The following is a 123,762-nucleotide window of genomic DNA, read 5'->3' on the forward strand; positions in this document are numbered from 1 at the left end:
TTACGAATGTATTTAAATCTGAGTGAAGAAATAAGTGAAAGGAATAAAAAAATGTTTAAATGCAGCGATCTCATAGTTCTTATGTGAATTCATACGTTGAATTCACACTGACTGAACCCACATCTCGAAAACTTAGATTCATGCTTAACATCTATCTTATAACTGTAATACACTAGTGCAAAATTGATGATTTTCAAATCTGCATCAAATTTTTTAATCCGCATTAGCACAAAAACACGTTATGCTGGAACGAAATTTGATGAGCAGAAAACCAACAAAGACATTTAAAATGGGGGAGTTATTTTGAAAAGTCCGACTAAAATAACAAATAAATTTGATGAAAAAAAATTGAACTTTAATAGACTTAAAAAGGTACGAATTCAGTAATTCATTCATAAAGTCCTCACTCATCTGTAGGTCAACTAATTTTCCGAGAAGCTAATTTTTACAAAGATCTTATGATCAAAGGTTGTTTTTTTATAATTCTTACAATGAAAATTTATGACGTGACTTTAATTATTTTTATTTCTTTCATCTTTACTGTTGTCAATTGAGTGTACGATAGTCTTATCAAAAATCAAAAATAATCATGTCATCATTTTATTGCATTAATTGATAAACGCAGTGAAACTGTAACAAGATTGTAAGTTTTTTTTGTTTACATTATTCGCTTGAACCGTATTCCTTATTAAATAAAAAATGTCAATTTTTAATGAAAATTTCAAATTTTGGATAGAACTTCCAATTGAAGAATCCGGCATCTCGAAGTTAGGCTTTAAAAGCGCATTCCAAAAATAAAATAAGCGTCAGGAAGTACAATTAAAATTTGAATTATGAATCTAAACTTGAAGTTTAATTACTTAATGCATCGATTATCCAGGGGTGAGCAACCTTTTAAAGCAACGGGCCACATTTAATTTGAAATTCATTCGGCGGGCTGCATTTAAAACAACGTTTCGGTAAGAATAGTTAATTTTTTGGAATATGAGGTGATTGAACCAGATGAAATTTAATAATCACTAAATCTTGATAAGATATCTATAATGTTTAAATAGATTTGAAATGTTATGTGAATATACTTTTTGACAAAAAGAATAATACCTTTGCTTCCGTTTTATTTATTTAATACGAAAATTTTTGTAAATCATTCTATGGTTCGTAAAAAGATTTGAATCGTTATCTCTGAATTTCCTGTTTTTGTTCGAACAGATGCGATGGCATTTTTCGTCATCACTTCTATTTAAAAGTTTCATGAAGCTTAACCAAAGCATTTTTTTTTTCTGTGCCCATTTTCGATAATTTTTTTTACAATTTATTCAAATTTTGTCGTGAAATCTCAATTTTTTTCTAGCAACGGTGATTTTTTTTTATTTGAAGCTCCGTATGAAATCATTAAGCAAGGTTTAAAAATCATTAAAAATTATAATTTCTCATTCTTTTTATCCAGCATTGTCAATTTTACAGTATGAATTTTTGATTCCAGAATTTTTTTTTCAGATTTCATAAATTTTCTTGATTTAATTTAGATACCTCTGAGATAGGCATTCTAATTCCGAATCATGAAAATCTTTTGACTTTGGTAATTCCAATTTTATCGTTGTCTGACATGATTTGACAATGTAATTTCTGAAAATAGCAACAAATAACACCATAACAACAAAATTCACATTTTTCACATTTTTTCGTATTTTTTATTAATTTTGACTTATTTGGGGGCGCTAAATCTAAAAAATATTCAATCAGTTTTTTGTCAGCTCTAGTTTTCGAGATAACTTTTAAAAAAAAAGGTAGAAAATTAGTGACTTAATTTGACAAAACTGTAAAATACAAATACTGACTCAATGATAACCTTTTCCAAAGTCCGCGAGTAATTTTGAATTCTAAGAAAAAAGTTATGGAAGTTTTTTTTTTGTTTTTTTTCCAAACCTGCAAACAACGGAAAATTCGACGAAATTTCTAAGAAAAAATAACCTAAATTGAATCATTGATATTTCAAGAATCGAAATTCAAATCGTTTCAACAAAGTTGAATAAGGTAAATTCATTAATATCCAACATTGAATGACTTTCTGTAAAGGTGTCAGGAAGTTGTAATCTTATTTTTTAGAATTTCTAGAAATGGTAGAATTCAATATATTGAAAGCGTTGTATCTCTTATACAAAAATACCTTGGCAATATCTGAGTCCTTGATTAAATGAAGGATAGTAAATTGATTCAAAATCAGCTTTTGGTTTTTATGAAGGTTTATTAGTTTATCAGTTATAAAAGATCGATTTTACCCAAAACTGATCAATTTTAAAAATTCCACACGCTATATCACTGAAACTAGAAATGATAGACAAAATCTGTGAAATATTCTGAATTCAGGGCACCAAAATTTAACAAAATCACTTATTGAAACATATGCAAAAAATGCTGTTTTCCAGAGTAATCGTTACAAACTTTTTGGGTTAAATTACAGAATTACAAAAATATTTCACTCCATCATACAATTTAATCTTTGCTTGAAACGAAAAATAATGACTTAACTTACTCCTTTATAACGATTTTTCAAATAAAATTGCATCTATGACATTGAAGGAATTCAATAAAAAACTTAAAGTCAATAATCTGGATGATAATGGATCAAATGCAACTGCAAACAAGCGACGTGCTTATTTGTTTAAGTTATTGAAATATTATTTTTTGGTTCAGTAGGGACTGCTTTTTATGATAATTAGCAATCTTTCGTAGAAAAAGTTGTAATATAAATTTAATTTGAGATAAGCTTCGCGAGCCGTCTTGAGGGCCAAATGCGGCACGCGGGCCGCGTTTTGCTCATCCCTGGATTATTCAATACGAAACTCACCGCTCTTAAATATGTTTCAAATTTCAGGAACCAGAAGTGATGTCAATTGAATTTATTGTTTAGCAATTCCGAAAGACATACCCCTGTTAACCCCGCTAATAACTTTTTTGTCAAAAAAAAATACAAAGTTGAGGTCTTCGACAAAGTTGTTCAACGGAAAATGTCCTTTGGACATTTTATAAATTGGCACAAAAATCATCAAATCAGACTCGCCTTCACAGAAGAACCAAAAAGGTTGTTGAATTTTCAGTACAAAATATTCTATTTTCCCACACAAACCTAAAAGTTCAAATTTACTCATGTAAACGATACTACTTTTAGATCCCAAGGTTTAAGAAAATCAAAAATGACCCCAAATCGACTCAGTCTTCTGTACATATATTGTTTGTACCATCATGTGATTTGCAATTTTCTTCAATTTTAATTTTTTTTTTTACTTTTTTAATGGATCAATATATCTTGGTCCTTCTACGAAGGCCTTTAAGGGTTGAACTTCCGTTAATAGTAAGAAACTTAAATTGCAGTTAAATCTTCCATTGGAGAGATCAGTCCAACTTTATTTTCTTTCTTTTCAATATTGTAACTATTATTTAATGTTGATGCAATTCGACTTCTGATCATCATTCATTAAGTTACAATTTCATATCAGATAGATATATATAAAGACAAAGCGACAAAATTTTGTCACAATTTAGGTTTATGTTTTCGACCGGAATATGATTATTTTATTTTGGCTTTTTCGGTCTTGAATGTAGATCAAACAACGGTGGTTTTTGAAATACCCGACGTTTCGACCAGTTTTGTTGGTCTTTTTCAAAGGAATTTGCTGTCTGTTATTTTTGTCGATTTCTTTTTAGTCCAACGGCTAGGAGTCCATTGATTGCTGCTCGTATATTTCAACGGATGGAACGAAAAAGTTTTTATCCGTATCACTGTTAACATTCGGTTTGAATTAAGATTACCGAGATATTAGACACAAAATTTGGAAAAAGTTCGGTCCGGCCCGGTTGCCAGGATTTCGTTTAAAAAATCCCGTATTTTTCTCAAATTTATCCTTTTTATTTACGAAATAAGACGAAAAACTCTAATTGAGTTCTTAAATTTTCTAGGCAAGTTTTATCAAAATAATCACAAAAGATTTTCTGCCGATTTCTTCCAGATTCCGCAACAATAAATCAAGAAAGGGGATTGTGTGTTAAGAATTTTCAGATTAAAATATGTTTTTATGTTTAAATTTTTCCATGCACAATAATTATTAAAATTTTAAGCAGAAATCTTTCATCAGATTTAAGAAGAAAGTCCACTCTGACTCGGATTTTTTATTTAACTGCACTTGATTCAGACTCTTCAGAAGAATAATATTCTCGATCAAAAATGAACTTTTTACTCCATTTTTTTTTATTTTAAAATTCTTCAAAATTAGAAAAAAACATGTTTATAATAATAAAATAGTTTTTACTTTTTTTCATAGTTCATTCGTTGCAAATTTGTTCGTATTTCATTCGTTTCAGTTCAAAAAAAAATTTTAATCTAGTACCAGCGCTTGAAATTCAAGCAAAAAACAATAAAAAAAGTTCCAATAGCTTCATACTTTAGAATCTGAATTGGATAATCTTTTTTTAGAATGAAACTTATATTTATAAATAAAAGAAGCGATAAAAGAGTTCATAATAATGGTACGATATTTTCTAATCACAATACACATACTTTAGAAAATATTTTATTATCAGAGTCTTACAATCAGTTTTGAGTTCATAACATTTATTTACAAACAATTTTCTCAAATGTTTGATTTTTCTAACGTATAATTTCAAAACGAGAATCAATATTATTTTGTTGTGAGCCTAGTGCTGATATGAAGAAGCCGTTAGAGATAACGTGAAATTGAAGATTTATTTTTACATTTCTGCTTAAAACATGAGTGTATTATTTATGGTTGTAAAATAAGATTCTTCAAGGATTTCATAAAGTGGTAATTTTTTAACTACTAGTTATCTGTAGAAAAATTACAAAAATCACACAAGTCATAAAAATCCACATTCCGACTTATTTGGAGGCGCTGAGTCCAAATATGCAATTTGATTTTTTTCAATCAGCTTTTGGTTTCGAGATATCTTTTGAATAAAAGTGAAAATCCATTAAATGAATTTGTGCGCTTTGCGGGCAATACTTTTAAACATTTAAACATATTTTATTTTCTAAATCATTGTTTCTTTGAAACTAGAATATCTAAGCAACATCTGAATCCTTGATTGAATGCAGAATAATATAAAGATTTAAAATTAGTTTTTGTTTTTTATGTTGGTTTATTTGTTTATCATTTATCAGTGATTGATTTCACTCCTAATTGACTTTTTTCAAAACTTTCAACGTCATTTAACCAAAACTAGAAATAATAGGCAGAATCTGACAAATGATTCGAATTCAGAACGAATTCAGCAGTACACTCATTTTCTACCCCTCTAAACTTCTTCTAAACGTTTTTTATAACCAAATATTCACGTTCTTTTTTATTGACTGACTTTGAAAAATTGGAAAGTATAAGTACCTACCTCTGTTATTTAATTTTTTTTTTTCAATTTAAAATCATAATTTTTGGAAAAAAAATGAAAATTTAAATTTAAATATCAAGTTTTGAATGTTGGATTAAGGATTGCATTTCTGAATTGAGAATTTAGAATCCAAATTTCGATTCAGCGCATTCCAAAATCAGCAAAAATTCACAAAAAAAATTAAAAGTACAGCTTCGATTGTTTATCCATCAAAATATTTTATGAAATTTGCTTAATCAAGTATGATGGCTTTTCTTCCCACCTGTAGTGTTATTTTCTTGAAACGAAATTTACTTTATCTTGAATTTTTTTTCACAATTCTGTAGAAAATGATTACTGTTCAGTTTTTCACGGTTGCCATATACAAGTAATTTTTTTTCGCCAACGACTACTTTTTCACCTCTTCATAGGAAATTGTGCTATTATTTATTATAAATTTCTGGGGTTATAGTTTTTTGTAATTTTTGTAATTTCTGTAACCTTTTTCAATTAAAGTAATGACACATCTTCAATCGAACTGCATCAATGTCGCTTTATGCCGACGGCGGCGGAGCTCGTTCGACTCGACCCGGCCCCAAGGTTTTCAGGTCCATTTTCCACGATCATTGGGGTAGAGCAAGCGGAAATCGCTTACAGCAGCAGCAAAAACGTTGCCATCGATGGTCACTCGGTTATTAATTGAGTTTCAGCTCTCTATTATTCAATTTATTGGACCATTAAAGAGTTTGCGCCACCCGCAGCGCTTTCCGATATGTTGAGACTAATTGTGAGCTGGCTGGCTAGCTGCCTGTGGAGGCTTGATTCCCGATCCGCTGAAAACTAAATGTGTCACTTATCAAGGTTTGATGAGCTTGCCTCTCGATGGTGATGCTCACGATATTCAATTTGTGATTTCGACTTGAGGGAGGAAATTGAACCACCCTACTGAGCTTAACGTCGCTCAAACGAGTAAAAGGTCAATGAAAATGACCAAACAAAAAAATCTCATTCAAGTCACACATTTGTCCGTTGCCTTATTGGGGCGATATCGGTGTCCGGAGTCATTATTGTCTATCATTTATCACTTGTCTTGTTGAGACCGATTATTGAAGACAAGAGGGGATTTATCTGTCGTTTAATGTACATCGAACATTAATGAACTTTTATTTCGGGAATGTTTTTTGTTATAATTCGCTGGCAAAACAATTTTGTAATTTCTGAGAAAGCAGTTTGAATATTTTTTATTTCAATTAAAAAAAGGGTGACATCGAAGTTAATTTTATTGTCAACCATTTTACTTCAACCGGAATGAGTCCATAATTGGAAAAGTTTTCCCTCTAGCGACTATTGAGTGCTATGCAAATATGGTGGCGCTCGGCAAACAAAGCTCATTCATTTGTGTCGGTGTCGGAGCCATTTGTCATTAAGGTAAATTCCTACCACTCCCTCCCTCATCTCCCTCACAATATCCCCATTCCTTCCTTTGGAGACACTTCCTGACGCCCGGTGATGCTCGGTTTGTCACGTCAAACAATCAGAGTAATGCGATACAACAAATTGGCCCGATTGAGGGGGATAGATATGAGACGGGAACGTTTCGTGTGGTGCAAAAATGAAAACGTGAACGTGAATAGATAATTTAACAAAGTGCTTTGGCAACACATGAAAAAAATAACATTCAGTGATCATCTATTTTTTAATATGTGTTTGTGTTTCTCAAACTAGTTGGACTTGGACATCGACAACTTCCGGCCCTCTCGATCAATTAGAAATCACACAAACGTTGTGACATTTGCTCCCAAATACCGCGCTTGTATGGTTTCCAATCGGTTCGGGAGCTTAGGTCTCAATCACCATCATCAACTCTCAACGAATCTGCGAAAGTTTCTCAAAACGACTGACTGCGCTTAAAGACATCCGTCTTCATTAGCTTCCGGGCTACAGCGTCGCCAATTTCTGCACCTCTGTCTTTCCCTTCTAAACATTCCACTAGACAAATGGATTGATCCGGCACTGATAGCACGGTTGCCCTTGTTGACTTGGGAAAAACTTTGACAGTTATGGATCGGTTTCGATAAGTCCAGGTTGACAAATACTGTTAAAGTCTGGTGTGTTAAATGTTTGCAACACATTTTTTGTAGGGACTAGGTTGTAGGGAAAAATAAACAAAAAGGAAAAGGCTCCAAATGGTGCCAAAAAGTCCTAAAAAAGACACCAAATGGACACAAAAATGACATAAAAATAACACAAAAATGACACAAATCTTGAATAAAAATGACACAAAAAAGACAAAAAAAATTACTCCAAAATGACAAAAAAGAAGCAAAAATAACACAAAAATGACACAAACATGCCACGGAAAAGACAGAAAAATTAAACAAAGATAACTAAAACCTATCACAGCAAAAGAAGAAATACATAACACCAAAAAGACACCGAAACGACACAAAAATGACAAAAAGTGAACCAAAATTGACAAATGACACGAAAACTACACAGTTATAACACCAAAATTTCACAAACATGACACCAAAATGACACAAAAAGGCACAAAAAAGAAACAAAAAAGACACCAAAACGACACAAAAATGCCATAGGAATGACACCAAAATGACAAAAACAACCAAAAAAACCCCAGAATGACACAAAAATGAACAAATGTCAAACATGGTTAAAAAATTACACCAAAAATTTACCCAAAAAATTACACTAAAATGACCCCAAAGTTAAAAAAAAATTACACGAAAAAGACAAAAAAAAAATAAACAAAAATGACTCAAAAATGACATTAAAATGACACAACAAAAGGGAAAAAAATAGTAACAAAAAAGACAAGAAAGAAGTACAAAAATACACCAAAAAACACAAAAATGACACAAAGTGAATAAAAAATGACACAATGACACGAAAAAGACAGAAATATAAACAAAAATGACTCCAAAATGACACGAAAATGATACAATAGTGAAACAAAAATGACACAGAAATAACAGCGAAATTTCACAAAAATTACAAAAAAAGTCGAAAAAACTACCAAAAAGACACCAAAACACAATAAAATAGCATAAAACCAAAATCATACAAAAAAGTCACAAAAAAGACATCAAAATGACACCGAAATTACACAAATTTAAACAAAAATTACTCAAAAATGACACCAAAATGACACAACAAAAAGAAAAAAAAATTGACACTAAAAATCACAAAAAACACAGAAAAGACATCAGAATTACACAAAAATGAAACAAAGTGAATCAAAAATGACAAAAAAAGACAAAAAAAAATTTAACAAAAATGATAAGAAAATTAAAGTGGTTTCACTTGACATAGAAATTACACCAAAATTTCACAAAAATAACACAAAGATGGCACAAAAATGACACAAATATGAACGAAAAAGACAGAAAAACTAAACAAAAATGACTCAAAAATGGCACAAAGTGGAACAAAAATGTTACAAAATGACACGAAAAATGAAACAAAATTGACTCAAAAATGGCACAAATATGCAACAAAAGTGAAACAAAAGTGACACAAAAATTATATCACAAACAAACATAAGACAGACACCAAAGCCACACAAAAATGACATAAAAATGACACCGAAATGATACAAAACTAACATCAAAATGATATAAATGTCAAACAAAAATGACACAAAAATTACACCGAAACTACAACGAATTTTCCCAAACATTACTCAAAAATGACGCAAAATTCAAACAAATATGTCACAAAAATGACACAAAATTACTTCAAAATTTCACCAAAATGACACAAATAAGGCATAAAAATGACACCAAAGTGTCACAAAAAAGACACAAAAATGACACCAAAGTGAAATAAACATGACACAGAAATGACACCAACATTGACACTAAAATGACACAAAAATGACACTAAAAAGTCACAAAAATAACTCCCAAAAAGACACAAATATAAAACCCAAAAAGACAGAAAACGAGCACGAAATTGACATAAAAATGACAACAATATGACACAATAATGACAAAAAAAGGAAAAAATAACACCAAAAAGTCTCAAATAAAAAACCCAAAAAGACAAAAAAACGGCACAAAATTGACCCAAAAATAAAAACAAAATAAAACAAATGTAAAAAAAAAATTATACCAAAATTACACAAAATTGACCCAAAAGTCAAACAAAAATGTCACAAAGACAAAAAAAAATGACATTAGAACTACACCAAAAGGACAAGATAATAAAAAAAAATGACACAGAAATGACATAAAAAATTCACAATAATGTTTCTAAAAGAGACACCAAAACGTCACAAAAAAGAAGCCAAAACGACGAAAATATGACATAAAAATAACACCAAAATGACATCACAATAATAACACCAAAATGACACAAATGTCAAACAAAAGTCACCAAAACTACACGAAAATGACCCAAAAATGAGACGCAATAGACAGAAAAAGTTACAAAAAAAAGAAACCAAAATGACACGAAAATTTTAAAAAATACACAGAAATAACACCAAAATTTCAGAAAAAATTTCCAAAAAAGACAACAAAAACGTCAAAAAAGACACCAAAACGTCGAAAAAATTACATAAAAATATCACCCAAAAGACACAAAATCGTCACAAAAAGACACCACAATGACACCGAAATGCCACCGGAATGACACAAATTAAAAAAAAAATACACCAAAATTACACAAAAATGGCCTAAAAGTCAAACAAAAATTACACGACAAAGACAGAAAAATTAAATAAAAATGACACCAAAATAAAAAAAATGACACAGAAATAACACAAAAATTTCACAAAAATGTTTCCAAAAAATACATCAAAAAGCCACAAAAAAGTCACCAAAACGATGAAAAAATGACATAAAAATGACACCAAAATGGCTTAAAATATCACAAAACACACTAAAATGACACAGAAAAAACACCAAATTGACACAAATGTCAAAAAAAAATTCACAGAAATTACACAAAAATGACCCTGACTTTTGGGTCAATAACACAACAATAACACGAAAAAGACAGGAAAATTAAACTAAAATGACTCCAAAATTACACCAAAATGACACGAAAACTAAAAAAAATGACACAGAAATTACTCCGAATTTCACAAAAATGTTTCCAAAAAAGACACCAAAACGACGAACAAATTATGATATTTGTTCGTCGACACCAAAGTGAAACAAAAAAGTCATAAAAAAGGACTTTTTTTTTCCTTTTTTCTCAGGGATAAATAAAAAAGGAAACCCTAATGACACCAATATGAAATAAAATGACAGAAAAATGAAACCAAAATGACAAAAACTTCACAAAAATGGCACCGAAAGTACACAAAAATAACAAAAATTGCACCAAAATGAAAAAAACATTTCTCAAAATTCACCAAAAAGTCACAAAAGACACCAAAACGACATAAAAATGTAACTTAAATGACTCAAAAATGGCACAAAAGTTTAACCAAAAAACACGGAAATTACACCAAAATTTACAAAAATTACACTGAAAAAACATCAAACAGTCACAAAAATACACCAAAACGACACAAGAATGACATAAAAATGACACCAAAATGACACAAAAATACACCAAAATGATACAAATGTAAAAAAATATCATAAAAAATTCACAAAAATGACCCAAAACTCAATATGAAACAAAAAAGACAGAAAAACGACGCCAAATGACAAACAATTCACAAAAAAGACACCGAAATGACACAAAAATATCATCAAATTGACACAAATGACAAAACAAAAATGATACAAAAATTACACCAAAATTACCCAAAAATTACACTAAAATGACAAAAAAAAATTACTTAAAATTCACCAAAAAGTCGCAAAAAAGTCACAAAAGACATAAAAATGAAAAATAATTAACTCAGAAATGGCACAAAATTTAAACAGAAAAGACACAGAAGTTACACCAAAATTTCACAAAAATTACACCAAAATGACACCAAAAAGTCACCAAAAAGTATCAAAAAAAGCACAAAAATATCCAAAGTGAAACAAACGTGAGACAGAAATTGCACCAAAATTTAACAAAACTGACACTAAAATGACATCAAACATTCACAATAAAAACAAAAAGACACAAGAATGACATAAAAATGACATAAAAAAGACACACCAAAATGACACAAAAATATCACCAAAATGACATAAATGTCAAATAAAAATGACACAAAAATTACACCAAAATTACAAAGAATTACCTAAACATTACACCAAAATAATCGAAAAATGACACAACATCGAACTAACACAGAAATATCTCCAAAATTTCACAAAAAATACACCAAAAAGACACAAATAAGGCACAAAAATTGAACCTAAGAGTCACAAAAAACACACGAAAATGATAACAAAGTGAAACAAAAATGACACAGAAATTACACCAAAATTGAATTTAAAATTACACAAAAACGACACAATGGCACCAAAATAACACAAAAAAGGAACTAATAAAAAACCCAAAAAGACAGAAAATGGCACGAAAATGACATATTAATGACACCAAACTGACAAAAAAGTCAGAAAAAGACACCAAAAGTAAAAACAAATTACACCAAAATTACAAAAAAGTTACCCAAAAGTCAAACAAATATGGCACGGAAAAGACAAAAAAAAATAAATTAAAATTACACCAAAATTTCACGAAAATTTAAAAAAATACCCAGAAATTACACCAAAATTTCACAAAAACGTTTCCAAAAAAGACACTAAAACGTCACAAAAAAGACACCAAAACAACACCGAAATGACACCAATATAAAAGACAGAAAAATGACACCAAAATGACAAAAAATTCACAAAAAGACACCGAAATGACACAAAAATAGCACTAAAATGACATAAAAATAAAACTTGAATGATACAAATAACAAACAAAAATGACACGAAAAAGACAGAAAAAATAAACAAAAATAACACAAAAAATGGGGGAAAATGACCCAAAAAAGTATCAAAATAGTCAAGTGAACAAAAAATGACACAAAAATGACACGAAAAAATCATAAAGATGAAACAAAAATTAAAAATTTCACAAAAATAACTCCAAAATGACACAAAATAGCACTAAAATGACACCAAAAAGTCACAAAAATGACACCAAACGACACAAAAATAACACCAAAATGACACCAAATAATCACCAAAATGACACAAATATGGAACAAAAATAACAGTAAAATGAAATAAAAATAATTCAAAATATTACACCGGAATGACACAAACGTCAAAAAAAAATGACACCAAAATTACACCAAAATGACACAAAAGTGAAACAAAAATGGCAACCTTAAAAAAAAATTAGAAAAAAAATTTGTTCAATAATTTTTGTTACATGCCGACCGTGATAGAGTATCTGAGAGAAAAAAAAATTGCTTTTAACCATTAAATCGAACCAGTCATCAATTCCGATTCAGCCAAAACGTTTTGCAAATCCCATTACACGCTATGATGGCGTCACGGAAAATCACAACTTACTGCTGGCCCGATCCTCCGGTTGAAGAAAATCCTAACAAGAGATAATGGCCTGGAGTCTGGGCCAGGTGCTTTTACTTCCATTTTTTCCCTAAAAAAAATAAAAAGGTCTCAGAAATAAAAAACCGAAAACAAATCATCATAAACGACTCCACTAAAAACAAACGGCTCGAAACTTTTCGGCAGCTTGCAAATGTGGTGTTTGCAATGTTGGATTGGGTGTGACAAAACTTGTAGAAAAAAAGAACCTTAAAACGGTGGGAGGGAAGTAAAACTGGGAGCAGCTATTTCGATGCGGTGCGAGAATGTGCATAACATGGCGATCGTTTTTCTTTTTCGGTAAGCAATCTTACACATAGATAATTTTTTTTCTTGAACCTCTAAAAACTAAGATCTGAATCTAACATCTGAAATCTGGAATCTTAATTTGAAATCTGAATCTGAAATTTGAAATCTGAAATCTGAATTTGAAATCGGAATCTGAAATCTGGAATCTGAAATTTGAAATCTGAAATATGGAATCTTAATCTGAAATCTGAATTTCAAATCGGAATCTTAAACCTGAAATCTGAAATCTGAATCTGAAATCTGAATCTGAAATCTGAATCTGAAATCTGAATCTGAAATCTGAATCTAAAATCTGAATCTGAAATCTGAATCTGAAATCTGAATCTGAAATCTGAATCTGAAATCTGAATCTGAAATCTGAATCTGAAATCTGAATCTGAAATCTGAATCTTAAATCTGAATCTGAAATCTGAATCCGAAATCTGAATCTGAAATCTGAATCTGAAATCTGAATCTGACATCTGAATCTGAAATCTGGAATCTGAATCCGTAATTTGGATTAGAAATCTGAAATCTGAATCTTTTGACTTTTTTTGTTAAATAGATGTATGTTGTCTAATTTTTGTTCAGATGCTTTCCTCATCTTAGACTCAATACTTAATTTTTTTCTTTTGAAAAATTTTCTATTTCGTTATTAACATTTTAAAGTTTAAACTTTTTTAATAGAGATCTTTATTTGATACATTTAATTTAGGTTTCAGTATTTTATTTTTAACAAAATTTTAGTTTCTTTAATTAATTTTTGGTTTTTCTTCTTTACAGGTATGTACAAAATTTGCACCCACTGTATGAGTTCAGGTAAAGTAATATCGCCGAAGTTGAACTGATAAATATCATTAATCAATTTGTCTGTCTGCTGATTACTTTATTTTGTCACGACGAGTCAATGACCAACTTTCATCGAGTTGGACTGCTCTATATTCAAGAAACAATTCTTATAGGATTCTTCTATCAAAAGAAATCGAAGCAGCTGTTGCATGTAACAAATAATCAAATTCCAAGTAGATTCGGGGGCTTCACCCCCTTTGAGAACGTTTGCTTTTTGCTCGTTTCTCGTCCTCGCTTCCCTACTCTGTTTGAGCTTCAATGCAGCTGTACCAAGGATATATCGCCATATTTATTAGCAGGTATTGTTTTGCGGGGTAACTCACCTTAACTCTCACACAAACGAAGATTGGAAGAACTCACAAATTTCGTCCTTTCCATTTTTTTATTCTCAAAAATCCTTGTCGATGCTTGCTTCCTATTTTCTTTATTTTGACAAAAAAAAGTAAGAATATCGTTTCGTTTGCCATCCAAACACATCCATACATTTTTTTGATAACTCGAGTGCCGGTCCTCAAAGCAATAACGATTATAAAATGTAGTGCTATGTAGATAAAATTCTATCCAGCTGTCGCGCCTGTTTTGTTTATATTATTATGCGCCCCTTCTCTTTCGGTTTTCACATTTCTCAACACTCAGAGTCCGGGAACCTCTGTCTAATGTGCACTTCGGCACAGAGAAGAGCCTTTAGTATGGTTCACACTTAACGCGCGTTTATTGCATCCAGGCTTGTAGAATGCATCATTATTGTTCGTTGTGTCGGATCCGGTTCGAAGGACCAAATGTAGGACAAGTCTTTGATCATTAATCTTTAGGGAAAAAAAACTTTTCGGAAAACTAGATAAGACGATTTCAGAATTCTATAATGCTCTTTTCTCAATCATCATTTTTTTCATATCTCTTTCCTAAACTTAAGAAATGTTTGAGGAAGTGAACAACGAGATATCGGTAACGGTAACAGTATATACCTTACACCAACAACAGACCAAAAAGTTATCGTCAAAACAAACAAGCTAGATGCTTCAAAAAGTCCGGGCCAGATGGGATTCCAGTTCCTTTGTAAAAAGATATTTTCGACGACTGCATGCAGAATGGTGAATTTCCCGCTTTTATCGAAATTGCACGAGTTCTACTCATCTATAAAGCGGGAAAAAGACAGATTGCTGAAATTTGCGCCCCATCTCCATACTATCGGTGTTAACTAAGATCCTGGAGCGGTGAAAAGCAGATCGGGTCTCTCAATTCCTGAACCACCATAGTCTAGTATACAGCTGTCAATAGGGTATTCGCGAAGGATCAAGTGTTCAAACGGCAGTTACTGATCGATGCTTTTGATAAACGAAAGTTTGTGGGAGTGTTATTCTTAAACCTAAAGAAAGCTTTAGACACGAGTGACATCGTGATTCCGCTTCAAAAATTGGATGCCCATGAAATTAGGGGTAATGCAAACTCTCTTCTTGCCAGTTACCTAGCCAACAGGATGCAGTACGTAAGGTTTCTAGTGACCTGGGATACCTGCCTGTTGGAGTCCCTCATGGTAACAACCTTTGGCCTCTCCTCTTCATTTTATAAATATGTGAATGCTGTGCACAAACTAAGAATAATGGTAAACCTATGATATTTGCAGATTATACACCTTTGGTTGACGGGGAAGTTATTTCCCAGATGTCAAATGATTTGGAAGTTCTGAAAGCGTATTTTGACAAAAAATCTTCGTTCACTGAACCTTGATAAGACCAAGTATGTGATCTTTAGTTCAACTCATCGGCTCCCTCAAAACTTTGGTTTGGAGCTAGCTGATTCGACTATCATAGAGCATGTCAAAACTTTTAGATACCAGGGTCTGATTTGCGATGACCGTCTAAGACGGGACGCGCACATTGACTGTTTTATTGTCGCTGAATCCCCAAACCGGAGTTTTCGTCAAACTCAGCGACGGCGACATCACTGGCGACATCACTGACGACATTCCATGTTGACCAGACATCTGTCGAACATCTTCCGAGTGTCGGAACCAAACAAAAGAACGGGTTGCCAATCGCCGAGATGTTTGAAGAATTGTTCATCGTCGCTATTTGGCAAGGTTGTCAATCACCAGCGCCTTCATTGACAATAGAACAGATCCAAGTGCTATTCACAGTATTTTGTGGAAGCTTTAGGGGTTGGGAGTCACCAAACAACTAGCGTGCCTGTATCATGCATTTGTGCAGTCCAAGTTGCGGTACATGGTCTCTAGCTGGGGCACAGATAGAAAGAAGACTATCAAACCAATCCTAACAATGCAGAATCGATACCTGAAAGCTGTTTATTAACTTTTCTTCACCTACAATCTCCAATACTCCAAAGCGTTAGTCAAGTACATCACAAGCTACTCGACCCAGTTTTCCATCACAATCAATCAAATTCAGCTGCAGAATCACAGATTTTCTACGAGGTCGAGAGGAAACCTGACACTCATAATAGTAAATAGTAAATACAGAGAAAATGAAGAAGTCTCCTGAGTACTTCAGCAAGATGAAGTGTGGTGTACCAAATAAAAACACGAGCGTTGTTTACTACAACTAGTGACTGCTTTATTGAACGGTGAGAATTAAACTGAGCTAATTGGGAAACGGGATGCTTTATTTATACTCTCTTATACTGGTGCCGCTCTCTCTCGATTATGCCATTTTACTCTTCGTCGCCTCGGTCGGTCTCGCGGGTTGCTATGTTATAAGACAATACACTGCAACTACTCCCTCTCCTAGTTCCGAGGCGGTTTCACCACTCGATTGTATCTCGTAACATAGGTTCCATCCGGTTGATGACGACCAACGCTTGACGGAACCGGAAGGGCTTCAGATGATGGTTCTTCTCCCGGTAGGCTCTCCATTGGATCTTCGTAGATTGAGTCATCATTCGGCTCAGGACCAGGGGTGGCTCCGTCAGCTTCGTTTCCATCAAAATCGTCGTAGGGGTACTTCATTATTTGGTGGCTGCGACGTTTGACAGTTCCCATCTCTTGAGTGTGGCATTCGTAGAGCACAGAGCCTAGCCTAGCCACGATGCGACCACGAATCCAGGACTTCTTGTTGGGTTGGCGGTAGTCCCGGACGTAGACCGTTTCATTGATGTTGAAGCTGACATCCTTTTTGGTTCGGTTTTGGTATTCGACAGTTTCTTTCTGCCGGATTGTAGACCTGGACTTCAAGTTGTCGAATCTGATGCGCATTTCCCTTCCAAACATTCGCTTGAAAGGACTTTCCCCAGTCGACGTGTGTGTTGTGGCTCGGTACATCTCCAGGAATGAATGTAGTTGGACACTTATCGGCTTCTTTGCAAACGAGGGGTCACTCGCCAGCTTCTTCAGTGCCGCCTTGACCGTCTTGACCGCGTTCTCGGCTGCTCCATTTGAACACGGGCTATACGGTGCTGTCGTCAGGTGCTTGATGCCACGGGAAGAACAGAATGCCTGGAATTCTTCCGATGTAAAGGCAGTGCCGTTATCCGACACCAGAGTGCTGATCAGACCGAATCGGGAAATATATTCGGCCAACTTTTCCGACGTCTCCTTGGAAGTTAATGTTCGAACGGGGTAAACTTCCAACCACTTGCTGTAGCTATCCACCAGGACTAGAAAATCGGCACCTTGGAACGAAAAGTGATCGACATGAACTCGATCACCCGGGGCAGATGTCAACCGCCACGGTGAAATTGGATCACTCCTCTCCGGCTGCAGTTGGAGACAAAATTCGCATTTCTTCCCGATGTCCTCGATTTCCTTGTCTAATGATGGCCACCAGAAATATGACCGTGCTAGGGACTTCATCTTGACGATCCCCATGTGTACGACATGGAGTTCACTCAGCAACGGTTTCCGAAGCTTCGCCGGGATGACGATGCGGAAACCCCAGAGAAGGACGCCTTCCTCCACGCTTAGTTCGTCTCGTCGCTGGAACAGCTTCTTGATTTCGCCGTCCTCAAGGTTTTGAGGCCAGCCCGATTTCAGATACTCCACGACTCGACTAATGACCTTGTCCCTTCGGCTTTCGATTATGATCTGCTTCCGCTCCACCAATGAGCGGGTTTCGACTTCGATGAAGTTGAGAAAACTGATGGCTTCTTCCTCGTCGACCTTCTCGTCTTGGTTACCTGTGCATGGAAATCGAGAAAGAAAATCTGCTACGACGTTGGATGTACCTTTGATGTGTTGGATCTCGAAATCGAAGTTGGACAGATAGACTGCCCATCTCTGCAAACGCCCTGCTGCGGTTTCCGGTATGCCTTTTTCCGAAAACAGACCGGTCAGTGGTTTGTGATCTGTCATCAGGATGAAACGACGCCCAGAGAGATAGCTGCTGAATCTCTGGACACCGTAGTAAATCGCCAGCGCCTCCCGATCGATGACCGAATAGTTGGACTCGTGCTTCTTAAAAACTCGGGAAGCAAAAGAAACTGGTCGCTCCTTGCCGTCTGGGAAGACGTGTACGATCACTGCTCCAATGCCTTCCTTCGACGCATCACTGTAGAGTTTAATCGGCAGATTACGGTCATAATGGGCCAGGACCGTGTCATCCGCCAAAAGCTGCTTCGCCGCTTTGAATGCCTCCTGGCACTCCTTGGACCAACGGAACTTCACCTCTTCTTGCAGCAACCGGTACAAAGGCTTCAGATGTTGTGCCAAACTGGGACAAAACTTGGCATAATAGTTGACCAGTCCCACAAAGGCACGAACCTCCTTGACGTCTTTTGGAACTCCCAACTGGATTATTGATTCCACTTTTTCAGGATCTTTATGTAGACCATCACTGTCGATGTAATGTCCAAGATAACTCACACCACTCTTGAAAAACTCGCACTTGGTCTTATTAAGCACAAAACCTGTTTCTTTCAACTTACTAAGCACTTGTTCCAGGTTCTCTAAATGTTCTTTCACTGTTCGTCCAGTTACCAGCACGTCATCCAGGTAAATTATCGTTCCTCGACAACCTTGCAGGACTCGTTCTAGGGTTGCTTGAAACACTGCACACGCCGTTTTGGTCCCAAACGGCAATCGATTCACGTAGTACACACCACGGTGAGTACTCCACGCCAACAGATGCCTTGCTTCTTCATCCACTTCCAGTTGGTTGTAGGCATTCTTCAGGTCCAGCTTGGAAAAATGCTTACCACCTTGTAGCGCTGCGAAAATGTCGTCAATTATCGGGAAAGGGTGGTGGTCGTCCTTCAACCACGGGTTAACGGTCAGCCGATAATCTGCACACAAACGTATCGATGAATCCTTCTTCAAAACTGGGACGAGGGGGGTGCCCCATTCTGCTTCGGTTGATGGCACCTTGGAGATAATGCCGATGTTCTCCAATCGATCCAGTTCGTCTTCGACCTTCTCCTTGAAAGCCAACGGTACCCTGCGCGGCTTGAAAAACTTGGGGACAGCTCCATCCTTCAATGGTAGGTGAACTTTGCCGTATCGATAACAGCCTAATTCACCCTCGAAAACTTCTTGGTACTTGGTCAGCAGCACGTTCAACGGAGCTTTAAACTCTTTCATGCTCTCCGTCAAATGGCAAAAGTTGATCCTCAGTCCCCAACGCTGCATCGTCTGACGCCCTAGCAGTGGTTGCCGGTCACCCTCGAAGACGAAAATTTCCTCCCTGGACTTGTGGCCTTCGAATTTCATCTCCACCTCGAACTTTCCTGTTGCTTGGAAACAGGACCCATTGTAACAGACGAACTGCTCCTTTCCGCCAGTCTCAAGATGCACTGATTTGAAATATTGACTGTACAGCGCATTTGAGATGGCATTAACCGGACTCCCAGTGTCCAGTTCGAACTCGACCAAATGTCCGCCCACACGGACAGGAATAACCACGGGAGGGGGCGCATCCAACTTGTTCAGCGCCAAATGGTGAACTTTCGGTTTCCGGTCCTCTTTCGTTGCATCTTTCCTATTCGGGCAAACTTTGGCTAGATGCCCCTTCTTGTCGCACACCTTATACACATAGGACTTGTACTGGCACTTTCGGAAATTATGATCCCCCTTTCCGCACGCATAACAACGGAAATTTGGGCTCGCCGGTTTCTTCAGCTTGTTTCCTTGGTCTGATTGGAACTTGTTAACCTCCAAGGACTCCCGCTGGCGCAACGTTGACTCCTTTTTCATCGCCACCTTAACCAGGGCTTCCAAATTTGAGTCAGGATCCTCCTCGCACACTCGTTCATATACTGGGCCACGTTTCAGACCCACCACAAAAATGTTTTTGAGAAAAACCGGAAGGTCGTTCCCAAATTCGCAGTCAGCGGCCAACTTCTTGAGACGCGTCGACCACTCTATCACCGTTTCGCCGTCGCCTTGACGCGCTTCGATGAATCTCGTCCGCTCGTGGAAAGTCACCAACGTTGGGGTAAATCGTTGGCGCATCAACGAACAAAGTTCGTCGAACTGCTTTGTTTCCGGCTTGTCCGGAAAACACAGGTTCCGAATCGTCTGGTAAACCTCCATCGACACCGCTGTGAGCAAAAATGCCGAGCGGCGCTCGTCTGCTTCCTCCTCGACTCCATAGGCTACGAAGAATCTCCTTAGCCGTTCCTCGTATAGGGACCATGAATCGCCAATATTAAACTCTGGAGGCTTGACGTTCATTTCGAAATCCCTTTCGTCGCCAATTTGTGGTGTACCAAATAAAAACACGAGCGTTGTTTACTACAACTAGTGACTGCTTTATTGAACGGTGAGAATTAAACTGAGCTAATTGGGAAACGGGATGCTTTATTTATACTCTCTTATACTGGTGCCGCTCTCTCTCGATTATGCCATTTTACTCTTCGTCGCCTCGGTCGGTCTCGCGGGTTGCTATGTTATAAGACAATACACTGCATGAAGTATAACGCTCTTCCTGGATACTGAAAACCCCAACTAACAAACGTTCAGTTACCTCAAAACCAATCTAGCAAACTACCTCCCTTAACAGAGAGCAATATTGAGGACCTTGGAAAAATCGAATTCCTCACCCGAAAGGATCTCCTTTCTCGTATCCCAATTTCGGGAGCCACACCCACAAAAGAGGTTGCAAAGTTTTTATGCCGCTCGGCACTAACTGTATGCCAAAAATGCACACATGCATTGTACTAAAGATGATATGATTGGAAAAGCACTACTGCAGACTCCAACTCCCGTACAAAATTATGCATGTTTGTTCACCCGGCACTACGTCTTCACTTGAAATTTCTGAACTTGTGACTCCTATCAAGAAGCCGGCATCCTTTTTTCTCGATTTGATGAACGCCGATTTTGTCGCTATTTCCCAAACGCTTGACGCCATCGACTGGGATTCTGAACTCGAATCTTCCGATCCAAACGCCGCTGCTTTTAAGTTCTCCCATATCATCAACTACATCATCGATTGTCACGTACCAAAACGCTCAGCTGCCACTGACCTACGTGCTCCCTGGGTCACGAAAAAGTTGCGACGAATGAAAACATTCAAGAACAAAACCATATCGCTCACTTAACTCAGCTTATAGAAAAGTATGTACGCGTTGTTAATAGGACGACCTTATCCGGATACAGCCTGGTTTTAAAACTAGACCCAAATATGTAGTTTTGGAAGACAAGTCGGCTACTTCGGACCGTGATATTTGTAACCTTTTCGCTGAAAACTTTTGATTCTGGTTCAATATCCACGGACTGGTCCGTGACTAACGGGTGTTGAATAAAAAATGAGAATTTTTTCAATCACATATAAAAAAATGTTTTTTTTCATCGATTTCAATATTTTTTATTAATAACATAATGTATTTTCTTCAAAAAAAAATGTCAGTGAATGTTTGAGTAAGGACCGTGGTCTGATCGACGCAACTTTGTAGCGATGATCTCACAAGAACGTTGTACGGCACTTACGTCCATTTTCCGGATACAATTCCGGATTCTTGTAGTCAGTTGCTTCGAGTCCTTGGCCCTCCAATTGTTTTATACACTAGAGCACTCAGTGAGCCAAAGAAATCCTCTATTGGGCGGCATTGGGGCAAGTTTGTTGGGTTACGATCTTCCTTACGATTTCCTGGAATATGCGTTTTGGACAGCGGAAAATAGCTTTCGTCATCCAGAACGAATGACGTCCCGCGGTATTTTTTGGTCATCCACCGACACTGAGATTTAACCATCTCAATCTGCTCCTCCGTGTACTCCGGCGACCTCGTCTTCTTCCTGCAGACGATTCCTTCCATCTTGAGGGTACGATGGATCAATACGTGGGAGCAGCCATATTTCCGACCGGCGTCACGCAGGCTGGTTGCGTCCTTGTTTCCAAACAGCTTCTTTAACGATGTCTTCCTCTGCTTCGTCATTATCGTCACCGGACGACCACTTCCGACCTTCCGCTCTACGTTCAGGGAACCCAGAATACGATATACCGTGCTGACAGGTACATTTTCTTCCTTAAAATGTGCCACCGTGACCTTTTTTCCTTGCTGGAAATGCGTTTCGTAGAACCGTACAATGCGTTCGCGGAGCACGTGCTGTTTCGACGCCATCTTTGCTTTGACTAAATTCAAACTAGCAAAACCAAACACGCCTACTGTTTCTAGAGAGCCCAAAGAGCAATTTTCTTGGAGAAGGAAAATTATACGCTCTTTATTTGAGTTACTGAAAGGTATTGAAAACGTTCTCATTTTCTATTTAACACCCGTTTGCGACTAGTAACGTCCCAGGTCAGAGTACTTTCTTTCATCACATCGTAATCGTTGACGATACCATCTTGAAAGCGACTTCTAAGCTGAAACCCAGTCTTTCTGCCGGTCCGGATGGAAATCCAGCGACTTTCCTAAAACGATATATATCACATATGCTGACTCCTATAAAACGAATCTTCCAAGCATCGTTCACGGAATGCACGTTCCCTTCCATTTGGAAAGAGGCTTATATGTTTCCGATCTACAGAAAAGGTGACATAAAGAATGTGGTGGTACTAGATCTATTTTTCTCGTATTGCAAATTTTATTTCTCTAACGAACGACATGGATTCATGCCTAAGCGCTCTACGACAACAAACCTCTTGACGTTCAAGACAGCTTTGCCAGAGCATCTCAAAATGACGTAATCTACACCGACCTGTCCGCGGCTTTTGACAATGTAAACCACAAATAGGACGGAAACTTATTTTCAAACAGGTGTATGATTTTCTAATCATTCCCCTGCCTCTTCTGGAGTGCCCCAAGGAAGTCACCTAGGACCCATAGTATTCCTGATCTACTTCAACGACGTGCTGCTGCTTCTCGATGGACCAAAAACTGGCGTATGCCAACGACTTGAAATTCTTTCAACCCATCAACAGCCCCGAAGATGTCAACGTCTTGAAGAGCCAGTTTAACACCTTCGCCGCCTGGTGTGATGTCAATTGCCTTCACTTGAATCGCAAAAAATGCACGGTTATTTTGTTTCACGCAAGCGGCTGCCGCTATCGGCTGATTATTTTATTGGACATGAGTCAGTTGCACGAGTTGAGCATGTGAGAGACCTTTGTTTGATCCTGGACAAACGGTTGTATTTCAAGATCTACACAGACTAGATCGTCGATAAAGCCTCCAGATGCCTGGGAATTTATTCCGCATGACAAAAGACTTTAAGGATATTTATTGTTCCAAGAGTCTTTGCTGCAGCTTGGTTCGATCGTCCCTCGAATATGCCTGTATGGTGCACGTACTACCAAAGTGGCTCGGAGCGTATCGAGGCCTTCCAGAGGCGTGTTTGCGTTTCGCTCTCCGGAACCTGAACTGGCAAGACCCGTTCCGACTTTCTAGCTACGAAAACCGCAACCGGACCGCAACACGGGCCTGTATTGACGCCAATCTGTTTTCTACGAGAACCGACTGCCCCGCACTGTTAGAAGCACTCCACCTCAGCGTACGATCTCGAGGCTTGAGGAATCGTGATCTTCAGCTCTTTGCTCCTCTCCGTCAGAATAACTACGGAGCTAATTCCGCGCTAATTGGTGCAATAAGGACGTGTAACCACTTCTCCGATCATTTTGATTTTGACGTTTCGAGGGAATTATTCCGAAGAAGAATTCTTAGTGCTTTAAGTATAGTTTAGGGCATGGGTGGCCAACATTTTCAACAGGCGGGCCAAATTTCTGAAATTAGATGGGCTGGCGGGCCAAAAAATAAACATATTGTTCGGGAGTATTAAAAAAAAATTAACAGACTTTTGAAAACACTATAAAATTTCCCGGTATTATCCGGATTGCCCGTTACCTTAGTATAGATTAATCTTAATAAGTCGTTTTAGTTACTTGTATATTTTCACAAATTTTGCTCCATGTGAAAAATAGTATAAATATTACGCAATACGAAATGAATTATCTCTTCCAACTTATGTATGTACGCCAATCATTCAATGCACACAATGAACATAAAGTCAATTTTATGGTCTCCAAATATAATGAACATGATTGCCTATTTTCCAAAGTTTCCAAGTTCACCGTTTTCCTTAGAAAAATTTGATACGAAAATTAAAAAAAAAACAGAACAGTATTGATGAAAGAAGTAGCGTTATACCATAAATAATATTGATTTTTCAAAGTACGGATCTCAACCTCAATTCAATCCAACTCTTTCTAAATTTTTCAATATCTCGACTTGACAAGTGAATTTTGAACAGTTGAACAGGATGAATACGAATTTGAGTCTTTTTTTTAATCATTGTACCTTTTTCAAGTCAAAATTTTGCTTAAAAAACTCGTTCTTTCAAAAGATTTGTCATTACCAAACCGGTTCCAGTTAAATTTACTACCCAACTGTAAATCCTGTCTGGTTTTTCATTATTGATGTTCATAAATACAGAGCAAGATGCAAATGAAAATATATTTGGATTTGGTTTAATTTTCATAAATATACCCTTTTCTGTTAAAGCTCAGCAAACAATAACGAATTGGAAGAATTTCGATATTTTACAATTATATGAGGCCCTCAGAGCCAAATAGGTATAAGTGCAAAAATTATCGTTTTGAGTGAATAATGCCAAACGATTCACAATGTTGAATTTTTTAAGATTTTTAAAATTACATTCGCATACTTTTACGTTCTAATGAAAATTACAAATGTTCGAAAGATGTATGGAAAATGGCCAAACACAACAATTTAAAAGCCCGATTGTGTATTCACAGTACACAATCCAACTGGCCTGCTGTGTTTAGGAATGTGTTGATCAAAAGTCGATCACGCTTCTTATACAGAGTAGTCTGTTGTACGGCAAAGGCATATCACCACACTTTCATGCTTTCCAATAAAAAAATGCCCTAGACTTACAGTTTCAACACCTATCCAAACTTTATCCTACGAAGCTCATCTGATGCTTGCCTATCCGCCTATTGTTCATGCCTTTACAAATTCTTCTTCCTAAATAGCATTTCATCTCACCGCACGTGTCAATAAACATACTCAAATTAACAATTTTAAAGCGTATTTTCTTGAAATTATTTTTAATACACTTTTACCCCTTTGACTTATATCACTTATTCACTTAAAAGAGATTTTCAGATCTTTGTTTTTGAATTAAGTTAGAGTAGATTGAGACATGGCTTTTCCAAAAAGAGCTTCGCGGGCCAGAAAAATAGATCGCGGGCCACATGTGGCCCGCGGGCCTTGATTTGGCCACCCATGGTTTAGGGTAAATTCCGTGTAATTGTAGTTTGTCTTCAATTTTTTAACCTATCATTTGGATCAATATGTGTCCGGCATTCTTGCAACATGTCCTGCCCAGCGTATCCGTCCAGCCTTAACCACCTTCTGGATACTGGGTTCGTTGTAGAGTCGCGTGAGCTCGTGGTTCATCCACCGCCTCTACACTCCGTTTTCCTGCACGTCCTCAATTGATGGTTTTTGACACTCGTCCCTCAAATACTCTCGAGTGTGCGCAGGTCTTCCTCGAGCAATATCCACGTCTCGTGCCCGTAGAGGAAAACCGGTCAAATGAGCGTTGTCTTCAAGTTTCACCTTGTGCGAGGGCTAAGTCTTTTCGACCGCAGTTGCTTGTGAAGTCTATAGTAAGCACGACTTCCGCTGATCATTCTCCTCCGGATCTCACGGCTGGTGTCATTGTCGGCGATCACCAGTGAGCCGAAACAGACCAAGTCTTCGACTATCTCCAGCTTGTCGCCGCCGATCGTGACCTTGTCGGTCTCGGATCCGCAGACCAGCATATGCTTCGTCTTGGACGTATTAATCATCAACCCAATCCTTCCTGCTTCGCGTTTTAGTTTGCGATAGATCTCCTCCACCGCCGCAGATGATCTTCCGACTATATCAATGTCATCGGCAAAGCAGTTAAGTTGACGGGATCTGTTAAAAATCGTGCCCCACATTTCGCCCACCGCTTGTCGAATAACACCTTCTAGCGCCACGTTGAACATCATGCAGGATAAACCATCGCCTCGTCGAAGCCCCCTGCACAATTCCACTCAGATAGCGCCGGGAAAATAGTTCTGTGAGAATTTGCAACCCTGACATCAGAACTCCCCCTGCTTGCTCTCATGTCGTTTGGCACTTCGATTTGTCACAAGCAATCGGTTTGCGCAGCCCTCATCGTGCCTTGGTCGGCCCTTGCGACTTGCTTCGGTTTTCGGTATGTTCTAGTTCGGAGTTCGGGTTCGATTTGTTGTTTTCTGTTTTGTTCCACCATCCCTTTCCGTAGTTCGGTTTCCTTTTCTCTCTTTTCTTCCCTTGCTTCTCGCCAGGCAACGATACAGAGAGGGTAAACGTGAAAAACACGGAGGGATTACCACCACCAACAACTGCACATCTGCCACCGACTGACTGACTGAGTTGAGTTTCTTCTCACCCGGTCTCATTCATAGTTGTTGTTGATCCTTCTGCTCTGCCTCCTATCCTATCAGTTAGGCAGGCCCGCATTTGAAGGCCGGAATCGGAACTAACAACTCAGTTGAAGATTTGCTTGCAAAGCAACGAACGCGCGCGCAATTGTTTCCATCGAGAATCATTAAAAAAATTGAAAGTGGTACCCGAAAATTGGTTTTATAACGGTTTTATCGCGGGCGGAGGTTTTCAGTGCTTAATTTTTGTTTCGATTTAGTGCCCACGGTAGTTGGCGTTTTTTTTTTTCTAAATTGTTGAAGGGAGCACCTACAATTCGCGATCCGAATTGGCTTGGAAACAAAGAAAGCGATTGTTGATCATCGGGCTCCGAGTAAAACCCGAAACTTGTCGGTCCGACGAACGAATGAAAACAAAAGTGTATTGTGGTGTGGTATGCTGTGGACTTGGCCCGGGCAATGCTGGTCGATCGAGTTGTTGATGAATGTTTAATGGAAGAAAAGCATCGGTTTTCTGAGTTGTTTTACATTGGGGCGAATCACTTTTTTTGTTGTGTAGTATGCCTGTCTGTCTGTTTTTCATTACTGTTGTGATGCCGATATTACGTCGGTTTTAACCACCTTATTAATCGACCCAAAATCCGCCAACACACCACACAAGCAATGATGATTGAAGAAGCCGCATCACCGTGATTTGGCTGTCCATGGGAATGTTTACGACGCGGTTTTTTATGAAATTTTTACATGTGTGCTGCCGGTCGTTTTTTTTCTGTTAATCACAAAGTGTTAATTTGAGTGTGTTTCGGCTTTTTAATTATCCTCGATAGGAATGAAACATCAAACAGTGGGGTAACGAAAACACATCAGTATTATTCCAACTAATTGAGCTGGGTAGAAAAAAAACCACATCAATTCTTAATTCGAAAAAAATCCAATAAGATTCATGTTTATGATGTTACTGGATGTATTCAAACATCCAGATTCAAATCGAAAAAAGGCTGAAAACTACATACAAGAAATTAACCCAGCTGTGAATGAATCAGTTTTTCTCCCCTTTTCATGAATGAAGTAAAGCCGCATTCGTATGTTAGTGATTGTGCAAGAAGAAAAGTGTATCGACAACAAAACCTTTAGTCTGCCAGTACGATTGGTGTTTGAAATGGGCATATGTTCTTCCAGCTCCATATAAAGTTCAGATAAGAAATGGAGGAAAATTCAGCCGTGTGTTAGTCAAAGTGTTTTGATCCAAACTTATGAACAACAAAAGAAGAAACTGAACGAGAATGAAGTGAAGGGAAATTACAAACTCCAAACCAAACACAACCTGAATGAAGAGAAATGATTAGTTCTTATCATAAAAGATCATCGGCAGTTCGATAAGAGAGTTGAACCAAATTCTAACGGAAATAATATGGAAACCAATCAAAGGTAATTTTTTTAAATATTTTTTTCAATAGTTTTCTTTAGAGCTTGGTTAAATTTGCTACCATTTCTGGCTGAGCCACTGAATCAAACTTGATATCTACACATGTATTGTGTGTAACAACACGATTTCCCTCAAAAATCAAACGCAAACCTGAAAATCATTTTTGACAATAATTTAGAAATCGAATTCAAAATGAAGAATAAAAATAAAAAATTGGAAAAAATATAATAAAACAATGAAAATTTAAACAGGATGGCAATAAAGTTCCCGTACTTAAAAAAAAGCTTCAAAATCGCAACCCTGTTTAATAATTCATAATGATATAGCTAGAACGATTGACAAAAAAGTATTGCTGTTCTAGTTCTTATTGACTTTTCGAAAGCAATTTTTTAAATTAAGTGAGAAATTCGGATTCTCGAAACCTGCCGTTGATTTAATAAATTCCTATTTAACGGGTAGAAGTCAATGCATACGGTGATACTTTTTCTAATTTTAACCGATAGCCTCAGGAGTGCCCCGGGGATAAGTTTTGGGTCCAATAATATTCTCCTTGTTAATCTACGATCCAACGACAATATTTGAAAACTGTTCGATTCATATTTTTGCTGATGATGTTCAGTTATATCTATGTGTTGACGAGACCCTCTGTCTGTTTCCTATAGACACGAAAACTACTGAACCGATCAATTTGAAATTTTGTACATATGTAAGAGTTTTTGGGGTCGGAGATGGTTTCTAAAAACTTTCAAATCGCTCCGACTTAAAGGAGGAGAGGCTCTCATACAAAATCAATAAAAATATGACACAATTCGAACAATTTCCGGAAACTACTAGAACGATCAACGTCAAATTTGATGTGTAGCCGTTTTGAAGACCGGGAATGGTTTCTGTTATACTTTCAAACCCTTCCAAATTGAAGAGGAGAAGGCTCCCATACAAGATTAATAAAAAGTTGAAGAGGTAGTAATTTAGCTACGATCATTAAACTTATAATTACGCAATTTTTTTCTTGTCAATGTATAGAATAATTGAACCTATGGTGTATTTACATGGTGATCAACATATGACAGTGTCAAAATGGCAATATCAGACTCTGACAAATTTCAACCATATATTAGAATTTAACCATGTGACATAATCATATTACGAGACAAAATCTGAGCAAGCATTATGATCACTCCATGTGACATAATCGGACCATGTAACATAATCCGACCATGTGACATAATCCGACCATGTGACATAATTCAACCATGTGACATAATCCAACAATGCAACATAATCGATCTTGTGACATAATCTGACCATGCAACATAATCGACCATGTGTCATTATCCGATCATCCAATATAATCGATGATGTGACATAATCCGCCTATGCAACATAATCGGATCATGTAACATTATCCAATCATGCAACATAATCGACCAGTGACATAATCTGACTATGCAACGTAATCTGAGCATGTAAAATAATCGACCATGTGACATAATCCGATCATGCAACATATTCGACAATGTTACATAATCCGATCATGCAACATAATCGGATGATACAATGTAATCGACCATGTGATATTTAACCATGCAACATCTGACAATGCGACATGCGATGACATGTAGGATCCCTGCCACTGGGGCGTAATTCTATGTAAAAATATGACACAATTCGAACAATTTTCGGAAACTTCTAGACCGATCAACGTCAAATTTGTTGTGTAGCCGTTCTGAAGACCGGTAATAGTTTTTATAATACTTTCAAAACTCTCCAAATTATGGGAGGGAGGGCTCCTATAAAAATTAATAAAAAATGACCCAATTCGAACAGTTTTCAGAAAATTACTGAACCGATCAACGTGAAAGTTGATGTGGAAACCGTTTTCAAGATCAAAAATGATTTCTATAATACTTTCAAACCCTTCTAAATTAAGGAGGGAAAGGCTCCCATACAAAATATATAAATATAAGACACACTTAGAACAACTTTCGGAAACTAATGAACCGATCAACGTGAAATTTGATGTGTAGCCGTTTTCAAGGCCGAAAATAATTCCTATGATACTTTAAAACCCCTCCAAATTAAGTGGGGGGGGGGGGGGGTTCTCAGTTTCCCATACAAATTTTACAAAAATATGCGATTCGAACAATTTCTGGAAACTACTGAACCGATCAACGTGAAATTCGGTGTGTAACCGTTTTCAATACCGGAATGGTTTCTATAAAACTTTCAAATCTCTCCAAATCCAAAAATGGAGGGCTCCCATTCAAAATTAACAAAAAAAATGACAAAATTCGGGCAATTTTTGAAAACTACCGGACCAATCAACGTGAAATTTGGAGTATAGCCGTTTTCAAGACCGTGAATGGTTTCTTAAATACTTTGAAACCCCTTCAAATCCAAAAAGGGGAGGGGAGGCTCCGATCCAAAATAAATAAAAAAAAATTGTCGAAATTTTAACAATCCTTGAAGGATAAAGCGTTTTAACTTAATGAGAATATTTATTGAGTTAACAAATAAGTTATAAGGAAATTAGATGATATATTGTATTGATAGACGCTTCCCTTTTTTATCTTCCTGGACGGTAAAAAACGGTCAATTAGCCATCTAGGGTAAGGTTGCCAGATTGCCCGGTATTATCCGTGTTTGTCAGGATATTTAACACAAAATTTGACAAAAGTCCGGCCCGGCCCAGTTGCCCGGATTTCAGTTAACCCTCCAAAGCTGGTCGGGTCAATACGACCCGAAGCGCATATTTCAAACATTTTTATCATCATTCCAATATACTAAAGAACTGGGAATTTTGGCAGACCAAGTTTGTTCTACGAAAATGATGATAAATTTTGAGTTTTGAAAATGAAATACAGCTAAGCAAAGCCAAAATTGGATGTCGTTTTTTAAAAGTGAGATTTTTTTCTACCGGAAGATCAGAGATAGTGGTCAAAACTTTCATTGGACCCCCACATATCTATATATTGTCGGATAGATGGATTCTTGACGATTTCAAACATCAATGAAACACTTAAACGCAGAAAAGCTGTCAGAAGCTATGAGAATTTTAAAAATAAAATTGATTAGTTGGACTTTTTACTTTCTGAACCAGTTTCTGATAACCTAGTTATACATATCAACTTTATTTTGAAATGATGAAAAATAAAAATTGCCGCCATCAAACTACAACTCAAATTTCCCCGAAACGGAAATTTTGCGAACGGCTTTGGAAGGTTAAAAATGCCGGATTTTTCCCGGATTTATTCATTTTATTTGCCAAAACAAACAAAAAAAAAAAAAAAAACAAATTGTGTTGTAAATTTTTTTATTTATGTATCGCAAAGAAAATTTTTTGAACAGATTTCCATGAGAATTTTTTTGAAAGCGTAAAATACGATTTAAAAACTGCTGATGAATTAAAAATATTTTTCATGCTTTTTTCCTTGATTTGTGTTGAGTAGTTCTTAGATTTTGACCGAATTTGCCCGGATATTGTCCGGATTTGCCGGCCCGGGTACATGCTGATTAAATTCTGGCAATCTCCAAGGGTCATAAAGACCCGGATTACTGTTTTGGCTGTATCTTAAAAACTACTGAATCGATTTTCAGAAATTATTCCATTTTGGAATCATCTGTATGTTCATTACCGTAAAACGGGGTAACATTGATCACCGGGGTAGCTTTGATCAACATGAAATTGTGCCATATAATCATCAATAACTAAGTCTATAGTTTGAATTTTTGAAAACTGTTTTCTACGTTTGAAAGCTTATTAATTGAGTATCAAATAGGCAAAATTTGGTTTATATTTAAAATTTGTTTTCTGCTAGTAAAAATGTTATTTCAAAATCTTAAAATATCTATCTTTTCCAAGGCTCGCAAACAAACAGCTCTCCTGATGATACCAAAAAGCATTTAGAAGCAAACGAGTTGTTGAATGTGAAAGAACAACTTTTTTCCTTTGTATTTGTGTAGTTGTAGTGCTATTTTTATAGGCATTTAGTGATAAACTTTTTATATTTAAAAATAAAGGACGTTTTCCAAGAGTAAGCCCGTATTGAAAAAAATGGCTATGAACCTTGTCAAATGGTGAACTTTGAAGAAAAAATGAAAATGGTATTAGTGGGTGAGCCTAGAAGAACGTGTGAAGGTGAAATTTCATTTGTATTTTGAAGCTAAAACTATTAAGCAATTGCTATAACTTTTGCCTCTAAATGTATGCAGCATTAGTGTTCTTTTTTCGAATATAAATGTTTTTGAAAGAAAACGTTAAAAACTAGGTCAAATTGATGAACAAGCATTTAAAATTTTATTATTATGGTTTTTGTATTCTTTATGATCAAGAAAACTCGATAAAACCGTCAAAATAGAGACTGATCAATGTCACCCCAAAGCATCAAATTCTGAACAGATACTAAATCGATTTTTAAATCAAATTTAAAGAAGTCTAATAAATTTCTGCAACCATGTTTTACGATCATAGGAGCCCAGTACTGGTTTTAAAAATATTAAACATTCCACATTCCCCTTAACAGAAAAAATAATCGAAAAATATTGAAAAAAGTGATCAATCTTACCCCGGATTACGGTATCTATTTTTGAAGTCAAACAATTAATATCGTTGGTGTCTGAAACTTGAGCCGGAAGACAAAAAAATGTAGAAAATCTTTCCTTTTTTATCTTTTATAATAAAGAAGTTATGAAGCAAAAAAAAAAGCTGGCCCAAGATACCCCACTCTCTCCTATGCTTATTAGACAGCTGCCAAAAATGACTATTTGCTCCCATATATTTTCGATGCCTTTTGGGTCGCCAAGCATCAGTGTAAAATTCGAGATGATTTGGGTGATGCCTGAGTAAGCGCAACGCGTTGCAATTTTGTATGAAAATGTGTATGGAAGGAGAAATTTTTGCGCTTTAAATCATTCAGAAAATTCAAATAAGCTTGAAATAAAGTTGGTCTTTGATTTTTGGTTTTGATTATTCTACACCTTCATTTTTTGCTAACATGACGAGAAGCTTAGCATTTTATAAAAATAGTTATCACCATTTCAAAATAAAAATCTGAACCATTTAAAAGTATTCAAAAATTGCATACTTTGCTTTCTAGAGCTTTCAATAATTTCATGAAAAGTTTTTGCAAAGGTCATATAAATAAATAAATTCTCTGGCTTTGCAAAGCAGTTTTTTGAGATTTTTTATTTATTCTCATCCTACGGGTACACAGCTTTAGAATAGGCAGTCAAAAACGCTAAAAATAAAAAATAAAATTGTTTTGAAAACCAAATTTGTATAACATTGAATATCTTTTCTGGGGTACAAGTTAGGTTTGTGCTTTTTTGACATGAGTTGTACTGCAAGAATCAAGAAAAAATTTCTTTCAAAGTCATAATTTTTTGAACTTTCAGTACAACTCTGGCGTTTTTTTAATGAAAAATTTTGTCTTCCCATATTAATTTCCAGCGGTCAAATGCTTATGTTTATAAAACTGGGTTGATACATTACTTAATCTATGAAATACATGAACCCCAGTGGAAACTGAATTAATTTGAATTTTTTTTTGTGATATTTTGATCATATGAAGAACCGCTTAAAACATACAACGAGAGATTTCAGAAATCCGCTAAGCCGTATCTCAACTGGAAATGGATTAAATGTGCAGATATCAAATTCTTGAGTTTACCAAGTTGTCGTATTTGATTTCTTATAATATTATTTAAAAATAAATTTCATATTTCATAGTATTTATGCTCAGGGTAACAAAAAGCGTGAAGTGAAAGTCGATATACCTCAGATTTGCTCCTCCATATTAGGGTGTCCCAAAATTGCATAATGTACGGGAATCTGGGGGCTCATCCTCCAAATAGTAGATTAGGATGTGGAGAACAAACTTTTGTATTAGGCCAACTAAAAAAAATCATGTTTAGAGGTTCCGCCAACGCGATCTTTGAAAAAGACCACTTTCAAACTATTTGATTTTTAATAAATTCTGGGTTCAACATTTTCACAAAGTTTATAAGTTAGTAGTTTTTTAATTTTGTTTGGGTTAAATAATACACGTTAAAAATGAAAAATGAACCAAATTTGTATCGCTTCTCGGCTCAAAGGCTCAGATCAAAAAGTAGTGTGAACCAAATTTGTATCAAAATGAAAAATAAGCAAGCTGTTTTCATGAAAAAATATTTTTAAAGTCCAAACATTTTGTATTCAACTGACCAAAATGTATAGCGTGATATATTTTTGATACCAGTGCCATCAAAAGATGCGGATTTTTGTGCACTTAAACTTTGCTGAACAAAGCATGTTGTTTGTATCATCATGTGAAGAGCTGTTCACGGTTGAATCCTTATTAAAAATCACAACTTAGGATATTTTTTATTAAATTTATCAAATCTGTCTTAATAAATACCTACTTTAAAATTAAAAATACTTGCAAAAAAAGACTTGGATGGTTAAGGGGATCATCAGAAGACCATATGCAAAATTTTAGAGGAATCGGACAACAGGAAGGGGTTGCATTGAATCTCAAGTGTGAAAGGGATTCTGAGACATTGTTTTCTGAAGAAGCATAAAAAACGGGTTTTTCATCAACCATTTTTTTCTCTACCGAATGCTTGATTATGTTGATTTTATTAAAATTTCAATTAAGACTAACATTTCACCTGAAGACTGCAACTCGATTGGACTCAAAACAAAAAAGTTATGGCCAGAAAACATCATAGTAACTTGAACATCAAAATCGTAAAAATTCTAATGTTGACAAGGTTAAATACAGAAATATTGGAAAAAAGGAATGAATTGGATGGAAATCATAATTGGAATTTTGAAACGTTTTTTTTTTAATTTTTCAGGACTGAAATATCGTAAAGTTTGATTTCGATTCGAACCAGATTCGGGTAGCAAATTTAACCATTCTAGAGTCGAGAGTGAAAGGACCAAATCTTAAATAATTTTCCATCCGATGTGTGTGGTGGGGGCTCGTGGATTGTTAATCAAATATGCAAATTTTGACCTTTTCGAACAAAACAAATACATACTCACACACATCAACAGATGAGGAACAATTGTTTAATAGCCGGCTCCTTCCTCGGAAGCGGAAGGCTCAGCAATCTTTAGCAAACAAAAATTCGGAAAAAGCCGTTTTCCGCTCCCATAAATCTTCAATGGGTCGAAGGTGGTCGGAAAACGGTGCAAATTCATTTTAACGTTTATTTCATTTTCTCAGCGAGGATTGTTTTCGGGCTTCGAAACGTTTGTAAAATGTTTTCTTCTCCCCTGTGAAAGGCTCCCATATCTTGATTGGCTGATGTGGGAGGCAAAAAAAACCAAAACGAAAAAGAACAATCATAATGGGAAAAACAGCTGCCAGTTTTTCCGTTGTTTTTGGCGGCGCCGTTGCCTTCAGTTTTTTCGCATCTAATATCTTCATGTGGCTTCCCCGGGAGGCGAAAGAGCTGCAAAAAAAATCCAATCAAACCGAAAAACGTGTGGTGAGTGCACTCTGAATTGTTTTTGTTCGCGGTTCTTTGATTTCTGTTTTTATTTAGCCTCCCACCCGGCACTCGAGACTCACCTCATTGATTGTTTTGCTCCATTTTGTTTTCGCCCTGCTGATAAAATATGCAAATGATTCCCCCCGCGAAACAGACTCCGAGGTAGTAAGAAATGGTAAAGCTACCTCACGTTTTGTTTATCATTATGTTGCTGTTGGTGTGGATGAGCGGAAAAGCTAATGGGGCTTGATTTATTGGCCGTTTGGAGCAGGATTTTCCGAATGGGAAGGTAATTCAGAGTACTTTGGCGTTGGCGTTTTATGATCATACTTTGAAAACATTTACAACTCAGCAAAAAAGAAATGAAAAATGCTTGAGAGTGTTGATAAAAATGAAAAAAAAAACTCGTTATTGAGAAACAGCACATCTAAGTTTTGGGAATTCGATAACTACGAAAAAAATATTAAAACGATGACATAAAAAAGCAAATATTGTATAAAATTTAAAAAATGCTCATATTAAAAGTCAAACCTCAAGAGGCTTTAAAGTTGTAAAAAAAATTTTTAATCTACATATTTAATGGAAAAGGTGTGTAAAAAATTCTTAAAATCTGAATTTTGCACTAGATATAGATTGAGATAGGAAGAATCGATTGGTTTCCTTAACCTGAAATAGATGATTTCCGCACTCACATCCCTTTGATTCAGAAAGCTTATATTGTCAATATTTGCTAAATAATCTGAGCCAACTGAATAAATTTTTGAAATAAGATTGCAGAAATTATCATGAGTGCCAGAATGATTAAGTTGTCAAAAATGTCACAATTATGGAAGTTGCCATGATTGTCAGAAATAGGAAAATCTTTAGGAATTGCAAAATTTTCACAACTGTCAGAATTAAAATTAATATTGTCACAAATGCCGAGAAATAAATATTGCCAAAACTGACAAAATTTTCAAAATGATCAAAATTGTCAAAATTCTGGAAATTGTCAAATTTTATGAAATTGTCAAAATTTTCATGTTTGTCAAAATTGTAATACTGTCAAAATAGACAGAATTGTTAAAATTGTTAAATTTGTCAAAATTAACAAGTATTATAAAAAAAATCAAAATTTACAAAGTTGTGAAAACAATTCACTGTAAAATTGATTTTGGTTCAGCACGGGCCATACCATTTCATAATAGTTGCGGAACAAAAATATGGTGTGAGATGAAAACCCTTTTAAATGAAATTGTACACAATCATTTTCCACGTCTTTCATTTCTTCTAACCTTCTTTTTTTTAAATCAAAATTTTACCGATTTTTTTTTTCTATGGCGTTGACTTCTAACTGTCTCCAGTCATGCGGTACAATGTTCGTATCTAAACACTTTTTGAATAAATCAAACAAGCGTTTCTGGCAGATTCTTCAAAGAGTTTAATTTGATTCTGTCCAGTCCGGAAGCTGAATTGTGGCAAGACCAGAGCGCAAGTGAAAACTCGACCATCGAGAATTTATCTTCCGTTTCGGAACTATTCTCTATAAATAAACCACAAATAAAACTTACGGAAAAAAACTAAAAGAAAATATTTTTTGAACCACCCTAGTTGGTCGAACCACTCTATGACAAATTGATGTCGAACGAGCAGCCAGGGATGCTAGGTGATTTGTCATAAATCAGGAAAATCAGGACAATCCAGAACATTTAAAGACCATTTTTCAAAAATCAGGATCAATCAGGACTGTTTCACACATCAGGACGGTCTTTCGAAAATCAGGATAATTCCTGATTTATCAGAACACCTGGCATCTCTGCGAGCAACGTGGTTCCTGAACAGGGGTGTCAGGTGTCCTGATTTTTCAGGGTTTGTCCTGATTTTCGAGAGGCCGTCCTGATTTTTCAATATCGCTTGAATTGTCCTGATTTTTTTAGAATGACCTTAAAATATCCTGATTTGTCCTGATTTAAAAAAAATATCTAAATTATTACTTAACTTATTGTTAAATTATGAAAAAATCAAACAAATCATTAATTAAATAGTTTAACCAGTTTATCCGATGATGATCTTTGGTTCAAATGATATTCGTGTTTTTCGATATTAACTGAAGGCCAGCCAAGATTCTTCTAGCATCAGTTGCATAATATGAGGCGTCTTCAGCAATCCAAGCAGAGCTGCGTGTTGTTTTCATCAATTTAGTGGTGTCCTGAAAAATCCTGATGTTTTTCATCGCGGTGTCCTGATTTTTGACAAAACCACCTGGCACCTCTGTTCCTGAATTTCGTTTTTTTTCTCTTTTTCGCAGCTCAGAGGTGCCAAGTGGTTTTGTCAAAAAAATCAGGATTTTTCAAAACACCAATAAATTGATAGAAATAATATGCAGCTTTTCTTTGATTGCAAAAATAAAGGCATAAACCCTGTTTGGTAAACGCCTTAATTTATGCAACGTAACACCGTTTTCATACCATCTGAACCGGAGATTATCATCGACCAAACAAGTTTAAACTGTTTTGTAACACATTTGTTTGATGCTCACATCATTTACCTACAAATTCAATTAAGAATTAGTTTTTTTTTATTTTCAGGACAGGGTAGGACATTTTAAAGACCATTTTCCATAAATCAGGACAATTCAAGAGTTTTTGAAAAATCTCTCATTCATAGAATTTTTCTCTTCACGCTATCCGTAAACGGTAGGTACATAAAACCGGATTCAACGAATAGCTGAGTCCTGAGAAAATAATATACGACTGTTTATGGCACAAAATTTAACGTTGCAGACACAATTACATTGTAAAAAAAACTCTTAGAATTGTCAAACATGTCCAAATTGAGGAAATTGTCAATATATTCTTAGTAGTGGAAATTGTCATCAGTTTCAGAAAATCGTTATCAAAATTGTCGAAATTTTATAAAATTGACAAATTTGGTCTTAATCAATTGTCCAATTTTGTCCAATTGATCAAGAATGTCAAAATTTTCATAGCTGCCAATTTTTTTTTCAATTGTCAAAACTGTCGAAGTGGCAAAATCTTTATAATTTATAGTATCTATAACATTTTTTTTTTGTATTTTAAGGATTGTAAATTGAAAAATGGTAAATATTTTGAAAACTGTTAAAGCTGGCAAAATTATTATAATTGTACAATAGTGGATACTATCAATTATAAAATTTGTATGGAAAAAATTGTCAATTTCTTTTTTTGTTGGAAAATGAGCAAACATTATCAAAATGATCAAACTTTTTAAAATTGTCAATATCGTTCAAAATGTTGTCTCATTATTGTTGAAATTATCAAAATTGTATAAAATTTCCGACTTACCCAAAAAGAAAATTTCCAAAAATTTTACATACAACTGTCAAGATATTAAAAATTATTTTAATTGCCAATGATAATAATCATCAACATTTTCAAAATAGTCAATTGTCAAAAATGTCAAATTTGTACGAAATTATCGAAAACTATCAAAATGGTCTACATTTTCGAACTGCAAAAACGCGAAAATTTTCAAAGGTGTTTATTTTAAGTTATCAAAATTGTAAAAAAAAAAACTTCAAATATTTGTCGAATATTGTCAAGTTTGACAATGTGAAAACGCTGGAAATGTGGTGATTTTAGTGCTTTATTAGCCAGCAAGTCTCAGCGTAGTCGAAAGCATCTTTGTCTTCTATAACAACTGCTTTAAGATCGAATCTTGATCATCGAATAACATGGTAGATTAGAGATTGAAGTAGTTTAAGAGGTTCATAGATAATATCTTGAAGTTGTATGTATAAAACTTAGGAATCAAGATAAGTGCAAAATATAAAAAAATCCGAAGTGCAAAGAATATATTTGAAAGCTAATTTTGATTAATTTTAGGGGCGCTGATTCCAAATACTCATTTTTTTTTGTCTGCTCTTTTTCCGAGATAACTTTTGAAACTAGGTATTAATTTAATAAATAAATTTGACACTTTTTTGGCATAGCTAAAAAACATTACAAATATTTCGAAAATAAAGGTTCTCACTCAATAATCGACATTTTCGAAGACCCCGAGCCATTTTGATTCCTGACAAAAAATAGTTAATAAAGGTTTATTTTTGTCATTTTTTTTCTAGATCTTGGAAAAAACGGGAATTTTGACGAGATTTTAGAGAAATTTTAAACTAAATTGAATGTTTCATATTTTCAAGGTCCTTGGTGAATGTTCCATATTTTGAAAACAAAGTCAAATCGTTTAGCAGTTCTCATCTGGCAAATGTTTTGCATTTAGGACGCCAAACATTTGGCAACAGAAATGCTGTTCCCCTGTGTAGTATTCAGTACAAAGAATTAGGTAAGAAATAAGAAATAAGTAACAAAATAAAGCCGCAGTAGACTGTCTCTTTAACAGAAAATATGATGCTTTAAAATCGAGATACTAGGAATATAGCTTTTCTTTTCAATATTCGTTCAATCACTTGGTTTTTGCTGTATTGCTGTATTTATTCAGATTTTCATACTGAATACCGATATTTTCGGGCTTGAAAATACCGATTTTATTGTGGCATCACTGGCTGTAAGCGACTCGGGCAGCTAGTGTGAGAGCTCTCAGATCTCGGCGAGAGAAAGAGAATTTTAACTAAGAGCGCCCTCCTGTTTGAATCGTACACTTCAGTGTAGGAAATGGAGAAAAATATTATTTTGACTCCTACCACACAACCAGAGGTGACAGATGTCTTGATTTTTCAGGATTTGTCCTGTTTTTAGGGTGTGGCGTTCTGTTTTTTTTTTAATTGTTAAAATGTATTGCTTTTAAGAAAATATACTGATTTGTCTAGACGTTAAAAAAATCTAAATTCTACTCGAATTTGTGTTTAAATGATGAAAACATCAAACAGAACTGAAATAAAATGGTTTCACCCATTGTACCGATAATAATCTTCTGTTTAGATGATATTGGAGAGGTGTTTTTCGATAAAAACTGCAGGCCAGGCTTTTAGATTCAGTTGCATATGTTAAGACGTTTACAGATCCTGTATTTCGCCTTTATTTATGCTATCTTAACATATTTCTTCCATCAACCCCGTGGTGTCCTAAAAAATCATGATTTCGCCTGTGTCCTGATTTTAAAAAAAATCCACCTCGCATCTTTTTACACAACGAACAAAAATTGAAAACCATATCTTCTCCACTGGCAGTGCTGCCACATTGAAATCTGTACTTTTCTTTGGTTTTTTTTAATCTCTACCTTTTAGTAAAAAATCTGCATAGCGCTCTCAGAATTTTCCGGAGAGAGAATTTCTCTCCATCCGCCAGGGTTGCCAAATTTTTTTTTCAAAATTCATGAATCTGAGAAATAAAAAACAAGGTATATGGTTTAACGGAAATTTCGGTCGAAGTGAGGACCTTTTTTTGTCATTAATCCACATTTTTACCTCCACCAAGTTCCGTACTACCCATTTTCCATCATATTCTCAAAAATCAAAAAAAATCAGACTTATTTCCGAAAATCAGGGAAAAAACGAAGGATTATCAGGTTATCAGGTTAGGCCTCCTAAAATCAGGCAAATCTTAAAAAATTATGCCCATTGGCACCTCTGTCATCAGCAGATGTGGATGTTCTCGCACACTCTTGTGTGTAGAGAACCTCACTCTTTTCAACAGTGCAATTTATATCTCTCCGCACAGATTTGGAAATTGGGAGTAGGAACAAAATTGTTCTCTCTTTCACTGGACAAGACGAACTGAAGAGAAATGCCAACCATAGGCACAAGTGTCAAAAGTCCGAAACTATTAAAAATTTCAGAATATTCAAATTGCCAAAAATTTCTAATTGACTTAAAAGTCAAGCTTAAGCAGATGGTAAATGAAGCGAAACATCCGAAACGTCATGCGTCCAGAAATTTGTGCCAAAGCTCCTACAAACGACTGATGGACCGCCAAATATTGAAAAATTTAAACTGCCCTGCAATTTCCAATTCGTGCTCAATTGCGTTGTTAATAATTTCAATTGAGTTTCATCGCCGTCGCTTTCCACATCAACTGAGAAGAACGCAACTTAATTCGGGCCAAAAAAGTTGGCAAACCAAAGGGTCAAATCACCCGAGGATCTCAGATTTAAAAAAAAATCTTCAAGGTGTTATCATTGTTAAATAACTCAACTGTAACTCACTAGATACTTTTTTGGGTTGATACTTTCGATTTTTTTTGTTTCAAATGTTATTTTCTATTGTAGGTAAAGTTACCCTATTTCCTTGCAATGGACGGAAAACAAACAACAGAACGATTTTCCCAAATGATGCCAATTTAGGCTGGTGGCTCCCCACCAATTGCGATGGATCGGGTCCAGACCGATTTTCCCCATTAGGTTGTCTCTATCTCTATCTAAATTTTTGGTCCATGAATGAATCAATGAAAGGGCGAATATTTTAGTTTACGCTGTTCTTTTTTTTGTATTGCTTCATTTGATTCCTTTCGAGGATGGTTCCCCGTCAATCAAACAAGTTTCGAGAGAAATGGAGAGGAACATGTTGGCGGTACCATCAATGGTGGTTATTTTTGGGCTCCCAATGGGACGAGGAATGAAAAAAGGCGGGTGATTGTGCGTTGGCGAAATAATGGCAGATTGGTGTTGCCGGAATGCAAATAACTGTACCATTGATGACGGTGATGGTAATTTGTTTACTTCGCAGCGTTCGAAAAGTGAGCCATTCAGAAGCGTTTCAGAAGTATCAATTTGTGAAATGAAATTGATCAATCAGTTCTGGCTTTTTATTCTGAAAAATATGAATTTGAATTTAAGACCCTTATGGTTTTATATCTTAAGCATATAAGCCTTCGATTCCATTCATCGGAAACAGTTTGTCATTTTGTTTCAATTGTATCGATTGTAATTTCAAATTCATAAATCCAGCCTTTGAATATTTGATTGCCATTTGTTAATGACGATTCAAAGCATAATCTCCTGAATCACAAACTGTTGGTTTCCTTTTTTACACTGGAGATTTGTTCATTGTAGAGAAATTACAATGTAACCAAAATAATTGCCAATAGCTTAGTATGTTTACGGCTTTGTTAAGCTCTACGACTCTTTCTGCCCAATGACTTCAATTTTGTTTGGTATTTAAAGATTTCTTTTCCATATCGAGTCTGGCTCGTGGCTTTTATTTATGACAGAAAGGTTTTACCACGAGTCTGACTCGTGGCTGTTTGTCTGTTTGTCTTTCCAAGAACTTCTCTGCCACTAATCAGAGTTGTGTGTCTTTCCGATGGCTAAAAATATCTATAACGAGTCTGACTCGTGGTTAAAGGATTTGTTTTAACCGTCCTTTGCGGCTAAGTTCTATATGACCTGAACTGTACCTTCTCGAAGCGATATCTCAAGAACGGTTAAAGCTACACGCATAGAACCGGTTATGAATATGAAAATCTTGGTATTAAATTTCAAAATTTTCAACCCAAAATCTGGATATAAATCATGTAAACCGGATTTGAAAAAAATAAAGAAAAATATGCGAAAAAACATCTCAAATTTTCATTTTTTTTTATCGAAACATGTCAGTTAGGATATTCTGTACAGAACAAATAAAATAAAGAAAAACATTTCCTCATTTTCATCACATACAAACGCCTTGCACAATAATAATGTTTATTATTACGTTAACTTTCCAAGTAGTAGTTACTGCACTAAAAAAGCAGCTAATTTCGCCAAAACTGACTCGCAGTGCTAAGAGAGAACAGAGAAGCTTTATGATGAACATTTCAGAATTTCACCCGGGCAGTATCCGGGTAATACCGGGTATTATTGTAACTTTTCAATCATTATTGAAATATGCGTTGGTTTATAAATTCTAAACCTTTTTTTTTATCTCTATTTTTGAAAATAATATCTATAAAAAAAACTGTAGTTACTTAAATTGGACCAATCGACAGTTCGGAGTTTCTTTATTAAATTTCCATACCAATTTTTGTCTTAGACTTGAAATTCGTATTGAAACATTTTCACCTGATTAACCAAAATTTTATCACTGTAGTAAATATCCTGAATTCAGTATTAAATTTTCCAAATGATCATTCTAAAATTATCATAAACCTATCTCATAGTTGAGTTGCTAATATCATTGAGTGATTCTCTTAACATGAGTATTTCTATGTTGTTATTCTTATCTTTTTCCAGATTTAATTCATTGAGATTTTTAAGTCTTGTGTTCAGTTTCATGGCTTTTTCTAAATTTTGAGAACGCAAGATCTTTATTTCAAGTAATAAACTCATTTGGATTTCTTATTTGATTTATTTCTATAATAACTGATTCTATGTTTTAAACATTTAATCTCTATTCTGATTTTTTTCAATCGGTAATTTTTCACTTATACCCCTTTGGCTTTGAGGACATCGAATGAAACTTTTATCATATTTAGAGTTATAACTTTATAACAATTTTTTTCATCTGATGAGAATCATATTCATAAACATCTCAAGAAAAGGTTTTTTTTGTATTTCAAAAATATAAAATTGAAATACACATTTGGTGCAATTTCTGCTTTGGCTGTGATTGTAAAATTTGAATCTCTCTTTTTTCATTCAATTCATATTTTGTTTCTCAAAACTTGATTTGAAATTATGATTTAGATTTGAGACACTGACACTGAGTTGTGATTCTGAATATAACCTGATTTTAAGTTTTGAATTCTTGAATTCTTATATTTGTATCTCTGTGGAATTTTAATTTAATTATTAGGTTTATTTTTTTCAATTTTTTATTCTTTGTTCTAAATCTGCATGATATTTCCCAATCGTCGTTAGGTACATATTTCTCGATGGAGCACAAATGAGATGATCAATGATTAAATGAAAAACATTTAAAATTTCTATCCGGTCATTATTCTTAATCAGAGAATTTTAGTTAATGAAACTCTTCAGCAATGTTTGCACGCGATTAATTAAAATATTTTGTTTAAAGATGCCATAAACCATCTTCTACGGAGACAACATGGCTATTTCAAGGTGACCAGCTAACCGGGAAAACCGGGAAAAACCTGAAATTTCGAATCGAAACCGGGAAAAAAATGTGGATCGTTTTTTACAAAAATAAACTTATTGAATTTCATTTTTTTTGTAAATTCTTTATTTGAATCGGCTAATGTTTCATTCCTTTCACTAGAATTATTTATTACTCAGAAGCGGATTCAAATTTAATGGGAGAAATGCTTAAAAACTCGGAATTTTTCTCAAAAATCGGAATTTTAGTGCTTAGCGCATAAATACATTTCAGTGCTCTGAAGTGTTCTATATTTTAGTGTATATTTTAAGTTTATTATGTATGTAGTAATTAAACGTTGTGTAAAAATTTCTCGACAATAACCTAATTCTTAGTTCATGGTTATTGTGCAGTGAATTTGGAATGTAATGTATAAATATTCTACACCTTACAAAACTTTGTTTAAGAATCTCAAGTAAAAGTAGACCTACATATCCGGATGAAGAAATAAGTGAAAAGAATTAATTTTTTAATAATATTGCGACATCGAAAATGTGATGTGAATTTCTAGTTAACTTCATATTATTAACATCCATCTAATAACTGTAGATATTCTACATTGTCCAGAATGAATGATTTTCAAAACTCCATCAGGTGCTCTATTTCAAAAAATCATGTTATGTTGAATAGAAACTTGAAAAGGAGAAAAATTGAATAGATTATTGCAAAATATTTTTTCACGTAAATTAACTAATTTTCGGTGGTATTGAGTAGAGTTTGCGAAAGGCATCATTACATCTTTAAAAATTTAAAATTATAATGAAATCACAACTTTTTGGTTTGTATTACATTTTTGTACTAAATATACACACTGAAATTTATCGAAAAAATTAGTTAAAAAATCGCTACTGACAAGTACCAAAACTTCGCGGGACGGAACTTATATGGTTTCGGAAAAATAGTTTTACTCAATAATTTACTCTTGAGAATCTTGAATTCATAAGGCCAAGCAGGTAAAAATGCTAGAAACATAAATTTAAACTGGGTGGCTGCTGTGTTATTTCGTACATTATTGAATGTACAAAAGGTGGAACAAGATACCAAGTCAGAATTTGGAAAAAAAATTCTTTTGAGAAAAGCTTTTAAAATTTCGATCAAGATTTCAAGTTTAATGTTCGGATAATGATAAACATATCTACATTTTCGAGCTCGGATTGAAAATTCAGAGTCAGAATTCATCCAGAATATATGCCAAATCTAGCACCCAGAACATATATAGGCTCTAAACTAAGGTTGCCAAATTGCCCGGTTTAATCCGGGTTTGCTCGGATATTGAACACAAAATTTGACAAAAGTCACGGATTTTGCCCGAATTTATTCACTTTATTTGTCAAAACAAACAAAAAAAAAAACCAGTTTTGTTGTAATTTTTTTTATTTATGCGTCTAAAACGAAATTTTTTGAACAAGTATAATACAAATAACCGTGAGAAGTTTATTTGAAAGCGTAAAATACGCTTTAAGAACTGCTGATGAAAAAAAAATTTTTTTTCCATTTTTGTTTCCTTGATTTGTGTTGAGTAATTCCTGAATTTGGACCAAATTTGCCCGGGTATTGCCCGGATTCTTGGTCAACATTTTGGAATCAAATGCCCGGATTTTGCCAAGTTTTTAGATGAAAATTGACGGATTGTCCGGCCCGGGTACGTGCTGAAAAAATTCTGGCAACCTTACTCTAAACACACATCTATATTATAGACGAGAATCTAAATAAAATTTCAGAATGCTTAGTAAGTATAAGATTCAACACAATCAGTAGTTTGAGGTAAACTACTGATTGTGTTGAACATAAACCAAAATTAAAATTCGAATCCTGAAACCAAATTCATTTTTTGCTTTGTGAAATGTGTACTTTGCTTTTCAATCTATTACTTTAATTTCTTTTTTTTTTTTTATAAAGACATACACCGTCTTAGCCGATTTAGGCTTTACAGACTGAATAAATGACGTGGACAACTTAAGATTAACATTTAACACCCAGTACCGAGATGGGAATCGAACCCATGCCATCAGCGGACCAGCGATTACCGTCTTACCACGCTAACCACTCGACCACCGAGACGTACTTTAAAAATATCATCAAATATCACCGTAATCTGAATAAATTTAAAGTCTTCTCTCACGTTTACGTTCAATTTCTAAAAAAAAACCTTTGTGGTAAAAAAGCCCGATAAAAATTATTATTTTTGTATTTTCAAACCGGAAGAAATATAAAATCTCAATCGAGAAAGCCGGGATAAAAACCGAAAATTTGAAAATTAAATTTTGCTGGCCATCCTGCTTTTAGAGGACAGTATACTGAACTCATCTCCATTTCTTTTACACGTTTAAAATTTTATGTATTCTTCGGGTTAGCATTTAAAAAAAAAAAGTTGAATCATTGGGGCCCCCCGAGGGCTCATCTGGCCCTGCTAATTAAAGTCTGGCCCAAACAGAAAACTCTAATTGGGCTCAACTATTCAAAACTAGCTTTATCTTAAATATTTTTCAGGAGTTTGAAATCAATTAGCATGCTGCTGACGTGTTTTGACCATTTTCTAACATTTTCAAGTCTGCATTTTACCTTTTATTTTACTTTTAATTTGCTTCTTTATATGTTTGATTTTTTTATTGAATGTCATGACATGCGGTACTTGAAAAACTAACAAGTGACTTTCAAATTTCTTATCTCATTTTTTCAGGATAGTTTCAAACTAGGGGTTCCGGAATAATTTTTTTTTTAAATTTCAGAACTTTCCCGATTTTTTTTTAAGTTCAAATAGGCTGGAACAATTTTATTTAAACAGTTTATTTAAAAAATCAAATTAAATTTCTTTTTCAAGTTTAATTTGTATAAAATTCAGGCAAAATATTCAGTTAGGCTTTCGCTTTTCCAAATCCGAATTGCCGGGCCTTACGCTTAACCCCTGCCATCAAATTTTGTACAGCCACCTTGTCCACCTTCTTCGCCGCAGAAAGCCAGTTTGCCTTGAACTGCTGCTAGTCCTTAGCAGTTTTTATGGTCTTCTTTAGGTTCCGCTTGACAATAGCCCAGTATTTCTCAATTGGGCGGAGCTCTGGCCTGTTGGGAGGGTTCTTGTCCTTGGGAACCACCTGCACGTTGTTGGCGGCGTACCACTTCATGGCCTTTTTACCGTAATGGAAAGATGCCAAATACGGTCAAAACAGTACGGAACAACCGTGTTTCTTCAGGAGAGGCAGCAGACGTTTATTCAAACACTCTTTCTCATAAATTTCTTGGTTGACAGTCCCGGAAGCTATGAAAATGCTGCTTTTCAAGCCACAGGTACAGTTGACTTGCCAAACCAGATATTTCTTCGCGAACTTTGACAGTTTCATGTGCTTGAAAATATCTGCTACCTTTCCCCTTCCTTTTGCCGTATAAAACTCCTGTCCCGGAAGCTGCTTGTAGTCGGCTTTGACGTAGGTTTCGTCGTCCATTACCGCGCAGTCAAACTTCGTCAGCATCGTCGTGTACAGCTTCCGGGATCGCGCTTTGGCCCTCGTATTTTGTTCATGATCGCGATTTGGAGTCACTACCTTCGTGTTAGTCGATAGACCGGCTCGTTTTTTGGCTCGATGCACGGTTGTAGACGATACACCCAGCTTATTTGCGGCATCTCGGAGGGAGAGGTTAGGGTTTCGCTTGAAACTACCGGCAACTCTCTTTGTCGTCTCAGCGGCTTCCGGTTTTTGATTTCCCCCCAATCCAGACTTTCTGGCTGTCGACAAACGTTCCCCAAACACTTTAATTACATTTATAACGGTTGATATGGCAACTTTTAGCGATTTTGCAGCTTTGCGTGCGAGTAGCTCGGATTTTCGCGATGCGCGAGCAAAATTTTGATACGCTGCTCTTCTTCCTTGGACGGCATTTTGACAACTGAAGAGTGAATTCCAAAATCAAAATAGGAGCAACATTCTACACACACACACCTTCAAAATGAGGGGTGTTCAGGTTTTTTAAATGCAAAATTGAATGAAATACGTCAAGTTGTTATTGACCCAATTTTGACCGTATCACCCTTTAAAACCTTCAGAGAATTTTTGGGTTATAAACACAGAAAGTCAGATTTTTTTTTCTCAAAAACACAGATGTTTTTTCGGCAATCTCAGACTCGTTGATGTAGAAGTTTAGATAGTTCAAATATCACGGGTAGCTAACACAAAAATAAACACAATATAGTTAGTCGTTTAGTTCACAAAACAATGATAAACCCATAAACCCTTAACAGGAAAATTCCACCGCGGTCTAATAATTACTTTTGCGAGCACACCCATACATTGTACCATAACAGTTAATTTCACTGTTGATTGCTTTCACAATTTATTGATTATTCATTTCAAATTTAGATAAGCCGTCCCGCTTCGTGCCATTTTTCATTTATCTCACCCGTACAATTCCGATAGCTGCTGAACTTCCGATTTTCCCACTTTTTTCGCTACCCTTGCAGATAAAAGCGTTACCCTTTCGTTATTCATAATTTCCGTCGATGTCGATAGAATGGTCGTATTTTGTTTCGATTGATACAGCCAGCCAGCAGGCAAACAAACGAACAAACACAAACCGCAACTGACAGCTGTCATCGATCATTAACCATAGCGCGCGGCCACTTCCGGTGGACCGGAGAGAAGTGGGCTGTTTGAACTGAAATTGTTTTTTGAACAAAATTTGCAAATTAAACGAACCAGTCAGCTGTCTCTCTTATCACGTTTCCAGTTGTTTGGTAAAAACATTAAAGTTGATAAAAGTAAAATATCAATCGAAATATTAATTTCAGCAAGATTTGATTTTGCATTCTGTAATAAGCTTGAGTTCACTATAGTCAGAAACAGAAGCTAGGAGGGTCTTAGCCTCCGGGAAGTAAAAATTCTGAGGTCACCAACCGGAAACCAAATCGTGTCGCGACCAAGGTGACCTTTTCCCCCCCTCAGGATGGACAACGCGGGTGTAAACTGGCCACACCGGTTTACACAAAAAAAGGAAGTCAGTGCTGCCCTCAATTTGAATCAAATAGGTGAGGTCCCCCTGAGGGGGAGGTAATGCAAAGCACATAATCATTTTCCTTTGCTTTGGTCACCTTCATTTTATTTTCAACGCGAAAGGTTCCCGTGTTTGCATTTTGGTTGGAAAAATTTCGAGTGGCTGTGTCTTGATTTGGGGTTAGTATTACGGTAGACATTCTCTTTTTTTGTTGTTTTCTTTTTCTCTTCTACTCGTTAAATAATGATACTTGATAAGAGGTGTGGGACAGGTCCAGTATTTTGGGATCATCGGAAGGTCTGACCTTCTTGGAAGAAAATTAAGCCTTCAGTTATGAAACGATACCCCTTGATTCGGTACTTTTTAAATGGAGACATGAATGTTTAAAGCTTTTTGGTAGAAAATTTTCCCTAGACCACTTGGAGGCGGTAGAGAGAATTAATGAGTTTTAAATTGTTCCTTTTAGACGTAATCAGTTTAATTTCGAGCACCCAATTTAGAGCAATTCACAGCACTGCTCTTTCTTACTTTAATTTCGTTTTAGCCTCGAGGTTAGCTTTAAGTTAGCTTTAGCTTAGCTTTAGCTTAGCTTTAGCTTAGCTTTAGCTTAGCTTTAGCTTAGCTTTAGCTTAGCTTTAGCTTAGCTTTAGCTTAGCTTTAGCTTAGCTTTAGCTTAGCTTTAGCTTAGCTTTAGCTTAGCTTTAGCTTAGCTTTAGCTTAGCTTTAGCTTAGCTTTAGCTTAGCTTTAGCTTAGCTTTAGCTTAGCTTTAGCTTAGCTTTAGCTTAGCTTTAGCTTAGCTTTAGCTTAGCTTTAGCTTAGCTTTAGCTTAGCTTTAGCTTAGCTTTAGCTTTAGCTTAGCTTTAGCTTAGCTTAAGCTTTAGCTTAGCTTTAGCTTAGCTTTAGCTTAGCTTTAGCTTAGCTTTAGCTTAGCTTTAGCTTAGCTTTAGCTTAGCTTTAGCTTAGCTTTAGCTTAGCTTTAGCTTAGCTTTAGCTTAGCTTTAGCTTAGCTTTAGCTTAGCTTTAGCTTAGCTTTAGCTTAGCTTTAGCTTAGCTTTAGCTTAGCTTTAGCTTAGCTTTAGCTTAGCTTTAGCTTAGCTTTAGCTTAGCTTTAGCTTAGCTTTAGCTTAGCTTTAGCTTAGCTTTAGCTTAGCTTTAGCTTAGCTTTAGCTTAGCTTTAGCTTAGCTTTAGCTTAGCTTTAGCTTAGCTTTAGCTTAGCTTTAGCTTAGCTTTAGCTTAGCTTTAGCTTAGCTTTAGCTTAGCTTTAGCTTAGCTTTAGCTTAGCTTTAGCTTAGCTTTAGCTTAGCTTTAGCTTAGCTTTAGCTTAGCTTTAGCTTAGCTTTAGCTTAGCTTTAGCTTAGCTTTAGCTTAGCTTTAGCTTAGCTTTAGCTTAGCTTTAGCTTAGCTTTAGCTTAGCTTTAGCTTAGCTTTAGCTTAGCTTTAGCTTAGCTTTAGCTTAGCTTTAGCTTAGCTTTAGCTTAGCTTTAGCTTAGCTTTAGCTTAGCTTTAGCTTAGCTTTAGCTTAGCTTTAGCTTAGCTTTAGCTTAGCTTTAGCTTAGCTTTAGCTTATCTTTAGCTTAGCTTTAGCTTAGCTTTAGCTTAGCTTTAGCTTAGCTTTAGCTTAGCTTTAGCTTAGCTTTAGCTTAGCTTTAGCTTAGCTTTAGCTTAGCTTTAGCTTAGCTTTAGCTTAGCTTTAGCTTAGCTTTAGCTTAGCTTTAGCTTAGCTTTAGCTTAGCTTTAGCTTAGCTTTAGCTTAGCTTTAGCTTAGCTTTAGCTTAGCTTTAGCTTAGCTTTAGCTTAGCTTTAGCTTAGCTTTAGCTTAGCTTTAGCTTAGCTTTAGCTTAGCTTTAGCTTAGCTTTAGCTTAGCTTTAGCTTAGCTTTAGCTTAGCTTTAGCTTAGCTTTAGCTTAGCTTTAGCTTAGCTTTAGCTTAGCTTTAGCTTAGCTTTAGCTTAGCTTTAGCTTAGCTTTAGCTTAGCTTTAGCTTAGCTTTAGCTTAGCTTTAGCTTAGCTTTAGCTTAGCTTTAGCTTAGCTTTAGCTTAGCTTTAGCTTAGCTTTAGCTTAGCTTTAGCTTAGCTTTAGCCTAGCTTTAGCTTAGCTTTAGCTTAGCTTTAGCTTAGCTTTAGCTTAGCTTTAGCTTAGCTTTAGCTTAGCTTTAGCTTAGCTTTAGCTTAGCTTTAGCTTAGCTTTAGCTTAGCTTTAGCTTAGCTTTAGCTTAGCTTTAGCTTAGCTTTAGCTTAGCTTTAGCTTAGCTTTAGCTTAGCTTTAGCTTAGCTTTAGCTTAGCTTTAGCTTAGCTTTAGCTTAGCTTTAGCTTAGCTTTAGCTTAGCTTTAGCTTAGCTTTAGCTTAGCTTTAGCTTAGCTTTAGCTTAGCTTTAGCTTAGCTTTAGCTTAGCTTTAGCTTAGCTTTAGCTTAGCTTTAGCTTAGCTTTAGCTTAGCTTTAGCTTAGCTTTAGCTTAGCTTTAGCTTAGCTTTAGCTTAGCTTTAGCTTAGCTTTAGCTTAGCTTTAGCTTAGCTTTAGCTTAGCTTTAGCTTAGCTTTAGCTTAGCTTTAGCTTAGCTTTAGCTTAGCTTTAGCTTAGCTTTAGCTTAGCTTTAGCTTAGCTTTAGCTTAGCTTTAGCTTAGCTTTAGCTTAGCTTTAGCTTAGCTTTAGCTTAGCTTTAGCTTAGCTTTAGCTTAGCTTTAGCTTAGCTTTAGCTTAGCTTTAGCTTAGCTTTAGCTTAGCTTTAGCTTAGCTTTAGCTTAGCTTTAGCTTAGCTTTAGCTTAGCTTTAGCTTAGCTTTAGCTTAGCTTTAGCTTAGCTTTAGCTTAGCTTTAGCTTAGCTTTAGCTTAGCTTTAGCTTAGCTTTAGCTTAGCTTTAGCTTAGCTTTAGCTTAGCTTTAGCTTAGCTTTAGCTTAGCTTTAGCTTAGCTTTAGCTTAGCTTTAGCTTAGCTTTAGCTTAGCTTTAGCTTAGCTTTAGCTTAGCTTTAGCTTAGCTTTAGCTTAGCTTTAGCTTAGCTTTAGCTTAGCTTTAGCTTAGCTTTAGCTTAGCTTTAGCTTAGCTTTAGCTTAGCTTTAGCTTAGCTTTAGCTTAGCTTTAGCTTAGCTTTAGCTTAGCTTTAGCTTAGCTTTAGCTTAGCTTTAGCTTAGCTTTAGCTTAGCTTTAGCTTAGCTTTAGCTTAGCTTTAGCTTAGCTTTAGCTTAGCTTTAGCTTAGCTTTAGCTTAGCTTTAGCTTAGCTTTAGCTTAGCTTTAGCTTAGCTTTAGCTTAGCTTTAGCTTAGCTTTAGCTTAGCTTTAGCTTAGCTTTAGCTTAGCTTTAGCTTAGCTTTAGCTTAGCTTTAGCTTAGCTTTGGCTTAGCTTTAGCTTAGCTTTACCTGCGCCTTCAGTCAGTATTCCACTTAACTTATGTGAAAATCTTTCAGCAAATATCAGCAAATGATCAAGCCGTGAATGAAAGACTTTACAACACTTTCAAGCATTCTTTCAGCCAGCACAAAATAAGGTGCTTACTTTTCCTTCATTAAATAGTTTTCCGATTTTATTTTCAACAATGTTGCTTCTTCCAGAAAATCCTGCTGCCTTCAGATCGTTGTTCCTTGTTCGGTCAGCGAAATGGGCAAAATGCACAGGAAGTTTGTTCCGTTGGTTTTTTTTTTGCATTCCTTTTGCTCCTCGCGATGTTTCGTTATAGTTAAACGAAACATGCTTGACTACAGTTTCAAACTTTTGTAACTTGTACATCGTTCCGCTGAAGCCTGTGGAAACAGTAACAAGCGCTGTTTGTGCTGTGTTCTTTGGGAAGGCAAAAAAGGAAGCGGCCACGGGTTCGCGGACGAGATAAGAAAGAAAAACATTCCATTTGGATGGCCTCCGGCCTTTCGATTGGATGGAAAGTTAAATAACTGACTTGATTGGAGTTGAATTTGTACCTGCAGCAGCTTCTTTCAGAATCTTTAACTTTTTCTTTCATGAAAGTTCCATAAAGCTTGTAAAAAAGTAAAAAGGGAAAAATGAAAAAATGGAAAAATGAAAAAACGGAAAAATGTAAAAATGTAAAAATGTAAAAATGTAAAAATGTAAAAATGTAAAAATGTAAAAATGTAAAAATGTAAAAATGTAAAAATGTAAAAATGTAAAAATGTAAAAATGTAAAAATGTAAAAATGTAAAAATGTAAAAATGTAAAAATGTAAAAATGTAAAAATGTAAAAATGTAAAAATGTAAAAATGTAAAAATGTAAAAATGTAAAAATGTAAAAATGTAAAAATGTAAAAATGTAAAAATGTAAAAATGTAAAAATGTAAAAATGTAAAAATGTAAAAATGTAAAAATGTAAAAATGTAAAAATGTAAAAATGTAAAAATGTAAAAATGTAAAAATGTAAAAATGTAAAAATGTAAAAATGTAAAAATGTAAAAATGTAAAAATGTAAAAATGTAAAAATGTAAAAATGTAAAAATGTAAAAATGTAAAAATGTAAAAATGTAAAAATGTAAAAATGTAAAAATGTAAAAATGTAAAAATGTAAAAATGTAAAAATGTAAAAATGTAAAAATGTAAAAATGTAAAAATGTAAAAATGTAAAAATGTAAAAATGTAAAAATGTAAAAATGTAAAAATGTAAAAATGTAAAAATGTAAAAATGTAAAAATGTAAAAATGTAAAAATGTAAAAATGTAAAAATGTAAAAATGTAAAAATGTAAAAATGTAAAAATGTAAAAATGTAAAAATGTAAAAATGTAAAAATGTAAAAATGTAAAAATGTAAAAATGTAAAAATGTAAAAATGTAAAAATGTAAAAATGTAAAAATGTAAAAATGTAAAAATGTAAAAATGTAAAAATGTAAAAATGTAAAAATGTAAAAATGTAAAAATGTAAAAATGTAAAAATGTAAAAATGTAAAAATGTAAAAATGTAAAAATGTAAAAATGTAAAAATGTAAAAATGTAAAAATGTAAAAATGTAAAAATGTAAAAATGTAAAAATGTAAAAATGTAAAACTGTAAAACTGTAAAACTGTAAAACTGTAAAAATGTAAAAATGTAAAAATGTAAAAATGTAAAAATGTAAAAATGTAAAAATGTAAAAATGTAAAAATGTAAAAATGTAAAAATGTAAAAATGTAAAAATGTAAAAATGTAAAAATGTAAAAATGTAAAAATGTAAAAATGTAAAAATGTAAAAATGTAAAAATGTAAAAATGTAAAAATGTAAAAATGTAAAAATGTAAAAATGTAAAAATGTAAAAATGTAAAAATGTAAAAATGTAAAAATGTAAAAATGTAAAAATGTAAAAATGTAAAAATGTAAAAATGTAAAAATGTAAAAATGTAAAAATGTAAAAATGTAAAAATGTAAAAATGTAAAAATGTAAAAATGTAAAAATGTAAAAATGTAAAAATGTAAAAATGTAAAAATGTAAAAATGTAAAAATGTAAAAATGTAAAAATGTAAAAATGTAAAAATGTAAAAATGTAAAAATGTAAAAATGTAAAAATGTAAAAATGTAAAAATGTAAAAATGTAAAAATGTAAAAATGTAAAAATGTAAAAATGTAAAAATGTAAAAATGTAAAAATGTAAAAATGTAAAAATGTAAAAATGTAAAAATGTAAAAATGTAAAAATGTAAAAATGTAAAAATGTAAAAATGTAAAAATGTAAAAATGTAAAAATGTAAAAATGTAAAAATGTAAAAATGTAAAAATGTAAAAATGTAAAAATGTAAAAATGTAAAAATGTAAAAATGAAAAAATGTAAAAATGTAAAAATGTAAAAATGTAAAAATGTAAAAATGTAAAAATGTAAAAATGCAAAAATGTAAAAATGTAAAAATGTAAAAATGTAAAAATGTAAAAATGTAAAAATGTAAAAATGTAAAAATGTAAAAATGTAAAAATGTAAAAATGTAAAAATGTAAAAATGTAAAAATGTAAAAATGTAAAAATGTAAAAATGTAAAAATGTAAAAATGTAAAAATGTAAAAATGTAAAAATGTAAAAATGTAAAATGTAAAAATGTAAAAATGTAAAAATGTAAAAATGTAAAAATTTAAAAATGTAAAAATGTAAAAATGTAAAAATGTAAAAATGTAAAAATGTAAAAATGTAAAAATGTAAAAATGTAAAAATGTAAAAATGTAAAAATGTAAAAATGAAAAAATGTAAAAATGTAGAAATATGGAAATATGAAAATTTTATAATTTCAAAAATGTTAAAATTTCAAAAAAAATATAACTTAGAGTATAAAAGAAAACTGGAAATTAAAATTGCATTGTTAGTTTGAAAACAACACTGTTGAACTTTAAACAATTTGAATCAAAACAAACCCGCACTAAACTTGAAACCGAAAGTGAATCGCGTTCCGCTTGGATTCTTTTCGTTTGAATTCTTTTTTCCATCCCCGGATAACACAATAGCTCAGCAATGAAAGGGAAAATGGCTCAGGTGTGAGAAGTCAAAGGTTTTTCCGTGCATTAACTCTTCGTTTTTTTTCGTTCAACCGTAGATACAGCTTGTTGTTTTCTTTCTTATCTTACACCATTTCAAGGCGGAAGCGCGGAAAGTAGTAAGTTTTATTATGCTTTTTTTTTATTGTTTCTGTTTTGCTGCCTCGGTACGTGACCTCTCGTGTTGAAGCTTTTCTTTCGTTGTTTGGCTGCGCCGCTAGGCTTGAAAAAATCGCCGAGGGAGTTGCATGATTTGTTAAACGTGGGGAAAATTAAAAATTCATAAAACCATGTTATGTTACCGGCAGGTGATTTAATCCCTTGGGTGGTAAAACGCTGAAAGGTTGGTGACATCATTGATGTTATGTAATCATCGATAAAATCTTGGATTCATAAAAATAATTCAGGCCAGCGGAAATGAGGAAATTTGTTTTATCAAATCGTTCAAATTTTAGGGAAACCATAATTTCAATTTTGGAAATTCTTTTAAAAATTTTAAAAATTCAAAAAGAAAAATGGAACATTAAAACCCGCTCAAAGAACCCTTCAATTATTGATTCAAAATCATAAACTTTTGTGAAGCGAGTTCAATTCAAGGCCTAAAACCTTGCCTCATCGTTTCAGCTCCTTCGAGAGACAAAACTTTTAAGCCAAACATGAAAATCATTTTCCCGGAAGCTCTGAACATTTCTCTTTCCGAACTGTTCAAATGAACTGATAATGATTCCTGGAAAATGAACCCTCTCTCGGAAGATCCTACGATTGTCTTCGAATAAGACAATAAAAAATTAAAAAGGAAAAATAAATCCTTTCAAAATTATTCGACCTTTTCTGACGGTCGCCATGTTCTTTTATTAGCCAAGGGTTTCGAAGAAAACCCACAAATCAACCTAATCAAACAGCAAGCTAGCAAGCAACTTATGGGGGTTTTATTGAAATAGATTTCCTGTCCGAGCACTTTTCTTCCGGTTTTTTTTTCTGCTACGAGAGTGTAGGTGTGCGATGTATTTTCAAACAGCTGACCTTTTCCGGTCTTTGTTTCCACGTTTTTCTGGTCCAACTTTAGATTACTCCGGAAAAAGTGAATCGAAACGTTTCGTGACAGACTGCCAAGCATAGCAAAAAAGGAATCACATGACGCGATTCGTTTTCTAGATGATGTTTTATTTTTAAACTCATGCAAACGTCATGCCAATCATGCTGAGATTACTTAAATTGCTAAATCGTGACTCAAAGTTTTTTTTCTTCTTTTGAAATTCAACTTGTCAAGTTATTTGATTAGATTACTCGGTAAATAAATTATTGTTATAAATTTAAGTAATCGACTTTGATTCATTCGCATTTTAATTCGCCCGAATAACCCCTCGATTTTCAAATTAATTTTCTAATTGCTTCATGTGGAAGAAAAAATCCGCTTAAAACCATAACCGTGTACACATACATTGTATCAAAAGAGCAAACAGATTCCCAGAAAAAAAAATTGTTTTCACTTGGTGTAGCAAAAATAAATTGCTAGAACCGAAGTCGGAAGAGAAAATGAGAATGCCGGAGGAAATAAAACATTGTAATGCTCCCGTAAATTGGCAAAATGGGCTTTCAGCTGCATCCTATTCCGAGTGTGTATGTGAATATCATACTTTCCGGAGGTTTGAATTGACGTTGATTGGTTTAAACTGATGTAAGTTTTGAACATATTTGAAAAAGATAACGACAATAATAAAAACGACAATAAAAACAGAAATGATAAAATGACAAACACGATAAGAATGACAAAAACGAAAAAAAGAAAAAAATGACAAAACTAACAAAAATTACCCAAATGATAAAAACTACAAAAACTACCAAAGAAACTAAAATAACAAAAGAGACGAAAATGACAAAAATAACAAAAATAACACAAATGACAAAAAATGACAAAAATGACAAAAATGACAAAAATGACAAAAATGACAAAAATAACAAAAATGACAAAAAATGACAAAAATGACAAAAATGACAAAAATGACAAAAATGACAAAAATGACAAAAATGACAAAAATGACAAAAATGACAAAAATGACAAAAATGACAAAAATGACAAAAATGACAAAAATGACAAAAATGACAAAAATGACAAAAATGACAAAAATGACAAAAATGACAAAAATGACAAAAATTACAAAAATTATAAAAATTACAAAAATTACAAAAATTACAATAATGACAAAAATGACAAAATTGACAAAAATGACAGAAATGACAGAAATGACAAAAATGACAAAAATGACAAAAATAACAAAAATGACAGAAATGACAAAATGACACAAATGACAAAAATTACAAAAATTGACTAAAATTTACAAATATTGAAAAAAATGACAAAAATTGACAAAAATTGGCAAAAATGAACAATTGACAACAATTTACAAAAATGGACAAAACATTGCAAAAATTGACAAAAAAAAGACAAAAATTGAAAAATTTTTCAAAATAATTACAAAAATTGACAAAAATTGAAAAAATTGATGAAAATTGACAGAAGTTGATGAAAAAAAATTTAAAAAATTGATAATGTTTGATGAAAAATGACAAAAATTTATAAAAATTGAAAAAAAAATGCCAAAAAATAGACAAAAATTGACAAAAATAACAAAAACCGCAAAAATTGCCAAAAAATGACAAAATATTAACAAAATTTACAAAATTAACAAAATCTACAAAAATAAAAGAAATTGCAGAAATGGCATCTAAGTTTCGATCACGAGAATAATTACACCTTAGGTGACGACAGCAATTTTCAGTCAGAATCCCACTCGTCCACCGAGATTTATTTAATTATCCGGTATTTACACCTTAGTTTGACAACACACCTTAGGTGTTCCCACAATCTTTACTGCATCGGCCAGCCCTAAGAAAGGTGGGTTGTTGATTGTTTTTTCCTTGTTCCGAAAAGTCACGTTCCTTCACAGTTGTCATGCAACAACGAAATCGGTTTTTCGCGTCCGGCAGGATTGCGATTAGAGTTTTACCTTCCTTTGTAAGAGAAAGGTATTTACTTTTGTTGGAAATTAATAAAAAATTAAAATCCTACTCGGAGTTACAGAGGGGAATAGTGAAAAATACAATCGAAATAATAATAAATTAGAACAGATTCGACAAAAGATTGCATGCAAAAATCATTGCATAGTATCCACATTGCATAAAATTGAAACATCGAGTGGTTTTGAAAAATCTTGAATTTCGTCGATTTTGACAGGAAAGTTCCTAATCTTCGGAGAAGAACAGCGAAAATTCCAACAAACAAAAAAGGATTGAATTGGGGATGCCCCAGCAGATGTTTTGGGGAGGGGAAGGTTGTTTTGATTGGCTGTCGAAGACTGGAGATTCGTGTAATGGAAGAGAATTGTTTCGATTGCTTTGGGGCATTTTTGTTTGGTTGGGGGTGGAAATACCTATCAGACGACAACGACGACGTCGACGACGATGTGTTGTCTTCCTCGAGGAGGATGATGCTGATGATGACGACAATGATGGTATGAAATTAGACGCACCTGACTGGTGTGCGAAATGACTTTTTGCGTACCTTACATGATGTCTTCTCTTCTACTTTCTCGGCATCTTTCTGCTGTATCTTCGAAAGAACAAGGACGAATGTGTGGAATTTTGTCGTCAGGATCCATCCACTGGCACTCTGGAACTGGAAGAAAAGCTCCGGAGGGCACATTGAAGTGTCTGTGCACGTTCCACCTCGAAAGTCCCACACTGATTGGTGCCATATCTGTTGGCGGAAGAATTGATGAATTGATTTATATTCATGATCGTTGTTGAATTATCGAGTGCTCATTACTGCGACGTTTTACGAATCAAGAGTGAGGGTGTTTGAATTTCGCGAAGCAAAAATCAATAACAACACATGGAATTCTGCAGCTCTGCTTTGAAATTTTCAAATCAAAGCTTTGAAACTTTGAACAAAGAATTGGTTGTCTCAAAACATGAAGAACGTAAGTCATTTCCCACCAACTAATTATGAAAATCAAATTAAATTATAAAAAAAAACAACTATCACACAAAGTTTATCAAATTGTTAAAATAGCCAGTATTGATCAAATTGATACAATTTGCAAAGTTGATAGCAAATATGTCAAAAGTTGTCCAAAAAAACCAATTGTTTAAACTATAAAAAGTGACAAGAAACACTTTTTGACCATTTTTGCAATTTTGACAATTCCGACAATTTTGACCATTTTGACAATTTTGGCAACTTTGACAAAGGTGAAAATTTTGACAGTTTTGACAATTTTGACAATATTGAAAATTAGACAATTTTGACAATTTTTACAATTTTTACAATTTTTACATTTTGACAGTTTTGATAATTCCGACAATTTTGCGAATTTTGACAAATTTGCCAATTTTTAACAATTTTGACAGTTTTGACAATTTTGACAATTTTGACAATTTTGACAATTTTGACAATTTTGACAATTTTGACAATTTTGACAATTTTGACAATTTTGACAATTTTGACAATTTTGACAATTTTGACAATTTTGACAATTTTGTTGTTTTGACAATTTTGTTGTTTTGTTGTTTTGACAATTTTGACAATTTTGACAATTTTGACAATTTTGACAATTTTGACAATTTTGACAATTTTGACAATTTTGACAATTTTGACAATTTTGACAATTTTGACAATTTTGACAATTTGACAATTTTGACAATTTTGACAATTTTGATAATTCTGATAATTTTGACAATTTTGACAATTTTGACAATTTTGACAATTTTGACAATTTTGACAATTTTGACAATTTTGACAATTTTGACAATTTTGACAATTTTGACAAGTTTGACAATTTTGACAATTTTGACAATTTTGACAATAGTGACAATTTAGACAGTTTTGATAATTTTGATAATTTTAACAATCTCGACAACTTTAACAAATTTGGTATTTTTTGACAATTTTGATAATTTTGGAAATTTTGACAATTTTGATAATGTTTTCAATTTCTATAAATTTGACAGTTTTGACAATTTAAACAATTTTGAAAATTTTTACAATTTTGACAAATTTGACTTTTTCGACAGTTTTTGGCATTTTTGACATTTTTTTATATTTTTGTCATTTTTGACAGTTTTGACAATTTTGACAATTTAATCAATTTTGACAGTTTTGACAATTTTGACAATTTTGATAATTTTTACAATTTTGACAAATTTGACTTTTTCGACAATTTTGGCATTTTCGACACTTTTTATATTTTTGTCATTTTTGACAGTGTTGACAATCTTGACAATTTAAACAATTTTGACAGTTTTGACAATTTTTACAATTTTGAAAATTTTGAAAATTTTTGACAATTTTGACAATTTTGACAAGTTTGACAATTTTGGCAATTTTGACTCTTCTGGCAATTTTGATAGTCTTGACTTTTTTTTGACTTTTTTGACAATTTGACTATTTTGACGATAATGACATTTTTGACTATTTTAACGTTTTTCAAGACTCTGACAATTTTAACAATATTGACAACTTTGACAATTTTGTCAATTTGGCATTTTTTACAATTTTGATAAATTTTAAAATTTTGACAGTTTTGATAATTTTGACAATTTTGACAAATTTGACAACTTTGACAAAATTGACAATTGTGATAATTTTGACAATTTTGACAATTTTGACAATTTTGACAATTTTGACAATTTTGACAATTTTGACAATTTTGACAATTTTGACAATTTTGACAATTTTGACAATTTTGACAATTTTGACAATTTTGACAATTTTGACAATTTTGACAATTTTGACTATTTTGACAATTTTGACAATTTTGAGAATTTAAACAATTTTGACATTTAGACAATTTTGACAATTTTGACAGTTTTGACAATTCGGATCCACCCAAGTTGAGGCGCCTTCTCGTGACGTCCACTCATCACCATAATCTTTCCGCGCCAAACGCACCGCTAGTTGGCGATGATGTGATGACGCGCAAAACCACCTCATTCTTAAGCTAAGCTCACGAATTGCAGAACGAAAGTGAAATTTTTCATCACCCGCGGTAAGACAACAGACAAACTTCCCACCCCGTTTTGCTTCCCCCGGGCGCCTCGAGCACTTGTACTAAGTTTTCATAATCTTGAAGCTGTTTTTTTGTTTTTCTTGCTTCCTTTGCTGCAAGCTCCGAGAAACTTTTCATTCACCGACAAAGTCAAGCCGTCGTCCGCCGGTATTATGTTAACATCTTTGTAACTGGCAGCGAAATTAGGGCAGTTTTTATGAAGGTAGTTGGGGAGTTTGGGGTGGATACTTTACACTTTTCTACAAACGGATGAGATAACTAGTTGGTCAGGGTACAGCTATGAGAAAGTATACTAGAATGACCGCGCCTAGTCCAAAATCCAAACTTGGTTCAGTGTTTCGCTTTGAGACAACAATAAATGGATGAATGAACTTCTGAATCATTATTTTTAGCGCAACAACGGCCCCTGTTCATTAGGAACTTTGGCGCGCAATTTGTCATCGTTGCCTCTGTTCGGTCTAGGTCTTGTGCTGAATGTGACAAAACGCTCTCCAGGCACAAATATCTCCGGAGATTTTTCTGCTGTGGTCTGTCGGAGCTAGAAAGAAATGTTCTTACGTTGATAAATTAATTTTAAGTTTTCCGAGCTCCCCATATGGGAAATCTGGAGCGGTAAACAAACAATTTGTCATTGTTAAGTTATCGCGAGAAAAGTTGTAATGCTCCAGACAAATCAAAACTACCCATACTAACTTTCAGACCTTTTGACCTTTAACGTTAGGGTGCTCCAAAATAAAAGTTTCATCTTTCAAACCAATGAACCAATTCACTTGATTTGATCCTCAATATCTTTTTATCTCTAAAAATACAGGTAGGCAGCCCATAGGGTCCACGATTGGGGACTCTGAACTTCTCCACTTACGTTTTATATCCAAATGATCTCAAAATGTAATTCTCCTACCACAACAACCAAAATCCTCAAATCCTCAAAGACAGCAATTACTTCACATGATTTATTTACACATCAAGTCGAGTCTCTATCCATTTATGATCATTGGCACCGGAGAGACCGCAACAACTTCCGGTTTCAACAAACATCCATTTTTATCACATTAATCTGAACGAACGACCAAGTGATACAGCCAATCACGGTTTTTTTCCATCCCTTCGCACGATTTTAACGACACATTTTCCGCCTTCAGCCGCCTTCAAAGAACGGACGGACAGCTTTTCGTAGTCACGACCGATTTGGGAGATGGATGGCCATTAAATTATCACAACAGCGTTTCAGCACGATTCTTGGGTGGCGATTTTATGCCTTCCCGGGTTCAAATCCTCAAGTCGATGATGATAAATGGTTGTTGAGATTTGTTTCCGAAGAGCTTTGGCTGTTGCGCCCTAATCTGTTGAGTGTATTCTTCACTTTAGAGCTAAATCGGCTCGGGAAATCAGAAAAAAATACCTACAGTTTCAGACCGTTTGGCGTTATTTTCAACAGTGTCAAAATTGTCTAAATTGTTGAGGTTATCGAAATTGACAAAAACAAATCACATTACACATTAAAATGCGAAAGTTGACAGTTATTATGCATTTTTTTCATCTGTCAAAATTGAAAAATTAAACTCTATTCAATAAGTGTTAAAGTTGGTTGAAAACTCACAAAACAGTTTTGCAAATTTTCAAAAATGTCAAACTTATCGAAATGCTGAATATTTATTAAAATTTCCTGAGCAAATTTTAATGGCAAAATTATACTTAATTTAGCTACTATCATGTCATGAAAGTAAAATTTGGTATCTTTAGCCCGAATAATGGTGGTACAATTTGGATCTCATATTCCATATATGGATGTCATAATCATGCTAAGTGTAGGTTTCACTGAAATCTTAATGATGCTTCGTTTTACCACCATTTTAAAATGGGGTTTGAGAGCACAGCGACGCCATTTTTTAGTGTCGAAGGAGATCAATATATGGCCTCGTTGTGCTTTTAATGTTTAATGGAAAAAAAAGTTAGCTAAACGAGATAAATATCAAAATACTTTCAGTTAAACAAAAATCAGTTAAATTGCAATGCCTTTTCTATGAAAGTTAAAACTGGATTGATGGTGTCTAGTTTAGCTATCGATGTTATTCGCCAAAATCCTTTTTCAAACAGACATTATCAAATGTTGTTCCCTGCGCAATTATACCTTAACTATACCTAATTTTCCCATGTCTGAGAAACCAACACTAGAAAATGCGCGCACTATACTGGAAATGTCTGAATTCATTTTTGTGTTTTCAGTTCAATTTATATGCGGATTTTTATGCAGGATTCTCATCAAAAAAAAATTGAATGCCAAATCATGCCATCATTAGGATCTCGCTTTTCTGCTCTATGAATATAAATGAACTCTTTCGGTATTGATAGCTCATTTTAGTTATAGTTTGTTATAGAATTAGACATCAAAGTCTGCTTGTCAAACTTGCCCAGTTTAAAAACTTTAATAATTTGCAAAAAAATTAAATTTCCAATTTGTTAAATTTGACAATATTAACGAAATTACAAAACTGACAAAACTGTTAAATTAATCGCATGAAATCGATGAAGGAGATTTTTAAAACTCTGAAAATTATCCCAATTGTCAAGATTTTCAAAACAGCTTAAAAGGTCAAAATTGTTAAAATTGCCATGATAACGCTCCATATTTTCACAACCCACTAGTTATTGAACAGGTACCAGATATTGAACACTACACAGCAAAAATTGAATCAGAGAATTTTACATTGAAAACGATGCAAATTATTGGACCATCGCTTAAGACACAATTTTATGTTGCGTTTCAAAATTACATTATGGCTAGTAAAATTACATTCGACGATTGAGATCACTAAATATAAATTCATGTCGGTCAATGTAATATGCCAAGGCTGATTTACATCGTATTCGATTTAAATTTAACCTTGTACCTGGCCTTGAATGTGTATATTAAAATAGAAATTGAATTCGAAAATAAAGTCATAGAGAACTATTCAGTTTTGATAATGACAGAGCATTTGACGGTAGGATTCACCACAGTGATACACGTTATTTTTGATGACTGCGTCTCCGACCCTACGAAAATGTGAAAATCTTAAAAATTATAAATGAAAAGTTCTCAGTACCATAAATTTCTAATGACTATGATTTATTTTTGAATTTCACAATCGTCATGCAATTAATCAAACAACATAAGCATTTACAAAATACGGTGAATGTAAGAAAATGGTTAATATCTTCGGTCGGTCAGTTAAAAAAAATATGATTTTTGACGAAGTTAATATTCTGATAACCGCAATCGCATTCAAAAAATTCAATAATATTATTAGCCCAATTTAAAACTGCCAATTATTAAGCTATCCCTGCCAACTCAAAATATAAGTTGTGTATTGTAACTGAACAGAAAACAAGATTTATTAGAAGATTGTATTTTTTGTAAATTCGAACTTTTTTAATGTTTATTGAAAAATGTTTAAGAATATCTTTGTGAAGTTCAATCTAGCGATCCATAACTGCATATAAATCTGTAAAGACATGTTCAGTTTCCATTTATCTGCTGATTCCCCTGAATCGAAGATTTGTTCACGGTAAAGCAGGATTCCAGTTTTCACAACTTTCACAAAAACTGCAGTTGCAACTGCTTTCACAAAAAATGACATCTGTTAGAATTCTTATCGAAGCGGTACTATTCTCAAAAAACTGTTTTTGAACAAGACACATATTTGCAAATCCAAATACTTGGCACCACTGAGCGTAGTAGAGAAACAGCAGAAACAGAGAAACGAACAAAACGTCACATATGGGAAACGAAAAAAAAACACGGATAACGTATCAAAACAAAAACAGTTAAAAATCCAAACGGTTCTGGCAGTCTCCGTTTTTGGGATTGGCCACAACATATCTGGTAGTTCTAGTCAGACATCAGTTTTTTCCCGGTATATACCATCCGCGGTTTTAAAACTCCAGATTCCGTTGTTATTAGTGTTTTTTTCTCATTTTCTTCGAGAATCCGAAAGATTTGAGCACGAAATTGAAGCTCCTGGAGCATTGATTAGCAGCTGGATAAAATAAATCCCCGCATGTTCATCGGATGCAGGTAGCCCATACTCGGACATTCCTGGTTCCTGGTTCTTGGTCTTTTGGTGGTGATTGTTCATGAGGAGGGCCTGCTGCTGTTGCTGGGGAATGCTCTGCTGCAGATGGAGTGGCACATTTTGAGGTAATGCGGGCCTGGAGTTGATTTCAGACCTTGTGGAACCAGCGGAATTTTGCCGGACCTAGGACTAGAATTGAGTGTGGAGCTAGGGTTTAAGTTTGGTGATTTTTTAGCATCCGCATCAGACATTCGAGTTGGCCCATGAGCTGCCGCCGAGAGTCCTGAAGAGCCACTAGATAACCTTCCAGTTCGTCCTTCCGTTGCCTTAGGGCTCGCAGTTCACTCATGAGGGCCGGACATTCGGAGGCAACCTGTTCTGACTCCTGCTGCCGGCGGAGATTTTGGATTTCACGCATGATTTCTTTGTGTTTGGATTTGAGCTGCATTTCGTCGTTTATGCAACCTGTTTTGAAGAGAAAAAAGAAGAAATGTGTGCAAATAATCGGTTTTGGCTGCATTAACTCCATCCACATATGTGTTACTGGTTCTTAATATGCGACAGTGTGTTGTGCCGGCAAGTCACGGCGGCCAGCGTATGTTAAGGTGAAGTGCGCAGATCTTCTTTCCCAGACATGCCTGTTACCCCAAGGACATTGGACAGACCTTCACAACATCCAACTACCACTTATCTACTGATTTTTCATTCAGGTATGTCCTCAAGTCTTTTCAAATCGAAATAAACTCGGAAAAAGGAAATTGTTTTTTTTCATCATTTGCTCCCGGACTGTTTTTTTTTCTGAATAAGCTTTTTGTCAATTATTTAATCTGTATACAAGCTATGTAACCCGAACTTACCGTAGTTGATGCTGATATTTTCGATAAAACCAGTTTCTGTTTAAATTGCATTCCACAATCTTAATTTTTAATCACGGAAAGTATTCTATTGATGTCAATGCTATAAAAAGAGATGAAATAATTATCTAATTGACGAAAAAGGGATTCATTAGAACACTTACCATGTTGAAGGTGGCTGGAACAAGCTTTTTATTTCTGGTAACGCTGTCACTATTCTAGTTCCAAAACTGCTTTTTTCACTAATTTTGAGCTCGAGCAAGTTATCCATTCTTATTATGTTCCATTTTTGAAAATTTGAATTGAGAACTCGAAAAACAGCTCTGCAAGTGATCGTTCAATTTGATTGGTTTCGTTGAGTCATGATCTTCAAATTTTTATCTCTGATTCCCTGACTAAAGATTTCATCAGCTAATACTTACGTCCATTTAGATTGTGGTGATTACTAAACAGTGAATCTCGGAATTTCGACGCCATTTTGGTTTTTTTTAGGATGTTGCTTTAAATTTGGGCTTAAAACCGTAGAATAGGAAAAAACACTCGAAAGTTTTTTAAATTTAGGCAAGCTCAGGTGCTAAGCGTGTGTCTCCACGTTTTTCACTAGTATTGAACTCAAATTATCTGTCGATTTAACGAGAATAAAGAAAAACTACTATGTTTACGGTTGTTTGTTCAACACTGTGTGGACGCGCGAAGAGTTAGGTTACATCGCCACGATGTGAATTTTTTGTTACGAACTAATAATTTTACATCGCGAGTCATGAAACTCAGTTCTACAACACTCAAATATAAATCCATCGCAATGTCTTTGAATTTGTATGTTTTTGCATGTGAATTTAGGATTAATTTGAACTTCTGTTTCCGAATTTTGCATCGTATTGGGAATTAGGTTTCATGTAAATTTAATATTTTTTTGCTGTGTAGCAGGGTGAACAGGAAACCGAAAAATTTGGGAAGACTGAACAAACGGGAATTAAAAATAGCACTGGGAAAACCGGGAAAAAACTCAAGCAGTGCAAATAACTTTTTCTGTGTTAATCCTACGTTTAGAAAAAGTTAAAGTTGATCAAGAATAAACTTTCATGAAACATTTGACATAGATGTTAATTGTATTTCTTTGATGAAAAAACGAAATGTGGAAAGTTTATCCCTGTTTCTTCATTGTTCGCTTTTCCACCGAATGTAAGAAATAAAAGCCAAAATTGTTCGAAATCCAAATTTTGGATTCAGAATTGATATAGAAAAATTTGATAAAAAATTCAGTATGATATTTGAAACTTAGATTCCGAATACAGGTTTGAATCAGAACTCAGAAATAAAAATGTCGAAAACTAGAAAGTTCTCTGTGTTAAGATTTTAATCATGCATTCAGAAGTTGGACTGCAAATTCAAATGAATTTTTAAAAAAAAATCTGGAATAAGTTCGATATATCAAATTTTGAAATTGGACTCCAAATTAAATTTCAAATTGAAAAAAAATATGACTGAGCTTGAGATCCTAAGTTCAGACTTATTATCTGGATTTGACATTAATTTTAGAACAGAAATAAAACCAAAACTAAGAAACTAGTAATCTAAACCCATAATTCATCAACCAGTTCATAGCAAGATTACCGAATTCACAGAAAAAAATGTAATTTCACAAAATTTTGAGCAAATTTTCATCGCAGAATCTGTGTCACAGAACACAGAATTTTGGAAATATTCACAGATTTCACTTTTTTTTTTACGTATTTCCAAAATTATAAACTTTATGTCAACATAAATTTTGGGTTTCTAACTTTTGAAAAATCATGCTGAGAATGGCAATGTTAGTTAGTTTTTCTTAAGCGATATGTGAAAATGACTCCTTTCTTCATGGTTTTTCTTTACAAAATTTCTGGGTAAAATAACAGAAAGTCAGAATTTTATTTCGCAAAAACACAGAATTTTTATTTCGACAACCTTAGTTAGTACACAGTACTATGATTTCAGAAGTAGTTATTCAAATAACATTCAAAAATCATATATCCATATCCAGAATGAAAAAAAAAAACAAAACATGTTGATTTTGATGTTGCAGCTTTCATTTTCAGTCATCATAATCGGCTTTTCGTTCTATTCTGTGTTATGGAGGAAATATTGACAATAAATCTTTGTTTTTGCGTCCAATCCTAACAAATCTAACATGATTTTTCGAAGAATTCATAAAAGCCATGTGACAGGCTTTTACTGCTCACGATAGTCATCAGAATGAGCAAAACAAAATCTGAAACTTAATGTCCTTTACTTTATAGCTTACCACTTTGTTTTTTTATAAATCATTCATATTTAAATTTTATGCTGAATGAAATATTTTTCAGAAAACAAATATTGGCCCCAATTTTATTTTGTGATTCTTGTTCTTCTAAATGCTCAACTTAACATTCAAAAGAGGGTTGAAATTATACAAGGCAACCAAAATCACATTTTTTCAAGGTGCGATGAATTTTTGAGCATTTTTGATTAACTTGGTTGTCCTGAATCAGAATATTTAAAAAGTTTTTTTTTCTATCAGGTTTCGTTTTTTGAAGTTACTTTTGAAAATAGGAAATAATAATTTAATAAATTTAAGCATTTTTTGAAAAACTGTAAAACATTACAAAAGTCGATAAAAAAAGGTTTATTTAAAAGTGATCAAATTTCCCGAAGACCGCGAGTAATTTCGACATCAGCAAAAAAAGTTATAAACTTTTTCTTCTTGTTTACTTCTCCTCATTCTGTAAAATACAAATTTTGACAAATTTTTAAAACAAAATTTGAACCGAATTGAATTTTAGAATTTTTTTATAGTAAAAGACAACGACGTTTTGCCAAAGACGTTTTGCCTCTTCAACGAATTGGTCAAATGACCTTTTTTAATCTTTTTGGGTAATTTCAGAAAAATTTGTAATGACAAAATGTAGAGTTTTACTTTTAAGATCCCTGTATTTCTGTTATTATAATATGTAAGCTAAACATTATTTTTCAATTAAAAGGATCATAAAAAAATCAGTAATGTAAGTTTTTTTTTCGTCAGTTTTCGATAATTGATTTCATCGAAAGCTAATTAATTTTTAAAATTATAAATTCTATATCAACAAAAATAGAGGTGATAGACAAAATATCGACAAAAGATTCGAGATTAAGACTCAAAATTCATTTACATCATTCATTAAAAAATAGACACCAAAAATTCTGTTCTCTGGAATTATCAATTGAATTTTATAATTAAGTTTTAAACAATAATTTTGATTTCTTTAATCTCAAACGTTTGAAAACTTATATTTTTCGTCTACATATTTGGTATTAATGTTTCAATAAATTCACGAAATTTTATGGTCCTATTATTTGGATTTTTGCATTTTTTTTTTAAATAAGCATGTTTTAGTAATTTAAATTATGTGTTTTCATAATGTTCTTGAAATCCTATAAATCTTAATTTTTAGTAAGAAATACATGGTACGTTTTACTCATTTTTTTATTATTTTAATTCTTCTTCTTCTAAATCGATCATTGTATAAGCTGCGATAGACATTGATTACACGTTCGAAAAATACCTTTTCCTAAAATAAGGTTGCCAGATTGCCCAGTTTTATCCGGGTTCTACCGGATATTTAATAAAATTTAAAAAGTCTGGTCTGGCCCGGTTGCCCGAATATTATTGTAAAAGCCTGGATTTATTCGATTTGCCTGATTATCGCCCGGATTTTTGGTCGACAATTTTGAAAACATATAAGCCGTTTCAAATAAAAAAATTACAAAAAAAATCATGATTTTTAAATTAATTTTTGTAAAGTTTCATTGATATCCAATATGTGTATGTGTTCGTTAAAAAAGTCGATTTGAATTAGCCACTTAAAAAAATTAATTTTATTGGGCTAAGTTAACTAAATGCCAACGCCAAAATGTCAGTGGCTTTGGCGTAGTGGTTAGAGTTCAAATCATCCACGCCAAGGTTCATGAGATTGAATCCCGGTCATGACATACATAGTACACTTTCTGTGGTCTGGTGGTTTCAAAATTTGTCAGATTCTAGCCATCATAACTTCGAAAGGTGTACGCTTGAGGTTAAGGATAGAAGATCTCTATAAAGAAACATGATTTTTTTACTAAGATCCATCCTATGTATTTGTGTTCGTTTAAAAAAATAGCACTTCTTTGTGCTTTCAATATTTACAAGGAAACTTGGAATTCCTTATTTTAATTTTTATTAATTTTTTATTGATCAATCAATATAATCTTTTAATGATAAATTAAACACACAAATATTAAAAGTTATTATTGTGAACTTCAAACTGTGCACTGTGCACTGATTCTTATGTCCGAAACTTTAAATTCTGGTTTCATAAGACATTTTAATTCGTATTCTTTTTCTGATGCTCCGGAAATATTGATTTTGAAATCAAGAATGCTTTAAATTTATTTTTCAGCTAATTTTCAGTTCAGAATAAGAAACATCATTTAGAATAGTTATTTAATGACTTATGGAAAAAGCATCGATTTTAAAATTTGATTCAGATTTATTTTAAATCGTATCAGTAAAATTTATTATTACTTCGAGTTCATGTGATAATCTTTAGTTGGAAAATAGTAGAAATCAATTTTCTTATTTCATTGTATTTTTGGTGTTGTTATTATTTCTAGCTGAATTTAATATTTGATCAAATTTTGAAGTTCGAGCTAAGTATAAGCTATCTGAGCAATTGCTATTTTCTTATTCATACCACTTATTGACACAAAATGTCTGAATGCGATTTTTAGCTGTAAGTCCATTCCTTGAGTGTTGCTTAGGCATTGACCGAATCAAACCGGTTCAGATTATCAGCGCCCGGGAAAAAAAAAAATATTTTTTTCTTTCCTTTTCTGAAATAGGGAGAAAACACACAATTATTGGTAGACAACCATAACAGAAACACCCACACGATCACAAACACCCCCCGGTTTCTGTCAGCAGGAATTTTCCGGAACAAAAACAACCATAGACCTCCGGAACAAAAATGGTTCCTGAAGCGTCGAGTCCTCATCCAGCAGACTTCGAAAGCTGGCAATACTTTGCATTCCCAATAATCTGAGACTTTCTTGCACATTCTCTGCATCCCCGGTGTTGTTACAAATTGCTTCATCCACTTCGATGAGTGGCTTACAAACGAGTGCATTGTTGTCTGCCTCTTTCACGTTCCACAACCTCCCCGTGAAGTAGGTTCAAGCCAATTGGCCCATTTGGGAGGAGCAAAGAGCAAAAGAAAACAACCATATTGACTAACGAACTGGTACCGGTGAATGCAGATTGATTTTTCCTCCGGCTTTTCTTCAGCACGAACCAACGCCATTCTTTGTTGTTCTGGTGACGAAGACGAGCATCAGCATCCATCCCTGGGAGTTATATTCACTACCTTAGTTTATTGGGTCAATTGAGGATTGATCTTGTTCCTGCAGCACTTGCAGTGCTTCTCGTACTCGACCTTTTTATGAAGGTTTTTTTGTTATTTTTTTTCCAACATAAAAGAAGACTAAACATACATCAAAGATTCACGGGAAAAGACTGTTTTGTCTACTGTAAGAAAGAGCACTGGTTTTTAAAGCGGTGTTCAAACTTTCGGCGAAATGAAAAAAAAACATTAATGCCCGAACGCTGATTTGATCCGGTGACCATTGGCTTATGAAAGTGCACTGTGCTGGCAGCTCCAACCTAGTGTCGTAAATGTTGCCATCTATGCTGCCCACCGAACGAATATTATCGTGTCTTAAAAGGATTTTAATGTGGTTTTTTGTTTGAGAAAAATCGATGTTGGGGGTGTATTACTTAGCAATTCTACTACAAGTTACATGCACTGGTACAAGTGGAAAACAGTTCACTTTGAATCCCATCTTGCGTCCAATTGGGTGAAAGAATCAGCATGAGGATAAAGAAAATCGATGTTGAGGGTGTATTTATTAAAACAGAAAGGATATCCTGTTTACCGATTAACAGTTTTTATTGTCATTGACGCCTTTTACATTTTTTTTATTTTGACATTTTCTATTTTTTTCAATTTTTTTTTCATTTTTAAAACATATTTCGCTCTTTTTCTTTTTCTTTCGTTTATTACGTTTTTTGTCATTTTTCGGCGATAGTTTGAATTTGATTTTGAATTTCATGATTTTTTTATAATTTTTGTCATTGTTGAGTACTTAATGCCAATTTTGTTACTTTCAATGGTGTTTGTCTAAAATATATCGACCCTGTAAACTCAGAATAATTAAGGTTATGTTGCTTCAAAATTTCGGCTCTATATTGAAAGTAAATTTGAACTTTCCTTCAATTTAAAAAAGGACTTAATTCCAGAAGACAGAAGACAAGAGTCAGACGACGGGTGTAAAACAGAGAACAGAAATAATACAGAAGATAGAAGACATGAAAGAAGACAGGAGAAAAGGCAAGACAAAGGCTTCTCCTAATCTAATCCCAGCTTCAGTTTTTCAACATTTTCTCACATTTAAATAAAATTTTCTTTCCAAATAGCAAATATTTAATGAGATTTAACACATTTCGGATTTAGCACTTTATGTGTCCAGAATTTGAATTCTGTATCCAGTTTAGAATTCTTGATTTTCAATTTGGTTCATTATTGAAACAAGGTTTAATATTAATAGCCGTTTTATTATCCTGGTTCAAATTGATTCTGCTTCTCATACTGAAATTAGCTCATGTCATGACCCACATTCAAAATTCACCTAAAAATTTTAGGAAAAATTTAAAACATATAATGATGATTTTTATATGCAAACTCAGATTCGATATTCTTTTTTTTTTGACCCAAAAGCCGAAATGATAATGAAAATGATAAAAAAAAATTAAGAGTTACATTAATGATATTTGATAGAGGATTAGTATACAGATTGCGATTTAAAGCTAAAAATTTAGGATTAAGATTCAGAAATCGTATTCAAATAGGAAGCTCAGGTTCAGAATCAGAAATAAGCTAAGATTTTGGCATTTTGAGTGATATAAATACTTAGTAAAATTTCTCGCTTCTGCAATAAAAAAAATGTTTAGATACACAAATTTGATGAAATATTTCAGTTCAGTTCATCTTCAAGATTTTGTTTTATAATAAACTTTGTTTTTTTGGATAAAAACATTCCCTTCGAATACTTATTTTAAAATTTATTTTAAATGAAAATCCTTTACTGGTAAAACATGCAATCTTCAGATAAAAAATGTGGTCGAAATTTCATATTTCTATCGTTTTTTTTTCTAAACCTTTTTGTTCAGTCATCGGTGAGATCAATTGAGAAAATTGATTTAAAAAAAACAGAATTAAAATAAAATTCAAGCAGGTATGATCAACCAAAATGAATTTTTAGATTATAAACTATACACCTGGTTCAAACAGCGTAGATTTCGACTTTGCATTTTTTTGCCTGAAGTTTCAGGGGCTCTTAAAGGGCTAAGGCGTTCGGTTCGGTTTGGCCAGACCGTGATCATTTTCAATTTTTCAAATTGAAATGTAAAGTTTTAACCGAGCATTCAAGAACATCAAAAAATTAAATCATATTTGGATCTCAAAATTTTAATCTCTGTCTTTCATTTTTTGCAACTTTATACTTTCACTGATGGTAAAATCTATGAAAATACACAAAAGTTAGAATGATTTTTAAATTAATTGTTGATTTCCGTTTATTATTAGACTGTATAATATAGATTAAGACAACAATATCTAAAGGTTTTGGACTTATTTTTGTAAAATTTCTATTTCAAGCACATAACTATGAATGTAAAGAAACAATAAAGTACAAAAAATCGAAATCTTCACCGTTTTTCATACATGCATTGGTCAAGCAAAAATATAATAGCAAAAATTCTGTCACCAAACCAAGAATATTATTCGTAAAACTTTCAACTTACGCCGGACTTGGCTGTATTTGATTTCTAATACTTGAATTATTTTAGGAGAAGGTAAAATTTGAAAACTGAAATTTTTTAATTCGAATATTTTAAAATTGATTTTTATCGTTAAATTTGATCTTAAGATTAGTTTCGATTGATGTTGACTCTGATCGAATAAAAGATTCTTTTTGAAACTTCAAAAGTACAGGTTCATTGGGGTGATATGTGAACTATTTCATCATCGAATTTCGATATCTCGCTTTGTCTAAACCTACTTTTGCTTATTTGTACAAGGGTGGCAGCGAAAAGAGTTATTTCGATTTTCGAAAGCCCAGCAAATAAATTTTTAGTTCGGCCCAAAAAACAGACCTGTGAAAAATTACAGTGTATTCGGATTTGTCTCTCAAAGCACCTAAACTCACAATTTTTTGGCTTTCACAAATCAAAAATGAAATTTTTTTTACACTCAAAAATCACTTTAGCAAATTCGATTTTGGCAGTTTTTTTTCTCCGGGAAAATTTTGTTAAAACCCAGAAATTACTCAACAAAAATTAAGAAAAAATATTTTTTCCATCATCGAAACTCATCGATAGATTTCAAATTGTATTTTAGGCTTCCAAAAAATCTTTTTTATTTTTTATTTTTATAAAACTGGCTCAAAAAATCGTTTTGGAGGCAAAGGTAAATAGAAATTTTTTACAACAGAATCGCCTTCGACTATTTTTTGATAAATTTTAAAGATTTGCAAAGTTTGTCAACAATGACAACAAAGACAAAAATTACAAAAATGACAAAATGACAAAAATTACAAAAATTACAAAAAATACAAAAATTACAAAAAAAAAACAAAAATGACAAAAATTACAAAAATTACAAAAAATACAAAAACTACAAAAATGTCAAAAATGAATGACATAAATGATACAAATGACAAAATGATCAAAATAACAAAAATAACAAAAATGACAATAATAATACGAATGACAAAAATGACAAAAACGACAAAAATGACAAAAATGATAAAAAAAAACAAAAATTACAAAAATGACAAAAATGACAAAAATGACAAAAATGACAAAAATGACAAAAATAACAAAAATGACAAAAATGACAAAAATGACAAAAATGACAAAAATGACAAAAATGACAAAAATGACAGAAATGACAGAATTGACAGAAATGACAAAAATGACAGGAATGACAAAAATGACAAAAATGACAAAAATTACAAAAATTACAAAAATGACAATAATAACAATAATTACAAAAATGAAATTCTCCTTACACAAATGTGTTCTTAAAATCAGTACCTTATAATTTTAATAAAAATGATTATCAGATATTTAAGAAAACACGGTCAATTAAATTTTGTGGTGACTATCCATCACTTAGTTTGTAGAAAGTGATCAAATAAACTAGGCTTTTATGCCAAGATGATTGCATAAAACATCCTCAATATTGATTTTATTGGTTGTTCAAAGTATATTTTGGAATTATCAATTGATGGAAAACTACAGTAAATTTTTGCCTTATGTTAAACTGAAGATTTATTAAATTTTAAATATCCGATGTTTTATTCCCAATTTTGAAGTGCATTTTTCCATGAATACAAACCGATTATCGAAATGGTATATCGATCTTCTTCTTTGCTTAGCCCTAAAGTATCATAGAATGCATAAAAATTACAACTTTCAATCGGGTTTGAGTAAAAAACGTGCACTGAAAACCGAATCGGTTCACTAAATGTGTCCCAAAAAGCAGCATAAAAATTTGGTTGAAACCGACACAGTTCAAAATAAAGTTAAAAATTTCGTAAAAAAATATCTTCTTATTGAGAAATGCACGCTCTGAACATTGTGTTGGTTTTGAGTCGTTTTGATCCAATTTTTTGGAGCATCATTTGCCTACACTGGGGCGTTTAACATCTAATGATTTCGAAGGTTACTGTGAAAAGCGTTTGTAAAAAATCGAATATGTTAATATTTTTACAATAAAAAGTAATTTTAGTGACAGAATATTAGTAGAAGATAGCAATATGAAGCACATGTCGCAATGTATTCGGGTGTTCCGCTTATGCATTCCGCATACTTGGTCATTTTCCTTAGCAGGTGCATATTCCCCCGAAATATCCTATCCGATTTCCATTGGTGAGGTGATTTCGTATGAGCAATCTGCGGCCCGCGAACTGCATCCAATTTTCAAAACTGGCTCTGCCTTTTTGTGACACGCTCCAAATTTTGCTTAAGTTGTTGCTCATTGAAAATAAGTAAATTATTTATTGTTTTTACTCCAGGAGCGGTCCGCAAAAAAGTATTTAAAAAAAAGTTGAGTCTTTGATTTAAAAGGTTGCTTGAAAAAATTTAAGTCGTATCCATATATCAAGTAAGAACAATCAATTTTCTTGATGAATTTGACCCATTTTCTCAATTTAAATCGCTCGGGGAAATCAATCGTTTTATGTAGGAATTTCCGAAATATGTTGAATTCCAAGAACTTACGAGATGAACACTCTACTTTCAATCAGTTCTAGCATCTGAACTTAGAAGTCCTGTGGTTATATTTACAGCTTCGATATTTATACATTTATACAACGTATTGTATACATATTTGTTTGTATTTTATGGAAGTGACACAAAATTGAAAATTGTTGTTACAACCGCGTATGAACGCAAAACTGATCAAATGTTTTTTTTTAATTACAAAGAACGAAAGAAGAATTTCATCATTCACAGAAAGTTTCAACGATTTTCATAAACCCCTTCGGTAAAAGGGAGGATTAGGTTAAACCCTCCCATAAATCTGAAAAAAAAATCAAGAGCGGTGACCCGAAAACGGCTGCTCCCAATGCAATGATACAAATAAATAATGACCTCCACCATATGGGAACACGAATAACGATTGGCGACAAACATAATCTCGGGATTTCTGCCGAAAACCGCTTACCACCAAAATGACCTTTCCATTTTCGAAACCCCGGAGGCAAAATGCATTTACGATTTGGTCCAATCAAAAGCTCTCTCTCACACACACTCACACATTTCGGTGGCCAGCCGAATAAAGTTTTCAATTTTAACCGTAAGCTCTATCTGTCTGATTTTAGCCCTAGCCACTAGCCCCCGAAAAACACGCGGATCCATCATGAATTATCGCCGCTTAGAAAGCATCCTGGCCACGACGAGTTCGCCTCCACCTTCGCCGTCATCAGCTTTGGATGCAATCGGTGCCGATAATGGCCGGCAGCAGCAACCGCAACCATTTGGGCAACCATTTCGCCGCAGCCACACGATGAGATCGTCCTTCACGTCGTTGCGAAGTTTGAAAACACGCCTCAAACATCCGGTGGCTGCTGCGGTCAGTTCCGGAAGCGGGGGTGGCGGCAAGTATAGCCACCTGGTGGGATCCCCCGGAAGTGGTCGGCATCGCCAGCATTATCATCAGAATGGTCAAAACATTAGTAGTAGTAACATCAACGGACAACCCATCATCGGCAGCAACTCCTCTCTAACGGCCAAAGCGAACGTCAAAGCCAAGTTGCTGAAGCTGCGGGAAACCTACGCCGAATTTAGGCGGCTGCAATCCTCATCCCATTCCTCCCTTTCTAGTCAACACAAATCGAAGGACGCCACCCCCAATTCCAAACCGGGCAGCGCTAACTTCAAAGTTCCGGAGAATATGCCCCCAAAAGCTGCCGCCCTGCTCCTAGAAGGGGCAGGGGGTACCGGTTCAAAATCCATCCGAAGGGTGCAATCACTTCGGATCACTAGCAGCAGCACTGGACCTCCGGATGTTTCCAAAACGTACGGAGCAACCATCGGTGCCAGAGACGTCGTCAATCGCAATTTGCATCAACAGCAGCCGGTACTGATGGTGCGAAAAGTTAACCGGCAATCAAGAGGCGGCACCGACGATGCCCTTGCGGTTAGTGTGGAATCGCTCAACGACGCCGATGATCCGGGCTCGAATGGACCGACCCGGACAGCCACCATCCGGAAGAGCTCGGTGTGGGCCAACAGCAGCAGCAGTAAGGGATTCACTTTTAGTTTTTTTGTATTATTTATAGAAGATTTGGAACTGTTCATGTAGTTAGTTGCTCAAACATTGGAAATTTTGACGGATTTGTTTCACTTTTAAAGACATCTTTTTCAAGTAAAATTTTACAATATCTGGAGGTATCAGGTATCAGAAAAGGGGTAGACTCAAAAGCGGTACGTTATCCAAACACACCGGAAAATTGTGCCTAGCCTTTATTCTGACGTAAATAGGATTAAAACTTACGGTAACACATGGCATCCAAATAAGCGCCGCCCTTTTAGTATTTAAGCGGTTTATGCTTTTGAAGCGCTATTGATGCATATCCTCCATTTTTAATTTTCAAATTCCCGGTTTTTTCTCGAGTTCCACGGATGAGAGTTTATGTTTTTTTCTGGAAACTTTAAAACTTGGCCGTATGAACAGAGGGAGGGGGTTTGGGACTTACCGCCCCATGAGGGTCCAGGCAAGGCCGGTTTGACAGGGGGGGGGGCAAGGTTAGGAGTTTCAAACCCCCCTCCCCTCCCAGCACCTCCATGGAGATTTTTCCAAGCAAAATTCTTAGTTAAAGAAATTGATTAACCGTCGCACACAGGGGAAAACAGTACAAAAAGGTGATCAAAGTTGTTCACGCCAAAACGAAGCGTTTTAGACCTATAGTGTCTTCGGGAAATTATATCTACATTTCTGCAAAATGAGCTTTTGATAAAAGTGATTAAATCACCTACTAGTGAGATAGAAAAATAATTTTTCGGAATTTTCATTTTAGAGCTGTCATGTCTTCAACAAGTTTTTAGGTTGTAAAAAGTGCAGACGTCAACATCGTAGAAGCTAACCATAAAAAGTTAGAAAGGTTCAAAAATTAAAAATAATTTTTATCAAAATTTTTAGTTTTTTTACGTTATTTTTTCAGGCAGAGCTTAAACATGCAAGGTATGTTCAAAAGAGTTTTGAGTCACTCTAAATTAAACACACACCTAAAAAAACTATTTAGACTGAAACAAGATATGTATATTGAAAAAACTAAGAAAATATTGCTGTTTTCAAACAACTGTATCTTCCTGATTCGGGCGATTTCAGTTAATGTTTTGGTTGCATTATAATCAGGCATATTTTACGTGTATCAAAATGTATAGTTTTAAACGTTAAACCGTTTATTTTGAAGCTTAATGATTTTTTAAATGATGATTTTTGTTCATAACGATACCCTTGAGAAAGACCAATGTAATTGGTGTTTTCAGAAAAATAGATATTTGCTTGGAATCCAAGAACGCAAAAACAGCCACAAATAGAATATTAAACATCACTAACGATCGATAACATAAACCTTATTCGAATTATTTTCAGCAAAGAACACTCATTCATGAAATTTTACTTTCTCCATCAATCAATGCAAATTTTATCAAGCAGATGTTGTGTTCTGTCCAAAACTAATTTCTCATCTTTTCCCTTAACAATACTCAATGAAAGCATAAATACGATACTTTGATCCAAGGGTTTGATGAAATTATTATTTATTCGTCTCATTGATCAGTTTTGCATTCTTCAGTTAGCAGAACTTATAATGAACAAAACTTTCTAATCCGATAGCTCACGAATAACTAAGCAAGAAAATGAGTTCACTAACTAAAAGTTAGCGGACTAATTAGCGATTAGCCGAAACCCGGTTTTTTGCTACTGGAATCGATTTTGTTTTTCATGTAGATTAATTGGTTCATCAGTTGACAATGATTGATTTCACTCACATGTGATTCATTTTTAAACTTCAACGGAAGACGGAAAAATATGAAAATTATAACAGCCAATTTTAAATTTCTTAATGTCATATCGCCAAACTAGAGGTGATAGACAACATCTGACAAAAGATTTGAGTCCAAGACGCCAAAATTTTACAAATACAATACAATTTTACGCAAAGGTTTCCTAAACACTGTTCCAAATTATCAACTAAATTAAACACATATTTTTTCGAAATGGTAAGACGATTTTATTTTAACAAAAATCCTTTTGCTATAATAAAATCAAATCTTTTCCACCTGATTGAATTTTCAAATAAATTACCGAATTTTATAGCGCTAGTAAATATTACAATTTTTGATTTTTTTTTTTAAGTTTATCTTTGTTTTTCATATCTGAATCCTTGTGTTTTTTTAGAAGCATATAAATTTAGATTTTTAATATGACAAACAATATTTGTTTCTTAAGTCCTTTCCATGGCCCAATATTTCAATTGAGAGTGCAAACATATTTAGAGCTTTAAATTCCGAAAAATGATTCAAAGTAGCAACTTAAAAGCGTTATTGTGTTAACTGAATTAATTTTTGCTTTGTGTTTTCAATGTTTATCTACGACAAAACTTTATTTTCCTTATTTTTTTATCAGTTTCCTATAATTACTCAAGAAATTAAATTCCCAACCTATACTTTGTCTTTAGAAGCTTTCAATGATGAATTGAACATGTTTAATTGAAAATATATAAAATTTTTATATAAGCCTTTTCCTTTGGTAACTAGGGGAGATGGGGGCATAATGGCCACCTTAAGGAAAACGGTTATTTAACCATAGAAAATAGCTATAATATGGAGGTTACATTATTGTTTCGTGTTCAGACACTTGAAAAGCCTATTCCCTAACGGGCTGAAACGTGAAAAACTAGATGAAAACGTTAAAAAATGCATTTTAAAAAATTTTGCCAAAAGCTGAAAACCAGCCACTATGGAGGCATAATGAGAACCCCCCCTGAGGCAGTATGAGCACCATTAATCAGAGCAAGATGTGCGTTTTTGCCGGGGAATCTAGCAGCGAATTCAATTCGATGAAGTCAGGTGAGTCGTAGATTCATCAAACAAAGCAATAACAAAATAATCTAGGTCTGTTTGTAGAATACAAACAATTCACGCACGCTCATACATTAAGTGCTTTGTTCGGAGGATGATGCTACTAGCCGTATAATGTAACAAGAAAAAAATCGATCATGAATTGTGAATGGAAAAAAATCACCTCGAACAGAAATCTAACTCTAGTCTTTTGATTACCTCTCCGACACCTTACCAATAGGCTAAATTGTCGGATGAAAACTAGTCAAGGTGTGGCGCTATAAATCAATTTTAATTCGCTGCTAGATTCTACGGCAGAAAATGCTCATTATGCCTCGATAATATGGTGCTCTATATGCCCCCAGTCAACAAATTTAAGTAAAAACGTGTTTTAAAATTGATAAAAGTGAAAAATCAAAAATTTTTTGATGGTAAAAATTGAGAAACAATGTGTACATCATGTTGCAGTGCGTACATTATAGATCAAGGTTATTTTAAGATCATAAGAGCTTATTTCGTGGTGCTCAAAAATTATAATATTTTCGTAACTTGAGAACCAAGCTAGTTTTTTTTAAATATCTCTGTAAAGATGATAAGGAGATTCCTTTTTTTGTGAAAAATTAATACTATAGGAAGTACGAAACAAATCCTCATGAAAATTTATTTAAGAAAATACGCACTTTCATAGAAAAGCGTAGTTCTCATTATGCCTCGGGTGCTCGTTATGCCCTCATCTCCCCTATATATTATCGTGGAATATTTCAATCAACTCTTCAATTGAAAATAAAGAAAAGAAATGTAAATAAAAACCGATGATAATATAAAATCACTATAAAAATCTAAATAATATTTTATCAGGGTTAATTTTTTACCTGCTTTAAAATTTATTTTAGAGTTAGTACTCACATTTTTTGTTCAAATCTGGTATTATATTTTAGGTATTCTATTTCTGTGCACTGACTCTGATATTCGAAGATTTGAATTCTGGTTTTGATTCGTATTCTAAATTTTCCTTCTTGTTCGTTCCTTGGTGGTCGGAAATATTGATCTTAAATTTGAAAACTAGACTGCTTGAGAATTATTTTGAAACCAATAATTTACTCAGAAGAAGGAAAAATCAATGATTCGATATTTTGATTCTGGTTACTTTTGAACCGAATCAGTTAAATTTAAAATTTTTGAGTTTGTATGTTGCTCATTAGTTGAAAAATGGTTTTAAGAATTAACAATATTTATCGTGCATTTTTGATATTGTTATTTCCAGCAACATTTGAATTTCGAAAACCACCCCATGAACGAACCCTTCGCACGGGCCTGGGTTTATTATTTCTTTTTGTTGTATATATCACACTTTACTACCAGGGATTCAGGAAAATCAAGCGAGGTTTGCTACTTTATACTCAAAATTTTAAATTCCTAGTTCAATTAAATGTTTTAGTAAGGTTATCCAAGAATAACAATTTTGACTGAGATCTAATGCATAAACCTCGAAAACTACGTCAAGGATCAGAATTTTGTTTTTTTCAGTTTTTGAAAATGAACTTCGGCAAGCAATCCAATTTGTATTTAACAAACGAAATTTATTTTTAAACCGACGTTTCGATATCGAATGATATCATCTTTAGGGATTCTAAAATGTGTTTTTAATGTGTGATGTGTGATCTAACTTAACTTACAAAAGTGCATCGATATTTTTGCTATAATAAACGCTTACTGTCAAACAGTTTGGATTTCTTCGTCTCTTTAGATTCACTTCAAAACTCTAACGACAACTAGATAACCAACTCCAACAACATGATAAACCAGCACAGCTCATGGAAACACGTCCGTATTCAACAGAGCCTCGAATCGAACTTCTTGACTGAGGCTGGGGAAGTTTTCTGTTATAGTATGAGACTCCTCCCTCCTACTGGAAGAGAAGAGGGGGTCTCCCAAACAAAAGAGAAATGTTTGCATTACTTGAGAACCTTTCAAGCAAATGGTCTCAAATATGACATGGGAGGTACGAAAAATATTTCTATGAATATGTGGTACCCCCAAACAACAAAGAAATGTTTCAATGATTATTCGATAACTCTCTTTTTTTCCAGTGGGAAAAAAGAAAGGGAGAGGGGGGCTTCAATACAATTTTTTTTGCATAATTCGATAACTTTTTTAACAAATGTAACCAAATTGGAATGGGGGAGTATTTGGATATGGTAAAAAAGTTCTATGATTGTTTAAGGCCTCTCTCTACTTTCATTGGAAGGATAGGAAGAGGGGAGGGGGCCCAAACAATTTTTGAAATACCCGATAACTGATCAAGCTAAGGGAATCGTTGAAATACGAAGGTATTTGTTTGAAGCCCTTCCTACCTTTCATTGGGAAAACAGAAAGGGGTGAGGGGGTTCCCATACAATTTTTTTTGCATAACTGCAAAAATAATCGATCAAATGGAACTGAATTTGGCATGGGAGAATAATTGGATACGGAAAAAAACCCTATGGTTTTTTGAGACCTTCCTCTGATCCCAGTGAACAAATAGGAAGAAGGAAGGCGGCCATCACAGTTTTTTTTATGATGCCGAGAATTAATCAGGTGATAATTACCTAATTTTTTATGGGACTGTATCTTGATACTTGTAGACGCTTGATGTCTTCAGCAAAACTTAATAGTTTTTTATGGTGCATATTTTGGTATAAAATTTTTGCCAAGGGGTCCACCGATAGCGAGATAAAATGCTAACTTTTATTCAAATAAGGGTTTTGATGTCTTCGACACAGTTGTTTTCTGATCAAAATACATAAATTTGTCGAATATTTCAAAGTCCTATTACATCACCCTCAGGAGTTACAGTCAAAGTAAAAAAATACCTTGAAAAAAATAGTTTTTTATAATCAGACACGTTGTAGATTGGATAAAATAGTTTGCTGTCTTCGAAACAAAGTTGTAACAAGCCAAGCAACTGGTTCATACATTATGATGGTTTTAGAAGTTGCTGAAGCTCTATAGAAAGTATTTAGTGTACATTATTAGCAATTTTGGAAGGCTCGACCATCAAAAAATACAAAAGGGCAAAAAGTTTATTTTTTTCCTTGCGCTTGTATTTAAATAGAGCGCGTGGAGACAAATGGCGCTATCACCAATTTGTTGTACTTGGTTCAAGCTTCAATGTGATTTATTTGTTTTGAAAATCCATTTGAACGTTTTTGCAATAAACGCTCGTGAAGTTGATAAAAAATAAAAATTAAACTTACAGTAAGTTAGCTAGGAATCGTCGTAGAATGTTAAAATCTTGTGCAAAACGTGTGGTTTGAATGTCTCAACAAAAGTTTAGAACAACAAATGCTTGTAAATCCTTATCTGACAATAGTTAAGTTCAGGAAACTACTTTAAAGAAACTTTTAAACAACTCTCAAAATAAAACCTCTATAATTCTGCTTCGAGCAGAGATAGAATTTTAATGTTTTCAACCGTATTTTACAACTTTGTAGAACAAAATAAAGCTGTATCTCTTGAAATAAAAAAAAAACAGTTTGAATTTTAATTTTTTTTATAGTAGACTTTCATGAATTTCAACTTATGAAGCGTATTTGAAAGGGCAAAGGTTCTGAAGACACTTTAAAGCTTAGATTAAAACAAATGCGCCAAGAAAAAAGTTCCACTTTTTGCCCTCTTGGACCACTGTGCAGCGGGGTATGAATTGGGAAAAGGGGGCTCTCATACAATTTTTTACATAACTCTATAACATTTTAAGCAAATGGGGCCAAATTTATCATAGGAAATTATATTGAAATAATAATTTTAGATTCCTCCTTTCTTTTCAGTGGGGAGACAGAAAAACGAGAGGGGTGTATCCATACTTTTTCTGTAATAATTTTGTAGGAATTTCGCATAGAAAGGCCTCGAGTACAAGATTTTTTTTCATGATTACAAAACAGGTAGTTAATCTCGATCGAAAAAGCAGGCTTTCTCAAAACCAAACTTCGTAATGAAAAAAAAATTTTTTAGTGCGGAGTTGCAAAATAAAGTTATTTATGCAACAAGTTGCAGGGTGGCCACCCATTCGGGAAAAACGGGAAAAGCGGGAAAAAGACGGGATTTGAAATCCAACGGGAAAAAAGCGGGAAAAAGCCGGGAATTTTTTCGAAAAGCCGGGAAATTTTGGCTCAGTAAAAGTCTGTTCAATGAAGTTAAGTCGAAATAGGTCGAAACAAGTAAAAATGGATTGACAGTTGATCACCAGTCTCTTTCCAATTGACTTCAATGAATTCTAACAGGTCGAAACGAATCTTCCTGCCGAGTTGAATCGGTTTCGACTAGTTTCAACTTGCTTCATTTAACAGCGGGAATAACGGTAACGAAATTGTCAATGCAGTATGCTCGCAATTCTCACTCCAGGTATGTCGAGTCCTTAAAAGCAAAAAATAGACAAGAATCTAAAAAAACCTATTGGAAAACGGAAGCGAAAAAATTGAAGGTGTTATCTGACGCTCAGAGAGAGGCAAGCTCGATGGACGAAAAAACTAAAATACTTCAAAATATCTGAGAAACAAATACAGCGAATAAACGATTATCACACACATTTTAATTGATATAAGGTCCACTGGGGTAAGTGTGGACGGTTTTTCATATAGTTCAACTTGAAAAACCCATTAAAATAGCAGTGGTTTAGTTTTGATAAAATAACATTCAATTTGATGCAGAACATGTTGTTTACAAACGCTGAAGAGATGAGCTTGATAGACGCAAAGCAAGAAAAGTTATCTCGTATATTGTTCTGGTGTCTTCACTTATCCCGCTTTATGGGGTAAGTGGGGACGGTCGATTTTCCCTTTGATTTCTCAGGAAATTTTCAACAAATTTTATTTTCTTGGTTTAGGACGTTACTTTATTGCACGAACCGTCAAAAATAGGAAATGAAGTTCATGGTACTATTAGTAAGGTATCTTTCAACGATGACTATGAGTAATTTATGTTGCAACACACGATTTTACAAAAATATATAGGTACTTATTCCAGAACAAACAAGTACTTTATCGAACTTTTCATGATCCGAATGCTAAATATAGCTAAATTATATTGGATGAAGGAGAGTAAATTGATAAAAATGTGTAAACATCAAGTCTGTAGCCCTCCCCACCTACATCCCAGGTAGGGTTTGGAGACACAATTTCATTTTTTTGTGTATAAACTCTTTTTTCTTCATTTTAAACCGATGTTTCTTTTCGTAACTGGTTGTTTCAAATGTAAGGATTGCTTCAATTTAGAGTTTTTCATCAAGAGTTAGCTAGTCATTTTTTCGAAAAAACGGCATGTTTTGTTTTCCTGGCGCAAAAGGTCATGACAGCCATTGTTCAAGACAAAAATGAAAATTTCAAATATTTCTATAAATATACTATCTAGGGATGGGTATACATACATTGATACATACATACATACCAAATAGAATCGTTTTAGTTTGTGATCATTTAGGTGATGGAATTCCATGTTTTTTTTTGTAATATCTTGTTATTTTATCTACACCCTTTGTGTTTTTATCTTCCCAATGGAGCATATATGATCCACCTCTAAACCCGAATTTATCAAATGGATCATAAAAATAGCCTTAAATTATGCATCTGAAAAACCTCGCGGGAAGGAAAGGGTTAAAAATTAAAAAAAAAACCCCTGTGTATCAATCTAATGATTTGTAGTTTAATTGGTAGAAATAACCGAAAAAAATCATTGAAAGATCATATACCACTGGAAGAAATAAATATTCACAAAAATATTCGGAATTTTACTTGGTTTTCTGTTTTATAAAATCGGGAATTTCGTGAGACCATGCGGGAAAAAGACGGGAAAAATGCGGGAAATCAAAAATCGATTTTGAGAGGCCACCCTGAAGCTGCAAGAAGTGGATTTTCTCAGTACGGATCGTACATTTTTTTTCCAACGAAGTTTGCCGAGTTGGATAATGTCGAGCGTTGCAAAAATCGAGTTTTACAACGAGTTGCATACACAATTTTTCGCAGTACCGAAAAAATCCTTCAGAGTCAAGTTTTTCAACCTGAAGAGACAGAATGGATGTGTGTTGATTTTCAAACAGATTTCGAAATAAAAAAATGCGGCCTTTCTATCCAAGATTTGTTAACAAAATGACACGCTATGTGTTCTCTTTTTCTTTCTACTGTCGTTCTCATTCTCGCTTCCGTTCCCTTTTTTGCGAAACTGACAGCCAGTGATGTCAACCTTCCAGATTTTGTCTGGATCTTCCAGACTTTTTGGACTATTGTCAGACATTTTTTCAAGTTTCCAGACTTCCAGACATTTCCAGAGTTTTGAGTTTCGACATAAACTTTCTGGCAAAACAGTCAAAATTAAAAATTTTCGTTGCAAAATGGCTGGTGATGATGCGAATAAGAAATTGAAAAGGGAGGAACGCCACAAAAATGGTTGTAAAACATGAAGTTAAGCATAGATCGTATCACTGCCGACACCACTACAATGGTTTCAGGTATTGATAGTGTTATAGTGTATTTGATTTATGATTTTTATCAAGTAAGAGATGCGTATTATTTCCTACACTGCAATATTGCAATCTGCTGACCAATAAAAAGGTCGTCACCTATAAAGTTCGCTATCAAGAATTTTCCAGACATTGTTTCTAAATTTTCCAGATATTTTTGAAAAACAGTTGGCATCTCTGCTGACAGCACCAAGATTCCACATACTAAAATGTTTTCATTCTGTTTTGGTACAACGTATTTATTTGATCCGATTGAGAATATTGTTTTTTCTCACTTTTATTAATTTAATTTTTTTATTCAGGTACATATATCCGTATTCATTACAATGTGTATATGTTAAAACTGGTCGAATAAATTATTAACGGTCGCCATAGAAAAACGAGATTCAACAGTGGAGTTTTTTTTTCACTTCAAATACCTCTCCTACCAAAATAGTTCAGGAAAATGAAGCAAACATAGAATAGCAAATCGAAATTTCCATTCGAAAGATGGACTTGGTGTAATATTTGTTCTTCAAATAAATTGGGTGCATGGAGACATTTCCAGAGGGAATTTGGTGCACATTCCTAACTCTACAAACATGCATTCTTTTTAGTACCCGTTTTATTCCTTCCATTTCTTTTTAACAAAGCTTATGTAAGGTGCCAGATTTTCGGCAGCCGAATTTCATTCGGTGTTGCATTTTATACGTACTTTGCTACATTCCCCCAAATCGTACCTGTGCTGAGCGCTGCCTTGAGAAAAACCAAAACTTAAACCCCGAAGAGCGGAGAATGTATTTGGTTGACGCTTTTGCTGTCCCCGAGTGGTGGAATTGGGTGAGAATGAAAACAGATATACCCCGGTTCCTGGTAATGAGCGGTTTGGGTATGATATTTTCCACTTTGCGGTAATGTTTAATACATTTATAAACAGAGCAGCAGGACCCGTGTGTTGTTATTATCGCAATTTGTGTGGCACTGAATGTTTGTATATTTAATGAGGCATAATTGAATTTTTGCATTACATTTTTAAACAACTCAGTTCATTCCATAAGTTGTTTTTTTTTGCTGCCGTTATAAGTATGAAACAAAGCCGGCTCAATTTTAGTCAGATTTTATCGGTTGATAAATTGTTCATGTTCTGACCTGTGATTACCAACAATCGATCCCCCTTGATAGCTCAATCGGGGACCGCAAATTAACCATGAACCATTTGCTATTTATGCTAACCACATAAAATCAATTACAAATGGTCATTGTGAGGATTCAGGTAACTGGAAAAATAACTCCATTTCTGTTTCATGGAAACGTCATTTCCAAACATAAATTTTTAACGCTTCAATTGAAATTTATTTTAAATTTCAGACACAAAATGTAAATAAAAAACTTGTTGATAATCTCGATTTTTGGATGCTGCTCCAGAAGAAAATCCGTCCGGTGTTGCCAGATATTCCGGGTAGAAGTATCATTTTACTCATTGAGAAATGAGTACTTTCCCGATTACGATTAGAAAATGTGAGAAGTGGAGAGTGATAAACAGCTATCGCTAATGTGATTGAGCGTAGTTTAAGGTCTAGGCTGACGGAAATGAATAAACGTCAACTCTATTCCACCACTAAAACCTGCGTTGAATCCATACAGAAATTCATTGACCTTAAAATGCATTTCGATTTCCGCTTTGATTGAATCACTTTCCTTCCTATTTCCAGGAAAGGGAAACCAAAGCCCAAGGCGACAAAAATGTAAATCGATTCCATTAGGGAGCACGAATTTCAATCAACGGCATGCAGTAGCATCATTCGAGATGCATTTTCCTGGAAAGAAGGCGCTCGTCCGTTCGTCTTTTTCGCGTAAAATTTATTCAATTTCCAATGGAGGAAACGAGGAAGAAAAGGATGCTTAACAAGTCCGCTCCACCCACGGTTAGATGAGATTTTTTGGCCATTTCCTAGCGAGTTTTTCTTCTCAAGCTGTGAATCCCCAAAAGAGTCGCTGAAAGAATGTTTTGGTGTAATTAAATTATCTTTCCTAAATTGATTTTTTTTTATTTGCGTTAATCCGACATTTCGGAACAAGTTGAAGATTTTAAACTCAAACAAATTTCAACGCTGGCACATTTCCATTAGGAAATTTAATGCGATTTTCCATTCCTTAACTTGACAGGGACAGGACAGGAACGACAGGACGAGTTTGACACAGGAAAAAGTAAATTCAAAACAGTACCAGCACCAAACTCGAACCAATTCCTGGAATGTGATGGAATTCAATGTTTTTCATCGCTTCGCCGAGAGTTTTTTTTTTTCATCGCTCTACTTCTGGAAATTCTCAGCCGTAATTTGTACAATCGTCAGTCTCGTTAGACAAATGTGCGTCGTCGTCCCGGTATGAAAATTGAACCGGAAGTCTTGTTGGCTGATTACTCGTCGGCTGTCTGGCGTATTGAAAATCCGGGATCCGGGAAAATTATCTCTCGCTCCTCTTGATTGAACCCGGCTGCCTGGGGTAGAACACTGACTGACAGCCATTTGACAGATGATTAGGTGCGGAGATTTATGAGCTGCTGGAATCCGGACAAGGATTAGAATGCTTGGAGCATAATGGATCAATGGCGATTAGCAACAGCATCAGTGATATCTGTATCCAGGAACTGAATGTAAATTTTGAATCAAAACCTAAAAAAACTGAAAAAATACAGAAATTCAGAAACTCGAAATACATAAGCATACATAATAATAATAATACATAATACATTCTGAAACTCAACGCCTTGTTTAGAGCACGCAAAATATCAGCTAACTGGAGCTGTCTGTTTTTTTCGCCTTCTTTTCTCAAAAAACGGAAATGTATGTTCGAAGAATGTCTGACGCTTGTTAATAGAGTGGTCGATTGACAATGGCGCGTAACTCCTCACTCATTGTTTCAAAACCGCCAACCATCCGTCGACGATGAATGGGGAAGAAAGCCCTCAACCTTTTAAGGATGCTGCCCCTTTTTTGTGCTTTGAAGCTTGAATGATACCGGCAAAGCCGTCCATTGAGTGACGCGCCGAACAGATGGATGAAAACAAAGGCAGGACAGGTACTCTAAGGAAATCTACTTTGACTCTAGCTAGTCTGAGTGGGTTGATTTTTTTTATTTTATTCATATGAACCCTTTCAAAAGCGAAGCAGCAAACTTCGATCACACACAAGTCAGGTGCTTGTCTTCCAAAGCACGCCTTCTCGAAGTAGCTTCGAACCGCTAAAACGGATGTCTTGTGAATTTATTCTGTTGTGGTGCGGCTAAAAATAGTGCTCTTCGATATAGATATGTATGTATCAAGTGTCTGGAACATTAAAATTGGTACTCACATCCCACGCCCATCTAGATCGGAACAGGAAAAGTTTTTACTCCCTGAAATCTGCCACCCCACCTGGCAAATAAAAGGATCTCTCTTCCTAATCCTTTTTCCGATGGAAATGACGATGGCAGGTGGATTCGAAAAGGCAGAAACGAGAAAACAAAACTTTTAGTTTAGATAAGTAAGACGTCTGAAGGAGCTTAACGAAAGTCTACTCCGGCAGTTGGACATTGTTTTACTCTCTCTTGGAGAGTGATCTACAACTTGAACTTTGACAGGATACCTAATGTGTAATACCTGTGCTGATGTCTTACTGCCCCAGACAAGGGTTTTAGCAGTTGAGTTTGCTCAAGTGCCGGTAATATTGCAACTTTGAAGCCCGATTGGTAGGTCGCTCTAAGAAATTTCAAAACATTTTCGATTCCGATAGCCCCAAACAAGAGATCTTCCTTCTTCCAAATGCAGGGTGTGTTTGGTGAATTAAAAAAAAAAAGATTTCCCGAACAAACTTTTCGACATGGAACTGTTTCACTTCAAAAGACATCTTACTTGAAAAACTTTGTTTTCCTTGCCGAGTTTTTTTCCATCACCGTATGGGCAGGGCATTAGAAACAACCATCCAGAAAAATTTAAATTTTAGGCGGTTTTTTTTTGTTCCTTCTTCTGTTCAAAGAGCGTGACACTAACACGATGTGCTTGACAAGGTTGCCGAAATCACAGAAAAATCGCAAAAATTCAGATTTTTTTTTTCGGCAACCTGGGTGCTTGGATGTAAAAATGAGCCTTCCTTCAGAAGTCAAAAAATGGGTAACGAATTAATTCAAATTCAAAAGAATAAAACGCTGAGTGTGAAGTATGGAATTCATCATTTTATGAAAGAACTTCTACAGCTGTTTGGAATGACGAATGGAAACTAATAAATAGATTTTATAAATTTACATATTTTTGCAAGCTTTCGAATTTGAAGCTCTGTTTAGCCTTAACATTCCGAATTATTCATAAAGATTCAATGAAAATTAGGGTAATGTAGGGAAATTCCAAATGAGGCCCTCAGAGCTAAAGGGGTATAAGTGCAAAAATAACACTAGTTTACAACATTTTTGAACTAAGTAAGCTGAAGATCACTTTTGATGTGAAATCAGGCGCCGAATCCGAAAATGAAATTCAAAAAATTCTCAGTAGAACAGTTTTTCAACAGTATATTCAAATATTTCGGACTGCATAACATTAATTTTGATACATTTTTCTGAACTTTATTTTTACATATGATCAACAGTATTGCTAATATTAGTAAAGTTGTAATAGAAAAATTATAAAAAATGATTTTTTAAAGGAAATTTTGTTTTATCGACAGTTCAGGGCTCGATGGTAACATTTGAAATATCTGATTTTCTATGGATTATGGATGTCAATTCAAAAAATATTTCAAGTGGTTATTTATCAAAACGGTTGAAAATTTTAGAAGTTATGGTTATTTTACAAAAAAAAAAGTTATTGCGGTTGAAAATTGTATTTTTTGGCCGCATATTGTCGTCTAAAACGCAATGCGTAAAATGTACTCATAACGTGTTAGACGACAATATGCGGCAAAATGCAATCTTTGAACCGCAATAGCTTTTTGATTTAAGTGTTGCAGCGTTCGGGTAAAGTATTTGTCCTAATTAAGACTGATTTGGTCTTCAGGTTGAAAAGACGGATTTGCTTAGGATGGGCAGATTTTAAAGGCAACTGCTGTTGATTGTTTGTTTTGTTTTCGCGTTCCAGTGGAAAACACGGATTTGATTCGGCCTTCCGGTGGATAAAGATGGATTGGCTTAGGAAGCGCAGATTTTTAAGGCTGCTGCTGCTGCTGATTTTTTGTTATGATTCGGCGTTCCGGTGGAAAAAGACGGATTGGCTTAGGAAGCTCTGACTTTTAAAGCTGTAGCTGCTGATCGTTTTGTTTTAGTCCTCCGATGGATAAAGACGGAATTGGCTTAAGAAGCTAAGTTTTTAAGGCTGCTGCTACTGATTGTTTGTTATGATTTGGTCTTCTGGTAGATGAAGACGGAATTGGTTTAGGAAGCGAAGAATTTTAAGGCTGCTGCTGATTGTTGTGTTTTGGCCTTCCGGTGGATAAAGACGGGAATGGCTTAGGAAGCGCAGATTTTTAAGGCTGCTTCTGCTGATTGTTTTGTTTTGGTCTTCCGGTGGGCAAAGGCGGATTGGCTTCGGCAGCGCAGATTTTTAAGGTTGCTGCAGTGGATTGATTGTTTTGATTTGGTGTTCCGGTGGAAAAAGATGGATTAGCTTGAGAAGCGCAGATGTTTAAGGCTACTGCTGCTGATTGTTTGTTTTGACCTTTCGGTGGATAAAGACGGAATTGGCTTAGGAAGCGAAAATTTCTAAGGCTGCTGCTGCTGATTGTTTGTCATGATTTGGCGTTCCGGTGGAAGACGACGGATTTGATTTGGTGTTCCGGTGGAAAAAGACTGATTAGCTTAGGAAACGCAGATTTTTAAGGCTGCTACTGCTGATTTTTTATTTTGGTCTTCCGGTGGATAAAGACAGAATTGGCTTAGGGAGCGCAGATTTTTAAGGCTGCTGCAGCTGCTGTTTGTTTGTTATAATTTAGCGTTCCGGTGGAAAAAGACGGATTGGCTTGGGCAGCGCAGATTTTAAGGTTGCTGCGGTGGATTGTTTGTTTCGATTAGGCCTTCCAATGGATGAAGATGGATTGTCATTGGAAGCGCGAATTTTTAAGGCTGCTGCCGATTGCTTGATTTGATTTCGCCTTCCGGTGGAAAAAGACGAATTGGCTTGGGAAGCGCAGATTTTTAAGGCTGCTGCTGCTGATTGTTTGTTGTGATTTGACTATCCGGTGGAAAAAGACGGATTGGCTTAGGAAGCGCAGATTTTAAGGATGATGCTGTGGATTGTTTGTTTCGATTATGACTTCCGTTGAAAAAAGACGTTTTGGCTTGGGAAGCGCAGATTTGGCGTTACGGTGGAAAAAGACGGATTAGAAATGGCGTTCCAATAAAAAGAAGGATTGGTTTAGAAAGCGCAGATTTTAAAGGCTGTTGCAGCTGCTGATTGTTTGTTATAATTTAGCGTTCCGGTGGAAAAAGACGGATTGGCTTAGGAAGCGCAGATTTTTAAGGCTGCTGCTGTGGATTGTTTGTTTTGATTTGGCCTTCCGATGGATGAAGACGGAATTGGCTTAGGAAGCGCAGATTTTTAAGGCTGCTGCCGATTGATTGATTTGATTTGGCCTTCCGGTGGAAAAGACGGTTTGACTTGAGAAGCGCAGATTTTTAAGGCTGCTTCTACTGATTGTTTGTTATGATTTGGTCTTTCGGTGGATGAAGGCGGAATTGACTTAGAAACGCTGATTTTTAAGGCTGCTGCTGATTGATTCATTTGATGGGGCCTCCCGTTAGAAAAAGACGGTTTGGCTTAGGAAACGCAGATTTTTAAGGCTGCTGCTGCTGATTGTTTTGATTCGGCCTGTCGATGGATGAAGACGGATTAGATTGAGAAGCGCAGATTTTTAAGGCTGCTGCTGGTTCTGATTGTTTTGATTCGGCCTTCCCATGGGAAAAGACCGATTGGCATAGGAAGGACAGATTTTTAAGGCTGTTGCTGCGGATTGTTTGTTGTGATTTGGCGTTTAAGTGAAAAAAGACAGATTGCCTTAGGAAGCGCTAATTTTTTAGGCTTCTGCTGCTGATTGCAGGATATGCAGAAATTAAATCGAATTTGTAGGATGGAGAATTAATATGTGGAATATGAAATAAAAAATAAGGATATTTGGTTTTAATTTTGTTTTAGAGAGTCAAAGTCGATACGTAAATAATTTCGATTGAGAATAGAGGTGAGAAAGTACGTAGAGATGATAATAAAATGATAGTTGTATTCGGCAACACTGAAGATAAATAAAAAAAAAGAATAAATTCCTATGGCAACGTTTGTTATTTTGTCAACACTAGGCTAAACAACCAAAACAAGGTTTATCATTGATCTATTGTTGTGAGCGACGGACGTGGCTGAATGAATCTCAGAATTGAGATTCGTAAGATTCTTAAAAGACAACTAATTCAACATCTATTCTAACAACAGGATTTAACTGTTTGAAGACCAGTGTTTCCATGTATAAAATGAACTCTTTAAATGACAGTTCTCTTCTCTTTAAGAAAACGTATTGGCCATCTTTTTTCATTGATTTTGGATTGTTAGCGTTGAATTTTTTTTTATCATACTCTATCTATTGATTGTCTTCCATATTCTGTTATATGTATCCAAATATAACTTACACTCTGTAAGAAAGGCTCCAATTCACTGTCAAGTGTTTTAAATCGGGTTTTTGTAGTCTGGAATCCGTTGTTTTAAAATTGGGGGTTTCCCAAATTTGACGAAAATCAGTGAAAAATTGTTTGAGTGTGTCAATTTTTACTTTTATTTTGTAAGGGATTTCCTAGTGTACCCTTTAAGAATGGGAGGGGTTATCAAGTACAATAAATCATCTCGTTATGTCAATATTTGCTTGTGGTTCAAATTTCCTGGAAATTTTGTAAAAATCGTTTGAGTAGAATCGTGTGTTTTGTATGCGCTTTGCATCCTTCCCTCATGCATTGAAATTGGGAGCCATCAGTTAGTATTTTTTTTTTTTTCAATTCATCTGATCAAAACTTTCACCCAAAATCCAACCCTTACTCTTATCATGATTTTTCGATATCAAAGCGTAGTTGACATTATAAAATGAGACCGCCGGCATTAACCACCCAGCGAAACTACATTGCGTATGATTGAAAGAAACAAAATAAAAACTCCACAACCCCCTTTCTTCTAATTCCATTTTGAAGAAAATCATGACATGTTTGGTATTTTCAAATGATTTTCTATTGAATTCCCCTCCCCTCTTTTTTAAAGTAGAAGGGATTATTTAGTACATCAATATAACAATATTATTTCAGGCTGACAACGATTCAGTTGTTATCATTCAGAAGATCTCTAAACATAAAATTAGCCGCGGGACGGACGTTAGAAAGTATCGAATCAAATGTGTGCTTTAAAACGTGCTAAATTGATAAAAAAAAATCCCCAAACTTGGCACCGTTCCAGCATAAATTCTCAACCGGCACTAGCTTTAAGTAAAGAAAACACCCAGAAACCTCTCGAGCCAATGTTTACTATTCGCTTCCGGCGTGCCACAGTGCCATGCCCGTTGACAGAATCTCGCAAAACTATTTTTAGAACCATTGCCGGTTGTAGTTTTTCCCATTCTAGGTCCAGGACCTACCGTATTCACATAAACATGAGCGAGCACCTCGAACCACTTTTAGCAGCTCTTTCCTCGACAGCATGGGCTTCTTCCTATCTTGGTTCCACGAATGGCGCAGAGAAAAATTTAAGAAAAATGGCAAGACTGCACTTTCTGGGTCGGAACCGGAAATGTTTGGCTGCTTTCATTACTGGTTTGTTTTGGTGCTTCCTTTAAATAGTTGTTTCAGTCGAAAACGGTTGGGCAAGATGATTTCGGATAAGTTATATTCTTTTCAGTGAGCTTAAACTTTAATTTCATTAATTGAAAAAGGTACAGAATTTTTTAGCCATCACAGGCAAGGCTTCCGAAATCACAGAAAAATGTATAATTTCACAGAATATTGAGCAAATTTTTATCACAGAATGAGTGTCACAGAACACAGAATTCCAGAAATGTTCACAGATTTCAAAGAATTTTATGATTGTGGACGCTTTTTGAAAATATATTTTTTATGTCAATATAAATTTTGGATTATTAACTTTGAATTGGAAAAAAATCATTAAATTGATTATGTGAGTTAATTGATTCTTCTAAAGTAAAATGTAAAAATCACTCAATAAGACATGACTTTTGAATGAAATTAACTAAACAAGTATCATAAAAACCCGTCACATTATTGGACAAAATCACTGAAAATCAGATTAATTTCCGTCGAAAACTGATTTTTTTCGGCAACTTTGATTACAGGTATTGATGTCAAATTCATAAATTCAGTGGTAAAGCGCAAGACATCCCGATGTATCAAAATGTCTCTATGAGTTTTCCTCAAAGCGTTTTTCGGTCTTCTGCTGTAATTTAATATAAAATTCTCATTGTTTAAGCTAACGGAAAATAATTATAAAATATCACAAAAAGGAGCAACCAATTTCGAACGCCAACAGACCACCACTAGGAAACGCTTAGTATTTTTTTACCCTCCGGTAAAGCAGCTTTCCTTCCATAGAATGGCACCGATCGGTGTTGGTCCTGTACTGTTGTTTCCGGAGTTTCGTCCTTTTCCGTATGATGGCGAAACAGGCGAAGAAATCCACTTCGACACAAATTTGCTCCATAAATTATGGCATCGTGTTACGGAACAGAAACCGGTGAAACTCCACGCTACTGTGTGGGAGGACATCCAGAAAGTGGTGGTGTTGGTGGATCCATTTGTCTAGCTGCCGATGGCAAATGTCGTTATCTTCTTAGCGATAAGTTTAATTTCATTATTTACGGTAGCTATTTTTCAAACGTTTCTTTTTTAGACATTCATTTTGTCCTATTTCTGACGTATAAGTTGGTCTCTCGAAAGTTGATTTGACTGATATAAGTTACTTCAATCATGTTCTCGGTAGATTTTTTCGAGTACTCTATCAATCAGAGATTTTTCATTGCAACCTTCAGAAGTTGAATCGATTTTTTTTTGTTTTAACTAACAGATACAAATATGGCAATTTTTTAAAGTTTTAGTACTGTACCAAAGATGATATGATTGGAAAAGCACAACTGGCATAAAGACTCGAGCTCTCAGCAAAATGATGCATGATCACTACATTTAAGCGAAAAAAGAAAAACACTTCATGGGATTTTCATCCTATTGGATAATTCATCCCAAGAAAAAAAAAGTGTGTATCGAACTCACGGCAACATTCTCATCTTGGCATGCCAGTAAAATATATTACCTAAGTCTAAATAAGAATTAAGTATATAATTTGAAAAAAGATGCCCAACCGTGTGTTTCAAATAATTGGCCTCTGAAGTGAAGAAATAGAGTGAACTGAAAACATAATTGGGTGAAATTACAAACACTGGAGTAAAATATGATAAGGTCACGTTGGGTCCAACAGTCGATAGAATTAACAAACCATTTATAAAATTTTGATAATAATGCCAATTTTGAAAAGTTTGTCAATAATTTAAATTTCGTCGTTTTGGTATTTTTGCCAATTTAGTTAAGTTTTCAATTTTGTAATTTTTGCCAATGATGACTAACATTGACAAAAAAATAAAAATTGAAAAATTGAAAATTTAAAACAAAACAAAAAAAATTGAGAAAATTAGCTAAATCGACAAAAATTCGAAAAATTTACATTATTGACAAATAAGAGAAAAAATTACAGAATAAACATTAATGATTAAATAAACCACATGGACAAAATTAACATCAATGATAAGACTGACGAAATTGACAAAAAATTACGACATTGACAGAATTGACCAAAATTTAAAAATTGATACCATTTACCATTGACAAAATTGATAAAACTGACAAAATAAACATAATTGACATAGATTACAAGACTCAATTTTATATATGTATTTTGTTAAAAATTAAAAAATTGAATTTTGTCAATATTGTCATTTTTGGCAATTTGATCACCTTTTTTGTTAATTTGTCCTTTTTGTTATTTTTGTAATTTGTGTCATTCTTATCATTTTTATCACTTTTGTCAATTTTGTCAATCTTGTCAATTTTGTTGATTTTGTCAATTTTGTAATTTTTGTCAATTTTGGCAATATTTTCAATTTTGTCAACTTTGTCAACTTTGTAAACTTTGTCAATTTTGTAAATTTTGTCAATTTTATCAATTTTATCTTTCGGTCATTTTTGTAATTTTTTGTTATTCTGGTCATTTTTGTAATTTTTTTTCAATTTTGTCTTTTTTGTCATTTTTGTCATTTTTGTTTGGCAAAAATAGCAAAAATGGCAATATTTTTGCTATTTTCGCCTTTCGTAATTTTTAAAATTTTTATCATTATAGTCATTTTAGTCAATTTTGTCATTTTTTTCAATTTTGTCAATTTTGTCTTTTGGTCATTTTTGTAATTTTTGTCATTTTTGTCAATTTTTTCCATTTTGTCTATTTTGTCATTTTTGCCATTTTTGTCGTTATTGTTATTTTTGTCATTTTGTCATTATTTGTCATTAGTGTTATTTTTGTCAATTTTGTCAAATTTTTTAATTCTTTTAATCTTGTCAGTTTTGTCATAATTTTCATTTTTGTAATTTTTGTAACCTTTGTTTTTTTTGTAATTTTTGTCAATTTTTTCATTGTTGTCATTTTTTTAAGTCAATGTCAATTTTGTCAATTCCAACTTTATCGTTTTTGAAATTTTTGTTATTTTGGTCATTTTTTTCAATTTTATATTTTTTTCAATTTTGTTTATTCTATTATTTTTGCCATTTTTGTCATTATTGCCATTTTTGTCAATTTTATCAATGCGGTAAATTTTGTAAATTTTGTCAATTTTTTTATTTCGTCGTTTTTGTCATTATTGCCATTTTTGTAAATTTTGTCTTTTGTCAGTTTCATCACTATTGTCATTTTAGTCTTTTTGTCATTTATTTCAATTTTGTCATTTTTGTCAATTTTGCCGGATTTTTTTTATTTTGCCAATTATGCCATTTTAGTCATTTTAGTCGTTTTTGTCATTTTTGTCATTTAGTCATTTTTGTAATTTTTGTCATTTTTGTCATTTTTGTCATTTTGTCATTTTTGTATTCTTTGTCAATTTGTCTTTTTGTCATTTCTGACATTTCTGTCAGTCTTGCCAATTTTATCATTTTTGCTATTTATGTCTCTTTTTGTCAATGTAGTCATTTTTGCCATTTTTTGGCATTTTTTCATTTTTGTCGGTTTTACCAATTTCGTCTCCTTATCATTATTTTTTTTTTATTTTTGTCATTTTGGCCATTTTTGTCATTTTTGCCATTTTAAATCGATTTTATCAATTTTATCAATTTGGTCAATTTGTCAATTCTATGAATTTTGTTAATTTTTTCATATTCGTCATTTTGACCAATTTTATCAATTTTGTCAATTCTGTCAATTTGGTTATTTTAACCATTTTTTTGGAAGTTTTTTTTTTATTTTTGCCATTTTTGTCAATCCGTTAATTTTGTCAGTTTTTATCGTTTTTTGCCAGTTTTGTCATTTTTGCCATTGTTGTCATTTCGTCAATTTGGTCAATTTGGCAATTTTGTTAATTTTGACAATTTCCTCAATTTGTTCAGTTTTTCAATTTTGTCATTTTTGCTATTTTTTTCATTTCTTCCATTTCGTCAATTTTGTCAATTTTGTCAATTTTGTCTATTTTGTCGATTTTGACAATTTTGTCAATTTTATCAATTTTTAAATCTTGTAAATTTTGTCCATAATGTCAATTCGGTAAATTTGGTCAATTTTGTCAACTTTTTCAATTTTGTCAACTTTGTCAATTTTCTCATTTTTGTCATCTTTGCCAATTTTGGCAGTTTTGGCAACTTTGTCAATTTTTTCATTTCTTAAATTTTGGCAATTTGATCAATTTTGTCAATTTTGTCTTTTGGTCATTTTTGTAATTTTTGTAATTTTTTGTCAATGTTGTCATTTTTTTTTACATTTTGTCTTTTTTGTCTATAATCTATAATTGTTTGAAATCTCTTTCTCCTACCAGTGGACAGATTTGAAGGGGGGGGGGGGCTCCTGTACAAAACTTAGATGATAGGGTATTTGCGTACGAAAACTTTTGGAGATCCCCTCCCCCCTTTTTTTTGAAGGGAGGTGAGAATGTGACGTTATTTTTTTAAGAAAAATGATTCTGTAGTAGTTCGAGAACCCTTCCCTTTGCTGGGAGTGGAAGAAAAAGTAATTCGGATTTTTTTTACAGTTTTAGAGTTTTTTTGTCTATTTGTTTTTTATCATTTTTCAATTTGCTGTTTTATTTTCTTCATTTTTAATTAAACTTATTAAGTTTGTAAATATTTCTGGTTTCTAGGTTTTTTTCGATTCAAGTCAAAAGATCTAACATTTTTTATTTCTTTAAAGTTCCCCCTTGCAAGGGAAACAATCCGAAAAACGAGCGCACCTCCCGGCATATTATGGGTTGCAAATTTCATTTTCCGTTGCGGTGCAGATTTTTGCATTTCCTCGTGACTTCGCCGCCAGGCTGGAAGAAATAATCCGAAAACGCGCAATGATATTGCCTCCACTCTCTCCTAAACTGCATCACAGTGATTCAATACCAGAAATTGTTTTCGAAAAATATGAAAAAAAACTGGATTTGTGAATCGGATTGTGAAAATTTTAATTCACCTTAAAAAAAAATATTTTTTTAATTGATTTTTTGTTTTTTTTTTTTTTGGAAAAAAAAGTTTGTGCTCTTGTAACACGGTTAGAATTTTCCACTGGATAGACCTTTCGTGTATAGTCTGCGTTAAAATATTTTTGCAACCAGAAGCGACGGTTGCGCTCCTTCCATCTTGCGGAAAGCTGAGAGAAAAGTGTTTAATTTCCTGCTTTTACCATCTTTCTACCTGTCTCCTGGTCCAGGTCCCGGTTTCAGGTTGTCACTCAACGGCAATAAAACTCCCACGTGGATGAAGATAAACTATCGGGCACAGCCACGTGACACTCGTTCGATCGGTCCGTCCCTGTGGAAGCAAAGCTTGCCGTCCATCGTCGTTGCAGTTGATTAATGATTTCCGTACAACCTGAGTTCATTTACTTTTCAATTAAAACAAACTTCCGTTTAGGTTCTTTATTCTTTTGTGTCTGTTTTAGTTACTTACTTTTATCGTTTCCTAGTTTTTCGTTATATTAGTTCCTTTTTTTCTGTTTCTCCCCTATTCACCTACACAGAGATCAGTCTTCCGGATTTGGTAAGCCGGTCATTTGCGGACGTCGAGCTCCCCGGTTGCAGGGACGTCATTTGTCCCTCCCGGAGGACCAGTTCCGGGGCCTCGAATCGTCATCAGGAAAGTTTCAAAAGCCGTTCCTCGGGAAAAAGTCAAGCCGGTAGCACTCCAGACGTCGGAGCCATAGAAAGTGGCGCTCCACCCCCGCTTTCCCCGACGCCTTCGGTCCTAACGGCACCTTTCCTGACCTACGAAAATGAGCGGCTTTCTCCCACCCTGAACCGGATGACCAGCGCCAGCAGCCCAAATCTAAGCACTTCGGCCGGTGGCTTGCGGACCACGATTCGCAACAAAATGGACTTCCTGCTTCCTCATCAGCAACATCCGGCCGGATCCCAACCTCAAACGGCATCCCAAGCGGCGCCTTCCAAACATCGGCAGTACTCGCCCAAAATCGTCAAGAAAACCCGGCACCTTTCCACCAGTTCTGCCGACGGAGATTCCGGATCAACTTCCGAGAGGCGGCACCTCAGCAGCCCTACCAAGCTCCTGAACCAAAGGGTGGGAAGTCTGATCGAAACCAATAACAACAACACCAACAAGGGTGATCTCTACAACCAAGGATCGGCCAATGGAACCCACTCGATCGATGCCCTGGTTCTGGCGGCTGGTCCTGGCGGAATCGGCAAGATCGGATCCAGCAGCGATGGGCTTAGTCCGGTGGCCGCCCCTGTACATCAACCCGGCCCATACTGGAAGCAGAAAATCATCAAACGGCACCACAAAAGCCAGGCCCAGGCCCAGCTCGATAAGCTGACCCAGATCAATATTCATTTGCATGGTATGTTTTTTTTATTTATTTTTTTTTTCTTGCAATTTTTGAAAAGTTTTTTTTTTGTATGGGTAATTCAAATGTGACAATCAAGCATCCCATCGGGGTGATCACCCTGCACAAACGGGAAAAATTCGTTAAAAAATATTCAAAATCGCTGAAACTTCATAAAAATTATGAACTTTTCCTAGTCGGTCTACCTTGAATTTTCAAAATTTTCTACTTCGTGAGAATGTTTCCCAAACAAATTGCGGTCAAATTTCTTTTGGGGTGATAAATTGTCCAAGAGGTGCTCAGAAGCGTAGGACTTCTATTACTTATACCGTATTTGTTTTCTTCCCACGTTTAGTGTTCCACCGTACCCGATAAAAACAAACACAAATCGTCGCCAGTGTATTGCTACCTCACTCACTCACACGCTCTCTCGCCACACTGACAAAATTTTTGGGGCACTACCGCCCGATGGCTGTGCAACACCAGGTCAAAACCAGTTTCTTTAAGGTTTCAGTGAAACCTACACTTGACATGATTGAGGTATCCATGTAGGAAAAGTGAGACCCAAATTTGGGCATTGTACCACATTTTTTCGGGCAAAATGATACCTAAATTTGTTTTCAAGGCATGATAGCAAAATTAGGTATAATTTTGCAATGAAAGTCTGCTCGGGAGTGCAACACTGTCCGAATAAACAAACAGTTTGACAGCACCTAGTGGTTCACCAGTGCAACACTAGTGCAACACTCGGTATAAACAAATACGGTATTAGTGTCTGAATCTGAAATCTGAATCTGAAATCTGAAATCTGAATCTGAAATCTGAATCTGAAATCTGAATCTGAAATCTGAATCTGAAATCTGAATCTGAAATCTGAATCTGAAATCTGAATCTGAAATCTGAATCTGAAATCTGAATCTGAAATCTGAATCTGAAATCTGAATCTGAAATCTGAATCTGAAATCTGAATCTGAAATCTGAATCTGAAATCTGAATCTGAAATCTGAATCTGAAATCTGAATCTGAAATCTGAATCTGAAATCTGAATCTGAAATCTGAATCTGAAATCTGAATCTGAAATCTGAATCTGAAATCTGAATCTGAAATCTGAATCTGAAATCTGAATCTGAAATCTGAATCTGAAATCTGAATCTGAAATCTGAATCTGAAATCTGAATCTGAAATCTGAATCTGAAATCTGAATCTGAAATCTGAATCTGAAATCTGAATCTGAAATCTGAATCTGAAATCTGAATCTGAAATCTGAATCTGAAATCTGAATCTGAAATCTGAATCTGAAATCTGAATCTGAAATCTGAATCTGAAATCTGAATCTGAAATCTGAATCTGAAATCTGAATCTGAAATCTGAATCTGAAATCTGAATCTGAAATCTGAATCTGAAATCTGAATCTGAAATCTGAATCTAAATCTGAATCTAAATCTGAATCTGAAATCTGAATCTGAAATCTGAATCTGAAATCTGAATTTGAAATCTGAATCTGAAATCTGAATCTGAAATCTGAATCTGAAATCTGAATCTGAAATCTGAATCTGAAATCTGAATCTGAAATCTGAATCTGAAATCTAAATCTGAAATCTGAATCTGAAATTTGAATCTGAAATCTGCAATCAGAAATTTGCTATCTGAATCTGAAGTCATGAACGACTTTGGAAATCTTGCCCACCCATAAAAATATTTATAATATAATATATCAAAAAAGAATCAAGCAATACCTACAAAAATAAAGCATTCATTTCGTTATCAGCATCAGCACAATCAATCAACAAACCACGCGGCGAGACGGCAGTTCCTCCTGCTGCTGGGTTGGGTGGTAGATTTGGTGAGCGACAAAAAGAGAGCTAAAGGATTTGTTTCTCCCGCGGCTACGTGAGGGGTGCGAGATTTGTACATCAACCTGCTGAAAACGTGGGCCAAACTGGTTGAAATCTGACAGCTTCCAGTAAATTCGAAAAACGTTGCTACAAATTTTCAAAACACCACACAAAAAGTATGTCCATCGAAAGAGGAGATTCTACTGAATCTCTAGGTATATAAAAAGTGACCAATTTGAGTTCAAATTTTAAAGAAATCACGCTATCAAAATCCCGTAAACCCACCGACATGAGGGGGAGTTTGAAACAAGATGTGAGTTTCATGACCATATACTGAACAACTGAGATTTTTGAGGAACCAACTATGTTCTACGAAAATAATAATAAAGTTAACCAAAAAAACTAAAATTTGAATTTAGAGAATCGGTCCATTGGTAAGCGAGATACAGCAATGCAAAGCCAAAATTGTGTGACTTTTTTTAAGTAAGAATTTTTTCTACCGGAAGTTCCGGGATAGCGGCCAAAACTTCCTTTGGACCACCAAAAACTTATACATCTATGGATAGATTTATTCTTGAAAATTCCAAATATTATAAAATCAGCCCAATATTTGGAACCTGTCACAAGTAATAAGCATTCAAAAAGAGCTCTTTTTCGGGACTTTTTCTCATTCGGAATCAGCTCCTGGTGATCTCGTAGAATATTTCGACTTATTTTTTCGATATTAAGAAACTAGAATAAATTATCTATACAATGAATTAAAATTCTTCAAAATCGGTCAATATTTGCGGCCAGGAGAACGTACGTAAACTATAGGTCAAATTTATCTAAAAAAGATATGTACTGAAATTTTGCGAACGGCTTTGGAAAGTTAATATGACCTCAATTTGGCTTAAAGTTGGAAAATTTCCAAAAAATTACACTTTATATTTCAAATTTCAACCCAATCAGTTCAGGGTGGTCGGAATTTAAAAATTCGAGTTGCATTTGAGTCTTTTTCCCCCCATGAGGGTCCAAAAAAGCGAGCGAGTTATTCTACTCGACACTCAAAATTCTAAATCCATAATCAAATAATGATAATAGAGCAGATATATTCAAGAAAAACAATCTATATTTAAAATTAATGCCAAAACCTCAAAAATCCATCCTAAGTTCAAAATTTTGCTACAGTTTTTCAAAATTTTCTCACTTGTCATAGACTAAGGTTGTCAGAATGTTTTCAGCACGTATCCGGGCCGAACAAATCCGGGCTGTTTTATGTAAAAACCAGGCAAAATTCGGGTATTTGATTTCACAATTTTCTACCAAAATTCAGGCATTATCGGGCAATTTTGATCAAAACTTAGGAATTGCTCGTCAAAAATCATGAAAAAAAAAACATGAAAAAACTTTTCCTGATTATTTTTTTTTAACTTGCTGCTCCAAAAATTTTGGACAAATGAATAAATAATATTTTAAAACTCAATTTGTTTTTCAAAGTTTGATTTAAAAAGAGAATGAGAACAACCCGGCTTTTCCAATGAAATCCAGGCAACCGGGTCAGACCGGATTTTTCCAAAATCTTATATGAAATATTCGGGCATATTTATATTAGTTGTCGGACAATCTGGCAACCTTATCATAGAATTTTATGTCTAAATATTAAATTTTAAATTAAACCCATTTTGGAGGTTCTGGTTCTATATTCCCATAACCAAAATTTTATTTTTACATATTTTCGTATTTCTGATTCTGTATCAAGTTAAGGATTCTTGATTTTCAGTTCGAATAATCATAAGAAATTAGGAATGAAAAGCTGCTTTGAAATCCTGATTCGGTTTTGCATTTCATATCAAATATGAATCATGTTTTTCGAAAATCATTTGCATTTTCAATATATTGATAATAATTTTCCGAATATGAAAAAAAAAGATGAATTTTGTTTTACATTTTAAATCGACGTTCTCAAACTTTATTCTAAAACAAAATTTAAACATTAAAAGCTTCTAAGTGGCGATCCAAAATTGAAAACTTAGATTAGATTTCAAATGAGGAATGAAATTCACATTTAAATTCTGATTCACAATACAGATTAAAAATAAATGATTGAAAACATGAATTAAGATTAAACCAGCGATACAGAATTTAAATAAAAGATTTATGAATGATGGCTCTAAAACTTGGCTCATAAAATTCTGATCTGGAATTAAAATTCGGAAATCGTATTTTTGTACATTTCAAAAATCGTATAGAAATTCACAACAGTTCAATTTTTGAGTTTAGGTTCAGTATTCATATTTTAAATTCAGGAATGAGTGGACGAGTTTTTCAATCAACATAAAATTGTAAAGGAATTCAAGAGAATATGAACATAAAAATTTGCTTGTCAATTTCCAGATTCAATTTTTTTAATCAGCAGAAGTTTGTACACACAATTCAGCTGAAAATCACAGATATAAAGTAGAATTTGAGTTAATTTTCTATGTTTTGTTTTATGCAAAATATCCCAAATTATATTTTAAAAAAGTACCCACAAAATTTTCATTATGGAATTGATTCTTTATGAAAAATATTTCCTGTTGAAATAAAAACAAGTATCTGATCTTCAACTAAGAATTCTGCACAAAATTCGACGTATTTTTTTTTGCTTCGATTATAGTCGTTTTACCATCTTTATGGCATTCGCGACTTTATCAACGCTGCAATTGGCGGATCGTTATTGAAAAACTTATCCGGTACAACTGTGTTCGATGTTTTGCTCTTGGGCTCGAACTCGCGGACATCGGCTCAGGAGACAACAGACTTGTCAACTGAGCTATATCACAACCACCCAATTACTCGATGTATTGATTAACATCAATAATATTAAGTTTTTTAAAGCTGAATTTCAAACTGAAATCCTAAATTTAGTTCAAGTTTGCATCGAGTAAATTTGATCCAAAAATTTGTTATTGCTTACTGTTTTTTTTTTTTTGAATTTTTTATTTATTTATTTCAAAGGTTAAATTCTTGGAATTTGCAAAAGAGTTTGGAAGATTGAGCTTTTATGATTTGAGCATAGAATACGTTTTTTTAATAAATTGAAGGCTAGCTTAAAAAGAACTTATTTTAAGAGTGTCATTTTGACACTATTGCAGGTTTGAAGGCTTGTAACTTTTTTCAGAAGCTTTAAAAAACAAAAATTTCTTCAGGGACCTCAAATGATTTCAAAAGTTCTTGAATATTGTATCTTTACTTTTTTATGGACGAACCCTGGAAGCCTGGACAAAAAAACTCCCTTTTCCGACTTAGAGTGTCAATTTGACACTCCAAAAGTAAAATCTATCTAAGTCGTTTGAATTATAATTAATTTCATAAATAACTTATCTCAATAGAAACCTTGTAATGTCAGTAAAATATGTTTAGAACATTATATATAGCTAAAGCTTCTAGTTTTCTCGTTATTCAGCATGAAAGAACAAAAATCTGAAAAAAAACATGTCTCAGGAAAACTGCTGTAGTTCATATACTGCACGTCCAAAATAATATTTGCCGTATGCATATGAAAGCTGAAGTTAATGTCTAGATGATATTAAAGCTTCATGATGCCAAAAAATATATTTTTGAATTTTTTGTTTTATGAAAGGGTCACAAGAAGTTCAAAAAAGTGGTCTGAAAAACCTACTTTTCATTCGATTGCTAGTAAAAATCGTTTGAGCGATGGTAGAGTTGCTGAAAAAATACAAAAATTTAATAATGAAAACTTAAAAATGAATAATCATGTAAATAGTAACAAATATAATTTGTTTTTTTTTTCGTACGTTGTTGGGCAAAACATCATTGGTAAAAATCAGTCACCATGAGTCGGTTCTTCCTACGGTCCTGCTCAGTATGGTGTATCGGCAAAAAGTTTGGGATCATGATCATGCGAAACATGCAATTTAATTCCGTGCGTATGTCAGTCATGAAACAAGGTTTCGTTTAATGCTCATGAGTTGTTTTCGCTTTTCGGATGTTTAGTGAAAATGCTTTTTCAGACTAACTTCGATAAAACTTTAGCTATTTTTGATAATGTTCACCAAATAGTCGGTACGTTCAATAAAAACCTGCTAACTTGTTTCGACCATAACTTTATTATCTTACGAGTTATTACAGAAAGGTTTGGCTCCATGTTTGATGGATCAAAATATCTTGGTCCTTTTTTGAAGTAAAAAAGACTTTAGCCTTTAAGTGTTGAATTGCCTTGTTTATTTTTCATTGCAAGCTCCGATTTTTAAAGAACGCATCGCAGATTATCGAAAGCCCATTTTTTTTTCTGAATTAAAGATATCGAAACTGTCTAGACAATGGTCAAATCAAAAAGATACAATTAAATTTCAGAATATATTTTTTTATAATTTCTTATTTTTGAACGTTTTTGAAAAAAATGAGCTTTGATTGTATTTGCCCCGATGTAGAAAAAATGATTGATTTTGATTTATTGATACAAAACGATTCTTCATAATTCAAACTATATGTGGTAATTTTTCAGATATTTAGAATTTTAATTTACATAACTTTAAGTTTGAAAAAGAAATAAAAATTTTAGATAAATATATGGAAAACGACCAAATACATCAAACTAAAAATGTGTTTTAAGTTTCTTTTTTTTTAATAAATCATGCTTTCTGAGCCGATGTCCGTGAGTTCGAGCCCAACAGTAAACATCGATAACAGTTGTACCGGATAAGTTTTTCAATGACTTTTCCGCCAACTTCATCGTTGATATAAGTCGCGCATGACATAAAGATGTTAAAAGGACTATAATCAAAACAAAAAAAAAATAATAAATCATTAATTTTTTTCCAAGGCTTATTTACTGTGATATTTTACGTCTTTCATTAGCTTTAATGCATTTTTACCCCTTTGATTCGAAAAGCCTCTTATATTTTGAGCCGTTATCACAATCAAACAATTTTAATTATGATCATCAAAAATTCATTATAAAAATTAATTTCAATTATGAAGATTTTATGGTAATAAAAAATTACATTAAAAATGTGAAACTTAGACCATTGGTTGAAAATTGATATCAGTTATGCTTCAAATTCTATACAAAGCACGAAAAAATAGTGTTTTTCACCTGCTTTGATAAGTACTTTTGCTCAAAATCTATAAGAAGCTCGCGTTACCTGCTTATGTACATATGTGAGTGCAGTTGTTCACGCATTGTATCTTTTCTATGCAAAAAGTGAAATTTATTTTCATCAAATCTATCTTCACTTACATCTCTAATGATATCTATTCAATTCTAGAAAAACTCTGAAAATACTACTTTTTAAACTAGAGATGATGGATAAAATCTGAAATCGATTTCAGAAATTTATTTCAAAATCAGTTTTTAAAGCATATGTAGCTCCAAAAACTTGCCTATGTTCCAATTTTCCCAGGTGAGATAAAACTATTTTGTCATACCCGACTATTTTCTATCAAACAAGACAATCGCTCAAGTTGAACATTCGGAAGACATCTAATTTTTGACCAACACGACTGGATTTGAGGATTCACACCAATTATATCGCCGATACTGTTTTTAGATCATCTACACATTATATTTAAAATTTGGAGTAGAAATTCAGCTTGATAATTTAGGTTTGAAAATCCTCTCTTCGATTGCAATTGATTATGAATTTCAACTGATATATTGAGATAGTAGAAACTTTCATAAATTAACTTTTTATTCAATATATTTTTTATTTATTCAAACATTATAAAAAAAAAGTTTGAAAATATTGAAAGCATAAAGAAAACATACGACTTTGCACTTTTTTCATATATAATTTGTTGCAAAATAGTTACTTTTTCTTTGGTGGATTCAGTTCCAACAAAATTAAAAATCTAGTATGAGAGCTTGAAATTCAAGACAAAACAAATAAAAATGAAGTTTCAAAAGCTTCATACCTAAGAATATGATTTTGATGATCTTAATTTAGAATTAAATTTATATTTAAAAATGGAAGAATTTGAACAAGAATTAATAATAAGTCGATACTTTCTGACTACGATTTAGCAAAATACTTCAGAAAAATAATTAAATATTCAGTTTTTTAACCATAGCAATATTATTAACAAACACTTTTCTAAGATAATTGTTTTAGAATCGTTGCAAAATGAAAATCATTAAAACTTTGGTGATGGGTTTACCCCGCCATGAAGATTCCCATTAAAAATATTGTGGATAAATTGAAATTTTTTTTTACTTTTTCTTCTACGATAATGTGTGTTGAATTTTTATTTGTGAAATTACATTTATATAAGAAAATTCTTTAAAGAATTCTTAAAGTTATAATTTTTAAACTGCTAAATGTGAAAATTACGAAAATAATCTTATTATCAACACTTTTTCACAGTGAACATCTAAGACTCGCAGATTATTTTATAAAAGGATATCGAAATAAGAATATTGAGGAAATTTGTTAAAAGTTTTCACTATTTTTCTTAAAATTCAAGTTTTCCAAATTACAAATCTACAAGTATACAAACCTACAAAATACAAGTCTTATTTGCAACTACAAACCCCCCTCCCTCCTCCATCCTCCACTCTGTTTCACAAAATAAACGTATTTTCGCCAGATATTTACGTTCCTTCTTATTGACTGATTTTTGAAAATTTGGAAAAATCAATAAGAGCCAACTCACGGACCGCCCCTGTTTTTCACTCGTTGTCTGGGGTCTCCTGACGTTCGAAAATGTTAGTAACGGGTTCACTTTGCTTTCCGTCATAAATATTAAGGCTATGCTGGCTTTCATTACAACAAACTATACCAGTTGCTGGGCGGTCGAGTCCTTTAAAGAATCGGTGGGCATTAAGTATAATGTAATCAACTAAGCTTGAATTTAACTACCTAGTTATTAATTTTTTGAAGAACGAAAAGCAGACTCTCGCCATACTGGAGTTGATGACACAAATCCCGTTTTCTCGGAAAAATCGACGTGAGTACGCAGACGTACGATCGACCCTGATGCTGATACACAAAAATGCATGCTAGATATGGAACAGTTATAAGTTGTGGAGGATTTATCGACATAGAAACTATAGTTAACAAACTCCACGTACTCCATAGTAGCCAAATCAAAATGGCTGAATCGGGAGTTTTTCATATCGTTACACCTCCTATATATACACACCTTGGTCAAGACGACCTGTACACTAGTGACATTTCTTTTTGGTGTGATTTAAAATTCTATTAACAGCACACGTTCTAGCCGAAGTAACCAAAACTTTTATAGAACATGTTTCAAAAATCTTGAAGCTAGGAACTAAAAAGTTCAATTAGGTACGTCAATGAACAATCTTACATAGGTACAACGCCTTTAAAGTGGGAAGCCTTCCGTCTCAACCCTTTCTGTAGGACTTCTGGTTCCAACGCTTTCTAAGTTGAAGACCTTCCGTCTTAACTTTTTTCTTTTGGTCCTCCTGTTCCAACGTTTTCGAAGATGAAGATCTGGCAGTATTGTAACAATCTGGCAGTCTGTAATCTGATTAGTCTCACTGTCAGTCAATTAATTATTCAGCCAGTATGCTGGTCTACAGCAAGGTGTGTATATATAGGAAGTGTAACGATATATGAAATTCCCGATTCTGCCATTTTGATTTTGCTACTGCGGAGCTCGTGAAGTTTGTTTATAAACAAAGCCCTCAGCTCAAGCAAATTTACCAATGTTTACAAACAAATTCACTGAATCTCACCGCGTTCTCCTCGCCTTCTTACTGACAAAGTCAGAGAACCTTGTGATCTAATAACCTTGGTCTGCAGTATTACAGTATTTAAGTCTAACAGACTAGATTGAGATTTCAGCTTCAAATAATATTTCAGATTATGAAACGCAAATGAATTCGTATTTCAACAAACAGAAGCTCTCACGCATAACAGAAAAAAAATAAAAGTTCGATTTAATTTGGAGAAGACACCCACTACTAGTTTTACTTCTATTTTTGGCATTCCCGTTTCCTCTCTAACATAATTAAACGACCCGGAATTGTGGATTTTATTTTCTCGTCTGCCGATAATCGAATAAAATCAATTCAATTTCCCATTACACAATCCTATCCGTAAAATCGAATGGAAAACTCTATTTGATTTTCCATTTTCGACCTTAGTTCCAATTCAATGTTGTTTTCCCATTACACGATTAATTACGTACAAAAAAAAAGTTGTTTATTTTAATTTCGCAGAAATCTTCTACAGAATTGATTTTAAAAATAAACATTATCAAACTATAAAGTTTTATCATCTACATTCAAATTTGTATAAGTATCAATTCCTTATTTCGAACATTTAAAACGAAGCGTTCCATTCATTTCTTCAAATTGAATGGCTTCTAAAATAAATCAAAAAGCCTAATCCTCAAAAGCGATTAGGAATTCCTGCCGATTGAATAAATCCTTTTGCCACCCCAAGCAGCCTACATTCCTCATTCTGAATCTACTTCGATCGGCTGGGAAACCACCCTCGGTTCCCCACCCATTCCAGTCAATCGAACAGCCAGACTAGTAGTGAGGAAACAATCAATTCCGGACAGATTAGTGTTTGATCTCTGGAGCCACCATCGACGACGACGATTGTCGATTGGTCGGAATTGGTGTTTTCGATTCTTTCCGTTTTTTTTCATCGTTTATTTTTACTGCTTAAAAAGTGGAGCTATCAGCCAGGAAGCACTTTTCTTCACTTTTTCCGACCGAATTCAATTAAAACATGAAACAGTTAGCTTCCTCTGTTTATCTCTCTCTGAATCGTGATGCCGAGCCTAGTTGGACTTTCAATAATTCAGTTACGGTACTGTAACAATCATTAACGGCGCTTACATCCGGAGAATTTCATTCCGATTCGTTTGATGGAAACTTGCCCACAGGATGTGGTGCAGCTTTATTGAATTTCCTTTCTCCCAGTTGCCATTTGATTCTTGAATAACGAAAACTATCTCATGTGGCATTTTTTTTTTCTTTTTTCTCATCCACAGCTCTATTTGCAGCCGTCGAGCATGGTCATCTGGAGAAGGCCCGCACCATCCTCGAAAGTACGGACGTGGACGTGAACAGTCTGAACAGTGATGGCATTTCGCCGCTGGACGTTGCGGTGCTCAGTAACAACCGCTCGATGACCAAAATGCTGCTGCAGCAGGGCGCCGTTGAGAATGCTCACACCAGTAAGTGGAGTTGCTTTTAATAAATCTATCATCATCATCATCGTCTGACGCGAAAAAGGCGACCGGAACATGCTAAAAGGAGCCACAATTTCATACTAGCCGGTTAGATCTAATTCTGTGTGTTGGTGGGCGGCGTGTCAATTATTGGCACCATCGATAGGACGATGGCGACCGTCGCTTTTTGCAGAAAAGCTGAACCAGCAACGGCATTTTAGTTAGGTTTGATTACTCCTGTGTTTCAGTTAGGCAGTAGAATCAATCCGGTGCCTTTTACATTCCATAGGCGGATTCGTTCAAAGTTGGAAAACATGTTATGTCTACACCATCCCCCTCGAGAAGGAATGATATAGGAGTTTTTTTTTCAATTGTTCAAATTTTTAATATGTTCAATTTTCCCCAGGTTAAAAAAAATATGGATAAAACCATTTTCCGATTTTTTTAGTTGATTTCTTCGTACGAATTGTCTGAGTATTACAATGAAATTAATCGTCAATTTAAGTTCACAGACTATGATAAATCAGAAAAAATAGAAAGATGAAAGAATCTCCTGAATAACAAAATCGGGAAAATTCTTACTTAACGCTTGATTCTACATAAAAGAAAACCTCAGATTTGTATTGACAAAGCTAAACATATTTTCAAATAAAAAATAAATGATGATGAACATAATAAAAACAACACGAATAAGTAAAAAAATATGAATAAACAACCGAACTTAAAAAATACAAAAATTACACAAAAGTTATAAAAAGTTTGTCTTTTTATTACTTGACAAAAATGACAAAACTGAAAAAATCCAAAAATTACATCAAAAACAAAAAAGCGTAAAATAACATAAATGACAAAAAAATTTAAAAAAAATGACAAAAATGACAAAAATAACAAGAACAAAATGACAAAAATGACAAAATTGACAAAATTGACAAAATTGACAAAAATCACGAAAATGACAAATATGCAAAATGATGACAAATGACTAAAATAAAAAAAAAAAAAAAGACAAAAATGAAAAAGCGACAAAAATGAGATAAATGGCTAAAATGACAAGAATGACCAAAATAAAAAAAATGACGTTAAGTTCTCCAAAAACAAACTTGAAAAATGACAACATTGACAAAAATGACGACATGACAAAAATGACAAAATTGACAAAAAAAAACTAAAAAACACATAGGTACGAAAAAAATTACATAAATAACAAGCATGACGAAAATTGCGACAAAAATATCTGAAATGACAATAATAACAAAAATGACAAAAATTAATAAATAACAAAAATTATAAAAAATAACAAAAATGTCAAAAAAAAAAGTCAAAAATGGCAACATGACAAAAATAACATTAATGTCAATAATAAACAAAAATGACGAAAGTGACAAAAATGACTAAAATGACAGAAATGACTAAAATGTAAAAAACCGACGATAAAAACTCTAAAAACTTAAATTAAAAAATGACAAAAATGACGAAAAATACTCGAAAAACTAACATGAAAAATAAAATGACAAAAATGACAAAAATGGAATAATTGACAAAAAAAAAACAAATAGACAAATAGAACAAAATTGACAAAAATAACATATATGACAAAAATGGCGACAAAAATATCTGAAATTAAAAAATGAACAAAATGAATAGATAAATAACAAAAATTATAAAAAATATAAAAATGACAAAAAAATGTCAAAAATGAAAAAATGACAATAATGACAAATGTGAAAAAATGACAAAAAAAGGCGTCAAAAAAGGCGACAAAAAATTACAACAATGACAAAAGTGAAATAATGACAAAAATGACAAAAATGACAAAAATGACAAAAATGACAAAAAATGACAAAAATAACCAAAATGACAAAAATGACAAAAATGACAAAAATAACCAAAATGACAAAAAGGACAAAAAATGACAAAAGTGACAAAAATGACCGAAATGACAAAAATGACAAGAATGACTAAAATGACAAAAATGACAAAGATGACAAAAATGACGAAAATTACAAAAATGACAAAAATAACAAAAATGACAAAAATGACCAAAATGATAAAAATTCCAAAAAAGGCAAAAATGACAAAATTGACAAAGTTGACAAAGATGACAAAAATGACAAAAATTACATAAATGGCAAAAAATACAAAAAATGACAAAAATGACAAATATGACAAACATGACAAAAATGACCAAAATGACAAAAATTCCAAAAAAGGCAAAAATGACAAAATTGACAAAGTTGACAAAAATGACAAAAATTACATAAATGGTAAAAATTACAAAAATGACAAAATTGACAAAAATGACAAAAATGACAAAAATGACAAAAATGACATAAATGACAAAAATGACAATAATGACAAAAATGACAAAAATGACAAAAATGACAAAAATGACAAAAATGACAAATTGACAAAAATGGCAAAAATGACAAAAATAACATAAATGACAAAAATGACAAAAATAACATAAATTACCGAATTGACAAAAATGACAAAAATGCCGAAAATGACAAAAATGATAAAAATGAAAAAATGACAAAAATGACAAAAATTAACAAAAATGTCAAAAATGACAAAAATGACAAAAATAACATAAATGACAAAAATGACAAAAATGACATAAATGACAAAATTGACAAAAAATGCCGAAAATGACAAAAATGACAAAAATGGCAAAAATTAACAAAAATGGAAAAAAATGAAAAAAAAAATGACAAAAATGACATAAATTTCAAAAATGCAAAAAATGCTAATAATGACAAAAATGATAAAAGTGGCAAAATGACAATAATGACAAAATGACAAAAATGACAAAATTGTCAAAAAATGACAATAAATTCTCCAAAAACTAAAATAAAAAAATTACAAAAATGACAAAATGGACGAAAAATATTCGGAGGACAAAACTGAAAGAAAAATGGCAAAAATTAAAAATATGGCAAAATTGACAAAAAAAATACTTAAAACAAAAACGGAAAGAAATACAAAAATAACACACATAACAAAAAGGGTGACAAAAATGTCTCAAATGACAATAATTTAAAAAATTACAATAAATAAATAACAAAAATTACAAAAATGACAAAAAAATGACAAAAACGACAAAAAAATTACGAAAATGAAAAAGGCAAAAATAACAAAAATGACAAAAATGACAAAAATGATATAAGACAAAAGTGACAAAAATGACAAGAATGACAAGAATGACAAAAATGCAAAAATCACAAAAATGACAAAAATGACAAAATGACAAATATGACAAAAATGACAAAAATGACAAAAAATAAACAAAAACACTGGAGAATTGTGACTATTTCTGAAACAGAATGTGATATCTAATGGCGGCGTCTGTGAATGGAGTTAAAGTAAAATAATTGAGAAAAAGGAAATCACAATGAATTTTTCACTGTATTGCTTATGAAAAATTCATGAAAATGAGAAACCAACTGAATTTTAAAAAAAACCAGCATTCCACAGATTTTAAAATCCTTTTATATATATATATGTAAAATTCAAATTGAATGCTGCGATTTTAGATTCAGTGTGATCATAAAACTGTAGATTTGAAAAAACTGGGCAGTTTTGTTTAAATTTTAAATTTTTTGATTGTTTCAATAATCTAGGCTTGTTTATGAAAATAACGGATAGATATTTTTAAAAATTTCGATAAAATTGGTATAATCAGTGAGTTGATCTTTTTGTTATTTTAGAACATTTGTCTCGACGTAACTGGATCTTAAACTATTTCCGGTGTTAATGAGATTCGTCTTCATATTCACATTTCAAACATGTAAACGAATGTCAGAACAAATGCCATTTCTTCCAGCTGTAGCGAGTCCTGCATTCCTATGGCCCAGAAATTTCTTGGTTTCAACCAACTTACAGCAGCAAACGGCAGCAGAATTTCCCCGGAGATGAATTAGTTTATAATCAAATTTGATAATTAAAAGTACCTACCAGCCAACCCAACTACTTCTCGGGAAACTTTTGCTCACTCTTTTGGGTGCTCTCTCTCTCACTTGGTGCACTAGGACTTTTGGTTGGTTTTCCACTTCCGGTGGTTCGTTGGTTTCGAAGTTTGCCAGCGCTAAATTTAGCACATCATCATTCCCTCTTCAAATTTGCAGACACATAGATGGAAAGCTTCCGTAAAAAATTAAAAAAAAAAGATAAGCCGTTGTTGGTGTCAATTATTTTTTCAGACTTGTCGTTACTAAATTCAGAATTAAAATTCAAATCTTGAAGTGTCAAATTATATAAAAAAAACTGGAATCTGGGTGCACACAAATTCAACAGAACATATCGCCGGACCACCAACTATTTGCCCGAAGCTCGTTGTCATAATTGGCTCCCATCTATCTGGTGGGGTGTCTCTAACCCGGGGAAGGAGCGAGTTCCCGTGGCCATTTTCCCGGGAATCAATTGGGAACCGCCGCCATTTCTCCTGGCTCCTGCAAGGCCACAGAAGCTCATCAACCGACTACTACTGACTGGCTCACTTATTCCTGATTGCTCTCGCTCTCTCTCTCTTTCAACTCAAGTACTTCATGTTTTCATTGTGTTGTTTATCTTTTTTTTTCTTCGTTTCATCCAATTAGTTCAAGCGGCCAACAATAACGTGGGGCTGCATCTGAACAATCTGCTGTGCGAGGCCGAAAACACGATCCACGAGCTGGGAAATTTCGACGCCGGCAGCGGTGGCCAGCAGCAGCAGCAGTCCGGGGAACGGGGTCAGGGCACCGGAAGTGGTCCCGGAGTGGCCAGCACCGGCAAAACATCCTTCTCCAACATTATCGGTAAGTTTAGCGGGTGTTGTTTTTTTTTATTCGTTTTAGAGTCTCCTTCTAGTGCCCTCACAGATATTCCATGGGAAGTGCTGGCTTTATCGGGATCGATCTGATCAACCTCTAGACATCATGAGATTTTTTTCACTTTGACTTTTGTCTCTTGGCTGTGCTACGAGCAGATGCGATAATTCGATAGAGCACACATAATAAAAATAAACTTGTAAGGGTTAGGTATGAAACTGTCGTGGCTAATTTTTTACAGTCGCCATGGAAAGAGGTGATCATATGAAAATATTTTATTTAAAAAAGGTTTCAAAATTTCAAATTGATTTATTCAAAAATTTCTCTAATTTAAAATTTATGAAATTCCAACACATACTTTCACAATACTAATAAATATTCTAGAACAGTGCAATTCCATTTGCAGTTAACTTGAAATTTGTAAGAATCCAAGATTTTTTCAAATTTCCTATTTCATACTTACAAAGTTAAAACTTCCAAAGCATGAACTTATTTTCTTAACTAATAATTCCATATATCTCAATCTCAATACTACTCATTTCAAAGTTTTATGTATGATGTATGATTTCAAAGTTTTACGTTTAAATTCTTATCACTTGATCACTGAATGTCAAAGGCCTAGTTTGATATTTCCAGTACCAGAATAAACCACTTTTTAATGTTTTAAATTTCCGAAAGATTTTAGGGATGAATCATCCTTCGGGATGAGAAAAAAATCTACAGAGACTTTGAATGTCCCCTTCAGGTATACTTAAATTGAATAACTAACAGCTGTTACGATTACTCCTGAGATGATACTATCCAAAACTTTGATAGCGACATCTTCATCAATTTTTTTAAGCTATCCACATAGCTAAGTAAAGAAATATCATTAAACAATAGAATAAAACCACTTTTGATCAAACTATGACGATTTTAGAAAACTGAGAAACAGCGACAAGCTGAAAATCTTATTTAAACTCGTCACAAAACGGTCTAATTGTTCTATGAATAAACCACTTAGTTTTGTTGATGGTGAAAAATTTTCACTAAAAGTCTTGGATCAAATCAAATCTAACACTTGCGAAGATTCCAACCATTTCTGTAGTTTCGTTTAGCGTCATCTCCATTTATTTTTTGTAAAAGTTTCACAAACGTTTCAGCTTACAAAACAAATCGCGCTACCGGGTCATCCGAAGGCCAAATTTTGAAAAATAATATTACTTTTTCCCCGAGTATATGAACTAATTAATTGAAACTTCGCACTGCACTCCTTTCTACGCACTTCATCTATCGATTTCACACAAAATTTGCTCTACTGGAATATGCACTAGTTCATTTTTCATTCTCTAAGAATGAAATGGGTAAATGATCTTGAGCGGAACTAGTCAAAATCTGATCTTGAGCGGAACCATTTTCTTTAGCTAGATCTAGGCAATGATTTTTTATTAATCTTATCGAAATGCTGAAAAAACACTTTTCAAGTTTTTTTCACACAAAAATTGTCATTTTTGCTTAAATTTATAAAATGGAATAATGTTATTAGAAGCTTTAAACACATGCGCATTTCTGCTGCAATTTTCACCAATCTATGCTGACTTTAACGTCAATTTATGTAACCCTTGATCGTTATGAACTGATTCTTAATTAATAAAATGGTGGAAAAACTCCTAAAAAAGCATTATTCGGGTTTTTGTAACAAGTTTTCCATCAAAATATCAATCAATCGCGTATTTATTAAAAGTAAAATATGATCTTCAGCGGAACTACTAGCTTCCTAAATACACCGCTAGGTGCGCTGCCTTATGCCTTATGTTTCACACGCGGTTTTTACCCCTGAATATATGCAGCACCTTTGTATTTTTCTTATATACCAGCTTTAAGGACACAAAAGATGTAAAATTAAGTTCGAATGGAACCAAAAATAAGTTAAATTGGTGTCATAGCGTACCAAACCAGGCATAACATAAGTTGAATTATTTGGGGCACAAGAAATGTTTTTTGATTCTTTCTTTCAGAGGGACGACGGGAAGGAGGAGGAAGGCTTTCATACATATTTTTGGTATAATTCGAGAACTAATGAAGCCGATAAAGTAAAGTCATTATTTCAGAATAAGAATCAACCTGTCATTACTGTTCGAACTTCATGAAGCAGCTTTCATTTAAAGAGGTAGTTCTTAATGTTGAAATTCCAATTGAAAACGATATACTTATAAACAAAAATTCTAATTATTTTTAACACAAATTCCTTTAGTATTACAAAGTGTAGCAAAATACACAGGGTTAGCTTTTCTATAATACCTACATAACGATTCTATTGGTAATCTGGTATTGAAAAACTATCCGATTCCCTTGTGTTTGATGTTAACACTTGAGCTCGAACTCACGGAAATAATTGTTTTATCAATTGAGCTAAATACTTAATGTTTCCATGTTTTTTTAATGAAAATAAATTTTATCGTCATTTATGAGAAACTGGGATTTAAACTTTATTCAATGAATGAGTTGTTTAGAGAAAGGTTGCCGAAATCACCGAATAATCTGTAATTTCACAGAATTTGAGCAATTTTTTTTTCACAGAATCTGTGTCACAGAACCCAAAATTTTGAAAGGTTCATAGATTTCACAGAATTTTAGAATGTCGAATGGTTTTCATAACCTTAATTTTTTTTGGTTGGGCGTAGGGCTAAATGACAGCGTGCTGTTAAATTCCCAAAAAAAAAAATATTTTTTTTTGTCAATATAAAATTTAGGTTTCTTACTTTGAATTAGAATAGTATGATAAGATTTTCAGTGCAAACCAACTAAAATATAAAAAAGACCCAATTTATCATGAATTTTAGATGAAACTAAAGGAATTTGTATCACAGAATTTTTGGATCAACTCACAAAAAAACAGATTTTTTATTCAAAAACACTTTGATTTAGAGTAATGTACAGTTTTTTTTTCAAAATCTATAATTTAAGGCATCTTTTTTGTATTACTGACTTTGTCGTTACCTTCAAAAGTTGTTCGGGGTAATATGACCCTAAACGCGCACATTTAAATAATCAATCAAATATACTACCGAATTTGATTTTTGAGAAAAAAAAACTTTAATTTGAGTTTAGAGAATCGCTTTTTCCAAATTAGATACAGTGAATCAAAGTGAAAATTTGATATCTTTTATGAAGTAAGAAATAAATTTGAACGGATATATTGAGAACAACTTTGGAACGATAAGTTTCTGTTATTTACGTAAAAAAAATAATTTTTGAACTTTAAAATCTTCAAAGATGAAATTAAATTGAAATTTCCAGAGGTGCACAAAGATTAGGAATGAGAGCTATTAAAGATGTTTACAGTACAAAATCGTTCCGCTCAAGATCATATTTTAGTTCCGCTCAAGATCAGAATTCCTACTTCAGTAAAACAGCTCTAGAGTTATTAGGTTTTACTCTAAAATATTCTACAAATCATCATTAGAAAGCAGAAGCCAAGACCAATCCGCTGACCGTTCGGATATAACCCATAGCCATCCATAACGCTTGACCAACTGCTTCGAGTTGCGTCGAATTTAGTCATTTATAGTTCCGCTCAAGATCATTTACCCTTCGAGTGTTACCAACTTCACGACTGGTTTAATTATTTAATTTCAAAACTTAAAAAATAGGGGAAATACGGGCTATATGCGCTTATTAAGCAGAATACTGATTTAATCAAATATTACATCGAATATGTGTTCAAAAACTATATCCACGTGTGCAGGCATCTGTTTTCTATACATTGGAGAAATTTTTGTGTTAAAATGTCCTTCCGTTTCCGAGAAAACGATTTTGTTATAACTGTTGTCTAAAATGCCGATCCTCAAACCGTGCGGGCTTAATGCACCTATTTATGTTTTGAATGAAATTCCTGTTTTTTGGGCAATATTCCCGTAAAATTTCATTGAAACTGCTAGAAAGTGATTACTTCCGTACGACAAAGCTGAAATTGTATAAAAATCTATGTATATTATAATTATATGGAATAAAACAAAAGTTAGGGATAGTGAGGCAGTTCATCCATGAGAAAAACTTTATCAAATCTGTTTTACGATCTTCAATTCTCTCTTAAGATGTTATTCAGAGCTTACATGTGAAGGTTCCATAATAAAAATCATTTATTTATTATATTTTACCTATTATTTTAGGATGGAGGCATTTTACAAACATGATGGGGGCATACAAAAACACTCTATTATTCCACTATAAAATCATTATTAAACCTCCACAAAAGCTGAAATATGTTTAATTTCTTAAGTTCATTTGAGTAAAAACCAAAAACCATCCTTGTTTTTGTTATAAGCTTCTTTACGTATAATTTTTAAAAGTCGAAATATTACATCAAAATGTATCAAAACCTTGTATGATTTTTTAAATTTTTTTGAGTTTGTAAGTTCATAAAATTCTTTCTTGCCTTATGTTCTAAGCGTATCACCCTCAAAATGCATTGGTCAGATAAGCTGTCTAGTCAGCCATTTCATCAAACAGCCGTAGGGTCATTTAACCCGATAGACCCATTTAGGAAACCTTTCCCCTATACTAAATATTTGAATTACTAACAGGTGTTACGATTACGCCTGAGATGATACTATCCAAAACTTTGAT

At 33.9% G+C, this 123,762-nt stretch overlaps 2 protein-coding genes across 2 annotated transcripts; one reads left to right on the forward strand and one right to left on the reverse strand.

Moving 5' to 3' along the window:
• Positions 1-16,779: 16,779 nt before the first annotated feature.
• LOC129738181 (uncharacterized protein K02A2.6-like) lies at positions 16,780-20,658 on the reverse strand. The gene has a single exon (XM_055729371.1). It carries the CDS (start codon positions 20,656-20,658, stop codon positions 16,780-16,782), a length of 3,879 nt encoding a protein of 1,292 aa, XP_055585346.1.
• Positions 20,659-27,911: 7,253 nt separating this feature from the next.
• On the forward strand, positions 27,912-119,251 carry LOC129738122 (uncharacterized). The gene is made up of 5 exons (XM_055729309.1): positions 27,912-28,270; positions 78,096-79,016; positions 102,555-103,391; positions 114,170-114,355; positions 118,945-119,251. Exons 2-5 carry the CDS (start codon positions 78,134-78,136, stop codon positions 119,244-119,246), a joined length of 2,208 nt encoding a protein of 735 aa, XP_055585284.1. The 5' UTR covers positions 27,912-28,270; positions 78,096-78,133; the 3' UTR covers positions 119,247-119,251.
• The last annotated feature ends 4,511 nt before the right edge of the window (positions 119,252-123,762 follow it).

The sequence above is a fragment of the Uranotaenia lowii genome, chromosome 1, assembly GCF_029784155.1.
Source record: "Uranotaenia lowii strain MFRU-FL chromosome 1, ASM2978415v1, whole genome shotgun sequence".
NCBI lineage: Eukaryota > Metazoa > Arthropoda > Insecta > Diptera > Culicidae > Uranotaenia > Uranotaenia lowii.

Excerpts from the sequence above, each read along its gene's own strand:
- LOC129738122 (XM_055729309.1), top strand. The coding sequence starts at position 78,134 with ATGAATTATCGCCGCTTAGAAAGCATCCTGGCCACGACGAGTTCGCCT. Across the intron at positions 79,017-102,554 it reads GTGGGCCAACAGCAGCAGCA|AGATCAGTCTTCCGGATTTG; the intron begins GTAAGGGATTCA and ends TCACCTACACAG. Across the intron at positions 103,392-114,169 it reads GATCAATATTCATTTGCATG|CTCTATTTGCAGCCGTCGAG; the intron begins GTATGTTTTTTT and ends TCTCATCCACAG.
- LOC129738181 (XM_055729371.1), bottom strand. The coding sequence starts at position 20,658 with ATGAACGTCAAGCCTCCAGAGTTTAATATTGGCGATTCATGGTCCCTA.